This window comes from Eulemur rufifrons, chromosome 16, assembly GCF_041146395.1.
Source record: "Eulemur rufifrons isolate Redbay chromosome 16, OSU_ERuf_1, whole genome shotgun sequence".
Lineage (NCBI taxonomy): Eukaryota > Metazoa > Chordata > Mammalia > Primates > Lemuridae > Eulemur > Eulemur rufifrons.
In genome coordinates this window covers 54,339,874-54,461,769 of record NC_090998.1, presented here as the reverse complement: position 1 = coordinate 54,461,769, position 121,896 = coordinate 54,339,874, and the positions used below count along the sequence as shown (strand labels likewise).

The 121,896-nt window shown below is 33.8% G+C and overlaps 1 protein-coding gene across 10 annotated transcripts; it reads right to left on the bottom strand.

The window, feature by feature from the left end:
- Positions 1-290: 290 nt before the first annotated feature.
- On the bottom strand, positions 291-101,442 carry CNOT2 (CCR4-NOT transcription complex subunit 2). Of its 10 annotated transcripts, none has more exons than XM_069491581.1 (17): positions 101,298-101,357; positions 69,477-69,619; positions 55,334-55,561; positions 45,303-45,425; positions 34,773-34,839; positions 23,842-23,989; positions 22,949-23,131; positions 20,530-20,609; positions 17,875-18,000; positions 15,927-16,051; positions 14,885-15,005; positions 14,636-14,792; positions 11,702-11,763; positions 11,563-11,612; positions 9,645-9,745; positions 7,824-7,968; positions 291-1,430 (listed from the first exon to the last, which is right to left on the bottom strand). In XM_069491581.1, the coding sequence occupies exons 3-17, from the start codon at positions 55,352-55,354 to the stop codon at positions 1,344-1,346; spliced, it is 1,596 nt and encodes a 531-aa protein (XP_069347682.1). In that variant the 5' UTR covers positions 55,355-55,561; positions 69,477-69,619; positions 101,298-101,357; the 3' UTR covers positions 291-1,343. The 10 variants fall into 10 exon arrangements, with proteins under 10 accessions (XP_069347682.1, XP_069347681.1, XP_069347678.1 ...); XM_069491580.1 differs by having other exon boundaries at positions 55,334-55,391; XM_069491577.1 differs by lacking the exon at positions 55,334-55,561 and having other exon boundaries at positions 101,298-101,442.
- Positions 101,443-121,896: the final 20,454 nt, after the last annotated feature.

Below are 121,896 nucleotides of genomic sequence, written 5' to 3'. Positions count from 1 at the left end.
CAGAAGAAAAGTACTTTGGGGCCCAGTAGTGTTCAGAATGTTTCATTTCTAATGCTGCCATAATCTATTTATTTAAAAATAGTTTTATCTGGTTAATACTGTCTACATATTTAACCTACAAGTGAAATGGTTCACTATTTTTCCATTGAATTGTTTGTCGGAAGCTGATAAAAGACATTTTAAATTTAGTCACACCATTCAGTTTGATATCTGTAAAACTTCAGTTTTTCCCTCTATTTTTCATGTTGAAGAAATAATTTCACAATTTCAAATCAAAGTCAACACTGCAGTGAGGAGAGCTTTTCTACTTTATTACAAAGAGAAGAAGCCTTTATGTGGTCAGAAAATACAAGATTGATCTTTTTTTCTCTTCCTATGAAACGCTGCTGTTCAAACAGCCAGAGTGAATTGTCTCAGTTCACTTCTTTAAGTCCCATCACATTCACTTGGGTATGGATGTCCTTGGCTGCTGAAAATCTGGCCCTTTAGTGCACAGGGCGACAAAGTCCCCTGACCAGCAGTTCCAGAATGTCCCATTTTCATATATTGCATCCATGCACACCTCCTAAAAATGAGGTACAGCAGGGCAAACATTTTCCAAAATAGATGTCATATATATAATATATACACATTCGTACATACATACCTTTATTCATGTGATGTCCAAAAATTTAAAAAAAATGTACACATTTATTACAAAATCGTAACAAAGACTGGACAGTGTTTTGCTCATTCTGGAAAGATGAAGCTCAGTAATAGCACAACCCTGGAAAACCATCCAGAGATTGTGGCAATATCTTTCATCTAAACAGTCAGATATTCTTGTGTTAAGCTTGGCGAAACTGCCTTTCAAAAACAGAAGGGGAAGTAAAATGAAGGAAGCAGACCTTGCTCATCTTTCCAAATGAAATACGAGAAGGATCTTCACATAAAAATGCACAAACATTTGTTATTTTATTACCAATAGTGCTACAATGAACAATGCAAATTTTGTGGTCTAATTTTGTTGAGTCTTGTGGGTTTTCTTTTTACATTTTAGAAACTAAATGGTAAACTTCTGTCAGTGTACTTGCTTGTCTTTACAGACCCAAGTCTGTCTGCTGGCAAAAAAGAAAATAAATGAAAAAATTCAGACCCTGCTCAAACTAGAGAAAAACAAATTACAAATTTAGTTGTTGGGCAGCACATAATTAGTAAGGCAGGACCTCAAATGGTGACCCTTTGCATAAGCCAATTGCCAGATCCTCAAGGAATTAAAACCAGGGTGCCTGAGCCACATCAGTTCTGCAGTTATGTTGAGTATTGTGCTGAGACAGCCATACCCCAAGAAAAGGGAAGTCTTTTTAGAAGGCTTGCTGAGCAGGGTTGTAGTTGAAGGTGGATGGCAGGTGAGGCCGTTCTTCTAATTTGTCATATTCCAGATGGAACTCCTACAAAAACAAATTCAAAAATTTAGATGGTTTCCTGCCCTTTTGATCTCAAAATTTTGTCAAAATATACTTTACAAACAAAATAGTTACATGTATAAAAATGAACATTAACTAACAGATATACCAACTCTTTCCTCTAAGTAAAATACAGCTTGAAGAAAAATAATGTGCTGTAGTTTCTAACCGTTAAGTACAAAAATAAGGACAGACTTTCTATATGTAAGTCAAGACACTACTCATTTACATCTGACACTGAAAGCCTGTGTCCCCCCCACACCTGGCCCTGGGCCTAAGGCTTCTTATTTCTGTGTATTTTACTAAAAACTAAGGGGGGGGGACAATTACTGTATCTCTAAATCACTGAGAATTACAGGATCTTTAAAATAAGCTACCCTTCAAAGAAATATATGAAATCTAAAAATTTACTTTTTGTCCATAAGAAAAGTTTAGAAAGAATTTTCCAATTTGTCTTTATCACACTTAGTTTTTAAAAAGCAAACATACAAAGTTATTCTAACCTCATTAAAACCTAAGGAAGACACTGAACTTTAAAACTCATACTGTCAGACTTCCCATTTCACAAACTCCAAACTCTGATTTAAACAGAAATCAACTGCTACCTAAAACTATATGGTGGTTTTGCTGTAGGCACATTTTAAGACTAACTAGATAGCTAATTTTAATCAAACTTTCAAAATTCTATATTAACTTCATGAGTTTTAAAATTTAAGAATGTTGAAGTAATTTCTTCATATTTCCTCCCAAGATCAAGTATAGATGCAGAATATAATTAAAAAAAAATCCAAACAAAAAAAAACGCCCTCTGCAACCCCATAAAGCAAGAGGCTCTAAAATTACCGATCCTACAATCTGAATTTAATTACCACAAACTATCACTGTACAATCCCATTTAAAGAATTATGAACCTTAATATGTATTATATATTCAAGATTAAGCTAACAAGTGACATTAGCAACCATGGTTAACATATTTTACCTTATCTGTCTGGTCTCAAACTGATTCCATAATGGATGATTCCATTATTAAATTAAATAAAAATTTCCATTATTAAAATGAAAAGCGAGGCCACACTGATCAAACTTTGAGATATAGAACCAAGTATTTAAAATTTAAAGATACTAAATAATTACACACCTAACAGGTATAATTTATTGAAAGCCTGATATATGTCAAAGCTGGAGACACAACTAATTTTATTCTAATCTTTATAATAACTGTGTGAAATGGGTATCATTATTTTCATTGTGCACCTGAAGAAAATCATACAGTAAGTGGCACACCTGGGATTAGGATCCAGCTCCATGTGACACCAAAGCCTGTGTCTTTTCTAGTATAACACATTGTTCTTAATATATTTAGCCCAAGACCCAAAACATTTAATTCCTTACACCCTAATCCAGAAATGTTGAAAAAATTCAGTTCCCTGACAAGTTTATAAAGGGGGTACACCATGGTGCCTTTAGCTTAAAAAGGTCCTCTTCATAAGACTGAGAGTAATTAAGGCACAGGTTATTTGCTTATCAGTAAAAACTAGCAAACACCAGAATCACCACTACAACCATGATATCCCCCCTAATGCACTGTGCAGCCACCACTCTCCCTTTCCCCCACCCTATATAAGAATTAAAAGAATTTTATTGTTTGGCTGAAGCTAAATATCTGAATTAGTGAAGAAAATATCTTCTTGCTATGTCATTGTTTTAAAATTAAAATTGGCATCTTTGTTTCCAAAATGTGTAATTATAGGGTCTATCTGTAACTTTGACAAACAATAAGCACCACTATCTAAGTTTAAACTAAAATTTTATTCACACTGGTGAACTATATTGTATTATTAGAATTTAAACTAGATTAACTTCCACCAATATACATTATTTTCCCCCTACATACTCAAATCTTGAACTATTATATATCAGAGAATCAGAAATTACATGGGTCAAATTTTGTCTTCCATTGTTTGTTCATCTTTTTTAGTCTTCCATTTATTTTTAGTCTTCTTAAAATACATAAAACTTACAACTTTCTTTGTCCCCTAACTTTGACTGTTGGTATCATCTTTAACATGTTCGTTATATGTATGCACATACCACATACATGTACACCCTTGTGTACAGGAGCGAGTGTGTCCACTTTGTATACCATTACCTACAGCTTGGAATAGTGCCATGCCTATGGCAAGTATGTAATTAACATCTGATGAACTAATAAACACTAGCTTTCTTCACTTGTTTTGGGAACAGAATACATAATTTTTCTAATATTTTCAAATTAGGTACTAGAAATTATGTATATATTTGCTTTTGATGGAAAAAAGGACTTTTAGGTTATAGTATAATGTTTTAAAAGAAAAAAGTACTAAATACTTTTAAAACAACTTTTTAATGCCTTAGTTTTTTTCTATTAATAAAATTAGGCTATGTATTCTCAAAAGGTTACTTTACAATTCAAGCAGAATTGAAATTATGCACTGGATTCAGATCATCAAAATTATTATTACAGAAACATTAATGTCATCACTAATCTAGTTACATAGAGAAACATACACTACAGGAATATTTTCTCAAATTCTCAAGAAATGTCGGCTTTCTCTTAACTACAGATTGAGTATCCCTTATCTGAAATGCTTGGGAGCAGAAGTGTTTCAGATTTTGGAATATTTGCATATAGATAATGAGATATTCTTGGCGACAGGACCCAAATCTAAACATGAAATTCATTTATGTTTCATATATACCTTATGTAATATTTTTAATAATTTTGTGCATAAAACATAGTTTATGTACCCTGAATCAGCAAAAAGTAAAGCTGTCAGGTGTGAAATTTTCTACTTATGGTGTCACGTTGTCACAAAGATTTTTCAGATTTTGGAACATTTTGGTTTAGGGATGCTCAATGTGTATAATAAATCCATATTAATTTAAATTTTAAGAAATGGCAAACTACCTTAAATACAGTTATTAGAAATAATTAAAGAAAAGCACACATTGCTAATTAAAGTATAAAGATGTGCTAATATGTACCAGTGAAGTTAATGAAAAAAAAATCACATTTATATCAGACTGTGATATAAAAAAATCCTAAGCATTAGAAATCCTGTTAGACCCGAAAGGTAAAGTTAGGCTAAAAGAATTCTTAAATTTTTAAGTTTTTATTTTGAAAAAGCTCCTGGTAATAAGGCAGCCTCTGTCACTTAAAAATTCACTGTGGAAGAAATTATTTTAAAAATTTTAGTCATTAAGATCTTAATTGCCACAGATTTTAAATTAATGGACGGGAATAATTCTAGCAAAATTACAAAGGACAACATAGCCTGCTAATAAGTTATCTAAAAGGGGAGGATAAGCAAAATACAATATCAGAATTTTTCGGTACTTAAATCACTGATTTATAGGAAATTCTGTAAATAAATGGATTAGATCCTAGAACTCAGGGTCACAAAAAAATTTTAGGGGATAAGAAATACTTCCAATTTAGATTATCTAATCTCTCACTTAATATTATAATTCTTTGAAAATATTCAGTAATTTGGGGGGGAAAGCAGCTCATATAAAATATTATGAATGGGGACCAGGACTATGGTCTAGATCAGCTTGAAACCTTTCAATGACACCGTAACATCAGCTATTACTTAAAATACTAATTCATACTGCAGACTTCTCACAATGATTTGAAGCTATTTAATATATGCTCTTTACCTGTGACTAGTAAACCACATCCACTTTACAGATGGGGACTCATAAGTTAACTTGGGACATTACATATTAATGAATTTTCTATAATTTGATGAAGTCTGTTAATAATACTTATGAATAGAACGAAAATTTAATTCCTAATGAAATTTCTGGGAAAGCACTAAACACATCCTTTAAAAAAAAAGCCATGTGAAAAATTTAATCTGTGAATATAATACAACTTAAAATTTTAAGTTCATGGATTTGTATTTTAATATAACCAAGAGTGAGCTGTTTACCTTAAGAGAAATTTCTTAGGGAATAACATAATATTTTTTTTCAAATTTCATTTTCAGTTCACAGCTAAAATTTTTAAATGTAAAGGTTAAGAAAGCTCAACTGTACAGGAGGTATCAGGTAAAACTGGGCAAAATTATTTTACATATACACTATATATATTTAATATAAATTTTAGGTAGATATAATTTTCTTTAAAAGGACATTTACCTGAGTGAGAAACTGCTTTTGTAGGAAAGTAAAAGAGTCCTATATTAATGTTTAAATTGTTTCTGAATATTTAACCTTATAGGGAGAACTTAATTCTGAAAAACTGTCTTTATCACATAAATTGATTTCCTCACACATATATACAACTAAAATTTAACTAAAATTATGTGACTATGTACTGGAAACATCTATCCCTTTCTGCATATATAATCTTGGAATACTTTACAATCTTATTGACCAAAAGCTTCAAACTGAATGGAGAAAACTTCAATAATTTACTAATAGAATTCCCCCCCACCCCCAAAGATATTTTTTCTCTCCTGTAGCATCACTCAATCCAGAGGTTCTTAAAATATGGCCCTGGACCAGGACCAGCATGATCATTGGCATCACTTGGAGCTGTTAAAAAAAATGCAAATTCCCAGGCCCCACCCACAGACTTATACTATGTCAGAAACAAGGGAGTATGTATAGCTCAGCAATTTGTATTTTAACAAGTTCTCTGGGTAATTCTGATGCAAGCTAAAGTTTGAAAACCAATGACATACATGACCTAACAACAATCAGTTACAGTTTTTCCATCTTTGGAACAATAGTAGTAAGTTATAGTAACAACGATGATAAAAACAACAGCAACAAACTACCACAACTACTGCCATATATCAAATACCCAATACGTGCCAAGCACTGTACTCAGATTGTGTGTGTGTGTATAATCTCAATCTTCATGATAAACTAGGGGAAAATATAATCTCAATTTTATAAAAAAGGAAACAGGCATAGAAAGAAAACTCATACAAGGTGAAAGCATAACAGAAACAGGAGCTAAATTCAAATCAATGATACAAAGGCCACGGCTTTCTACTATATTATACTTCTTAAACAGCAGTTAACATACACAAGTCTTACACAAGTCTCATGTAATGTTTTTAATTAAGGTAATTATTTCTGTTTAAAAGATTAAATCATGAATATTCTTTGTGAAAACAAGATGTTCATATAAATTAGAATTATTAAAATAACTCAAATACAGTATATAGTATATGGACTTAGTCTGAGAAGTAATGACATTTACCACTGAGAAAAACTGAAAAATAATAATGATAATAACAATAACCAAAAAGATTTAAGGCTGGGACCAGTGGCTCATGCCTATAATCCCAACACTTTGGGAGGCTGAGGCAGGAGGATAGCTTGAGGCCAGGAGTTTGAGAACAGCATGGGAAACAAAGCAAGAACCCATCTCTAAAAAAATAAAAACCAGAATTAGCCAGGCGTGGTGCCATACGCCTGTAGTCTCTACTCGGGAGACTGAGGCAGGAGGATCACTTGAGCCTAGGAGTCCAAGATTACAGTGAGCTGTACACCCAACCTGGGTGACAGAGCAAGACTTTTGTCTCTTAAAGAAAAAAAAAACCCACAAAACTAACTCTTTAGTTTAAAATCCTAAGAATCACTGATGGAAAATGCATTCAGAGAAATCTTGGAGTTGTGAAATCAGACAATATGGGTTATGCTCTCTACTAAGTAGACTAAGCACACGCAAAGTAGTAAACATAAATGTGAAATATGCGTTGACACTGATAGGAATTTTGCATATGGGATAGTTAGAAAGGCGTTTTTGTGAGAAAAAAATTGCAAAACTAAAATGAAACAAAACAATCAACTTTTTCCCACAGCCCATTTCTCCCCAATATTTAGCATAGTAGTCACAGAAATAGTCATGGTCAATGTTTGTGATTTTTTTTTTTTTCCTTAAAATTACTAGCAAATAAAAATTCAGCTATCTTTCCTGCAGTAAGTGCAAGTGTAAAAAGTTTGTTTATAAACTGCTATTAGGAAAATCTCATACCTCCATTTAAAGTAACAAAAATATAAAAATACATGACTGGGATTGCAAGAAGTTATCTTTATTTTACAATTCACCAGACACAAAAATATTTCAAATTTTACCAAGGCTTGTGCAAAATTACAAAATCTCTTACCAAGTTCAGTAATTTTTTTAACTATTAGCAAAATGAAGCATTTCTAGACACTCTCCTAAAAGTGTCAAGCCAAGGAGATGGGGACAAAAGACTTAGCAATTATCTGGCACACTACTGGAATGAATATATTGGCACATATAAACAGATAAAAGAGGACAATTCTTTTTTAAAGTCTAGATTTATACATTTGCACATGGAAAGAAATATACCTTAGCTACTTTCCTCCAGTTAAGACAGTCAAAGAAGTAATATGTTCCCCTCTCGTATGTATTGGTTTTCATTGTTGGTTCCATGCCTGGTGCCCTGGTAATCCATACTCGTTCTTCTTTGTGGTATCTCCAATCACGGTTAAAACTTCAATTTTTAAAAGAAAAAGATAATTAATTTTTCCTGTGGTTCATATCAAACATTTTCTATGTTTTGTAAAGCTTTTCTCAGAAAAAATTACACATAAAATACATAAATAAGGATGCTTCCTGACTCTTTTATTGTTATTAAATACAACCCTATTGCAATAAAAATAGTATCTTAATTTGTTCAGAAACACACTAATTAGTACACATTTTTATTTAATTGAAGAAACTTTTTATACAAACAAGATTAGATTTTAAAAGTTCTATAAGCAACGTGATAAAAACTTAGGCAGACCAAATAAAGATACAATATATTCCAGAAACTTCACTCCTTTCTTGCTGTTAACACTCAAAAGAAATTGAGATACTTAATAAACAAAACCCCCAACTACTTATATTATTTGTCAAGGAACTAAATACAATGTCTATTTGAATTAACTATTTAAATTTACATAATTTTATAATTATTTTGAAAATAGAATATTTGAAAATTATAATGAATTATTATTTTATTTATTTAAATCTCATTGATCCTAAATTCCCAAAAGCTAAGAGGAGGACATCCATTAGAATGCATGCAAGAATGAATGAATGAGGAGTTACACCACTTGTAAACTGGGCAAGTAACACAAAGGAGGTAAATGTCCCACAAAAATAAGCCTCCACGTAAATAAACACTTTCCTACCAACACAATGAGGTAGTTTTTAAGACATAAATAAGATATGAAACAGAACTGCCAGTGATAGATGGATGAATGACTGAATGAATTTATTTACTTACAAATAAATTAATAGGAACAGGTAATAATCTCTATCTTACAAAAATGAGGGGAAAACAACGAAGAAAACAAAAAAAAAAATCCTCTCAATTGAGAAATCAAAAACAAAACAATTCATTATCAACACAGTGAATTTTACATTTTAAAGCATCTGATCCAAGGCCATTTATAGAAATGTTATTAGGAATACTACAAAATATTTAAATCTGAGAAAAGGTCTCCAAATCATAAGGTTATAAATATTTACTAACAATTCACTCTACAGTAAATGAAATAGTCTATTGGCAACAAAACATGTTACCAATTGGACCTATGAGAAATGACAGAAAATTTTTATTTTTAAAACATCAGGTAAAAACAGAAATGTTCAGGAAAAAAGTCAATGAACCAACTTCTTTACACTAACTTCTATGTAAATTGGCCAAAAGCCTGCTGATAATGAACGTGGACTTTATCAGCACTTCAAAACACAACAAATACGCATGGTACATTGCCTATATAATACACAATAGATGCTTATGAAATGATGAAATTCAGTATCCGCTCATTAACATATACAGTTCCAATAAAGAAGAAGAACCACAGTCATGAATCTTATCTTATAATTCATATATTTACAAAAATTAGATTCACCAAATCCATGAGTCAAGTTAATTCTGTCTTCTTACAAATTCAGCAGTAAGTTTGAAATTCTTTTTATATATAACAATGATTATGAAGCCATGGTAACATATGGTTTTAATCTAAATTAAATTTATTTTACTAAATGTAAAAATAAACAAATTTCTGATGGAGAATATGTCGGCTTAAAAAAAACTACAGTCATTATTTAAAAGAAGTTTTCAGCATAGTCAAGATCCACTATAATACAAAAGTGATTAAAATACTTTGAACATACAGCTCTACTGCAGCTAAAAGTTGTAATACGTCTCCTCCATTCATGTAATAGAGATAGAAGAGAAGATCTTCTCCATATCGACCAAGTTTTATTGCAGCCAGCTGAAAAAGAAAAATAAATTATTCTAAAATATAAAACAAATGTGAAAATGCTAATATATAATTGCTACCACTAAAGTAAAAATGGAGAGATAAACAGAAACTTCACTTTGTAGCAGATAAATGTTATTGTATGATTACACAGATAGGTAGTTACAATTTTCTAAAAGGGAATTCTCTCATTTCTGGTACATCTATTTGATATAGTAACTGGGAAAAAAAGCTAAATAAAAACTTCCAAGCAAGACCAAATTGTCAACTACCTCACTCCAACGATTTATTAACACCCAATGTGGCAACAATACTAGAACATTGTGCTCAGAGATCTAGGACTTGTATTCAAGTCCTAGTTCTATTATTTATTAATATGACCATGTCCAAATGATTTAACGTGTATGAACTTTAATTGTAAAATATGGACAATGACACCTACAAGGGTTTACTAAGCAAGTAAATGAAATTAAATGAGTGAAAGTATATGAAAGCACCTTGTAGAATACCAAATATATATAAATCTTATGTTACCTAAATCTACAGCTGACAGTGATTCACAAATCAGCTGGTTGTATGTTTTCAGCAAATCACACAGTGAATACAAAAATCATGAAGAGACGGCTCTGTTTAAATGGATGGCTGAAAGATGACTGCCTTACATTTCCCTCCACAAGGTAGAAACCTGACTGCCTACCAAACTATAACATATAGGTGAGTTCAACAGTCTCAAATCTCACATTAAAATAAAACTTAAAAGCTTCCCAGAACAAACACATTTTTATCTCTTTACCTATATCTAAATGTTTATTTGGCTATTGCACATTCTCTGAACGTAATTTTTCTCTCCATTCATGTAATTCCAATTCAGGCAGCAGTCCTCAATGCAACACATTCTCCTAAATTAGTATTTCTCAAATTGGCCTAAGAAAAGGTTCTGGAACACTGAAGTAATTGGAGCAAAAGAGCTCTACAGTGGAGGTGGCAGCAAATCACACAATCCAAAATAGAAGATGCAAGCCCCATCTCATACGTCTTTTCTTGCCTTCCATCTACTCAAGTACGAAAAGACATACTGAGAAAGATATCCTTTACTTGCCTGCCGACAACATCAACATCCGTTTGACCACACAACTGAATGGCACAGACTTAGAACACTGTTTTATATATATATATATATATATATATATATATTTATTTATAAACATAACAAATATATTTTTTCACTAAATTATATCCTTCTGCATGGCTGAAATTTAGATACCATTCTGCATTTTTTCCCTACAAGAAATGAACTTAGTTCTTCCTCCTAAAGCAAAAAGTGTTTACCATTTTCTTTCTAAGACTAAAAAGAGAGAGAGATTAAAGGTGTAATCTGTTGTTAATAATTACTTAAAACTAGAATTTTAGCTAGTTAAATAAATGGAAAAAATACAGAAAAATCACCAAAGGTCATAAATCGTTTAAAAAATATATATATTTCCATTACAAATACTGTATCTGTAATATCTGTAAAGGAAAATCTTTCTCACTGGTAAGGTCATAAAATGAGAATATGAGAAGAAAATTTATCAAATTTTCCAAGTTAGTTTATTCCCATCAACTGTGATTACAGTTATAGCCTGTTATTAACTATAAGAAATATTTTACCAGTCCTAACACTGTTTAACAATGTTATCTAACATTTAACAGTTTACCATGGACATACAAAAGCATACCCCTGAGACCACTGTTAATTACTTCAAAAATATTATGCTGTCTGAACTGAAAAACGGCACCTGAAAAAGATAAATTCATGCTGACTAAGTAAAATAATAAACTACACTCACCTTATCCCTAATGTGAATGTTCGTTAAGTACTCAGATGGAACATGGAAGTCTGGATAATAAAATGAAAAAAGCCTTATTAACTGATTCTCAGTTATAAATATCTTTTTAAAAGGTTTAAACACAAATAGATTCTCCTACCTATATCTTGAGGTCGACATGGTGAAGATGCCCAGGGTGATGCAAATTTGGGGTAGAGATTTCTAAATAAAGGGGGGAAAAAAAACCACTTTGAAGTCCAAAGCAGAAAAAGAATATTTCTAATTTTATTTCAGGAAAATCAGGAAAAACAAAGACTTCAAATGTAAAATGAGCATCTTTACCCCTAATTCCCTTACTTGGGTCTAATGACTTATACAGGAGGAAACTGAAATAGGGTGGGTGTGTGTGGGGGGGGGGCATGTGTGTGTGTGTGTGTGTGTGTGTGTGTGAAAAATACAACAGGACTGCTTCCCTATTTTTATAATACAGTATAAATAACACAGTATATCATAATATATAAAATATATGATCTAAAATTTTATACTGCTAATTGACTTCAACTCAGGATGTTTTAAATCCATCAATACCATGTCCCCCAAATTAAATTACTTTCCCATTTATGTGGCCAAAAAAATATTAGTAATTATTAAAAGCAAAAGTTCAAATTCACCAAATATTTACTGAGTGCCTATTATATGCCTGGCACTATTCTAGGTGCTTGGGATACTACATCAGTGAACACCACAAAGATCGCTGACAACATGAAACTTTATGATTGAGGTTGGTGGATTGGAGGGAGACAGACAAAACTAACCAAATAAATAAGTACATAAACAGTCCCTGTTAGGGAAGGGACTGAGAGGGGAGACAGGCCGCATAATTAAATAGTGTGGTCAGGGCAGGTCTCATTAAGAAGGTAAGATTTGAAGGATATGAGGCAGATAATCATATTATCTGGTAGGCGACTTCTAGTCAGAGGGAACTGCTAGAGCAACTAAGGCAGGGAAATGACTGACCTGTCTGAGGTACAGCAAGAAGGCTAGTGTAGCTCGAACACAATGAACAAAGGGAAAAGCTGTCGAGGTGGGGTTGAGGGAGAGACAATGATCATGTAAGACCATGTAGGCCTGTAAAGACATGTGTTTTTAAATCATAATGAAACCACAAACCCTTACTGGGTATTTGAGCAGAGGAGTAATTTATTCAAAAGGATTACCCTGGCTGCTACATGAAGAGACTGTATGGGTGGGGCCAAAGGGAGAATCAGGGACACCTGGTTACTGGCTAAGAGTATTCAGGCAAGAGAGGACAATGACTCAAATCAGGTTGAGATGTGGTCAGATTCTGTATATATTTTGGAAGAAGACTGATTATGGAGTATAAGAGAAGGAGAGGAGTTAAGGATTATGTCAAGCTTCTAGGATTGGGAGGGCTGTAGATAGAGCAGGTTTGGGCAAGATCATTCAAGAGATGTTTAAAAGGAAATTGAAAGTAGAAATCTCAAGCTGAGGAGAAGCCTGAATGGAAATGTAAGTCTGAGATACATGATATTTAAAATCATGAGACTGGAAAAGCTCATCAAGAAAGTAAATGTAGAGAAGAGGACTAATATAAAGAAGTCAAGAAGAAGAGGAGGTGTTACCAGCAAAGGAAACTGAGATGGACTAACCAGTGAGATCGGGTAAGAATGGCGTTCTCAAATTCAAGTGAAGAATATATATCAAGAAGCAAGAGTTCCTTGAAGTGACCACTGAATTTAATAACACAGAGGTCATTTGGTGACCTTGATGATAGCAGTTTTATTGAAGTGATGGGAGCAAAATCCTGACTGAAATGGGTTTAAGAGAATGAGAGAAGACAAACTGGAGAAATGGAGATGACTCTTTTGAGGAGTTTTGCTTCAAAGGGGAAATAAAGAAATGGGAAAGTAACCCACATAGGAGGTTAGATCAAGACAAGATTTTCTTTAAGATGGGAAAAATAACAGTGTATTTGTATGCTGATGAAAATAATCCAATGAAGTGTGAAAACTGTTAAAGTCATGCCCTTGAGTTTTCAAGAGAGGTTTTAAATAGAAAGCATGGATCAATTACGGTAATAGGGTGGAAAACAAGAATAAGGTGGATGCAGAAGGTAGTAGGTAGTTAGATTTGGTGGCAGGACTGTGCTAATGTTTTGATTGCTTTCACCTTTTTCAGTTAAGTAGCAGTAAAAAGCAAGGTCATCATCTAAGAATAAGGATTGGTGAGAAGGCATTAAGGGGTTTGCAGAAGTGTAAAACAGTTGCATAAGAGAGCAAGAGAGTGAATGGACTAAAAATGCCAGGTATGATTATCCCTGGCAGAATTAAAGGCCCACTTTTGAGGTTCCCAGTCATGAATTTCAAAGAAAGACCAGACAGTAAAGTTGTGTTTTTCTCTAGCTGGGCTCAGTAGCACAGATCAGGAATGGAATAGGCAGAGATATAACCAGTACTGTAGTTTTTGTCATGAAAGTATAACAACTGAGAGAAGGGCAAAGTAGTCAAGGGTATATGTAAACCAGTAATTATGATTGACTATAGAATTTAATGAGTAAGAAGGAAATCAGTTCATCACAGGAGAAAAGAGACATATTGAGGAACAATGAAAAGGTAGAAGAATCAACGGACTGAAGGTAAATGATTATAGGAGTCACAGTACTAGAGGGAGAGAGATGGAAAATAGGAAGTGGCAGTCAGAGAGCGGGGGAGCACAGACTTAAAATTATAGAGAGACTGCAGTTACTAGTAATGACAAGGTCAAAGGATGACTAAAGAAATGGATGAGGTATGGTGCAAGACAAGATTTTTGGAGGAAAGAAATTCAAGGAACCAAGATTTCAGGATTTTATAAGATCATGTATGTGTATATTGAAACCGCCAAATTATAAGAGGAAAAATATTGCACAACGACAATGATCCATGAGCTAATAAAAGAGGGAATGGCCCAAAGAGTCAGCAGATAACAGCAACAATGAATGGCAGCAGGTGATATGATTTGATGACATGAGATTAAAAACTGGTAGTTTGTAGGGGGCATTATATACAAATGTGAAAAAAAGACAAAAACTTACTCAGGAGAGTTTAGATTGAGGCCTAATGTTGTTAAGTCACTTCCTAATGCAAGATGTACCATTCCTGGGTCTGTCTCTGCTGCCCTGATAAATGTTAACAGGCCAATCATTCCAAATTGGTCCGTCACCATCCCTTGAGGAATGTTAGTAACCCGACCTGGGTAAGAAAAACATAATCATTTTTATTTTTGAGGAAAAGTAAAAAAGAATGCATTCTATAATATCTGCAACGTATTTATAAAGTCCCACCATCAGGTAACACCTGGATCCCTTTTTTCTGCTGGTTATTATTTTGTGTTGTTGAACTTTTATCTCCAGGGAATTTGGGTCCATCTGTACTTGAAGTTGTCTTGCCAGATGTATTCAAATTCTAGCATAAAAAAATGAAGTGTGGACATTAAAATTTTTTAAGTATACAAATTCAAGTTCACATATTAATACCTTGCTATTCATTCTTTACTATATTTAAATTGGTAGTAAATTATTACCTGTTTTTCAAGTTCTACATGAAAATTTTATTTCCATAATTGTCCCATGGTATATAAATAAATCCTATATTATCTACATTTGAGTATTTAAAAAACAAAAAATCTAGGAAAAATATTATCAGATCTTCAGTCACAGAAAAAAATCCCCCTCTCTCTCAGAGCTTTATGTTTTGGGATACACTTGAAGTTACACTCCTCAGTGCTTTCATTAAAAGAGAAACTAAATATAGTACATTACCTAAAATATTACCAAAGCAACCTCCAAGATAAGTTAGAATATACGAACTTTAAAAATTTGTACTTATTTTAATTCTTACCCAACAATTTTATCAATTTTTTAAAATAATATACAAACTCCCACCACACACACAGAAAAGCTATTTTCAGTGAAATGTGGAAGAAATAAACACATTTGTTAAGTCAGAAAGAAGCTGAGTTGGCTGAATCAACACGGTATAAAAATGTGTATAAAGATTCTTCAAGGAGAAAACTTACTCAAGAAAAACACAGCTCCTTAGAAGGCTATATTATCAAACTTCATGGGATCCAGCTGACAGGGACTACAATAAAAGTCTAAATTAACTCTGAGAAGTTGAACAGAAATTTGCAAACCTATATGAAATAGGAAAAAAATAGGCTATCTTCTAAGTTATAAAGCTTTTCCACATTCTTCAGAAGTTAGATTATTACAGATATTCAAGATAAACAGTTTTGTAACAGTATTTGGTAAGTAACTGTTAATATAAAAGAAATCCGAAGGGGAAAAACTACATCACTCACATACACAATTCTTAGTTACTTACAGATTTACTGTCATCATTACTTGACGTTGGATCTTTATAGCTGGAACCAGGTAATGCTGGAAAATCTTCATTGTGTATTGAGAAGTCCTGGGATTGCTCATTTGCTGGTTTTGTTACCATTCCAACTATGTAATGAAAATAATCCGGAGAATTGCAATTGATATTTATGATATTTTGCTACAGTTTATAAAACGTTAACTTTACGCATCATAATATACCAGAAGTTTTCCTTTTAATGCTATGTAAGTGCACTTCAAAAAAATAGTATTCAAGATAACAATGAAGAATTAAATTTTGACTTACTGATTAATAACTTAACACACAAAATAATACAAGGGAATTAAGTGGTAATCCTATAACTCTAATATCATACTTAGGTGCTTAAAACATGATTTGATATTGGCAATAATTATTAAAATTTTGGTTTAAAAGCCTGTTTTATTCAAATATTTGACTAGATATTATAAACACCAGTTAATTGTCAAATACAAATGAACACAATAAATTTTAAAAGAACATGTCAGTATTCTACTTGAAAGTAACTTACAGAGTGATCAAATTGCAATCAATTACAAAACAACTCCATATTATTTCAGATTTTCTTGGACTCCATGTTATAGATGTAAAACATGCAAGAACTGGGAAATAATCCTCCCACTATACTTGGCATTAGTCGGGCCCTTATTGGAGAACAATATCCAGTTTGGGGCTCCACAATTCAAGAACGATATGGAGAAACTAGAGATGGTCCAAGGAGAGCAACGGGAATGATTTAAAGGGATGAAAAAATGGACCTATGAGGAAAGGTTAAAAACATTAGAGTCTGAACTGAGAATCAAGTAGCTAGGTACTCAACTTCCAGGGCAGATCATTTTTTGTTATTTTTGGAAGACTAATTTAGAAACTTTAGAATATGAACAATATATTTTCCCTTCTTTACATATTGTTATTTGTATTCATATTCTAAACGGCATAGAAATTCTTCTTGGTTGAAAATGTAAAAAAATGTTAATTTTATTTTAGAATAACTAACTGATGATCCCTCTAAGTTCCCTGTTTTATTATTGGTCTCTATCATATTCCCCCCCCTCAAAAAAAAACAACTGTGATAAAAAGAGTATGGCTACACTGCCGTCACAGAATTTTCATGTCTAAATTGTTATAGTGTTATTGCCTGTTTATCCCCTTTTATTTTCATTTATCCTCTATTAGCTGAATCTCTTATCTATTAGAGACAGTGAAAAAGAGTAATGAAGGATACTAATGGAAACCAGGAGTCTACATAAACTATACATGACCCATGAGCAGTGGTTCTCAATAGGGGGCAACTTCTTCTCCAGGGGACATTTGCCAATGTCTGGACACATCTGTGTTTGTCACAGTGGGGGGGTCTGGGGGATGGTAATAGAGGGTGCTGCTGGCATCTAGTAAGCTGAGGCCAGGAATGTTGTTTAACATTCTATATAAACAGGATAGCCCACCACCACCCCCCTCCACAAAGACTTATCCAGCCCAAATGTCAGCAGTGTGGTAGTTGAGAAACCTTGGCTCAGAGAAGTATCTCTGATACATACAACAGTCAGTCACTATTAATCACCAGGACTATATTCTTTTCAAAAATGCATGATCAACTAAGGAGAGAAAAGGAAGACCACAAAATAAATCACTTATGGTGAACTAAGGCAGAGATGCCAGAAGAAAATAACTTCTGAATACTAAAGAGGACACTTCCTTTTGAGTTTCTGTACAAACTTTTCCCATTTAACTCTGCTACTAAGGTTATTCTGGGAAGAAAAATCACTTTTCATATATCATTTCTGACAAAATTACACTAACCAATTAGAAAACACAAATATATGTGTGCACACACACACATGCATATGTATGTGTACATGCACCTGCACACAATAGAAACTTTCCATTGGCCATCATTAAAAAGCTTAATTACCATAAGGAGCTCTTCCAGCCAACGGGTTTATTAATGGAGTTGGGTTGCCACTTCCTTCCCTTCTGTTTCGGTCTGCTAATGCTGGAAAATCTGAAAGGTCCAATCCTGTCACATTTTCACTTCCATCTAGATAATAAGAAAGAATACTAGTTATTTATTCTACAAACATTTTTAAAGAGATTATAAAAACCAACCACAATATAATTTGAGATGACAGTGCCTTCTTCCTAAATAATGCACAGCACTGTACTAGGCGGATGTAGGTGTTCAAAAGATACTTATGGACTGATTTTATGTCAAATAATTTCATGAACAATTAAGCAAAGCATTATGCAACCAGCATATTAAAAACTTCAAATCCTAAAGACTCAAGATAAAAGAGTAAGATGGTAACCTAAAATTATAGCTTGTTAGTTAATGAGAGAGAAACTGCTGTGGTATAACTGGTTTTTTTCATTATATCCAGATGGAGATTATATCTGGAATGCTCGAAGCTTCAGTTATACACAAATATGACAATGACAATACCTCCTGCAAATGGCTAGAAAGATTTCTGAGGCACAGGCAGTGGAAAACCTATTGGTTTAATATACAAATGTGTATGTGTGTGTTTGTGTGTCCGTGTGTGTGTTGGGGGTGGGGGTATAAAAAGGGGTGGGAGTAGTGTTCCCATATTTGGTGAGTGGGTGAGAAATATGGGAACATGATACAAAGTCGAGAAGTTCATATTACCTATTACACAGTAGGCGCTCAATAAATATATACTTAATAAATTTACTTTTGTTCATTTTAAATTAAATCAGTCTGCTTCCTTTCAAAGTTAAAATTTAACCCAACCTCTCTACTTTGTCTATTTTAATCATCTTGATTTCTTCTCAACTTTTTAGTATTTTTATAACCTTGTATTCTTAATTTTCAAAGAACTTAAATTTCTACCTTCATTTTAGCTTTTCTTTAATCTTTGTTTCATCTAATGTTTTATAATCACTTTCAATTTATTTGGCCCCGTTTCCCAATTGTTATTTTTCTCCAAATTTCATAATTAAAAGAAATCTCAAAGAACAATTATTCTCTCAAGATTACTTTGTTGATAGAAAAACAACAGACCATTAGTATTCCAGGACAGGTAACAATTTAAAATTACAAGGGTAAAAGATAAAGCATTTATTTCCATTGTTTAAATATGAATTTTTAATTAAAAAACTACCATATGAACAAGACAATAGAAATTAAATATTTATATACTGTTTCAATTTATAAAATAATCTCTCTAGAATTACTTGATTACAAATTAATTACAAACTTTGGATATATATTAACTTTTTCTTTTTTTCCTTTTTATTTTACAGACAAACCATGGAATATTACATATTAATTACATATTAACTTTTAATACACATCTTTTAAGTTCCTTGATATGGAATTTTAAATTGCCATATATTAAGAACATATTTTAACTTAAAAAATAGTTAATAACCCCCCAAATCTATATTTGTAGGGAAAGACTTGAAAAAAATTTTCCCTAATATAAAATATACTTAGTTAAAATAGAATTTAAAAATAATGTCCCAGTTAGGGAAAAAACTCTAATTAAACTATGATATGCAGCCTGATTTCAGAGATATTGAAGTATTAAAAAAGTGCATTTCAGAAACAATGGAATATAGTACTTTATATTATTTTATGACTCAAAGACAAACTTACTATATATTATACAAATGCTAAAATTTGGAATTTTTTTCCAAACTTTTTAATCTTGCTTATGTTGAGCGTACATTAACATTTGAAAATTAAAAGCCCATAGCCATAAATAACATCTTCTTATTAAATCCTCTCTTGTGTGTCTACGTATGCTCCATTTTACTGACCATTCTTTCACCTTCTGCTTCTTTTATATATATTTCTCTCCCAATAATCCTGTTCATTTTTGCTCCTATGATAATAACGTCCTTTATTTTCTTTCTTAGGAAAGGTCTGGAGGCAAGGATGAAGAGGGTAAAACCTAAAGCAAAGTAGCAACAAAGCTTCCTGTTCTCTTCTGTCTGAAGTGGTTAATAAAGGAAATAAATCAAAGACTACAAGAATTTTTTTACTGTCAAAATCAGAATTGGTTTTCCATGTAACTAAATTTTGAATTTTATACATAAAACTGGATCAAAAACACATTAAGGTTAAATGCCAAAATCAGGATTATTAAAACTATTAAGAAAAAATGGTAAACACTCCATATAATTTTAAAGGTTCTCTTCAATCTTGGTCCCTATAGCCAGAATGTCATACCACCCAACCTAGTCTACACTATAGTTCTCACAGTGACAAGGCTGAGGATAGGAAAAGCTTTGAAGCAAAAAAGATGCCAAGGCATAAATACAGGATAAGTTAATGTTTATGCTCTCTCTACATGTTAAAGAAATAATCCTGATGTTATAACACAAATCAACTATGATGTTACCATGCCAAGTAAAAAAAAAAAAATTAAATATCTCAACTGTTCATGGAATTAAACTCTATTTCCTGTCGATTTCTCACTAAATTTAATTCTGCCATTTAACATAAAAAAATTATATAATAGTTAAAGACCAGTATGCTGAATTGCTTTTTATGTCAGAAATCTACCATATTTTTTATAGGGTACTATCTCCAGAATAAGCTTACCTGTTCCATTAAAAATGTTACTTGATAAGGAGTTATTCATTCCAAATGCCTGATTCCTGTTCATTCCAAATCCAGACATACTGGGTACATAGAAAATAATTTTAGATATACAGTAAGAACACTAACTTTCAGATGAAGAAAAACAAAAGAAGTGTATACTTTTGGTCTCCTCCATAAAACAACATGTTTCAAAACCAATACTAATATTATTTTTCTGAGTTTAATCTTTATTTTTACTTAAAAACTTCTCTAAAGTCCTTCCATGAATAAATGAGAACCAAAACACCTTAAACAGATTAGTTAAAAAACAAAAACCAAAGAATTTACATATGAACCTTGAGGAAAACAGATTAAAAGGGTACCATTTTGTGTAGTTGGAGAGCCAACTTACTGCATACCAGAAGTACCTAACCTCAAAAATATGCAGGTTGGTGTTAAGGGTATTCTTCCTAAATACTTGTTTTTCTCCCCTTATTAGTAAAGCTGGCTACTATTTTTCATAAAAGATCTTCTCTTATATACAGTGTCTGTTTTTCCCAACTAAAATATAAACTCCTTATAGTTAGTATCCATGTCAGCTTCCTCTTGAAATCTTCTGTCCTCTAGTGTTTAGGAAGACACAATAGGCAACTCAACAAATGTTTAGCTGACCTGGATTAAATGGTGTTATTCTGTAATTGAATTCAGTGTTCTAAAACACATCATTCTTATCTAAATATAGTTTACCTTTCATCTACTTAGAAGAAAAACAAAAACTTCTCTATAGTGCCCCCAATTTTGAATTAATACACATTTGTTATTCTGTAAGTAGATAAAAATGCCTCCCTTTTTTGCACAAGCCTAAGCACGGGAAGAAAAAACAGAACGTAAGACTGAACATAGATAGAGCAAGGCCAAATAATTAAGCATGTCAAAAGGAATTCAGATTCTACAACAATACTATGTATCTTTAACATCAAATAATCTTCTGTTAAAGACATTTTAGTGTATTAGTGTTATGGGTGGGGTATGAAGATGACAGGGTTTTGTGGATTTTACCTGTATCTGTAAAACTAACTATGGCAAAACAATTTTTTGATAAAATATGCAGCTGATGAAACAACACTCTAAGGAAGAGTAGGAAAGTCAATGGAAATTTTTAATAGCATGTTAGAATTGCTGAAGCTACAGGTAACAGCAAACATGGAGTAAGTGCTCAGAGATGAAAACATTTTATAATAAATACAACTTATCAATAGTAGAAATAAGCAGGGTTTTAGAGATCCATATTACATTGACAATTTATAAGCAAAATATACCTTAAAAACAATGAAAATATGGAAAAATGTGGAAAGGCAAAAATGTAAACATACATTCAATGAACAAAACTACAAGAATGTGAAAAATGTGATAAAGTCCAAAAAGTAGTATACAGTTAAGAAGCAATCAAAGAGGTGGAGGATTTTGATAATCTTTCACAAATAACTTTTTTTAAAAATTAAAAGAGCAGTAAAATTATAGATGAAATATCATAAATTGAAATAAAAGCAAGAATTGGAGCCATGGGATAAAGATTAAAAAGGAAATGTGCTAATAACCTATTTTAATTCAGATTTTATAAGTACGAGATAGAAGATAGTGAATTACATGAGTATGACGATAACTAGATCAAGATCCTTTCTCCTTTATACTTCCTCATTTATATATATATATATATATATATATATATAAATATAAATACATACATCAAGCTTAAATGCTATTTTTGCAAGGAAGCCTTATATTTTAGAAATAACTCTCATATAAATTACCCAAACACCTTGGAAATCCTAACAAAATGAATAACTCTTATTTGCACAGTATATGCAATGGACAGTGCAAAATGAAGTGAAAAAGCACAAAGCTCATCTTTGTGTTTTAAATCCCTAGACGTGATACTGTTTTCAAATACTCTAGATGAAGTTTTAAAAAGTCTTTGGTTAGTAAGTCTCCAAAGCACAACACTGAATCTTAGTTGAGAAGTAGAACTTCTCAACCAAAGTATAACTAAAGCAAGGTGGTAATAATCAAACATGTCTCCAGTCCTATTCATAAGCCTGGAACTCTTACTACACAGGTAACCTACCTCATTGAATAAAGGAAGGACATGAGATACCAACCAAAATTTGTCTGGTGGCAACCCAAGAACAATCCTTTTCTAACACTACCACTATCACAACAAAAAGTTTTAATGTGCTTTCTAAAATCAAACTAAAAGAGCATAACTTTAGTTTTGGAAGGTTAAAGTTATGATGTGTAACAGAATCTTTGGTCACAAATACATGATGAAACACACTTATGAGAGAGAAGCCACATCTCAAGAACAAAGCATTGAATATGAAAAGGCAAATATGGAGACACCCAGAAAGACAATTATACACAGTATCAATAAACATCTTACCTGTTCACAGTAAAAGGCTGTCGAGAAGGCTGCTGCTTTGGCATACATATTATGCTTGGCGAGCTTCTGTTGGGGCTACCTAACCCTGAACTGCTCATGCTATTTGTCCTGCTAGGAATTCCAATGCCCTGACCAACCTGGGAGTGGTTCATCATATTCCTAGGATTCATAGGCAAAATACCCCTGAAAAAGAAGTCCATTATACTAAATAAGCTGTCTACAATCACTCATTAAAATTCTCTATAAATAATCCAATGGTCTAACCCTACAATCTCAAATGTACTTTCAAATTGCATTCCTAATTTTTATTCATCATTATTTTGTCTAGTCATTCTATATCTTTGAAAAGAAAAACCAAAGTAAACAAACAAAGGGCAAATTATAGTGGAACTAACATATAAGGTGACATCTAAGATGAGAGAACTATTGGTGTGACTGTGACAAAATCCAAATGTATTTCACACATATATTTAAAATAATTGCATTCCAAATGGATGTCATTCTATACTCTTCACACTAATATGCATAATCTATGTCATCTGTTTTATTTTATGCTCACTAGAGCAAGGGATGTGTGGTGAGGGAACAATGAGCACAATTATCTCGGGAAGAATTTTAAACTGCACATCTTCCTTTGAGGAAGAGGTGATTTTTGAAAAAGCTCCCCAGGAGATACCCACCCACTGACAACAAGTATGCTAGCTGCAGGATAAAAACATCTTGCACTATACTTATCAATTTGCACTGACATAAAATGAGCATAGGTATTTTTTTCCTCAATGAAAGGCACTGAACCAGAAAATCAAATAATTAATTACCTTATTAAAAAATTAAAAGCTTGTTTACTCTACAAAGATACACTTTGAAAAATATTCTGGTCCATCAATAAATACCTGCTTGGAGATGGAGGCGTGTGAAGTGACATTGTTGGTACCCCTGTTGTTGGCGTGACGTGGCTCGGTAACTGAGTGCCTTGTGATAAGCTGCGATTTAACTGAGGGGTATTGTTGCTCATCCCCCTCATTGGAAGGCCTAGTGCACCTAATAAAAAAATTCAGAAGAAGGAAATTCATTGCCATCAGGAATGAAATTGTTATCCATCTTCTGGAGTTGGCAATTTAAAACATTTTTAAATGACCTAACGTAAGATGCAAATTTTAAATGGATATATTCAATTCACTCCAAATGGATTCTGATTTTAACAAAAATGTTCTATTCCGAAATTTAAAATTATAAATGGATATTGCTTTCATATTTGTTTCTTCATATTTCTATTTTACAATAAACTGTCAATGATTGTTACAATATTATGAATAGATATTGCTTTAAAATTTCTTAAAGGCATATTTGTATATGCATATTTGGATGTAAAATATGCCTTTAAGAAATTTTGCAATCTTGTGTCTTTATGTTTTAATTTACAACTGAGGTACACAGAAAGACATTTAACCCCACTTTGCTGAAGTAGCTTTAATTTTTATATTGTCCTTTTAAAATGCATTTTAGAAAAAGTCTCTGTTCTATTTATATATATTTCTCAACATTACAATTTTTACAAACCCAACATAAAATGCCAGCATCTATTAAAAAACTCATCTGATATAGCTATAACAGACAAAATTTTCAAACATTAAAAATATTTCAAAATATAGTAACCTTGTATTTAGATAGTGCTCCTGGAGCCTGATATGGGGATGGACATGTTCTAGTAGGTGTATTTTTTTAAGACTACTGAGGGTTTACCATTCAGATACAAAACATTAAAAAATTAACCAATTTGGATAAACTTATTTCAAAAATGTATGACATACTTCCTTTTTATTCAGATAATACGAAATGTAAATTATTTTCTTAATGATCCAGAATAATTATTATGGATAGATAGCTAGTGATCTATTTTTTCACCTTTTATCCTTCAAAGTGAAGATGTACAGCAGTCATTTATGTTGTCATTATATCTGTCTATGAATGCCTCCTTTCCTCCCTCTTCCTGACACACATTTTTTAGCACTTTTTTTCCTACTCTGGTAAGCAATGGCACATAGGTCAACCAAGCTTATTCTAAACCAGAGGCTAAATAAAAGCAATAAAATACAGGGAGAGCTAATCAGTAAGTAGATGACTTTAGGGCTAGGAATTTTTCGCTTATGGTATAACTTTCTAACCGAGGGATAGCAGTGGATCACAAATATTTCACTGATACGTATCTGGAATCTAGCAACCTCAGAACTCAACTGGTAGCCTAACTTTGCCTCTCAACTGAATAAAGCCAATGAATCCAATTCAATATAGCTAATATATTCTAGGTGTACTTGTTTCACTCATGTTCCATGAAGACCCAAGCTTGGTTCTGCATTTCCTTAAGAAACCTGAAGGGAACTACCCTAAATTATATGTTGGTTTAATCATTATATGCACGTCTAGTTATTATGTAAGTTTTGAGACCATGAGAATGCCACTAGCTGCAGCAACTTTCTTTGAATCTGAGACAAAATAAGGAAGAAGAGACTAAAAATCAGCCTATTTTAGACTTTTTCAGAAGAAATCAGTCTTTTTCCTCAAACACACCAGTTTTCCTCTAGGCCCTCTAGGTGCTTCCATAATGAGCCATCAAAATAATACTTTTCATGTCACTCATTCAACAAATATTTATTTAGTACCTACTATGTGACAAGCACTGTGCTAGCTGCTGGGGATACAGGAGTGAACAAGATAAAAAAGGGCTCTACCCTCAGGGAGCTTACATTCTACTCCCCAAATAAGCTATAAAGTTAGCTATAACTGTAAATTTCCCACGGGAATGTATTTCCCACAGTTACTGACCACCAAGAAATATTATACAATTTTAGAGCCAGAAGGGATCTTAAAGATCACCTAATCCAATGCTCTAATTTTACAGATAAGGAATCTGAGCCTCAGATAAACTAACTGACTTCGCCAAGGTGACACAAAGAACCAAGACTAGAATTTAGATCTCTGAACTCCTAGTGTTCGTTAACGGCAGCACTACAGAAGCCCAATGCAACTCTTGATTAGCACCCTTGTGAGTGCTTTACTGCATTGCAACACCTCTCATCTATTCTTTCTCCTCCTCTCTCTTTTAAATGTTTCCTTCTCTTCAAACTTTTTTCTAAATCTCCATTTCTTGCTCTCTTCCCTCCATTTTCTCTCTCTCATCTTTATACCTGTCCATTTTCTTTCCTCTAATTTTCCTTTTCCCTTCCTTTTCACTCTCTCTACACATTCAGCACTATAAACAAACATACACTTTGTAAAAATCTAGTACTGTTTTTAGCCCCTTTGTAATAATCAGTAAGCCCTACCAAAAAAACTCAGTAAGATTTGACCATTTCGTTGGAATAATACACATATTATTCTATGCTGTGTTTTAAAAATACATAATTTCAGAAATATTTGAGTTTGGAGACTATCTGAACATTAACAAAAATAATTTTGGAGAAGGAATGGGTAAGTCTATTTAGTCAATTAGGGATTGGCATACTTGAATTAATTTATAACGTTAAAAGTGGAGGAAAACAGTATAGAATAAATATTTGTTTAACTTTTGCCTTCAAAATTATCTTCTTCATAAAAACAGCTGATACATTCAAAAAGCTAAGTTTCATTTTGTTGAACTAGCTATGAAAAGATCAAAAACAAGAGAAGTGCATCATTTCAAATTGGATCATTAATTCTTGAATACTTAAAAATCAACTTATTAATATTTAAAAACTGAATTTTTTTAAAACATAAGGAATTAACACCACTGAATAGGAACACACAAATGTTAATTTTTAGGGAACAAAATATACTAAGTCCTTAAATTTGAGTTGCTTTAGTCAAACTATTACAACTAAATAGGGTTAAGAGAAGAAAATATTTAATCTTTTAACTAATATAATTAGAAACAACCATAGAAAATCATTTCTAAAATATGATGCCAAGAATAAGACATATAAACTAAAAAGAAAAAAAAAGAAGAAGAAAAGAAAAAAAACGGAAAGAATTCAGAGAATTTTTTTGGCATTAAATAACTAAAACAGGTGAAAATACATATACGTATAAATGAGCTTGTGTATGAGCAGGTTACTAAAAGGACAGAATTAAAATTTATTGAATACCTATCAGACAAGCACCATGCTACTTCATCTTATTTCCTTCTTACAACAATCCTATAGAGAAAGTATTTATCATTCCCCTTTTTACAGACAAGGAATAAAAGAACAAACAAAAAACATTTGAAAAAGCTATAATTCTGAATCAAAATTTTCTTTTAATTTAACAATTAATAATAAAGAATAGTATGATAGTAGAAAGATTATATGGACATATTCTGAACAGATTTCTACCTCTTATTTGGCAGGGCACTAAACAGTCAAATAAAACAAAATCTTTATTGATCATTTTTCAGAATCCCCAAAGAATATGATCTAAGAAATTATTCCACGAATTATTTCCACTGCACAAAATGATTAAAAGTACATTCCTTAAATACTTATGGCAAGATGTGCCATCCTTTCTTTAATCTTTTGCTAGAGATACACAATACATGTTATATGAAATAAATAAAATCATAGCAACCAAATCTCTGAATACTCATACTTAAGTCCCCTAAAAATCTTTATTGAAGGCAGGGGAGTTTCTAATTAATGCAAGAATGCTTAAAGTGTCCCCTTTTCCATTCCCAAAGCAACCAACTTCCACTAGGAACTCATCATAATGCCCACACTAAAAAAAGACAATCATGCTAAATGTCTCAATGTCTTTTTATCTACAACCTGTTTTGCACTTAGCTGGTTAATCTTCCCTGTAATTTATTTCCTTACACAATTTCCTTCATTAAATTCAAACGATTTTAGGAATAGAAAAGACTCCAGAGTTCATCCAACTAGGTTACATATGAACGCACAACCAAACATTAAGTGACTTGCCCAAGATCACAAGTAATGAAGCAAAAAGATAATAATCTAATTTCTTGACTCCTATTTAAATGTCCTTTTGCTACCAGTATCACTTTCTACATTTTATGGTAGTTGCTAACTTTTACATCATCCAGGAAACTTTAATGTCTGGGTCTCATCTCCAGAAATTGTGATTTAGGGCAATTTAAGGGAAGTGAGATTTTAAAAATTCCCCAGGTGTTTTCAGAGGTGCAGCCAAGGTTGAGAACCACTGTTCTATATAGTATTAAATGCAATCACAGCGTAGTCTTTAAAATTCTCTGTCAGGACCCAAATGGTATTTTCTAACCTTAATTGACATTTTACTTTGTTTATATACTATATATTTGATTTATAATCTGTTTCCTTCTTTCCCTATTCCCCTCCCCAAATCTGCCCCTGTACCTTTACTACTAATATAATTCCCACCAAGAATACACTCCCTTCTCTTGTTCTACAGAGATACAAAAGACTATTTAAAAATAAACAAATTAGTGTTATGCTCAAGATGTTTGTAAGCAGTATATACCATGTGTCTGAGTGCATGGAGAAGAAACCACTCATTCAGCCTTAGGAATAGAAAAGGTCTGGGACCACAAAAGGTTTCCTGGAGGAGACAGGAGGTAATACATGAATTAAATAATATATGAAATTTAGCCAGGTATTTGGTGATGGTAGTGGTGGGGAGTCAGGTGAGTTTAAATGTTACACAGTTCAATCTCAGAGAATGACAAGATATATGAAAATGAGGACAAGTTATACACCTGGAGGAGGAGTGGGTCTGCCTTCTTAGGTGCAAAGGATGTATGAGACAAGAAACATGGATGCAGCCAAGTGGCTTCAACATCTGCCAACTATGAGAAGTTGCTACTAAGTTAGAACCAGTTGAGAATCCCAGATAGCATCTGACTGGATCTTTACAGGAGCCACACAGAATCTGTACCTGTGGAACAGCTGTGCAGCCCTCCCAAGTATCCTCTATACTCTTCCTCAACCAAAATTTCTGTTATAGATTAGTAGCACTCATTCACAAAATAATGCAGGTCTCAAACCTTAGAAGTCATCCGTGATCCCTCTCTTTCACATCCCACATCATCAAGTCATATTAACTTATCTCCAAAATATCCCAAATCTGACCATTTCTCAAAACCTCTACCACTAGTCCAAATCACTCTATTTTCTTGCCTGGACTACTACAGTAGTAAGGGTGTGTGTGTGTCTCCGTGTGTGTGTGTGTGTGTGTGTGTGTCTATCTGTCTGTCTCTCTCTCTCTCACCACTCATTCCTACTTCATCCAGTCCATTTTCTGTACAGCAAAGTCATCTTCTAAAAATGAAACTATATCTTAAAATCTTTCCCATTAAACTTAGAATAAATCCAAATACTTTACTGAATCTTTACAAGTAGATTTTCCATGATCTGATACCTGCTACTTCATTAATCTTAAACTCTTTTTTATTCATTACACTGGGCTTCTCACTCGTCCTTTAGCACACTGACTTCATTCTAACATTCTCGTGACTTAGAATTTCTGTGCTTACTCTTGCCTGTACTTGAAAAGCTCTCCCCTAGATCTTTCCAAGGACTTCCCCTCAATATCCAGGTTTCCACTGAAATATTACCTCCTCAGAGATAGCCTCTTTGCCTGCTCCATGTAAAATACTAATCCCATCCATTCACCTTATTAACCTGACTTAATTTTTATAATACTTACTACCAGAATTATATGATTTATTTATTGCTTGTATGTTTATTCTGTCTTCCTCCATTAAAAAGTAAGCTCTATAAAAGCAGGAACCTTGCTATTTGCCATATTCTTACTTATATATTAGAATAATACCTCACTTGTGTTAGGCACTCAATAAATACATGGTGAATGAATAAATCCTATCACAATGTCTTAGTTCAAAAGACTCTTGGTGCCTGTGGATTTAACTCTTGATAGTTTCTAATATGTGCAAATGGCCCTTTAGAGTCATAGCATCCAGGTTTCAAAGACACTGATGTTTTCAACTCACCTTCACATGGTAATGTAATCCTGGCTCTACTTACTATCTGTATAACCTTGGGCAAGCTCCTTAATCTCTCATGGAATTCTTGTGAAGATTAAATGAGTTAATTCATATAAAGTACCATCTGACACAATAAATACTCAATATTCAATATTAGTTTTTTTTTCTGGTGAAACATGTCTATGGTAAGAAAGTCAACAGGTGGTACTAAAGGTGAAGATAAAATGATATACTCTAATAAAGTCATGGCTTTCACCAGAAAATAGATGTTTTATGGGGAAAACTATGCTATAGCTTTGTTTCTGAACTTGGGAAGTAGCAAAGATCTTGAGATATAGGCCACAGAAACATGAAGATTGTCTTCTTGGCTGAAATCAATGAAATAGCTTAACAGGCTCCCCTCTTGCTTTGATAAAGTAGGTCACTCCCACATCTACCCCATGCTGTGGATGTTGTTCCCACTGCTAAGGCAAATGTTACTCGCAGTCTCTTCAATGCCAATCTCAAATGAGACTTATCTGTGAATCTTTTTCTGATCATTCTCCAAGGTAGATGATAAATTCCTACTTTTGACATACCCAGAAAACTCTGAATTTCTTACTCTACTTTGTAGTAAAATCATTTGTGTACTTATCCTACTAGATTATATGTAAGGATCATATCTTACTCAATATGCATTTGATCAACATTTATTGAATGTTTGTCAGGTGCAGAGTACTGAGGATACAAAGGCAATGAAGACATGCAGTAAATAAATGCAACACCACCATAGCAGTAGGTACACTGTAGAGAGATGGCTTAAAAGAAAATGATCTCTTCTACCACAACACTGCAGTATCTAGCATGGCATAATACATATGGTAGGCACATAATAAATATCTGTCAACCTCAATTACTACCTCCTTTTTGAAGTTTTCCTGTACCACTGTAGTTTACTGCGTTTTTCATTCAAAGCATGATACCTTTTAATCTATGTATTAACATCATCAGCTGTTACTTAGTATTTTGTATATAAATGTCTCTTACCTACCCCACCTATAGCAGGTGGTTCTTCAGAGCAAGAAATCCCAAGCACTCAGTACTAAGTATTTAGTATCTGTTAAATGGCCCTATAATTTCCTAAAGCAATTAAAACATCATTTGCCTATTTACATAGTCAACAGCATCACTATGAACCACCCCATCCATGCTCTGGTTCTCCATGAAACAAGTAGCTTTCACATAGGTGTTTATAAAACAGGAGGCCAAAGAACTGTCTGTTGGAAGCATGAGACTGTGCCCCTGTTCCCAAGTCAGGAGTCCAGATCCCAGAAAGATTTATTTCCTCTTCCAACTAGAGCCTAAGTCCTTTGAGTATTCAGATACAAAACTATATAATGGATTCATCCAGACAGCTAGTTAACCCATGTGCCTGTAAGATAACAAGAACATAGGAAGCACTCAGTAAATGGTAATTTCCTTTTTCTCCAATACTACAAGGCTCTAACTCCTATTGGTAATTATGAAAAGGTTACTCCAATTATACTACCACTTAATTTCAATGCATTGACTAGTCAGGAGAACTTAATTCCTGGCTCCCTGTTCATTCCAATCCCATAAACCACTTCAGGGAACCCATGAGTTCTTTAACCCTATAAGGTGTCCTCACTTAAAGTTGTCGATAGGTTTTTGGAAACTGTGATTTTAAACAAAATGATGTACAGAAGCTCCTCAAACAACTTTGCTCAACATCATTTCGTTACAATGTTGATGAGAACAAAAAAATTGGTTTTGTTATACATAGTTTTGCTTAAAGTTGCAGTTTACAAAAACCTGATGACGTTAAGTGAGGACTTAATGTATCTAAAATCTTAGGCATACACTCAAAGACGACAAGTAGAGATCATGCAACTTGAACACAAAGAGTACATTCACTGGTTTCTATAGTTATCATTTTGTGTACAGTATCCACATGAACACTTAGATAAAAAGTTATTTAGATATTTGGATATAATCATACTATACTAGAACCTGAGATCATACAAGCACCCTAGTCCAGCATTTACCGGGTACCTCACATGCTACACAATCACTTCTATATAAATCTAGCAAACTGTAGGTTTATGCAGTTCAATATCCATTCCAAGAGGAATTTCCTTCCTTGTTAAACCTCAGTGAGACTTAGTTCTTGAGAGGGTACTCTTCCTTCACCAACTCCTCTCTCTAACCTTTCTAACCATCAAGAACACAAAACAGATAGACCTCACCTTTTTTTTTTTCTTTTTAAAATAAGAGACAGGGTCTCACTCTGTTGCCCAGGCTGGAGTGGCATGGCACAATCATACCTCACTGTAACCTCAAACTCCTGGGCTCAAGGGATACTCCCACTTCAGCCTCCCAAGTAGCTGAGACTACAGGTGCGCACCACCACACCTGGCTAATTTTTAAAAAAATTTTTTTGAAGAGACAGGATCTTGCTATGTTTCCCAGGCTGGTCTCAAGTTCCTGGCCTCAAGTGATCCTCCTGTCTCAGCCTCTTCAGCCTCAGCTAGGATTACAGGTGTGAACCACTGTGCCCAGCCAGACCTCACTTTTTAATGGCCCAAATGCCTACTGAACTTTGCCAATCCGAATACAGAGTTAATAGTGGTTCTCAATGCACTTGGGAGGAAAAAGAACTTTTAACTGTATCAATCCCAATGTGCAAATTACAATCAGTTGCCATCAGAATAATATTTCTAATCTACTCTCACCTATTAATTCCTTTTCTCTCTATCTTTAATTTAAGTCAGTCCCTCAAATTTTACCATTCTGACTTAGTTAAACTATTAAAATTTTAACCCTCAAGCCCCACATGATAGCTTGAGTTCTCCTGTCTGACAAGGTATTCATTAAGACTACCTACTAGCTAAATGACCTATTTGGCTCCCTTGGATCTGTCCTAGCAGAGACTGGCAACCCAGGCCCTGTCTTTTTTCACTAGTTGCAGCTTCTAGATTTATACTCTGGAAAAGAATAATTACACCCTGACCTAAAACATTTCAGTTCCAGTTTATCTAAGGTTCAATTTCTCTGTAAGCTAATACTTAAAATGTAAGTTTAAAAGAGTTTATGTTGCTTCACCAAAGTTATAGGAATATAGCCATTTAATATACTGAACACCAACAGGAAATGTTTGTCATACATGGCTTCTTTTAAAACTAATAAGTACCATAAAATACTTTTGCTTGTATTAATCTTTGTATAACCTTAACAATAAACACAATGATTTATACAAATTGAGAAGTCAATAAATGTCTATCCTACCAAACATGTAACTGTATTTCAAACCTAACCCATTCCATATCTTAGCCCAGTTACAATTTCACATTTCCAGGTTAAAAAAATTAGATCAGATTTTTAAATGTCCAGATAGCTGATTATAATCAGTGCCATTCTCCTTTATAAAATAACCTTAAGTGTCTCAAATATTTTTCTCCATTTCATATCTACTTTCTGCTTTGATAAACTGTGGGCTTTAAAAAGATAAAATAAGTTATTTGCAGTTGTTCTATAAAAATATGAGGTAGCTTTAAAGTAGCTAGATATTTCCATGATAAGGATTATCAGACGGAAAAAAGCCATGCTAAAACACAGGCTTATCAGAATAAATTACTAGCTGATAATATTCCCTCAACAACTAGGATAAACATAGGTGGACAAATATTTTGTATGTAATAAGCTTTCAAAATATGTCTTTCTGTTTAGAGGAAAACTGCTGATATATAAAAGAAATTGATAAATTTTACTAATTCTATATTAAGAAAATTGTGTTCCATATCAAAAGAGGAAAGCCACAAAAGATAGACAGAAAATAGTAGATAGAAACTATGCTTACATACAAAATAAATTTCATCCTCCCACTAAATTTCAGAATCAATTTGAAGGGTGAAGTGGTATGACAAACTATCCTAATCAAAACTTTGCTTTTCATTATGCTGGGAAAGAGTTTCAAATCAAATGACTGATTTTTCTTTGAAGCTGATTAAGGTAGTCATCAGATGTCTCCTCCAGTTACTCAATTATCCTATAATCTTTGATGGGACTTTATAAAACTTTTAACTCCCTCCTTCCATTAATAGAAATGAGAGATCAACAGATCTCTGACATTAAAGAGCTGATAAAATATAATTAAAATGTAACAGTTTGGAAAATTAATTTTAAAAATATGAATATATTTTAGAACTTAGAGTTTTATACAAATTTTATGTGATAATAATAGCTAACATTTATTGAGCACTTACTATGCGCTAGGCACTGTGCTAAGCGCTTTAAAAGTATTACAATACTTTAAAAAAAGAATCTTTTATAATGGAAAAAGCATTGAACTATGAGTCAAAAATCTACATTCCGTACCCAGACTGAGCCAAAGCAAAAGAAGAAATATTTGCTAAACAAAGAACATTTCACAAACTGCTACTAAGTAATGGGCTTACATTAATAAACACGTCAAAACACATACACATACATATACACACGCACACACAAAATCTACCCAACCAACCAAACAAAAATAATCTTTTAACTTCCTTTAATTGAAAACACAGAGAATGTCTGCTTTTAGTTTGTTTAGCAAATTCTTCTCCAAAAATATTGCAAAAGAACACAGAGATACAAAAGATGCTGAAATAAATTTCAATCTATGCTATATCCAAGTAATAACAAATTTAGAATTAGTAAGGCCTGAAATAATATGGTTTTGCTATGTAAGTAAAATAAAGAAAATTCTGAAAATTAAGTATCTTTCCTTTTAAATCTCATAATAAACCCACAAGGGCAGCATTAGTTGTTCTTTATTTGGTACTTATTTTTCTCTTTAAACAAAGTATCCCAAAATGAATACAAAATTCTTACTTTGTTGCCCGTATAAACTTGCCCCAAACTGAGACAGCTGACCTGATGTAGATGGTGATGCCAGCATCTAAAAACAAATTAATTATATTAGAGCATAAAGAAAGAACACAGAACATTATATTTACACTTTACATATCTGCACAACATACCATAAATGTAAAAATCTAAGCCATATTTTTCATTCTCCAGAAAAACATAAACACTACCTCATAAATTCCATGTTTTTTAAGAGATTATCACAATTGGATAAAACCAAACTACAAATGGAATTAATTTTTAATACTAGTAAAAGTTTTTTTAAAGTTAAACTATAGCAGCATTATTACTGCACTTAAAAAAGTAGGCTAACTAGAAACAAAGACGATATCTCAAAAAGTTAGCACTATAAATTTATAAGTGAAATTACTCTTAGAAGATATATTAAGCTAAATTCTAAATTCAGTTTATTGCCTAAATACAAAAATATTATAGCTGATAAGGATATTTCCTGATTTTTATATACAAATAACTGATGTGTATCAAATGGGTAGAAAAACTTAACAAATATACACATATCCATATGATAAATGGAGAGATGATATAATAGCAATGAACAAGTAAACAAAAATACAAAAATATATACACATGGTATATAATTTATATAGTTTGTTAGTGAGTGGTATGAATTTCATGGCACTTGTACAATGACTCTGAATTTACTGCATCAGTCTTTTTTCCAAGTAAAATATAAATTGTCTGAAGATATGTTATATTCATGGAACACAATATATTTTTATATTTCCTCATAGAAATGAGTATGGCATTGCTATACACAAAATAGTTAAGCTGAGTAAATGAAAATGTGTGTGGGGGGGCATTTCTTGTCGTAGACAATCATCAAAACACCTTAATTAAATAAGACATGGCCATATCATCGTGGAGCTTACAATCTAGTGAAGAAAGAATAAATTAGACAACTCATTATATTCTAAAGCACAGTGTGGTAAATGCTCTAAAAAAAGTATAAAGCATCAATGGAGGAAGACAATTCTACACAAGGTTGAGGTATCAAGAATACTTTGTAAAGTGGTAACATTTGATGTGGGTTCAGAGGAGATGTCTTCCAGGTCAAGAATATGCAGTGAATATAAATGTAATAAAAGTTAGTGACATGATTAGAAAACATAAGAAACAGCAGAGATTCATTAATAGGGCAATAGGAAAGGAGATAAAGCTCACTCCTACTGGGGCACAGAAGAATAGGAAATAAAAAGAGTATGGTGGGGTCAGATTGTAAAGGGCCTTCTTAATGTCATACACAGATGGCTACCAACTATAGCAAAAAGGAGGAAAAACAGGCCGGGCAGAGTGACTAATGCCTGTAATCCCAGCACTTTGGGAGGCCAGGGCAGGAGGATTGCTTGAAGCCAGAAGTTCAAGACCAGCCTGGGCAACATAGCGAGACCCTGTCTCAACAAAAACAAAATATTAAAAAAAAAGAAAGAAAGAAAGAGAGAGAGAGGAAAAAAAATAAAAAAATAATATTAAGCAAGGAAATGACATGATAAAAATGTGCTTTGGGAAGACAATGCTAATAGCAGAAATGGGTAGAAATAGGAAATGATGAAATACTAAACTATGACAAAAAGGAGACCAACTGAGAGGCATTCTGGTGGTAGAAGTGACAGTAATTTATGTCCTGTTGAACTAGCTGGGATAAAGGGGAAAAGAGAGGAGTAGAAATCACAAAAGAGAGAACTATCAGAGGATGCTCTGTGGTTTTCAGGGAAGGAAAATCATGCTGACATTGACCATGGTTAGAAAAACCAAGAAGAAAAACTTTAAACAATGTAGGTTTTACAATATACATTTCATGTAATTTTCATGTCAATATTCAAAGTTGATTTAATTAATCTAAAGTTCACATTTTTTTAATACAACAGCCTGTTTTTTAAACCAATGATACACATTCGGCTCTCCTAAGGTAACAACTGAGTTACACACCACTCCAAAAACAGCAGTATTTATAATATAGCAATGAATTTTCTAAAAAGCATCAAATCTTATATTACTTCTCTAACCCAGGTGTACAATCTAAAAAATTAACATTCAAACTATATATTCTTTACCAAGTACAACCCAATAGATCAAAAAATACCTGATCAAATTATTTTCATAGGTACTATAGTCATTACTGCATTAACTGGAAATATTTTATAAGCATATTAAAGGTTCACTTCCAAATTGCAAGAACAAGATCAAAGGATATATACAATATGTAATAAAGCTTTAGTTGGTGACAGAAGGTAAAAAGTTTATATGAAATACTTTGAATCATGATTTTCAGTCATTATAAACTATAAATGAAAGAGTACAGTTGTTTCTAAAGGCTCCAAATATACAATGTTGGTCAGTATGAGCGCACAACTTAGAATGATCCATAATGCGAACATTTTAGAAAGGACCACTTAAAACCTTACTCATCTCAGAAATTTGTTTATTGAATACTCAACTCCAAACAACAGACATTTTATTCTATGTCAAAGATTATACATCTAGAAATGAGCTACATATGCCAAGACATCAGCTCTCTCAAAATGGGGGGAGGATGGAAGTAGGGAGGGGAGGTAGTGGCTCCCTAAGCCAATTATTTGAGATCAAAAGCATTAGATTGATTTACTTACCATACTGTGTAACATTTAATATCATTTTCTCTATGTGCCACTACATGAAGGTTAGTAAACACTGCTCTACAGAAATGCGAAAGTAGTTTAAAGTTAAATTTAAGAGTTTATAACTTTCAACATATTCATGTAAAATAAGCATTGATCAGCTATACAGATGTTAAAATTATTGCCTCAGAATGTGTCAAAATGCAAATATCTAATTTATTTAAAAAAAAAAACTATCCTTAAGGATGTGTATTTTTAAAGTCTGAAAGTCTATTTCATGAAATAAATCAGTGCTAAAAGTGGATTTATCACAATGAAGGAATGTTAATCGGACAGATAAGCTATTTATAAGTGCACAGAAAGTACACAAGAAATATACTCTGGAATAACAGTAACTACTGTTAACAGAAAACAATTTACATATTTTTAAATGCTGAAAGTTAGTAACATAAAAGTGAATTTCTTAGATAATTTAAAACTTCACATCAAGAGGTACATTACAGTAGGGAATACAGCATAAAACAGAGCAAGCTCAGAGCTTTGGAGTCAGAAAATAATCTGAGCTTGAATCTTGGTTTCACTCACTACTTACCTATGAAATAGCTGAGCCTCAGTTTCCTTCTTGTAAAATAGAAATACTACTACCTACCTCACAGAGTTGAAGTGAAGGTTAATGAGATAAGATATGGCACATAGTAAGTGCTCAACAAATGGTAGCAGCAGCTAAAAATCTAATGTTCCTCTTAGTGCAGAACTCTCATTTAACAGCTGAAAGAAGGGCATTCAGACTTTGGGAAATTTACTAAACAATATCCTAAATTTATGTAATGTTTTGCCCAAGAAACTAAAGAAAAAAATTTATCTTCAAAAATTCCAAGTAAAATAAGGTATAGAATTTATGTTCTTAAGAAAAGCAAAAGGTAGAAAAAAGATTAAATGTCACCTAATCTCCCAGTCTAAAATTATCATAATAATTACATGTCTCCCACATCTCCTACAAATCTACAATATACATTGCAGTCAAACATCAACAACAATAAAAACCAAGAAGGAACCAGAATAAATACTAATGCAATTCTAGTTATTTCCCTTAGCCACCAAACAGCCCCTTTATCCTTTAATATACAGAATGTCAAGAAAATCAACAAACTGTTGCAAGGGAATGTAACAAAATTTTGTTAAATAAAAATTCCTTGATGACAATAGCAATTTAAAAATGAAAAACATATTTAAGTTTTAAAATGTCATTGTACAATATACTTAAAGGTATGGTGATAACATGATTCCTAGTGTCCTGTTATTATTTCAGGACAAAAACAAAAAAATGAATTATAATTTTTGGCTATATCATATCTACAAAAAGAAAAAGACAAAGGGAAATGAAGAAAGCATGTTCATGCACACCGAGTTCTAGATCTAGATAGAATGTGAAGAGCATTTTAAAACTAAAAACAGGGTGATTAAAAAATGGAATTATTGAAATCAGAATGAAATCCAGCAAACAGGCACAAAAAAGAAAGACAATGAGAAGATAATAAATTAAAAAGAACGAAAGAGGAAAGCGGCAAGGGAAGGGGGCAGGTAGAAAAATAAAATAGTAAGTCATAGGACCCAGCAGCTGATGAATCAGGTAACAATAAAATGTAAGTTTATTAGGTATTTCAAGTAATTTTCATTCGAATATTCTTATGTTTACATAAAGAACATTTTAAAAAATAGTATACTAGTCAATGAATTTAATTCCTTAGCATTAAACATTTAAGAGTCAAATTTTTATTTTAAAAAGTCCAATAATAAATATCTTCATATTGTCTGAATTTCTGTTTAGCTTCAAAGTACAAATTTATAGAATGACATATGATTGATTTGAGAAATGTTTACATTTTAAAGGCTTTTAATGTGTATTGCTAACCTGTTTTCTACTGACTGTATTAATTACATTTCTACCGCAATCACCTCAATTGCTGCCTCACAAACACTGGCTATTCTCTCACCTTTTTAAAAAAAAATCCTTGCTAGCATGGTAGGAATAAAATAATATTTTCTTACTGTTTGGATTATTATTATTACAATTTCTGAGACTAAACATTTTGTAATTTTTCTAGCTACATTAATATTTAATATATATTATGTAGACACATCATTTTACCATCCTTTTATAACTAGGCTTTATCTTTCAAATACTGAGGTTGAAGATCATGTGAATGTCAATGAGTTTAAGAGGTTTTAGAAAGTTCTTTTCAAATGATTTAACATTTATTTCCAATTTCTTTAGAGTATACTCTGATTTACTTACATTTAACTTTGTCAGGTTATTGTTGCTATATAAAAACTTGATACATTTATATACATTTGCTTTTTCTTATAGACGTATTTAAAATGATTTTTGAGTTTTCAGGTAATCGTATCATCTGCAGATAATTTTGTTATTTTTCAATATCAACTCCATTCCTTCCCTCTCTTCAGCAAACACTCATTGAGAGCCTACTAATTCCTAAGCATTATTACAGGTTCTAAGAACATGGCTGTAAACTAGATAGTCACTGCCTTTGTTAAAGCTTAAATTCTAGTGATGTGGACAGGATAATAAACAATTAATGAACATGTGTTTTCAGGTAGTGATTCATGCTATGATTTTCAAAAAGTAGAGAAACAATTTAGAGGATAGTGGTAATAGTGCTGATACATATACAAGGCCATTTAGGAAAAGAGTGGTCAGAGAAAAGGCTTCTCAGATGAGATATTTTAGCAGAGACATGAATGTAACTAAGGGGAAAAATACTATGTGAAAAAACAAAGTGCCAAGGTCCTTAGAGAGGAATGAGTTCAAGGAGCTGGGAATGAGCCAGGCTGACTCCAGTATGTAGTTAAATACTAAGTAGGAGGATGACGATACTAGAGATAGAAGTTATTCTTATTTTATACTAGATTTTAACAAAATATTAATTATCATTGGCCCAAGAGAAATCTTAGTTGTCATAATTGCTGTAGGCTAACACAAGTATGAAAGCTAGGCATGAGTTCAAAATGGTTCATGGTTTGGTCACAATAAGAAAGTAGCCTGCTATTATCAGTTTTAAGAGTTTTTTTTAAAAAGGAAAAGGTGTTACATCTCATGTTTTTTCAGCAATACATTATAACAAAAGCAAAGAGGTTCCTACAAGTTAGTGCTTCTCAAATGAATGTGCTGAAGAATCATCAAATGAGTGCATATTCAAAGATTCACAAGATTAGAAAATATATTAGCAATTAAAATACATTTTTTTAAAAAAATTCTCATTGGTTAGATTATATCACTCCCAAAGAGTTGTCTATTACGTCTTATGTAAATGCTTTTCATTTACTATAAGGTCTCCAATAAGAAAATAATTATAATAAAAAGAAAACAAGCCCATACTGCCTATGATTTATTTAATCTGGTGAAAACACTCAAGTAACATATCTGCAATACTTATAACACCACTTGTCTATTTCAAACTAGTAAATATTCTGTAGAAAGTCACATACATGTACTGGTACCTCTTAAAATACAAGGCCTTTGATAATAAGGAGGAGCTCCAAAGAACTAGCTAGCAATGTAACTAGCACAGTCTCATAGAGAACAGTCCCCCAAATACTTCTTCAACCATGCATGTGATAAAAAAATGCTTACATTTTAGGCTATTATGAATAGGGCAAATCAGAATTTTTTTTTTACCATTTTAATCATCTTGAATTCAGTGATGTTAGGATATTAATTTTAAAGAAACTTTAGACACCGTAAAAAGCTATTAAAGGAATTCTATATAAAGACATCCATTTGAAACTATCGCTTTCTCTCAAAAAAAGTTAAGACATAACAGCTATTATTAAGATCTCATTGATATCTGCCTACAAGATTCACTCAATCACTGGCTAGTTTTCCTTTATCATATATTATGATGGAAAATTATTTTCTCACTCTTCCCAGAGACAAAAAAAAATTACAAAATCATCTCAGTCATTTATTATGTTTAAAATTTTCCCTTTAAAAGTTTTTATAGGCCGGGCGCGGTGGCTCACGCCTGTAATCCTAGCACTTTGGGAGGCCGAGGTGGGCGGATCGTTTGAGCTCAGGAGTTCGAGACCAGCCTGAGCAAGAGCGAGACCCCATCTCTACTAAAAATAGAAAGAAATTATACAGACAGCTAAATATATATATAGAAAAAATTAGCCGGGCATGGTGGCACATGCCTGTAGTCCCAGCTACTCGGGAGGCTGAGACAGGAGGATCCCTTGAGCTCAGGAGTTTGAGGTTGCTGTGAGCTAGGCTGATGCCACGGCACTCACTCTAGCCTGGGCAAAAGAGTGAGACTCTGTCTCAAAAAAAAAAAAAGTTTTTATAAAGGGCAAAAATAATCATTATTTGCAGATGATAAACACAGCTACCTGAAAAACCCAAAAGAATCAAATGGAATGTTATTACTATTCACATTAACAGCAACATTTGTTGAATATTTATTATCTGTTAACTCAAAGTTTTACAGTTACTCATTCCATCCTTATAACCACCCATGAGCCATGTACTGTTGCTCCTATTTTACAAACGAGAAAACTGACACACAGAGACTACTTGCCGTACGACATATAGCTAACAAATAATGTAGCTGAGATATAAACTCACATGGTAGGATTTCCAGAGCCCACTTTCCCAATCACAAAAACTAATAAAAGTTTTGTTACGGTAGTTGGTTATAAATTAAAATACAAAAAGTATTCTATAGATCATAAAAATCAATCTGAAAAATGCAATGAAAATGGCAACTATAAAATCCTATTTACTAAAAGGCATAAATAACAGGATTAAGGACAGACACATCCTTCTGAAAGGCAGGAGTATAGGTATTAATATGCAACAGTCAAAACACTGTTATAAAAAAGGATGTAGAAGACCTTAACTAAGATGTTAGAACGGTCTACAAATCTATGGCAATTCAACTATGTTGTAGTTCTGACATAGAATCAGCATGGTAAACAGAACAAGAGTTTAGAAACAGGCCCAAGAAGGTATCAGACAAGTCTACATTAAAGGCAGTATTTTTCAATTAGCCGTAAGTAAATGGTCTAACCCACATGTGGGCCAATTACTTCTACGGGCCAAATCCAGCACCCTGTTTTTATAGGGTATGTGAACTAAAAATGGTTTTTACATTACCGATGGTTATATAAAAACCTATTATACATTATAGGTATTGATTTTACATAACAGCCTTGATTTTGTCTCTTGTCCACAAAACCTAAAATAATTACTAGCATAAATGGTACCGGGACAACTGGATTACCTCATAAGGGGAAAAAAAATATCTGGAACCTTACAATTCACACATGAAACCAAAATACATTTCTAATGGACATAAGTTATATGTGAAGAATAAAACATAAAAGTACTATAAGAAAGTAACTGGAAAAGGTCTTTCGCAGTATGATCTCAAAACCAGAAATCATTAAAAAAAAATTGATGGGTCACATTTAATAAACACGATAAATATGTATGCACTATAAACTAAACTGAAGATGAAATACTAGGAAATATTTTTAACAAATGATAAGAGATTATCTTTATGGAGAATAAGACTTATCTCAATAGGAATAAGAAATGGCACAAAAATAGGTAATCCACAAAGGAAGAAATACAATAACCAATAACTATATGGAAAAGGCAAATCACTGTGTGTTTGTGCTTGTGTATGTAGAATTAGCAATGTTTTAATACATGTACATTAAAACAATAAGCTTCTTTTGTCTATTAGCAGAGACTTCAAGGTGATGGCTGGTATTCTCATGGACATAGAATGTGGTGATTAGAGTAAAAACTGGTACAAACTTCCTGGTGGAAAATATGTCAATCTGTTCCAGAAAATTTAAATAGTCATGCACTTTTTAATAAAAATATTTAAAGTAAAAAATCAAATTTTGAGCAGTAAACTGTTCCCAACTGATAAAATCATAGATAATTCTTCTCATCTATATTTTCTAACATCTGTGTAATTTCCCTGTGCTATTTTGTAACACAAAAAAAGTAACAGCAACAGCAGCAATTTACGAGGTAGCTACTATTTTATTACCCTTATAAATTTTATTTCAAAATATTCAGGGGGTACAAATGTTTTTGGTTACATGGATCGCTTTTGTAATGCTTGAGTCATGGCTTTAAGTGTGCCCATCACCCAAATAGTGTTCACTGTACCCATTAGGTAGGTTATTGCCCTCCCCTCCTCCCCTCCTTCCCCTATTATCCTTATTTTACAGATAAGGAAACTGAGGCTTAGAGAAGTTCTTGCTAAGAGGCAAAGTCAGGATCCAAGCACACACCTGTATTGCTTTAGAGTACAAGTTTTTAATTCCTATGGTATATTACATTCTTAATGTTTTTTTAAAAAAGTTTTGTGGAACAAACCATTCTGTATTACTTCTTTAACAACCAACTAAACTGGAATGGTAACCAATATATGTAAGTATGTGTGTGAATATATATACTAATTCTAATTTTAAAACCTCAGACATACAGTATTTCTGCTTTTTAGAAGAAACATGTCTTTGCCATTCATTCTCATTTCACTAACATTTTTCTGTCAAACTTAACTTTCACCATACAATCACAGTAACACATACAAGTTGTAGTTTTATAGTTTCTGCAGCAATATTAGCAAAATACATCCCCATTTCTTTATCTACAAGGTCTAAAATTAAACACAGAAAACTTCATAAATAATAATTAAATTATAATTTATATCAAATAGCAAATAGTTAGAAGGGAAGACAACAGAAAATCAGATATTATTATTCCACAAGCTATTAAACTGCACGCTAATTATAAACAAAGCCACGACCCACATAATTTGAAAAAAGCCCTAATAATACCACTGATAGCTTGTTTCTAAAAAAAACACAAACATTTTCAAATCAAGGGGGCAAAATACTAAAACACAAAAACAAAACTAAAGTCCTAACTTAAATATAAATTAAGGCAAATTGTGAAATTCTAAAAATTACATAGAAGTGATTTACTAATGATCAACTTTAAAGAAAAATGAGAGTATTTGTTACATATCTTAGAACTTTATAAATGCTTTAAGCATCAGTAAGAATCTTATTAGGTTAACAATTAGAGTAGACTGTTACACAGATAAGGAAATCAGATAGCAAAAGTTATAAAAGTTTGAAAGGGGAAAAAAGTTGGGCAGGTACAAAGTACAAAAATACAATCTGGTTTGACCACAATGTACAATATATAACTTAAAAGTAGCTTAATGGAATTCTAACAATTAATTTTATTTAAAAATATTTTATAAATTTGATAATTATGACTTGGTTGTATTATAAATCCTTTTATCCCAAATGAAATTATTGAACTACTAGCTTTCTAAAGCACTAAAGTCACACCTCTTTATCACACCTCTACCACATTTTCAATACAGTTCTTCAAAAATTTTTCATCCCTATAGCTGAACAGGAGAGATACTCTATACCTGGGATCTAGTATTATACCCAGAAGAGAACACCGTAAGGATAGAGTTCTATCGAAGCTCAACATTATATCTTTAAATCTGTGTAAATCTGCTTTCAATTCTGTTTCTGTATTTCATATAAAAATAATTTACTTACCATATTAAACAAACAAAAAACATGTGACATGGAGTCATGTCTTTGAGTACTTCTACTGCTGTATTACCACACCCAAACCTGAGAATCACAAGACATTTATGTTTCCCATTAGAATGTAAGTTCATTGTCTTTGAATCCCCAGGGCCTAGCACTGTGCCTAAAACATAGTCACTCAACCACAGACATATGCTGCTTTGCAGGAACACAGAAACAGATGCACACCACTGAGTAAACACAATGTAACTGATTAACTTACATCTTTTTCTGACCGATGTGGAAACATAGAAGACTGGCTGTAGTACATGTTTTCATCATGGTAGTCACTGTCGACCCCCTCTACAAACTTCTTTCTTGAAGCACCAAACATGCTGTTTGTCACCTAAACAAAAATATTACTTTTATCAAGAGTAATATTTTGGAAAGTGTTCAGCTTTACCTTAATCCTATGTGGAAAACAGAAAATGAAGGAAACATTGCCAAGATATAGAATAGATCAACTAAGGGCTAATGGGACACATGATACAGTCATAAATCTGACTACATCAATACAATGTTATGTGTTTTTTCCTCCAGGCCCTAAAAAAGCCTGTAAAGCCTGTCTTACCCAAGAGTTCAACTTCCTTTTAAGAAATTAAATATCACTTACTGTTGAAAAATGGCAACCCCCAAAATAATTTCGCCCTACCTGATAGATTTTTTAAAAAATTAATTTTAGTTTTAATTATTCAAAATCTTCACAGGTATCTTGAAAATTAGTGGCTCTGTTGTCACTACATCTACTTTTTCAATTATCTGTTTTCCCAAGCATATCATTTTTACTTACAATCTAAGTTTATTGAGATATACCATTTTTTGAATCAGTGTATAGTGGCATACCAGGAATTTTATCTCATCCAACAGGTATCCACTCATTTAACAGTAGGACAATTTTTTATTCATCATGATATAAATTTATGATCTCAATTATATAACCTGCCTACTCTTTTCCTTTTTAAGCCTTTACAACATGCAATACTAGCACTTTTGAGGTCACACCAAAACAAATACATTATCTGTGGGGGATTTGTTCCAGGAACCCCCACTGTAGATACAAAAATCCATGGATGCTCAAATCCCTTATATAAAATGGTGTAATATTTGCATATAATCTATGCACATCCTTTCTTATTATTTAAATCATCTCTAGATTATAATACCTAATATAAATGCTATGCAAATGGTTGTGATACTGTGTTGTTTAGGGAATTATGACAAGAAAAAATAATCTGTACATGCTCGGCACAGACAAAACCTTACATTTTTCCCCCTAAATATTTTCAATCCATAGCTGGTGAAATCCACAGATGGAGAATCCACAGATGAAGGGCTAACTATAATCACTAAAATCTGTGCTAATTTTTGTCAGTATTTTTTTAACGTGACAAAATTTCCAAAACCATAAACTGAGGTTATTTAAGGTCAATGTGTCTTTCCCCTAACAGTACCGTGAGCTTCCAAGTAAATCAAATGCCAATGATAGGAGAGATTTGTAAAGGCCTGAATACAAGGCAACTAAATCTTTTCACAAGTACAATTTTAGGAGAAAATACATCAAATTTGACATGTCTTGTATACTCACTATAACTAAGGATATTTTCTTCAATTGTAAATAAAAAGTAAATAATCTCATTTATGTCTCATTTCAAAAAATATTATAATCCTCATTATAAGTAGATGTGGTGAACTGATATAATATAGCCTTTAAAGGCCAAATTTTAGGTGTTAACTTTGTTGAAAGCATCTATACTATTTAATAGTTGCTTTATATGTTAAGTTCCGTGTAAAATTTGAAGGAAATTCAATTATTTGACTATCCTTCCTAAATGAGGTCTGAGAAAAAGCTAGTTCTGTCAGACTGGAACAAAGGACAGCTTACCCATTACTTTGCTATATGTTTTTGGGCTACTAACCTCTTTAGGTGTGAAATATAGAATGGTATTTTTAAAGAGTCTATTAATGTATTAGGACATAAGAACTGTGGGCAACGGACTCCAAGTGAATCTCACAAAAGCTATTCTATAACTCGGAATGTTATTTCAGACTAGGATCCCACATGTTTATCCACCAACCCCTTCAGTAGGCCCTAATAAGAAAAAAAGTGTTTTTTAGTGAGTTTAATTTCAAAAAAGAAACAGTGGCAAAAAAAATTACTTTATAGTTTGCAAATTAAGATTTAATACATATGAGATTTTAAAACTTTGTAGAAGTTAAAAACACATTTAATTTTCTTTATAGAACGTTTACTACTGACCTCTAATTCTAAGAAAGAATAAACATGGAAACTGGCATGAAATGTACACAATTCAGTAACATACCAGGTAAATCTGAAATGGACTCAGGACATCTCTCATCAAATTTTACAAACATAAATTAACTCAAATGGATACAAAGTAAATTCTTCCTCTGATACTGTTTGTATAACATTTATCATCAAAACCAATTACAGACTACTAGAATTCTAACACTGAAATTGTACAGAATAAAAACTTTTATGCTTAATATCATACCAAGAGGTTTGTTTTGAAAGCAAAATTAAACATGAAATGCCTCAAAGACAAACATAGAAATGTTCCTCTTCCATCAATACCAAATTTTCTCAAGATTCAATGTATGTGTGTGGGCGTAAGAGAGTGAGAAAAAGTGAGAGAGACAGAGAGAGAGAGAGAACATAAATATGCCAAACTTAATTTCTGCTTTGTGTGCTTCAACACAAATTGCACATCATTGGGAATACTGACTATTCTTACATGACTTCAGCAAAAAAGAGAAGCAGGAGTATACCACTCTCTTCTCCAAATGTAAGCCCTAGTCCAGGGATGCTGGGATGAGATAAAGAATTCTATCTATGGCAAAATCAGAAGGAAAAATCACAAAGTTTTTCATAAAGCTAGATTTATTTAATTTTAAAGGGGCCATCCTTTATTCCACATAGACTGAGAGAATGGGATAGGAAGGTATTTTAGAATAACCAGGGAGAATGAAAATGAGAAGAAAACAAGCAGAGAAGTAAAGGAACAAACAAGCAAATACCTGTAGGAAGAGCATTCAGTTCAGAAGGTCAGCAAGACCCTCAGTAGCGTGTCTCAAGCAACATGAACTCAGTGATGAATGGAACGAATTGAAGTCAACGAGAGACTTGTAGTACCTTGTAGGCCTGAGGGACTTTGGGTTTTATTGTGCAAAATAGAAAATCAAGAGAGGGTTTAGGGCAAGTTTAAAAGTGACATAATTTGGTATACGTTTAAAAAGATAATAATTCTAGCTACTCTGTGAGGAATGGACTAAAGAAGGGATAAAAATGGAAGCAGAAAAATGCGTTAGGGGGCTGGTGATAGATGGTGGCCTGGACTACAGTGTTAGTAGTAGAGGTGATGAGAAGTGGTAGGATAAAGGACATACCTTGAGAAAGAGCTGATATGAATGGATGGATGAATGTGGGATGTGAAAGGGTAAGGTATTAACATTTTCCTCCTGGAAGAGAAGTCAGGGTACCTAAAAATCAATCTCCATCAATTTCAAAGATATGTCAACACTATAGTGAAATATATTGAATTACTAGTTATATCATGTATACTGAAGTCAATTTGGTAAATGGAAATTTAAAAACAGTCATGTGGCACATAATGATGTTTCAGTCAATGATAGACTATATATACAATGGTGGTCCCATAAGATTATAATTGAGCTGAAAAACTCCTATTGTCTAGTGATGTTCACGCAACAATAAGATCTAATGACACACATTTCTCAGAATGTATCCCCATTGTTAAGTGACACATGACTGTAGTTTAAAAATTAAATCATACTTCATCTTACATTAGATATAAAATTTTTTAGAATCTTTGGTGTATACAATTTGTTGGCTTTTTTTCAAGCAATTGTTATCTACTTTACATCTACTTTGTTAACTGACCATCTTTTCTCTCTACTCTCCCACCAGATTATAAGGACAAGAAGCAGCACAAATGGAAATTTTATGAAGAAAAAATATGATATATACACGCAGCAAAAGCAATGTTTCTTAAGGCTTTTTTGAACACAGATCTAAAACATTTAATCAAGGCATTTTATCTTTCCTATGATTCCACAAGAACTAAGCAGAATATTCTAAAAAGTACACAGACAACTTTGCTAATCCTCTCTACCAGCATGACTCCCCAAAAAGAGCTGGCCTCAGAAAGTTACAGGGAGAAAAGAATTAAATTGGGAGACAGAATGGAAACACTAAGTTGGCTGGATTTTCCTAGTATATTCCTCCTTCATTACTTAGTTTGGACTAGCTATGAATTCGTAAGGTATGACATTCTCAACATTTAAATACAGTATTTCAAAGCCAAATGCAATAAATCAGAATAAATACAGAAACAGAATTTGCAAAAAACTCAAGGTTCAGATAACCTAATCAATTTCAGAGAAGACTAGGTAAGGTGGTGCCTGATGCAGGTGGGATAAATGGCACAAGGAACAGAAGAAATAAGCAGCAAGGCCTGGAACTTTTTAAATGGTCAGAGAAACAAAACTAAGACGACACTTAATAAATGTAACTTGAAAGTGCACGTGCACACACACACACACACACACGCAAAGATAAAAGGAAAGAGTGGAAAACAGACAAACCAAGGAAGGATGGTATTTAATTTTACACAAATATCCTTCAGTAAGGCCTCTGGAGAGGAACTTACTCTGATACCTTTTATTGTCTATGATGTCAGCAAATGGTGGGCCAGACGTGAAATCCTATTTCTAGGGAACAGGAATACAACCAATGGCAGAGTGGTCAACAAATACAAGTTGATTTTAAAATCTATCTCCAGTCTTAACTCAAGGTTCTAGTAGCATATTCTTAAGTGCTGCTAGACATTTCTATCTGTGAAATACAATTTAATAAACTAAGTCAGTAATATTTAAAATTGATTTGCCAAGTTACTTTCTCCAACTTGGTTCTGCACATTCAAGTCTTATCCTTTTTTCACAGTGGTTTTCATGTCTGTCTGTTTTCACCATTCTTCCTGTCCTCATCTCAGTTTAAACTCTGGACTAGTTTTTGTGGCCTCCTAACTGGTCTCCCTTCACATTTCAACAAACATGCTGAGAGTATGCTACATGAATTATGCCAAAAACTGTGTTAATAAAGACAAAAGCCAAATAAGCAACAGCTCGAGTCTTGAATGGGCTTATAATCTAGCTAGGAGACAAACCTATAAACAATTATAATACGAAAATTTGTATAGATGCTTTCGGAACACAAATAAGAAAACATTTAACTTTGTGTGAGGGAAACAAACTGAAAGGTCATTATAAAAGAAATACTGTCTGGACAAAGCCTTGATTTTTAAAAAGTAGAAGTATGTAGTGTGAGAAGCAGCAGCAAACTCTGGCATAAGAGAAAGCACATGCAAGTGCTCAGAAGTGAGAGACAGCCCAGGACACGACAAAGCTTTCAATATGGCCAACATGGTAGGCGTCTAGATGAAAAGTGCTAGATGAAGAAAAGTGGGTGGGACCTTCAATGCCAGGTTAAGGTGGCAAGAGTATAGGCAGGGAAACCAGGCTCGAAAATATAGGTGATGAATTAAGTCAGACTTCCCTCTACTAACACTTTGTTACAGATCCATATTACACACTACACTGATTTTGCCACTTTCCTGTTCTTTTATCTCTTAACTTCACCAGCATACAGGATACAGCTCAAGATTCCCGAGATCCTGACGTCAACATAACTTTGCAGCAGTAATTATCTTAAAACCCAAAACAAACCTTATGCTTCAGAGTAATTTTGGTTATTCACAATTGTTCCTGTTCATGGTACTCTCTCAAAAAAGGCACCTACCTGTAACCCCCGTGATCTTCAACAATTAAAACCCAAGCTGCTCAAACCAACCCTAAATCAGGTCCTTATTAATCTATTCTTATTCCCCTAGATTCTACTCTCCCACATCAAAGTGACTTTTTAAAGTAAAAATTTCTTATCTTCATGGCCCTGCTGATCAAAATTCCTCAACAGCACTCCCAAATCAGTAGTAAGGCTTGCAAGGCCATGTGTAACCTTTCCTATATTCTCTCTCTCCACAGGTCTTCCTCCCTCTACCACTAAACACTTTGCCACACCTTCAGTAACTCAAACCCAAGTTATTTTCCACCTCAGGGCTTTATGCGGCTATCAATACTTAAAATGCCTTTTCTCCCATTCTTCTTTGAAACTTTCACACTAAATTAGGACTCCTGTTTTACATAATCATTGAAAACACTTTACTATAATTTCACAATAATAATAAATTACTTTTATTGACGACTTTCTACGTGCTAGGCAATACTTAAATACTTGAAAATTTATTTTTTATGTCATCATCATGATAGCACTATGAGGTAAAAACAATTACTATCCCATTATGTAGATGAGAAAACTAAGGACCCTAGATGTTAGATACCTTGCCCAAGGTTATGTGTTTGATAAATGAAGAGATGGGTTTTGAACCCAGACAATCTGCTAGAGTCTCCCATTTTAACATGATAGTATACTGACTCTTACATATACAACTAATAGTCTACTGTGTGTTTTCTTCCTGAACTGTAAAAGGAAAAGCAAGGAAGATTTCAAAAAAGGGAGAAGAAAGAAAAAAATCCTTGTTTTGTGGTGAAAATGGTGGTAAGTAGGGTATGCCACCACAATCAAATATTTGTTGTGTCAAAAAGATCACCTTAGCAGAACAAGGATGGACTTACTAAGGGTATGTAAGACAAAAGCCAATCTCTGAAAGACTGATCATACCTATTTTAGAGCAAGTTAAATTAATTTTATAATAAAATTATGCTTAAAAGAATACTATTACACCAATTAAAAAGTAACTATTATCTAAGGACTTCAGATAAGTAGAAATAGATATTAAAAATTATATACACTGTTTTCATAGTCCAAAAAACCTAATATTTTAAGTACTTTCTAAATATAGTGAACATAATTTAACCCTTCAAGGAATTAGGATGATTATAACCAAATTCTAAATTTCATTATAAAGCTCTAATGTAGACACTGTAGTATTAAATATATAAGATACATCCAACAATTAAAATCAATTATTTCATGACATTAAAAACATCTGTATTAAGACGTTTCCCTGCTTCATAGGCACTAAATTGTCACTCCTGGCCATAGAGTTTGCATTCACCTTGCATTATCAAGAATAAAGAGTGCTAAATGCAGGTCATACAGTGCCTGAGAAAGCGAAAAACTGATCCTTTCTTACTCTGTTTTCCTAATGGAGATTTCAATAATATATTCTGATTGCTGAATACAGAATTTGACGTTTTACTTTCCTTCCCAATTCCATATATAGTACAAGCAAACACTTCATATACATATATGCACCAGTTCTTTCTTGTCTATAAAGTAGGCAGAAACTAATAAAAATCACAGCAAATTGCCATTAACACTTATATGTCTTGGCCAATAGACATTGGAAACCAATCACAAGGACCCAGAATATCTGAAGATGTGCCCAAATTCTATGGAAAGTAGAATACTTCCATATTAAATATTATATTGTTACAAACTGGAATTATTTGTAACCTGAGATATTTTTGTTTTACTAGTATTTTTTGTGATAGGATTTTGAACTGCCTATCCTGCTTCACACTATCATGAATAATTCTAAGTTTATTTAATCCCTGAAAAACACTAAAAGAAATGGGATTAAATGAAGGAGGAAAAGGCACATATATTGAACAAAAAAATTCCAGCTTCTCAAAGACCTTAATACCTGGAAATCTTTACAAAAAGAACACATTATCTCTCTTCATATAAGAAAAATAATACTTAAAATCCTCCTAGTTCTAGAATACTGTGGCTTGATATTTCTAATACAATAAATGTATAATGAATAGCTCATGACTCTTCTTAGGATGGATTTAAGAAAAGTAAAGGTTTAGATAAATTTTAATGTCTAGAATTTCCAATTCATCAAATTAAATCGACAGCATGGAAATAAAGCAATTCATTTCACAGTTTTAGCAAATGCAGAATGCCTGATAAATAAGCAATAAAAGCCCTGATGAATAATGAAGACAGTTAAAATGTAGATGCACAGAAAAACCTATGACTGGTTGGAAATGTGCTTTAGCAGAAAACTAGGGACCTATATAAACATTTCAATTATTATTTTGGAGAGCAGTAAATATCCTGACACAGAGTCCTTTGCAAGGGTTACAGAAATATTGGGTATATTTCTATATATTTTTGAAGGGCTCATCCAAAAAACACAGTGGCCCACATGTGGCAGAAAAGTGGAGAGGCATGGGGATGGGAGTGGGAGGGGGACACACATCACTCTTCCCTAATCCAAAAATGGTTTACTGAAATCTGCTATCTGAAGCTGCTTTGCTCCGATGATATTTCAAAAAACCACATACCATTATCCTTTAACATATACACGCCAAATCTACAAATTCTCTAAAGGAGTGTTACCAAAATGTCTATAAATGCCTCTGAGTTTGACTTTGATCAGGGAGGGTATGAGATGCGTGCTTCAACTTGATTAAGAGATTTTGTGGTTTTCTAAAATCTTAAAATCTCCTATACTAATACGCCTTATACAGAGTCACATCAGAACCACCAATATATAAGTTTTAAAAGGTAAGTGCATCATCCTAAAACCAAAACTCTAATCATTCAAAAAAGTGCTAATTCACAGGAAAAAAGTACACAATCATATACCAACTGAAGAACCAACTATAATTAGTTCCTCTTAAGAGCAACAAGACATTAGAGTTGAGAACTCATACAATAGAGCCTAAAAATTAAAGTAGGTAGTATTTTATCCTTAAATATTAGGACATAAAATTCTAAAATACAAATAAAAGGATACAAAGAAGTAGAAAATCTCTAAATTTAGGATGCAAAACAAACCCTCCCAGCATAAAGAAAATATTCTCATGAGGATGAATATTTTAAACCAATCCTTAAAAGGGGGTGGGCAAGAATGCATTCAATAAAGCGCGAAGCAGGAAGGGAATAAGTTGAGAAAAAACTGGATCTATGGTCTATGTTGCTAGGGGATAGGTATTTCTACAGTGGCTCTCGGTAAATTAAAAAAAAAAAACCAGCTCTACAACTTGAGAGAGAAAACAGAGATATAATCTGCTGAGCAGTCTGTATTTTGAAGACCTGTTTTGAGACATAAAATGCCAAATGCTTAGTATCCCAATCTCTTCAAGGCTCACATGCTCTCTCTGAAGAAATGTTAGCAATCATAGGCCATATTAAAAGTCTACTTTTCTCAGGGTTAATTCTGAATGTCTTGTGTGCAAAACAATCTACAAATCACACGAATATGAAATACATGTACAGATCTCAGAGAACTAAAATAATTTTTGAAAAGAAGCAAGACAGTATTTAACAGTAATAAGGTAGTGAAGAACCAGGGCTACATCCCTACAGAATTATTTCTAAAAATCATTCCTTAAGAAAAACAAAAACCTATAATGTTTAGATCATGATTTTCAGTGCAAGGTAGACAAACAGAAAATGCCAGTGTGTTGGCATTTTTCTCTCTCTTTCTCTCTCTTTCACACACATAGAGGATTTGATGAATTTATTCATTCATTCAACAAAATATCTGCTGGAACCATATACTAGATACTGTGCCTTCACTGCTTGTATACTTATTTTTGTTAACCTCAAACCTACAGATTGGTAGAAATGTTCCAGTCCTCCTGTCAAGACTTAGAAAAAGATGTGTGAAGTTTCTATTCCTGTAGAGATTAAAAACACTGCTACCTGCCTAAAACCTAAGGAAAGAGAATAGAACGTCTAAAGCCATTGGAAAGAAACTAAAACTTGCCTCCTTCTGAGACCAACCTACATATAGCAAAATTATCATCTATGGATTTTTGCCTTCTCCAACTTTTTTCCTTAGTTTCTTTTCTAAACATGGGTTTTCCCTGCTATACACTGTGGAGAATATGAAGTTTTTTAAAAAACTAACAATCCTTCTTTGCATTATAATATTAATGGTTTAGTCAGTTTAAGGTTTTTCCTATTTCACATCTAACAAGAATTAAAAAGACTTCTTAGAACACTAGACTTTTTAATTTAATAATTTATTAGGTGGTTTTATGAGAAAAATAATTTATAAGAAACATTATATTTCTAACCTAACAAAATGACTCACCGATAAAATGGCCCCACATCCACCCTCAAAATACTGATGACAGTACCATTTCCCCCCCCAGCTTTTCCCACCACATACTTACCTGTGCAACTTCTTTCAACATTTGCTACTCTGGGGATTGGAAAGCTCAGAGCTGGAGGCTGAAGTGAAGAAGGAAAGGTTGGAGGGTGAGCCATGGCACCAGCCCCACACTAGGAGCTCCCCTGAGATATTACAGCAGGGTTGACACCATAGCTCTGAAGTTCAAACTCCAGCAAACGATAAGAAAGGAGTCCAACCAGAACATGATAAACGATGGGATTCTTCTGCTCTTTGAAAAATAAGGAAATTATGCTATAAAGATCTGAATGTCCAGTTTCAACATATGACTCCCTGTTCACCTTTTCATTATTCCCCAAACCCAGAATCATCTTTCAGACTGATTCAAAGTTCTAATGAAAAGAAAAAAAAAAAAAAAGCAGGGCTGTATGTGTAAACTTGCACACTTACTTTTTCAGAAAATGCAAAGATAGGGCTTACCTGGCCATCATGAAACTGTGTAAGACAATAGGTTCAAATTCTTTGCCTATCTGCCCCTTGTATACTCTCTTGCTCCCCTCAGTATTCAGTATTAAATCTAAAGTTCTCCTATATGTTAATACCATCAACCAGTACAATGAAAGATGTTCTATATGTATGTATTTAAATTCCTAAAAGTGGAACACCAACTGAACTTTTAAAAACTAGAGGTAATTTGGTACGAGTATATTCCCTGTGTGAAAATAAGGACCCCTCCATTGGAATAACCTGGCGCACTTCAATCAAACTAGTTGATAAAGAGAAAAATTTAAAGAAAGATTCTAAAACAAATCGATCTGAATATAGGACTTAAATGAAATATGTGATTTTTATTTGCTTTTATAAAAATGTGAATCTTTGGTAATATAAAAAGTGAATTATTGATTGATCCAAAGAAAAAGAGATTCTATTATAAATACTGAAAGTAATAAAAATAGATGCTTAATTATTTCAAGACAACATCTATTCCATAGCATAAATAGATATTATTGAAGGTAACAAATTATTTTTAAACCTTTATATTTAAAAAATAGACAGGGAGATCAGAATCCTGAATTATATTACAGAAAGCAATTAAAAAGGAAAGCATTCATCCAGCAAGGGAACACAGAAACTTTAAAATAGTTCTAAACATCTTGCCATATAAATTAATTCAATAAACACTGAATGAGCATCTACTATACAAAGTGCTAGATGTTAGATATTACACATTATATACTCTTATATACTTTACCTATTTGATGCTCAGAATAAAGGAACATCATAAATCAAAGGAAGTGGAGAGAAAACACATTTACAATGGATACCTGCACCATTATTAAGGCCTCCAAAATGACCTTACTCTTTGTTACCTCTAATCTCCTTTGTTACCATCTCTCCCTTCTCTTATTGTCTCCTGCCATATCGGTCTCCTTTGCTGTTCCTCAGATACATCAGGGCATACTCCTGTCTCCAGGCCTTTAAACTTGTGTTCTTCAGGAATATTCTTCTCCTTAGATCTCCACATGGCTTCCTATTTCACCTACTGCAAGTACCGAGTCATCTCAGTGAGGACTTCCCCTGTCTACTCTATTTAAAATTACAATACCCGTTTCCCCAACCCCTTACATTTAGGTTTATGTTTCCTTAGCCTTCTCCAATCTGAGATTTTACCACAGTCTTTCACAACATTGATGTCATGTCAAACATACTGCAGAATGTCCCACAATTTGGTTTGTCTGATATTTTCTCATAACTAGACTGAAGTTATGCATTTTTAAAGCCACATCACCACAGAGGTGATCTGCCCTTCTCAAGTGCATCATATATGATGCATATAGTCTAATATATGAGTGCCCATGATATTACTGTCTTATTACAGGTGACATAAACCTTGATCATGATTAAGATAGTGCATCTGCCAGTTTTCTCCACTGTAAATTACTGTTTTCCCTTTCTTAAATAATAAATGTTTTGGAGAAGAACTTTGAGAGCATGCAAAAACACATTTGTCCTCAAATTATATTTATTATAGCAGTCATCTACGAATACTGTCTGCAGCACCTATTACTGAGGCATTCTAATGATGATTTTCTATTTCTTCATTCCTTCAATATTTATTAACTGAAATGCTTTTTCAAAGTAAACTAATGATCTTTTAAAGATCTCATTCTTAAATATGAACAATGTCAAAGATTTTACATAGCCAGCCCAAAGTGATACAGGCAGAAGGTAAGGAATAACTGCTCAAACTCAGGGTTCTTCACTCTAAAAATCACATTCCTTCCCTTGTTGGTCATCTGAGGTTAAAAAATAAATAAATAATAATAAAAAAAATAAAAATCACATTCTTTTAATCTTATCACAGTACCTTTATCCTGGTAGAAAAAATTATGTTTAAAATTTCATATACCCTCGCCAGGTGCAGTGGCTCACACCTGTAATCCTAGCATTCTGGGAGGCCAAGGAAGGAGGATCACTTGAGCTCAGGAGTTCGAAACCAGCCTCACCAAGAGTGAGACCCCGTCTCTACTAAAAATAGAAAAATTAGCCAGGCACAGTGGCATATCCCTATAGTCCCAGCTCTCGGGAAGCTGAAGCAGGAGAATCACTTGAGCCCAGGAGTTTGAGGTTACAGTGAGCTGTGATGACGCCACTGCACTCTACCTAGGGCTACAGATCGGACTCTGTCTCAAATAAAAAAAAAAAAACTTTCATATACCCCAAGCAGTATCTCTTAGCACTTCTGGCCATAATAAGAAAGGTCTTTACTTTTCTTTTTCCTTGATAAAACGTCTTTCTAATTTCATTAGCACATTTACTGTAAGTCTTTAATTTACTGAGCCAGATTAAATAATAAAGAGATAACATACTACTCTATGCTGTATAACACAGATTTTTTGAGTAAGGAATACTAATTATTAAAATTCTTACCTCACAGCTGAGAAAATGTATGACCACTATATTTATGGGCCTATTATATTTTAGGGAATCTTGAGGATGGGAATTCTTATAAGAATCGGAATTTATTTTTCATAGTATTACACATTATACATTGTTTTATACAACAAAAAGCATCCAAGTCTTTTCTGAATATTGACACAAAATCTTATCCTCTTTATCAGGAATAGTTTGCATCCATTTTCTCAACCAAAATATAATTTCTAAAAATGCAATCTTAAGACCTCCATTTCCAACCAATATGGAATAGTAGGATTCCCACCCCACCCCCAAAAGAACCTTAAAAACAGGCAAAATGTATTAAACAACAGTTTTCAGGCAGTACAGCACAATCATCCCCGGGAGAAGAAAAAGAATCGAGGACAACCCAACTGCCCTTTCTTTTAAGACTGAAGGAGTTTTCAGGCTGCAATGGAGGAAGATGGAACCCAGGGAGGTGGAGCCCAGCAAACTCAGTAAAATGAAGAAGTGTCAAAGACAGTCTGAGTAATTCAAGGCAGATAGAGTGAGCAGGCTAGAGTACTAGACTGGAGACAGATGCACAGAGAAAGAGCTCTGGCAAAATTCCCTCCTGAGTCTTCAGCTCAGTACTGATCATCACATGCATGTGAGCAAACTACCAGAAGCTAGGAAAAGGGCCACCAACAAAGAACAGAGAAAACAATCCCCAGGGCTCACGCAGGGCTGGGAATCATTTATGTTCTCATGAGCCACAGCAGAAAAACATAATTCACAAGGTATTGAATAAAGTACTCAGAAAAGTACTGCCTCGGTAGTTGCGGAAAAATTAGCCCTAAACTACAGGCTACTCTGGTTTGGTTAACAAAACCTTTAAAAACCAAACAACAACAAAAACAAGGAAGTTTCAAAAGGATCAAATGGCTTCTAAGTAACTTAACTGCAACCCCAAGACATCTCAAGATTATTAACAGAAATACAAAACAATATGCAGCACCCAAGAAGATACAGTTTCCAAGGACTGGCATCCAAGCAAAAGTCACCAGCCATGCAAAGAAGCAGTAAAATATAATAAATAATGGAGAGGAAAAAACCTCAATAATCAATAGAAACTATGTTTCTATTAATAGAAATAACATGGATGACAGAATTAGTAGACAACGATATTAAAACAGTTACAATTACATTTTGTTTGTAAAAAGAAGGTAAAAAGAATGGCATGCTGAAGACTAGTAAACTTGAAAACATAATAAAAACCATCTTAACTAAAACATGGAGAGGAAAAAGCAAAGAAATGAAAGCATCAGTAAGCCATGGGACAACTACAGGAGACCTAATATATGTATAATTAGAGTCTCCAAAGGACAGCAAAGAGAGAAAAAATATTTAAACAAATAATAGACAAAAAATTCCCAAATTGGTTAAAAAAAAAAAAAAAAACTATAGACACAAATTCAAGAAACTCAACAAATCCTAAGCATGAGAGTCACGAAGAAAATTATACCAAGATACACTATAATCAAAATGCACAAAACAAGTGACAAATTAACAAAATTTAATATCAGCCAAAGAGAAAAAGGTACATTATACACAGACGACTAAAGATAAGAATGACAGCAGACTTTTCATTAGAAATAAGTCAGAAGAGAGTGAAGCACCATCTTTAAAGTTCTAAAGAAAAAAAAACTATCAACTTTTAATGTCACACCCAGCAAAAATATTTTTTAAAATGAAGGTGATGTAGCCTTTTTTAGACATACAAAACCTAAAAGAACTCATCACCATCAGAAATGCATTAGAAATCTTTTTTAAAAAACCTTTATGTAGAAGGAAAATGATACTATAAAGAAAAAAGGAAGGAGAGAAAAAGAAAGAGAAGTGAAGGAAGAAAGAAATAAGGTAGGGCAGGGTGGGAAAGGAAAAGAGAGAAGGGAGGAAAGGGAAAGAGAAAGGAAAGAATGGGAAAAAAAAAAAAAAAGAAGCATCAAACCTATTCAATTATGAATGATAGTAAGAAGCACAGAAATACCACCACCCTCCCAACCCAAAGTACAATGAACAATGAGAGTATGTAACAGAAGTCTAAGCAGGAAATTTTACCCTAGGAAGTAAAATTTCAGCTGAGAGCTACAGAATGACTAAGATACATGTTTTTGGTAGTGCAACACACTATTAAAAAGCCAAAATGCTCTACTCAAAAAAAAAAAAATTGGTCCACAAAATATTGATTCATCCAATCAAATATTTACTGAGTATCAACTATATAACTGACATTATTTAAGGGAGGATACAGCAGAGAACAAAACAATGAAAACTAACAGAGATTACATTTTTATTTTTAAATGTATTGCTGAGCCTGGAAAGGAGGGAGGGAAATTCAGCACCTCCTGAAACAAAGTAAAGGCTAGAATTCAAAGAATCCACAGCTTATATACCTGAAGGGGAAATTTGCACAAGATGGAAAAGCTGTTAAAAGATCTTTTCATAAGTCAGGTACCTTAAAAGGCTACACCATAATTGTGATAACCGCTTAGTGAACAGTGCAACAAAAGAAGGTGAAGGAATTCTCTGAGAATTTATAGCCATAAATCAGCATGAATTCACATTACCTATGTGGACTACAACTTCAAGCTAATATTTTTGCTTTTAATTGATAGCATCTTAGGCGCCCAGTAAAAGCAAATGGAAATTCCCTTAGGAGAAATATCCTTCCACCTAGTCCTCAAAGAATTCCCAGAGTTCTAAGAAACATAAAATGATAGCTTAACACACAAAGAAGGAAACAAGGTACCATACATAAGAACCAGCAGAAAATAAAAAACATTAGAATGATGTGTGTCAAATTCCAATTGTTGGATTCATCCCATACTGAATGCAAAAATGTATAAAATGATTAAAGAAATAAAAGAGGATATATTGGAATCCAGGTCTAAACAAACGAATGAATGATGCTAGATGTGTTCAATATGTGGGTACATAAGGTATAGACAAAAACATTAACAAACTTGACTAAATGAAGAGAAACAGAGCAGTACACCTGCCAATTGGTTAATATGCACTTTGTTTCAAACACATAAACAAATAACTGGTATCATACTGACCACATTCTCTAACCAAAATGGAATTACAGGAGAAATCAACAACAAAAAGATAACCAGACAAATCAGGTAGATTTGGAAAATTAAATTTAAAACACTTAAGATTAAAGAACAGTATAACAAAACCTAAGAAGTAAAAGAAAAGCATTAAAGAGTATATTGATGGATGTAAAACAAAAATAAATTTTCAGAGTAACTAAATGAAGCTAAAATTTGATTCCCAGTAAAACTGACAAATCTCTATCTAGCAAGACTGATCAAACAAAGGGAAAAGGCACATAGTAATCAACCTTAAGAATGAAAAAGGTGCTACAGAGAAAAAAACATATAAGGAGGTACCACTATGAATAATTTCTTTACTCTGATAAAGTGTATCTACAAAAAATTCTATATAAAACATTTGTTTAATGTTGACAACTTTAAAACTGTCATTTCCAGATGTTTATTTATATGAACCCTCCCAAAATCTACAGATAAACTATAAGAATAAAATTGCTTGGCAAGATTGATGGATACAAAAAAATCAATTTAAAAAATCAACTGTATTTATAACAGTAACACATATAAAATATAACCTTAAAAAAATTTATAACCAAAAAAGCAACAAAAAAGTACTTAGGCATAAATTAGACTGAAGATTTATAAGTCCATGATGAAAAAAATACATAAAACACAGAAGACCTCAATTTATGAATTCATGGACAGGAATATCATAAACTTATCAATTTTTCCCCAAATAAAAATGAAGGCATGAAGACTTAATACAAAGCCTTAGGAGTTAAGAAAACAAAATACGATATTAATACAGACATAGACAAACACATCATAGTAACAGATATAAGAAACAAACTCATGCACATAAACTTGATTTACAACAGAGCTAGTACTGCTGATTAGTTAAGGAAGGTAGGAAAAAAAAATCAATACATGATGCTATTGATTATCTAAATATAGAGGCAAAGAAACTGGACTCCTAACACCATACAAAACAAACAATTTCAGATAGATTAAATGTAAACATGAAAGATCTAACTAAAATTCTTTTAAAAGTCTATATAGGGAATATCTTTATTTGCTTAATTTCAATAGGAAAAGATGTTTCAAACGCAGCCTCAATAGATGGGAAAAAATTTAAATTTTGACATTATCAAATGTCAGATGAACATAAGCACTTCTGATGGGACTCAAAATTGGTACAAACACTCTCAAACATATTCCTACAAGACCTCTTGTGAATTTAATCTTCTTAAATTTTTAGAATATGGTTTGGTTCAGATAACCTCCACTTTCATAATGTTCCCTCTGCTGTTTTCATGTACTGCTTGAAAATATGATGGCTTGTTTTCTGAGATATCCTGCTCCGTTTCCCCTTCTATTTTTATCTGAACTTTCTCTTCACAGTGTCTCTATTCCATTCATGTTTATTTTGATTCCTCTCCTCAGTGGAGTCCTAGAAGGTTCACTGGAGGGTCACACTCAAGAATTCACAAAACTAGGCTGTTCCAATCACTTTAACCTTACACTCACCTAATGAAGTTGGCAAAATCCCTCCCAGTTTCAAACTGGCTAATTGTACTTACCAGTGGATACTTGTTGACTATTTTGAGTGCTTCTGTTCTCAGAGCCATCAGACATCCCAATGCTTCTCTTTACTTTTTAATGCACAAAAACTGACCAAATATAGGTCTTTTTTATTAGTTCTCACCTAGTTATATTTTGGGGTTCATGGGAATATTTTTTCACTGAATTTTGTTACAAATGTTTTCATGGGTTTTAGTTTTGTTATCTAGCTGTTCTATTTTTATGTGGGAATTCAGAAAGATAAAAAAAAACTAAGCTGCCACCACCAGTGCCATCAACCTAGAATCCAAGAAGGCCTAAGATTATATTTTAAAAAGAGAACTTTGCTTGCTTCTGTATCTTCTGATTCACAGAAATACCTGCACTCATGTTTTAACTTTTGATTTAATGATGAATACACTCCATATTTTGATTGAGGCAAATCACTTACATGTAAAGGATTTTTCTCAAAGAGAATACTTAATATTTCATGTATAAAGCCTACAGCCTAAGTTCCCAAAATCATCTTAGGAAACAGAGCAACATCTACCATATGGATATCACGTATACTACTACTATAAGTGATTTGGACCTAACTACTTATGTAGCAGAATTTCTTCTGTCCTAAGGGCACTGTGAAAAAAACTACCAAGATGCTAAGGGTGCCATAAACCAAGTGTCTTGGTGCAACTGCTTTTTGGAAACAAATGTCATCTCATTTGACAATTTCACAAGATAAGGAAAAAGTATGAGAACATATAATGCATTCAAAGAAAGGCTAACACTAAGCATTACCCAGCAATGACCCAAACAATGAGGAAGTTCGGAATTCATTTAATTTGATATTCTTGGTTGGCCAGAGAAAAAGGAAAAAAGAGAAGCCACAAATGCCAAATAAAATGTCAAGTTTTACTTTAAAAAAATTTAGATTAGAGTCAAAATGACTTCTGTTGTTGATAATGTGATCATGACATGACGAGAATCATCACATTCAAAAACGTAATAAGAGCAACCTCATTTCAGCAGTTGCACAAATTGCAAGTGAAGGAAAAATAAAAAGTCATCTATTTGAGGTTTTTCTACTCCCTTGCTTTATCTCTGGCTATTTGTTTAAAAGTTTCAAGAGTAAAGAAGAAAACACTCTGAATCAGTTCGCTGGTTTCAGGCATTTATTTTTTCAACTGACTCGTTCATATGCTCACTCCTGTTTATCTTCACCTACTGCCAAACAGCAACAATGACTAAAACCTCCATTTTTCTTCTCTGGGCACCAGATCTACTCTGACAAATCTTCAATTGTTATGTATTCATTTTAATAAAATTCCTATTGATTTTATTTTATTAAGTATTCTTTATATTCACTGTGTATCTTTAACATACTACATATAATAGATTGATTCTAAAATGCTTCCCTGCTGGTGCTGTTTTTAATCATATTAGAACATGCCGACAGAAAGTTACAAGCTAACTATATGATTCGAAATCACCATCAGTTGTAAAATGCATCCAGACTGGAGAGAGAGAAAAATCTGTAACTTACAATAAAAGAAAAGGGGTCTTTCTTAATTTATTTATATTAATATTTTATTGCAGTATAAAAGAAAAATGATTTGTATACACTACTACTGTATAAAACTCTTACATACTAAACGGAAACACACCTACAGACGCATTTGTTTCTGTTTAACTATTAGGTAACTTGTGTTTTAAATGCTTTGTATCGTGCAGAAATCCCTTGGTGAACTGTCAGATCAGTGTTGAGTGTTTAGGCTATATCCGGGAAATTGTTTAGGATCTTGAGTGGTCTGGAAATTCATTATTATTTTTCCTATTCAAAATAATGGAATATAGGACACCACCTTCCAAAATTCGCCACACAACACATGAAGAAGGATGCACTGTTATACACTAAAACACACATATGTAATAAAACTATAAAAATAAAAGGAATGAAATACGAAATTCAAACTAGAGATTATTTCTGGGGAAGAAGGCAGAGGAAAGGATGGAACATGAAAATATCTCCATTAAGGACAAGCAAGCTGCAGAAAAATACACATTTGTTAAAACGGAGACAACAAATCACATCTGCACTATATAGTCACTAGGAAAGATCTGAAAAGATACACATCAAACCGTTAAGTGTAAAGTTGTGAAAATGAACTTCCACGTTGTATTTTATATTTCCATTTTTTTCTTTAATGTTTTTGCACTAAACATCTACTACATCTGTGGTTTAAAAAGTTAATAAAAAGGAAATAAAATATTTAATGGTGAGGTGGGGGGAAGAAATAAAAATACAATTGCTGTATAGTTCTCCGACATACTATATACTATATTCTACAAGATACAACATTTTAGATTATGAGTCATTCTTTAGCAACATATGGACTGGGATGCAATAGATCCAGTTTATAGATAACATATTGAACTAGCCAGCATATGATGTGATCAACATCCTCATATTGAAAAGTTCCACTCAAAGTAACATTTAAAAATTTCGGAACTACCACTAGTATGTTACCTAGCACACTTCCCTATTTCTTCCTTTCCTTTCTCTCACTGTTTTATTTTATTTTACTGGAACAACATGCATTGAACACCTATCAATGTATCAAGCACCACGATAAATAGATATGGTTCCAGTTTCCAAGAAGCTCATTACATAGAGCAGTACTATCTAATACAATTTTCTGCAACGATGGAAATGTTTTGTATCTGCATTGTTCAATATGGCAATCATTAGCAACATGTAGCTATTGAGCAGTTGTGGTTAATGTGACCAACAAACTAAAATTTTAGTATTATTTAATTTAAATGACTTTAAATTTAGATAGCCACTTGTGGCTAGTTTCTACAGTATTGGACAGCACAGGTATACAGGAAGACAAGGACAAATAAACAGACAACTACAATGTATTATGGTAAACACTAAACTTCAAGTATGTAGAGAAGCTTATGAAAGGAAGGAAAATGAGCACTGAGCTCATTATAAAATGGCTTTTGGAAAAATTGATACCTAATTCTTGAATCATGTCAAGAAAGGTGGGGCATTACATGAAAAGAATTTATGTAAGTAAAGGCTTCAAGGTGTAAAAACGTATGCATGGCAGGGAGATTAAAAGCAGTTTTGAGGCCAGGTGCAGTGGCTCACGCCTGTAATCCTAGCACTCCGGGAGGCCGAGGCAGGAGGATGGCTCGAGGTCAGGAGTTCGAGACCAGCCTGAGCAAGAGCGAGACCCCATCTCTACTAAAAATAGAAAGAAATTATCTGGCCAACTAAAATTATATATAGAAAAAATTAGCCGGGCATGGTGGCGCATGCCTGTAGTCCCAGCTACTCGGGAGGCTGAGGCAGTAGGATCACCTAAGCCCAGGAGTTTGAGGTTGCTGTGAGCTAGGCTGACGCCACAGCACTCTAGCCCGGGCAACAGAGCAAGACTCTATCTAAAAAAAAAAAAAAAAAAAAAAGTAAAAGCAGTTTGTACTACTAACTGGAAAAAACCCACTTAGGGAATAATAGGAGAGACACTAAAAGGTAAAAGCATGTAAGGGAGCCAAAATGTGGAATGACTGTGTAAAAGTTTAGGAGCTTGAACATATTACATATGAAGAAGGAGGCCACTGATCAGTTAAATTGGTAATTAAGATGGTTTAGATTTGTGCATGCTCATAGCTAGGGTAAACTAGTATAAATTAGAGGAAGATAAAATGCTCACAAAAAACTGAAGTTACACTGCCTTAGAAAAAGCTTGACAATCTTTCCAAAAAGAATGAACTGTGAACCATTTAAACAAATTGTCTTACCTGAACTACTGTATTCAAATCCAAATACCTAACTAGGCTTAAATTTATAGCAAGAAACAAAACACAAAAAGGAGATACCACTATAAAAATCAATACTTCAAACCATGCCCATTTGAAAGTCACTATCTTTCAGCACACAGATGAGGGAATGCACCTTCCTAAACTAAATTCCTAAGGCTTTATTTAATCAGGTCTATAAGGAAATGAGACTTAGAGAAATATTACTTTTCATATTAAATTCTGGGATATTAGCCTATTATCAGGATGCCTAAATAAATGTAAAACATCAAATGCCCTCCACAAGCAAAAACCCTCAAGATAAACGAAAATGGTTACAAGCACGGATACAAAGAAATTCTACTTTGTCCATGAAAAATAACAAAATTCCTCCAAAACAGAATTTTTAAAAATTCAAATTATTTTCATCTCAGAATATACAAACTTTTTTGAGCTACCAATACAAAAAAATTTTTGGTAATTTAATATTCCTTGAATTTCCCATATATTCTTAGTATGTATGTTCATCATAACACCATAAAAGAAAATTCTACTTCTCTACATGTACTTTTCAGAGGAAGCTTCAAAAAATAAAATCATATTACAATCCAGACTTAACTGTTTCCAAGGATATTTCAATACACATTAAGAATCACTAAACAACAAAAGAGAAAAGGGAGACAAAAGGCATAAGTTCTAATGTTCCATAGCAGAGTAGGGTGACTATAGTTAACAAGTCACTGTATATTTCAAAACAGCTACAAGAGAGGACTTGAAATGCTCCCAACATATAGAAATGGTAAATACTTGAGGTGATGGATACCCTAAATATCCTGACTTGATCATTATAAATTCTATGCATATAACAAAATATCACATGCACCCCATAAATATGTACAAATATTATGCATCAATTAAAAAAAGAAAATATTTTCAGGCAGCAAAACCATAACCAAGAATATATTTTCCAGGTAAGCTCAAAATCCTGGATTATTTGTAAATAATGTAACTGGACAAATGGAGTATTTTTAGAGTATAATGTGCAAGAATAAGCAAATCTCTTCATGTATAAAACATAATTCTGGTTTATTCTTTTTAATGTAAATTTTGGCATTCTCTACTAATATATTCCATGAGACAAATCCAAGAAGTGTGACCAATTAAAATGTTACATAAATCAAGGTAGTTGAAAGTGATTGTCAGGTGGCAGGAGATATAGCCAAGTACAAATAATTAGCAAAGGCTATGTTGGTCAAGTCTATGAGGATAATTTAGAAAAAAGGTTACAATGAGAACTGATTCAGCAGAGCCTCAGCTTACTCTGGCTTATGAAAAGCATAAAGATCTAGCAAGAAAACCCAGACATCAAATTAGGTGAAACTCTAGAAAGGTTAAGTATGATATTCTTTTTTATCAGGGACAGTACCCAAACCAGAACTCAAACCTTATAATCAAAGGTTCTTTGCTACTATGCACCACAAAGACTAATTTACAATTTTCTCTGCTGTTCACTTCCCTCATTTGAGGAAAGAAAGAATTAACTAGACTAAAATAAATGATTAGCAGATAGATGGTTAGTTAACCAAAGCTGCTGTTATCACAGAAGTTGCCTTCATAATCTAGAGGGGAAATGAAATTGGCGAGTGAAAAAGAGATTGGGGCCGGGAGCGGTGGCTCACGCCTGTAATCCTAGCACTCTGGGAGGCCGAGGTGGGCGGATCGTTTGAGCTCAGGAGTTCGAGACTAGCCTGAGCAAGAGTGAGACCCCATCTCTACTAAAAATAGAAAGAAATTATATGCACAGCTAAAAATATATATAGAAAAAATTAGCCGGGCATGGTGGTGCATGCCTGTAGTCCCAGCTACTCGGGAGGCTGAGATAGGAGGATCCCTTGAGCTCAGGAGTTTGAGGTTGCTGTGAGCTAGGCTAACGCCACGGCACTCACTCTAGCCTGGGCAATAGAGTGAGACTCTGTCTCCAAAAAAAAAAAAAAGAGAGATTGGACATGTATCTGCAGGAAGCCTAAAAGTTTACTTCTACTTGAGCTTTAAACAATTCTGTATTCTGGATCATCATATAATGTGATGTGTTATTAGCAAATGAATAAAGCAGGTTTCCTTTAAAAAATTAAATTCAAGTGTTATATTTGTTTTTTAAAATCACTGCCTAACAGTGATTTAAAATTTGCCTTCTTTTTAAAGCTGAGAAAGAGGTAGGAATGTTAAATTTCAACCAACATTTCAGCATCCCTACACACAACATAAGGAATGGATATTATTAATCAATTCATTAAATGAGAAAACAAGAATCTAGCGTTTTAAGGACAGCAAACTAATGACAAATTCAATAGAATTTGGGTCTTTGAACACTCTTAGTTTCTCACTTCTATTTCTTCCATACTCTATCCACTCTTTTCTACATTTCTGTGACACATAGTCTATTACACAAAATATAGCCCCAGACTTCAGGTTTAGTCTTTCAGGAATAATATGTACAAAACAATCAACACTTTGTTTTATGAACTATTAGCTCTGAATTCAGCCATCAAGTCCTAAATTATGTATCAGATAATCTAAGTTTTAATAAATATATCAGAAAATTTGTTTCAACACTAAAAGAATTTACATTATGAATATGACTCATTTTGAAAAATGTTCCCAACTAGTTCAACTATCAAACTCAATACATTCATTTAAAATTATAACCCAAAATTCTCAAGTTGCTGGTTCCAATTAAATATAACACATTAAAACACTTCCATGTAGCTACATGACCAAGAGAAAAAGGAAAAAAAAAATTGGTCTTACCTGGTAGTTTCTTTTCTCAGATAATGTATGTCCATCAGTCCTCACCATAGAGTCGTGTCCTTTCCTCACAGTACTGGAGGCAATCAAATAGAACTGTCACTCAAGGGTCGTGTCACAGGAAGGACCGCCCACCAGTTCTCCCTCTAGAGTAGAATTATCCAAAAGCCGTCAAAATTACTAACATGTAAGTACATGAACAGTAGCAAAAATATCCGATACATAGAAAACAAGAAAATAAAAACAAAAATTAATTGTTTTATACTCTAACCAATCTTCTTCTTAACCATTTAGGGAGTGCTAGATTGGCAAACACCCTTTATTTGAAACATTATTAAATATGAAAAATTCTTCCCTCCCACTTCTACTTTCTCCAATTAAGACTGCCTGCAAGACATCACACACAGGGAAGAAACTTATGGTGAATAAAAATGAAGTGGACAAAAAAGCTCACTCCTCAACTGACACATTTTTTTCTTTTAAGTGAACTTTCTCTAGACTCAGAAATACCCAATTATAATTCAGATTCAGCCATTTAACTACAAATTCCTGCCCTCCAAATGCTTGCATATGGATAATAGGAATATAAATTGTTTACAGAGCTATTGACTCATTCTAGTTATGACGTTTATTCCCATGTCATAAAATGAGAACACATTATATATTTTTAACATGATTAATAGATGCAAACCTAACTCAATAGTCTACTAAACTTTACCCCAATAAAGAGCAACAAATGTCAACTTTCACTGATGGCTTTGTCCTTCAGTCTTCCAATTTCATATATATTCCAATAGAGAATTCATTTTTTTACATTGGACAAAAAAAACAATAGGGCTCATTTCTTAAACTAGACAGATAAGTAACAAATCTAGAGCAATTATTTAATATCATATGAAACATACTTTGTAAGGGGATAATAAAAACATTTAATTTATAATTCATAAGGAGAATCAGTATTATTAAAACCAACATACATACAGGCACACACACATATTGACTACCTCCAAAAAGCAATCTATTAGGGCAGAAAACGTTTTTAAAAAAAACAAGTCATTAAAAACTAATATTACTAGATTTAAGTTTTAAAAAGAATCCATATGATGAAAACATATACTCTGGTTCCTCTTTTATAGATTTGAACACAAAGGTAGTAAGAGCTATATTTTTACTGAATTCTGACGATCTTACATTGTACACATTTGGCTGCAATACCTCAAGATGCCTGGCTCTATGGCAAAACTGTAATTGCTCATTACCACACTTATATACACCTTTAGAATTAAGTACGTCTCTCTTAAAGGAGAAAGGTTTTTTAATCATAAGTATATGTACTACTATAAATGCAATCCTTATGATTTAGCAAAGAATTAGGTTATTCATAAGGAAAAAATTACCAACTGAATTGGATGTTCAAGAAGTTAAGTGACACACATTTGGCTTCAACTTAAATTTTCATGATTGTCACAAAAAGAGAACAGTTATTTTACTATGCATCCCCTAAACAATAACTGTTGTAATATTAATGTTTTATAATATTAAGTTTTAAAATAGTGCCTGCCTCATCATTTATGTATTCATGACTCTAAATTCAATGGACAAAATTTCAGTCATTACTTATAGAACAAAAATGTTTTCCTTCTTAAATAAATTATGTTTAAGGTAAAGTCCATGCATTACCTTCAAATTATACTTTTTATTTTATTTTATTTTTTATTTATTTATTTATTTTTTTTGAGACAGAGTCTCACTCTGTTGCCCGGGCTAGAGTGAGTGCCGTGGCGTCAGCCTAGCTCACAGCAACCTCAAACTCCTGGGCTTAAGCGATCCTACCGCCTCAGCCTCCCGAGTAGCTGGGACTACAGGCATGCGCCACCATGCCCGGCTAATTTTTTCTATATATATTTTAGTTGGCCAGATAATTTCTTTCTATTTTTAGTAGAGACGGGGTCTCACTCTTGCTCAGGCTGGTCTCGAACTCCTGATCTTGAGCGATCCACCCGCCTCGGCCTCCCAGAGTGCTAGGATTACAGGCGTGAGCCACCGCGCCCGGCCCAAATTATACTAGTTCCGTTAAAAGATATGTTAGAAATCTAAAATCAGGTAATTTTCAATACCTCAATGCTGTAAACATCTTTAACACAACCTAATTATACAACAAAAGATAATTAGAACTAAATTTTAAATGCTAAATAACAATAAAAATTAATATTTACTCTGTAAATTTACTAGACAAAAGAAAAATCTTCACTTTGGAGAACTATGGATTTTAGTACAAAAGGAAACTTGTTATTCATTTTGCTTCCCCCTCTTGGGATAACTGGAGATATTTCACAGACTAGGGTTTCAATTAAAAGCCACTACATATTCTAACCAACATGGGAGTCAAGATTCTATATTGAACTAAGGATCATTATCTCCTTTTAGTAAACAAAAGGGAAAAAGACTGAAGGCATTTTATTTTCTTCCAAGTAAACACGAAAAGTTAACATTTGTCACCACTATCTTCACCATATTATATTAAATAAAAATGCTCAGTGATAAATTGTGTTAATATTCTTCACATTAGGAATGAATGGATGCACAACAAATCAAATTTTCTTAAGAGACAGAGTCTTCTTACTCTGTCTCCCAGACAATGGTGCAATCATAGCAAACTGCAACCTTGAACTCTGGGGCTTGAGCCCCCTTTGGGCTTTCAAAGTGCTGGGATTACAGGCCAAATAATGTAAAATTAAATGTCTGGCATCCAATCAAAAATTGGCAGTCACACAAAGAAGCAGGAAATATAACCCATAACAAGGTGAAACATAATAAATGGAAATAGACCCAGCAATAATACAGATGATAGAATTATTAAGTAGACAAGGATGTTAAAATAGGTATTATAAATATATCACATACATTCAAGAAGATCAAGAATGAACATGATGATAATAATGTAAAGTATAAAAGAGACCCAAACTAGCTGCACAAAGGAGTTTCTTTATGGTGGCGGAAAAGTTCTGTACTTTGCTTTTGGCGGTAGTTACATTACATATGATAAAATACCATAAAATGGTAGAGAAAAACATAAAAAAGTGAATGTATGCAAAAACTGGTGAAATCTGAGTTAGATTTGTAGTCTAGTTAGTTATATTGTGCCAATCAACTTATGGTTTCAATAATGCACTGCAGTTACGTATGATAATACTGACAGGAAAAGCTACGTGATGAGCATATGGGACATTTCTGTAGTATTTTTGCAACTTCTTATGAGTTTATAATCACTTAAAAATTAAAAGAACTGATCTTTTAAAGAGAAACATTCAATATCTGTAAAGAAAGATATATTGGCTAGGACTGACAACAGCTTAGATGCTGCAAAAGAAAGTTTAATGAATTTGAAGACACAGCAGTAGGATAAAGATCCAAAACTAAATAGTGAGAAAAGGGATTAGAAAAATGAACTGTAGGACAGTGAACTGTGAATTGTGAGACAGTATCAAGCAAGACAGTGAATGGTGAGACCATATCGAGCAGACTAACATTAACCAACTAGTGTCCCAGGAAGAGTGGGAAGGATGAAAAAACAATGACCATCCAGGTGTGGTGACTCATGCCTGTAATCCCAGCACTTTGGTAGGCCAAGGTGGGAGTATTGCTTGAGTCCAGGAATTTGAGACCACCCTGGGCAACACACTGAGACCCTGTCTCCACAAAAAAAAAAAAAAAAAATCAGCCAGACATGGTATGGTGTACTTTTGCTACAAGAAAGAAACCAGACTCAAAAGGCTACATATGGAATGATTCCATTAAAGTAACATTCTGCAAAAGGAAAAACTACAAAGACAAAAAACAGATCAATTACTCCTTTGTGGCCTTAGCTTCCTAAGCTGTAAAATGACATGACTGATTCAGATGAATTTTTTAAATGCATGCAACTCTAAAATCTTGTATTTTAAATATTCTGCGTCAAGGTAATTGACTCAGGAAAGCAGACTATTACAGCTGACTTTTTCCACATTTTCTTTTTTTCTCTCACTTCCTTGCTCAATAGTGTTTATATTTTGGAGGTTGGAAATGGTATCTATCTAAAATAGCTGTAAATTGTAGTCATTACCACACTCAATTTTAAGTAAAAAACCATGAATTTGGACAGGTTAAGACAGCTGAACCAGTTGTACAGGCTTCTTTTTTTTTTTTAAACAGAGGACACTACATTTTAGGTTGGCTATTAATTACAACAAACTTTAAGATGTTACTGATTTCACTGGAGCACAGTAAAATCTGAAGTAAATGTACTTAGCCACTATCTTTAAAATTTTAGGGTTTCTCAAACTCTAGAACTATGTCAAGCAACCTTTTCTTGTTACTAGGTAGGCTGAAGTCACAAAAATGTTTTCTTGCCCTTATCAACTAATTTTTAGCTTGATCATATGGATAAATGTTTTCAAAACTGAGTTGACAACTCATGATATGTACAAGAAACACAGGCAGATGAAACAAAAATAAATAAAACTCAAGAATTTCAGTTTCATACCATATTTGGTCTGGGAAAACTGCCATCTTAACCAAAAATAGTTTTTCTGAGTATTGTAGTAATACAAGTTTCATAGATTTATAATTGACATGTAAAATGAAAAGTTGTCTCTATTTGCAAAGAAAAACAAAACTTAACAATATTCTCTTGAAATCAATTTACTGTCTGGTTGTCATAATTTTAATGTTTATAACTTAATGCTGTGTGTGTCTTCTACTTTCTGTAGGGGTAGCTTTCCTAATACACTACTTCTAACATGTCTGTGTAGCTCTTTCGCATATATTCCAAGAAGGATTCTAGGTATCTAATATATAAAATTTACTACAAGTAGAAAATCAGCAGATCTATCTGTATTAAAGGCTCGGCACCTCAAGACACAGAAATTTTCTTCTACCAAGGTTTGAAAGTCTCAAATAAAATGAAATACAATAAAGGGAGTCCTACTGAACTTAAATGACAAAAGTTCAAGAATTTCTGAACCACGGGCTTGAAAATTAAAAGCTCCTCATTTGATTTAGGCTTAAATAAAATTGGGATCTAAAATTAAGACAATAAGGGGATCTATCTAGACTTCCTGCTGCCTGAAACTTACATATACATATATTAAACAAGTTGCTTGACCTGCTGTGGGATTCAATTTCCTCACGTTATGTATGAAGATAATATCTGCATGGTCTAGGTCTAGTTCATAGTCAAGAGAAGCAGCAGCCAGTGAGGGAAATGAAAACTAAAGAGAGTATGGTAGATATCCCAAAAGCTTACTGGGATAGTGGTTCAAGGAAGAGTGTCATGAATTGTTTCAAAGGCTGTTAATTAAAAAAAAAAAAAGAAAAGAGAGAAGTAATCTTTGGATTTAGCAGCACGGAGATCATTTGGCAATCTTCACAAGAATAGGTTTGATGAAATGGTGGACATAAAAACACTAACTAAATCGAGTTCACAAGAACAGAAAGAGAGGAAGTGGAGACAAAATATAGGCATCTCTTTCAAGGAGTTTTGTCATTAAAGTGAGAAATGGTGAATAGCCAGAAAAAAAGGTAAGAGTCGAGAGAAGCCTTTTCTAAGACTGGAAAAATGATGGCATAGAGGAAAAAGCTGATGATACAAAATGGAGAGGGGAGAAATTACTGGGGTGATGACTTTAAGCAGATGTGGATAGAATCTCTACGAGACAATGGCAGCCTTAGACAGGCACAAGGATATATTATCAATAGAAACAGAAGAAATATAGTTAATGGGAAGTGACTCAGGTGGATAGATACAATATCAGAAACTTATGGAAGTTCACATCCAGTTGCTTTTGTTTTCTTAGTAAAATAAGAAATGAGGTCATCATCTGAGAGGTGAGGATACAGGAGGAGAAATTACAGGTTTGAGGAGGGAGGAAAAGGTATGAAATAGTCTTCTAAAAAAGCAGGAGAATGAGAGATTAGAAGACACAGTAAGTAGAACTGCCAAGTAGCACCATGAACCCTTGTGAGGTTGGTGTTCTCCAGCCATGTGCAACTGCAGGACAGTGAGATGGATTTAACCAAAGCCAGTGAGTATAAGGAAGCACGAGAGAGACAAAAGGACTAAGGGGATAGACAAAGTAGTGATGATTACAATCATGGGTAAGAAAAGAAGTGAGAGTATCTCTAACTATTTGCCTACTAAGAACTAACCATACTAGCTTTCTCTGTGTTTCTCAAACACATCAAGTCAGTTCTCAACTTAGGGCCTATATATTTGCAGCTCCTTTTCAATATTACCCCAAATCTTTAAATGCCAAGTTGCTTCTTGAAATCAACATTTCTGCCTATCTCTCTTCAGAGAGGCATTCACTGAACACCCAACTATCTGAATTTTGTTCTCATTTGCTTGTCGTCTTTACCTTTTATAATATAAACAGATGAATCTTTATTATGCTTACTACTGTTATCTCAAGTACTTAAAATAGTGACACATAACAGATAAACTTTATTGAATGAATCACAAAAATTATACTAAACCTTTTACTAACTTTAATTTTATGAAAACGTCATTTCCCTTAAAAGGACTGCAACAGAAGCAACCTGGCTAATAAAAACAAGACCAGCAACCAGAAAATTAATTTTAAAAGTTGTTACTGCAAATCATAAGAAATACACACCGTAAAAATATATACATTTATTCCCCTTGATATTCTGATGCAGAACCAGGCCTTTTCTTTGAGTTTAGGATTAATAACTGGATTTCCATGTAATCTTTATTTGCATAAACTGTATCTATAATATATATTTTTAAAATAGTTTTATTGACATATAATTCACATGCCATATAATTCATCCATTTCAAGTATTCAACAGTATTCCTATATTCAGAGTTGTACAACCCTCACCACAATGTTAGAATATTTTTATCACCTGAAAAAGAAACCTTGTACATGTTAGCTTTTGTCCTATCCTCCTGCTTCTCCCATCCCTAAGTAACCACTAATCTACTGACTGTCTACAGATTTGCCTCTTCTGGACATGTAATGCATCTTTTAAGATTTCCAGTTTCAATTTTGTTTAAAGTTAAGACTCTAAATGTGCTTAAATATCAAAATCTTTCTGAATTTTTACAAATGTTTTACAGTTTTTGAATAGTCTCACCACAGCAGACATTCCTGCTTAACTCCCTTAAAAGCCCTTTTACCTTGTGACCACCATAGTTGTTCAAATATTCAACCTTTCACATATGATTCAAAAGTAAATGCTGATCAGTCTAAGCTAATATGGTAATCCTACCCCACCCCCCTTGTCAGTAACTTATTTATGAAAGAGCATTTGAACCAATCCAGGTCAGTGAGATATGAGGGAAAATCTGATGGTAGGATTTTTAGGAAAGGGGCAAAAAACAGCCCTCTTTTCTCTTTAGGCTTTGTTGTATCAGAATACCACACCTAGAACTACTGTAGCCATCTCGTAACCATGAGGAGAGGTAGCCTGAGGACAAGCTGAGGACACTCTGATAAGGGCAGAACACAAAGATAAAAAAAATCTGACCATGATATCAATTACTTAACTATTGCATTAACCAGCAACACAAAACCTTCCTCCAGATATGTGAGAAAATAATTTTCCATAGTTTAGTCAGTTAAAGCAAAAGCTTCATAAATCTCAAGGCTTATCCACATCTAATCCTTTAGTAATTTGTAAATAACTTTATGTAAAAGTCCTTCCAAAGCATTTGCCTTGCTTTTCATTAAAACAATGGTTCTGTCTTTCTGCACTCAAATTTCATATTAGATCATACTTTAAGTAAAAATACATTAGCAGTGGCATTCTTGCTAGGCATATAACTAACTCTGTGGAGAGAAAAAGGTACAAAGTAAACTAGTTTACTAGCTGTAAGTGCTCAGAATACTCAGGACTACAAAAATTTAAAGCAATGGCAGGTCAGTTAAGTGGAAGTTTAAGGACATCTGTCACAAATACATGTCTGTATATAGTAGAGTTCATATATACAAATAGATATTCTCCTATGGGGAGGAGCAAGGCAGCTAAAAAGTCCTACAAAAACTTAGTACATATGTTTCCAAGAGAGAAATTAAAATCAGAGTACCCTTAGAATCAAAGAAGTAGTGGTATGAGTCTACTCAAACCAAGGAGCACAGTGGTAAGAAAGCACAGAAACCATAAAGAACCTTTACCTCAATATGTGTTGTTTCGTTGCTACTGAATTGAGAATATTTGTAAAATTCTACATTTCAAAATTTTCAGGCAACATAGACAACATGTAACATTTGTTTTATTTACCAAAGAACCAAATTCCATTTTATCATGTTATATATATTAAGGATAACTATAGGAGTTTGGCATTTATAAAGGATACCTGTATTCCCTGTTAAGAAATCTTCAGTAACAAATTATTTCAAATGGAAATTTACCAGAGATTTTCAAACAAGTGTTCAATATTAAAATAGTCAAACAGCCCTGATACTAATAACCAGAGACTCTTTTGTAACTTCTTTCCAAAAATACTTATTGAGCCCTACAACATACCAGGTAGTAAATAAAAAGGTTTCAACGAGACATGCACATAAGAAGTACAGAACTAGAGAACTTATTTCTGGAATAAAAACTCTATATTTGCAAATTGTTCTCCATAGATTTATAAACTTCTTAAAACTGACACAAGGTCACAAATGGCAATAATATTCAAACCTTTAGTAGTAATATTTATTCACTGAAGAATGTATTTCATATGCATTAAACACAATTTATATTTACCTAATACATAGCAGACACTAAGTTAAATGTCTGGTGGACTGATAAAGGCAGGAGCTCTTAATCTGGGTTCTATAAATCCTTAGTCTCTTGACTGAATGTGGAGAGTGCATGAACTTGGATAGGGGAAAAAGTTACATTTTTATTTTACTAACCTTTAATTAAAATTTAATATTTACTTATTAAAAATGTAGGCAACAAACCATACCAGTATTAGCTGCACCTGTAATTTTTATTGCCACTAGAAACCACTGATATTTTCAAATCATTTTAGTTGCTTCAAATTTTGAATTATCAATTACACTCATCACTAGTCTAAAAATTACTATATGCCACTAGACTTTGCACTGATATGCATGTTACTGAGTTTGTTTATTCAATATTTAAAAAACTGTACTCTAATACAATTGGTGCCCTCATAAACATGAGTATTTAATTTTGCACATAAAAAATATTATTCTGAGAAGGGGTCCACATGCTTTACTAGAAAGCCACAAAGTTTCATGAACAAAAAAGGCTAGCAACTTCTGGATTAGAATATCAGAGGAGCATGGACTAGGTTGTTGGCAGAGCATAATGTAAAAAGCACAGTACTTTAAGACCTGGAAAAAGCCTCAGAGCAAACTGAGTTGAAACATCACATTTTAGAGATAAAGAAATTGTGGTATGGTGGGAGTAAGAGCCTTCCTTATTCAAGGTCACACACACAGCAAATTAGTGACAGAGCCAGAGAAAACAGAATCCAAGATTTCTGGCTCACAATCCAGGGCTATGTCAACTTTGATGTGACTTGGCTACAAGAAAGCAAGACAGGGCAAAAACAACTCTAAAAATATATGCCAGAAAGTTACTACGAATTATATGGAAAAAAGAGGTGTTTTGAAAAAGAAAATGATGGGTGAGATGTTAAAGCATTTTGAAAATAAATGCCAGAGCATGAGATGCCGACTCAAATGTTCAAAAAAACTAGTCCAAAACCAAACAGGTAAGACCCTTTCTGCATACTGGACATACAGAAATATTCCAAAAGCCATTAATACACTCTCTCTTTCACTTTTCTTGAAACATGCACTGCTTAGTCTGTTTTCCCACTTTATATGAGACACAGGTACAGTAAAAATTTTATGTCCCTAATTATTCTACAACAAGAAAAACAATGGCACAGGCACAATGGTAAATATCAAATAGCACGTGGTATCAAATGTCAAGGAGACAACAGAAAGCATCAGGGACTATGGGTAACCAGAGTCCATGAACTACCAAGAACTACTCAACTCTAGTTATTGCTACCAAGAGAACTGTTCACCCAGAATTTCCATATGGACCTAAAGTATCCTTCAAAAATGAAGCTGAAATAAAGACATTTTCAGATGAAAGAATGCTACCATATTTCATCACAAGCTGATCTCAAAATATTTCTTTGGACAAAAGGAAAACAAGGCCAGTAGGAAACTTAGAATTTCATGAATGAAAGAAAAAAAATGGGAAAATATGTATGATAGACCAGGAGTTGACAAACTTTTTTGTTAGGGGTCTGCCCGATGGTAAATATTTTAGGCTTCGTGGGCCAGTCTTTGCTGTAACTAATCAATTCTGCACTGTAATATAAAAGCAACCACAGATAATACATAAACAGGTGTGGCTGTATTCCCATAAAGCTTTATTTACAAAAACAGGTGACAGGCTGGATTTGGCCTGCAACCATAGTTTGCAATCCCTGTGATAGATTATTTTTTTCCTCTTAAATTCTTTAAAATAAGCATGATAGTTTAAACCAAAAATTAGCTCACTGTGTTAAAATATGTGAAGTATATACCTGTAATACATACGACAACTACAACATAAAGGGGGCTGACAAAGTTTCCATATTCTACTTGAAAGGTTGTAAGTGCAGTGGATTGAGCTGGGTACTCAAAAAAGGTATGTTTAAGACTTAACCCCCAGGACCTCTGAATGTAACCTTATGTGGCAGCAGTGTCTTTGCAAATGTCATCAAATTAAGAGGTGGTCATACTGAATTTAGGAGTGCCCTAAATCCAATTACTGGTGTCTTCAGAAAAGAAAGGACAGAGAGATTTGAATACAGAAACATAGACACACAATGGAAAGAAAGAGAAGAAGGCTGTGAGAAGATGAACACAAACTGGAGTGATGCAGGTATAACACCAAAGATGGCTGGCAACCACCAAAAGCTGGAAGAGGCAAGGAAGGATTCTTCCCTACACAGTTCAAAGGGCTCATGGCCCTGCTGAAACCTTCAGTTAGGCCTCTATCCTCCAGAACCATGAGAGAATAAATTTCTGTTATTTTAGGCCAGGCAAGAAAGAAGAATCAGAAAAGTGAAAAACGGAACAAACAGAAAATTAAAAAATTAAATGGTTTACCTAAATTCAAACATATCAATAATTATATTAAATGTTAATGGTCCAAATGGGAGACTGTCAAACGGTTTTTTAAAAAAGATTATATGCTGTCTACATGAAACATACTTTAAATATAATAAGTAGGTAAATAAATGGAAAAAGATATACCACGTAAAAACTAAACAAAATTTGGAAAGGCTACAATAACATCAGAATAAGTACACTTCGGAGCAAGAAAAAAAAATTAACAGGGATAAAAAAATTAAATAAAAAGGCCAATTCATCAAGAAAACGTAACACTCCTAAATGTATATGCACCTACAACAGCGATTAAAACTAAAAACACCAAAAACTGGTAAACCTGAAAGAAGAAACTGACAATTCCAGCATTACATCTGGAAATTTCAATACTCTTCTCTTAGTAATAATAGAGCAAGTAAACAAAAGTCATCAAGAATACAAAAAAAACAGAACATCACCATCAACCAATAATATCTAATTGACATTTATAGATCACCATATCAAAACAGTAGATTACGGCCGGGCGCGGTGGCTCACGCCTGTAATCCTAGCACTCTGGGAGGCCGAGGTGGGCGGATCGTTTGAGCTCAGGAGTTCGAGACCAGCCTGAGCAAGAGCGAGACCCCATCTCTACTAAAAATAGAAAGAAATTATATGGACAGCTAAAAATATATATAGAAAAAATTAGCCGGGCATGGTGGCACATGCCTGTAGTCCCAGCTACTCGGGAGGCTGAGACAGGAGGATCCCTTGAGCTCAGGAGTTTGAGGTTGCTGTGAGCTAGGCTGACGCCACGGCACTCACTCTAGCCTGGGCAACAGAGTGAGACTCTGTCTCAAAAAAAAAAAAAAACAGTAGATTACCAATTCTTTAAATGGGCAAATGAAGCATTCATCAAATAAGCTACATCTTAGGTTATTTAAAAAAAAAAAAACAGTAAATTTAAAAGAACTGAATCCATACAAACGATGTTCTCTGACTACAATAGAATTACACTAGAAACTGACATGAGAAACTGGAAAATCTCCAAATACAAAAAAATTAAACCACACATATCTAAATAATCCACAGGTCACAGAGGCATTATAAAGGGAAATTAGAAAATATTTTGAACTTACTGAAAACATAGCATACAATTTATAAGATGCAGCTAAATCAGTGCTCAAGGGGAAATCTATAATTTTAAGTACTTATATTTGAAAAGATCTCAAATCAGTTATCTAAGCCTGGGGTCTCCAACCTATGGTGAGTTATATAAATATTTCATTATATATTACAATGTAATAATAGAAATAAAGTGCACAATAAATGTAATACACTTGAATCATCATCCCCACCCGCCTCGACCCTGGTCCATGGAAAAATTGTCTTTCATGAAAACAGTTCCCGGTACCAAAAAGGCTGGAGATCACTGATCTAAGCCCACACCCTAAAAACCTAAGAAAAAAGGGCAAAACAAACCAAAAGCAAATAATGAAGATAAGAGGAAAAAGCACTGAAACTAAAAAAAGAAACTAAAGAAAACAGAAAATCTAATTCTTTAAAAGAAAAATCATTAAACTTGATGCAACTCTAAGGCAGACTGAAAAAGAAAAGTCAGAAACTACAAATATCAGGAATATAAAGACAATATTTATCTAAAGCAACCACAGGCATTAAAAGGATTATAAAAGAATACTGGAACAACTTTATACAAATAAATTAGAAAATTTAGATGAAATGGACCTACTCCTCAAAAACTTCAGACTGCCCAAACTCACCTGATGGGGGGCGGGGGGGGGAAACACACAGAAAACCTAAATGATCCTGTAAGTACAAAAAAAACTGAACTCACATTAAAAAACCACCAGGCACAGGTAGTTTCACCAGTGAATTCTACCAAACATTTAAAGAAGAAATACATCAACTTGATACGATGTCTTTTCCACAAAACAACATGAGGAAATAAATACTTCTTGAGTCTTGCTCTGTTGCCCAGATTAGAGTGCAGTGACATCATCATAGCTCACTGCAATCTCAAACTCCTGGGCTCAAGTGATCTTCTCACTCAGCCTCCCAAGTAGCTGGGACTACAGGCCCATGCCACCATGCCTGGCTAAGTTTTTAAAATAATTTTTGTAGAGATGGGGTCTTGCTATGTTGCTCAGGCTGGTCTTTTGAACTCCTGGCCTCAAGCTATCCTCCAGCTTCAGACTCCAAAATGCTAGATTACAGGTAAGAGCCACCTTAAGTCATTTTTATGAGGCTAGCTAGCATTACCCTGACACCAAAACCAAAGACAATATAGTAACTAACAAACAAAACCAAAGACCAATATTCTTCATGAACATATGGGCAAAAAAGCTCAACAAAATATTAACAAATCAGTAAAATGCCCAAAGGTCAATGCTCTATTAACAAATAAGTTTTATCCAGAGAAAATAAGGCTGAATTGTCAAATTCAATCAATAAAAAACTACTTAAAAATCAATAAGAAATTTGATTCTCTGGAGATTGTTCTAAGGGAATACAGCCAATGAAAATCTATTTCAAATAATCTACGAATCTCAATAGGAACAGCAAGAATCTATGGCACCTGGGCCACACTGCCCCTTCCCACCTCCTGCCAGCTCAGCATAAGGAAAACTCTACTCTGGGCAGATGTGGTCAAGAAGACAGGGCTCTCTCCCCCACAAGCTCCCAGTCAAGGAGTAGAGTGCATCCCATGACAGGCAGGCTAACAGAATTTCTTATACCCAAACCCCATCCCAACCTTCCTCCACCAGCCGCAAAACATAGGCAGAAGCTCTATACTAAACACAACAGGCCTAGAATACTGAGGTCTCATTTGTCTTCAACCCATCTTACTACATAAGATGGAGGTTCCACACAGGAAGAGGCAAGCAAAAAAGACCAGAGGCTAGCACCCCGCCCACTGCAATGGCTCAGAGATTCTGCTGCATAGAAGCAGCAGTCCTAAGAGCAGAGAGCTCTGCAACTATCCCCAAAGGAACTGACTTTATTTGGAACAGAATGTAGAGAAGTTCAAGCCTAAGAGTACTCTCAAAAACATGGAAATTTTGGTGGTAAGCAACTGAAAGGAAGCTGCTAGCTCCAAGACAACAACAAGCTAACCTGCGGTTCCCAACCCCAGGGCCACAACCCATTACCAGTCCATGCCTGTTAGGAAACAGGCCCCGCATCACTGCCCGAGCTCTGCACTACCACCACTCCATCCCCTGTTCATGGAAAAGTTGTCTTCCGTGAAACCATTCTCTGGTGCCAAAAAGGCTGGGGACCACTGAGCTCAACCACAGGCCAGCTAGTCTAACCAAAGAGAAGCGAAGAAAGAGACAGCCAGGAAAAGCCCTCTTGGGTTCAGATCAAACGTTAAAGACTGGCCTCAAAAAATGCCCCTGCAAAGGGGCCAAAATCTAATTTGATCTGACTGTGGAGCAATTTATGCCCCAGAGAACTGTCAGAAACAACAGAACAATCAACAGCAGTTAGTGGAAACTAACATCTAGGTATGATACCAACAAAGGCAGAGAGCTCAACAGACATAAGTGAAAGAGACAATCACAGACAGCCCGCTAAAATCACTGTCATCCCAGGGCAACTATGCCCATGTTCAAGGCTGTATTCTCTCTGATGTAAGACATCAGGTACTTCACACTGTAAGGGATATAAAACTTCACTAAAATAGTTCAGCCAGGCCACTAAACTAGCAAACAACAAGCCCCAGAAGAGAAGGAATCAGTGTCCAGAGATGCTACATACAATGTATTACATAAAATGTCCAGCCCCTCTTTCCCAATTATGATATGCAAAGAAACAGAAGTAATCCATACACAGGAGAAGAAAGCAGGCAACAGAAATCCTATGCATTAGGGCCAAGATGTCAGACTTAACAAAAATTTCAAAGCAGTCATTAAAAATACGTCTAATAACTTAAGAAAGCCATGCTTAAAGGAAGGTATGATGACAATGTCTCACCAAATAAATAATCTTTAAGAAAGAGATGTTTTTAAAAAAACCAAATGGACATTATACAGCCGACAAATAAAATGACTTAACTAAAAAATTCACAAGAAGGGCTCAACAGTACATGTCAACTGGGAGAACAAAAACTAGGCAAATTTGAAGATAGACTGATAGGAATTATGCTATCCGGAGAAAAGAGAAAAATGAATGAAGAAACATGAGCAGAGTTTCAGAAAAATGTGGGACACTATTAAGTGAACCAACATGTGTAATGGGAGTATGAGGAAAGGAGAGAAAGGAACAGAAAAATATCTGAAGAAATAATGGCTAAAAACTCCCCAAATTTGATGAAAAACATTAATCTACACATCCAGGAAGCTCAATAAGCTCCAAGTAGGATAAATAAAGGGATTCATGCCTAGAAACATCATAGCAAAAAATGTTGAACGGCAATGACAAAGAGAAACTCTTGAAAGCAGCAAGAGAAAAGTGACTCCTCACAACTGATTTCTCATCAGAAACAATGGTGACCAGAAAGCTGTGGGATGACATTAAAAATGCTGAAAGAAAAAAACCATCAATGAAGAATTTTATAGCCAGCAAAACTATTTTTCAAAAAAGACAAAATAAACTTACAAATAAACACATACTGACAGAATTCATTGCTAGCAGACCTGATAAGGACATTGATAATTATGTAAAAATCAAAGATAGTAAAATACATACCTCTTTGCCTTTCTTCAACTGACATAAAAAAAGATACAAAACAATGTGTATGTAAGTCTGCTGTTGGATCTGTAATAAATAGAAATATAGCATATTTGACTATCTGGCATAAAGAAGGTGGGTGAAAGTTAAGCTATTCTGGAGTAAGAAACTGGAAAAAGATGATAATGTTAAATATAGTTAATGTAACAAATTCTATAAATATATGTATTTGGTCTTCTTTCTTCTTTGTAATAGCAAAAACAATATATTATTGGGTTTGTAAAATATTTAGCTGCAATATATATATATATATAACAATAATAGTACCAAAAAGGAGAAAAGGGAAAATATAAGAATAAGATTTCTATACCTCACTGGAAATAAGTACAAGCCTAAAGTAGATTTACATTAAGATAAGATGTATATGGTAAGCACTAGGACAAAAACTTAAAAAAAGAATATTGTGAAAATATCATTAAAGGAATTACACTACAAAAATGTCATTTGACACAAAATAAAGCAATGAAGGACTAGAAGAACAACAAGACATAGAAATGAAACAAAATAGAAGACATATAGTAAACTATATCCTTAACAATATTAAATGTAAATGATTAAATAATACAATCAAAAGACAGAGATTTTACATTTAAAAATGCAAATAGTTGAAAGTAAAAGGATAGAAAAAGATGTATCATGTAAATGGCAGCCAGAAAAAAGCTGGAGTGACTGACTATACCAACATCAGATAAAATAAACTTTTTAAAACATTATTGAAAAGAGAAAAAAATTATTACAATAAATAGATGAGTCATCAGTAAAAATATATTATAAATATATGAACCTAATGAGAGCCCCAAAATAAACGAAGCAAAAACTGACAGAATTGAAGAGAGAAATAGTCAATTCAACAACAGTAGATGGGAGACTTGAATGCCACATTTCAACAATGGATGCAACAACTAGACACAAGATCAAATCAACAGGAGACTTGAAAACATAAAACTAGATCTGACAGACATCTATAGAACACCCAATAGCAAAATACACATTCTTCTCAAGTGCTAATGGAACATTCTCTAGGGTAACCACATGCTAAGTCATAAATAAAACTTAGTAAGTTTAAAAGGCCTGAAATCATACAAAATATGTTCCTCAACCACAACAGAATGAAACTAAAACTAATGGCAAAACAAAATGTAGGAAATTCACAAGTATGTGGAAATTAAACAATATCCTTCTAAATAAACATTGGATTAAAAAATCACAAAGGAACTAAAAAATACTTTGGGAGGAATCAACTCAAAAATGCAAGATACAAAAACTCATGGTAACAGTGAAAGCAGTGCTTAGAGAGAAATGTATAGCTGTAAATGCTTACATTTTAGAAGATCTCAGATCAATAAACTAACCTTCCACCTTAAGAAACTACAAAAAGATAAGCAAACTAAACCCAGAGCAAACAGTGGAAATAATAAAGATGAGAGCAGAAATAAGTAAACTTGACACTAGAAATATAAAGAGAAAGTTTTTTTAAAAAAGCTTATTATCTAAAAAGATAAATCAACAAACTTTGAGCTAAACTGACCAAGAGAGGAAAAAAGAAAACTAAAAGTACTAAAATCAGGAAAGAAATATAGCACATGACTTACCAACCTCACAGACATAAAAAGGATTACAAAGGAATAAAATGCACAATTGAATGCTAAATAATTAAGAAACTAGAGGAAAATTGGACAAATTCCTAGAAAGTCACAGACTATCAAAATTGATTTAGGAAGAAACAGACAATCTGAATAGACTTACAACAAGAGATTGCGTTAGTAATTTTAAAGCTTCCCAAAGAGAAAATCCCAAGCCCAGATGGCTTCACTGGTAAATTGTACCAGTTAAAAGAAAAATTAATATCCATACTTCTTAAACTCTTCCAAAACACAGAAGCACCTGGAACACTTCCTAATTCATTCTATGAGGCCATTACCCAGGTACTAACACCAATGATATTACAAGAAAACTACAGATTGATATATCTTATGAAAACAGAAATAAAAAAATCCCCAAGAAAATACTAGGAAACCAAATAGAGCAAAATGTAATACAGATTATATACCATGACCATGTGGGATTTATCCCAGGAATGCAAGACTTGTTCAACATTCAAAAACCAAATAACGTAATACACCATATTAAGAGAAGACAAAAACCAAATGATGACCTCAAAAGATGCAGAAAAAGCATCTGAAAAAAATCCAACAGCCCCTTCATGATGAAAGCACTCAACAAACTAGAAATAGAAGAAAACTTCTTCAAACTGGCATCTATGAAAAAAACCAAAGGTAGTATCATATTTAATGGTGAAAACCTGAACACTTCCTTCTAACATCAGGAAGAAGACAAGGCTGTCCACTCTTGCCACTTCTATTCAGCAGTGTACTGAATATTCTTGCCAGAACAATTAGGCAAGAAGATGAAACAGAAAACATACAGAAAGGAAGAAGTGAAACTACCTCTAACTGCAGATAATATAATCTCACATAAGAAAATCCTAAGGAAGTCACTAAAAACTGTTGGATCTTATAACAGTTTAATAACAGATTAGATTTCAATAATGATAACATATTCTATAATTAAATAAACAATTTCAAGGTTGCAGAGTATAAAATCAATATGCAAAAACTGCATTTCTATACAGCAATGAAAAATCAAAAATGAAATTAAGAAAATTCCATTTCTGAAACATAAAGAGAATAAAGTACTCAGGAATAAGTTTAACAAAAGAAGTACAAAACTTGTACTCTTTAAAAACTACAAAACAAGGCTGGGCACACTGACTGACGCCTGTAATCCCAGCACCTTGGGAGGCTGAGGTGGGAGGATAACTTGAAGCCAGGAGTTCGAAACCAGCCTTAGCAACATAGTGAGACCCTGGTCTACAAAAAATACAAAACATAGTTGGGCATGGTGGTACACCTGTAATCCCAGCTACTTGGGAGGCTGAGGCAGGAGGATCCTTTGAGCCCAGGAGTTTGAGGTTGCAGTAAACTATGATGACACCACTACACTCCAGCCCAGACAATGGAGTAAGACCCTACAAAACATTGTTGAAAGAAATGCAAGAACTATCAACAAATACATCACATATTCATAGATAAGAAAACCTAAGATGACAATACTCCCCAAATTGATCTAGTTCAACACAATCCCTATCAAAGAGCCACTCTGGCTTCTTTATGGAAATTGACAAGGTAAACCTAAAATTCATATGGAAATTCAAGGGACACAGACTAATCAAAACAACCTTGAAAAAGAAGAACAGAGTTGGATTCTCATTTCCTGTTTTCAAAATTGCAGACTGCAACCAAGACATACTGGCACATAGATAGTCATACGGATCAACAAAATAGAAATGAAAGTCCAGAAATAAACCCTCACATTTACAGTAAATTCATTTTAGACAAGGGTGCCAAGATAATCCAATGGAGGAATTCTGCTTGTTAATAAATATCAAGCCCTAAACTATACATTTTTTACTAAAATCATCCCTTCACATAATCTACACACAAATTTAAGTCTAGCAACATATGAAATCTAGAAGAGGTTTTAGCATATTTATGATAAAGAAAAGTAGCAAAACTATGGGGAAGAGGATATGCAGTCATTCAACAAACATGTTTCAGGTACCAGTTAGAATGGCACTAGACAATGAAATACTATTCAACAGAAATAAATGATCAGTGCATGCAAAATAAATCAAAAAAATTATGTTGAACAAAAATCAGACACAAAAGAATGCATTCTCTACAATTCCATTTGTTCGAACCTCTAAAAAAGAAATCTAATCCACATTGAGAGAAAGCAGATCAGCGGTTGCCTGGGCCACAAAGGGGGAATGCCTGGAATCTGAACTTTAGACATGATGGGAATGTTCTGTATATGAATGATGGTGATGGTTATACAGGTGTACCAGTTCATCGAAACTCATTGAAAAGGATGCTTAAATGGGCTCCTTGTATTATATGTAAACTTCCTTAACAAAGTTAATTTAAAAATTAGAATGGTATTACTTCCTATGGCTATTAAAATGAAAAACAATGGGCCCTGCATGGACACTCACCCTGGATCCACACTAAAAAATAAGTCTACCCTTGATTTCATGGTAAAAATGAAGCTTCTAGAAGTTTGCTACAACAAGATTGATAATACAGTGAAAAACAACGGGGCTTTGAAGTCAAAGACCTAACTTCAGAACTTAATCACTAGCTTTTATATGACTTTAAAGAAGTTAATTATTGGTTATCTGGCAGAAACTTTATTTACTCAACAGTAAAATGGGAAGAATTCAACTAACTTTGTATAACAACTGTGAGGAGTATATACGAGATCATTTTACTCAAAGTAAAAGCCAAAGTCCTTATGGTGGTTTAACAAAGTCTTTCCTCATTTGCCTTTGACCCCATCTACCATTCTCCTCCTTTCCCACTACACTCTAGCCACACAGACTTTCTTGCAATTTTTAAATCTTAAGACATTAAGAACAGTCCTCTCCCAGAGCATTTGTTCTTTGTTATCCCTTCCTAGAACCCCTTTCTCCTGGATAAGCAAAGGCATGCTCCCTCACCACTCCATAAGAGGAAATCAGCTGGGTAGAAAAGGACTTCCCTGACCAGCCTATTTCAATCTGCACCCTGTACATACCCCATACTCCTTTCTTTCCTCCATATCCTTACCACTGCCTGCCATACCGTATGTTTTATATTTTAATTTTGTACAGTGCTATATTCTCTTAGAACAGTGCCTGGCACATAATGGAGTTAAATAAATGCCAAGTGAATAATAATACGCAAAGTATCTAATACAGTACCTAAATGTTATTTGTCTTTGCCTACTCCCCACAAGCAAACCACTCATTATTTTCAAATACATCCACAAATATCAAAGTGATTTTGAAGCCCTCCAAACAGCATAAACTTAAGAAAATAGTGAAAATATAATCTGATTTTAGCATTTAACATCTCAGTATCTCACCTGAAAGCAGCTTTTTATAACAGTACAAGATTAAATTATCAACAGACCTAATAAATACTTGATGTCAGTAACTGTATTTTACAAGAATGACAAACAGTAAAAGCAATATCTTTTCCTTCAATGCACAGTCACCATTTTCCAAATTCATTACTCTGTGATTCACTTTCTTTACTTTGCTATTGTAGCTACTTAGTACTATTCTGCTTTCCTTATATGGTATTTACTTTTAATGCTTCAAAAGGCTCAGTACCCAAAAGAGATCTAATATATTTAAGGGAGAAAAAACAATATATTCATATACATTACATACACAAGAATACACAATAGTTTCAAACTACTGCACTGACATTCTCAATGCTCTAATTATAAATTACATATGAATTTCAAAAAACAGATACGATGTTCACAAAAATATGCTTGTCTAACAACGATAAAGAGAAAACACACAAATACAGTTATAAAAAATAACCCAAAGAATATTCATGATCTTTTACCCTTAAAAGAAAAAGAATGAAGATGAAGTAAATTTCCCGCTATAAATACACACAGGAAGTATCAAGAAGTCAGCATACAAAAATATTCACATTATTAACTGGCCTGCTATAATGAACATAGCAGAATCATTTTTTCCCACTTCAACTGCTCCAAAGTCCCCTCTGTCAAAAGCCCAATATGCCAGCTATTTAATTAAATAAAAATGTATATAGGGCAAAGAACATGAATATAGCGGCATCACAACAAGGCAAAATGGATGAAGGAACCAATCTCATGATTTAAGAAACTACCATAGTCCACCCCCATCCAAGGTTTCACTTTCCATGGTAACCACTGTCAACCACAGTCCAAAATTATTAAATATAAAATTCCAAAAATAAATAATTCAAAGTTTTAAACTGAGCACCATTCTGAGTAGCATGATGAAATCTCTCCTCATCTCTCTCCATCCCACCTGGAACGTGATATCCATGCTTTATATGCTATCCACCCCTTAGTCACTTTAGTAACCATCTTGGTTATCACATCAAGAGATCACAAGAAAAAGAAGGATGAATACAGTACAAAAGGTATATAAGAGACATCACACTCACATAATTTTTATTGCAGTATATTTTTATAATTGTTCTATTTTATTATTGTTGTTATTATCTTACTATGCCTACTTTATAAATTAAACTTTGTCCTGAGTATGCATGTATAAGGAAAAACATAGTAGATATAGGATTCCATGCTATATGCAGTTTCAGACATCCACTGGGGGTCTTGGAAAATATCCCCCTTGGATAACGGGGGACTACTGTATTAATTTCATTACAACTAATATTCAAGGGTCATTATAATACTTTCACATGCTTTACAGTTAAACATATTTTGCTTTTGTTATCTCAATGTCATCAGCAACACTGGGAGATATAAATTACTAAAAAGCTGTGCTCTTCAATACTAACTGATTTGCCCAGGAACATAGCTAATAAGTTCGTGGAGCCCAGATTAGAAACCATCTTCTGATCAAAGTATAAAGTCTTTCCAAAATAACATCTCTCCATTAAAGAGGAGCATATACTCAAGGGTAAATAAATGGTCTGATTTTCTCAACTTTAAAAAAAAAAAAATGTAGATACTATGTTAACTATTTCCTCTGAACTTCCAGAATTTTGGAAATATTCACTTTGCATAAAGGAAAAGCAATGGGAACCAAATTGTTAACAATCTACTTCCAGGAATTTTACAGAATCATATTTAACCTACTAAGTACACCTAAGAGAAGATATTTTATTCATTTTAAGAAAAAAGAAACAAGTGTAGAGAAAAAAAATTGCTACAGGTAACTCCATAATACTCAGGCTGTACATGGTAGCCATAGGTCTGATTCCTATCCCATTTAACAAAGGAATTATTAAACACCTATTATGTACCCTGCGCTGTACCAAGCGCTGTAGATAGAGCAATGCTAAGATTTATGTTACTCAAAATACTGCATATCATACTTCACAGAACGTCATCTAAACAAAATTCCTGGTAGAAAAAACATGTCTAGACACTAAGAGCAAGTCTGCGTTCTTGTTGTTTACATTTGCAAATCTGATACAAAAAAGCACAGTACACTCCATGAAATAAATTGTGGCTAAATCTCCTATGCTGTCAGAAGCTCATCTTTAGCATAACAAGTTCCACTCCAAAAAACAAAAAACAAAACAAATAAAAAAATCCCACCAAAAAACAAAACAACAAACCCACAAGAACCTTTATTCCTTACATCAACCCTACTAGGTAAGTATTGTTGTTTATTCACATTTTTCAAATGAGAAAACTGAAGTTTAAGGAAGATAAGTCACATAGCTAATTAAAAGCAGTAGAATGGTAATTCCAATTCAGGTTGGCTAGCTCCAGAGACTTTAAGGACATCATGTAAAATTCCAGCACAATGTAACTCTCTTTAATAGGAGATAGTTTTAACGAGCTCCATTTTACTAAAAAATGAGCTAAATAGACAATCAGGCAACTTGGGCGGCTCTAAATGACCATGGTAGAAAAATTAACTTTTGCTGCTATAAAATAGTATACTATCAAAGTAATAATTTGCTGAAACTACATTCTTAGGGAATCAATTCTTTTTACTTAAAAACATTCATTTAGGATTTGTTTTTGAATGTCAGAATTAACAAATATTGCTAGCAACCTAAAATAAATGTGTATGTATAATATTTTGAGTAACACACATATCATAGCATTGTAAAATAAGCAATATAATAAGTAATATAATAATCAGTTCGTATGGAGTAATTTTATGACAAATTTAGATGTTCTTGGTATTACTTTAATTTATCCAAGTAATGTTAAATCTCATGCCTACAAATTATGTTAAATATTAATATTCAAACTTTGCCTGCCCTAAAACTTACATAACACATTCCATCCATTAATATAAAAACTTTGAACTATTGGCATTGGTTTATACGTATAACAAGTTCTCTAGAAGATACAAACTACCGAGTTTCAAAGTCATACTGTTCTTAACAAATAAACATCCTGCTAATACGAATATAAAATATTCAATTTGTCTAATGGAGAAAAAATAATCCTTCAAAAATTTCACAAATATACCATACTATTAAGCTTGTAACTTTAATTATACATCAACTCTGGAATCTAAAATCTCCTCTGAAGCAAAAATCTGCTTATCACTACCACTGCTTAAAAAACAAATTGGTTAATGGCTCCCTCATCATGTTAAAGATAAGACGTCTGCTCTCATACTGTGGCAACTTCATTCCTTCAGCTAACTTCTATGAGGTCCCAGAACTCCATCAAGAGCTATGGAGCAGTACTTCGCCATTCTCCACATCCAACATATACTCCCAGGCTTTATGAAGTTACAATGCTGATTCTCTTCCCTGTCCTACCTAGTGAATCCAAATCACCCTTCAGAATCCAGTTCAACTTTCACCTCCTTGAAACCAACTCATTAACTCCCCAGACAAGGTTGCTCCACTGGAGTACGTTTCTACAGCATCACAAAAACTCAACTTGAGCAATTATTCAGTGCAACTATAATAGGGCATGGTAACATTTATTGGACTGTACAAGGAAATCTAATTAAACATGAAAATCATTACTAATTAATTTCTAAGAAAAATCTATCTAAAACTTTGCAAAACTAAAAATTCTTAAAGGTTTTGATTATTCCAAGTAAACACACAAATTAAGGTAAGTTTTAAGTTTACGTTCCAAATAATGTTCCAATAATACAGACAGACCCCCCAAATTTTATCTATCTAGAAAATATTTTCAAGGCTCCTTAATGAAAAATCATCCCTCCTCCCTACTGCTCTTATAAAACTTATTACAGATTACTGGGTCTACCACAATATTTTCAGCAACTGAAAAACAAAGATTATGTTTTAATCATCTCTTCTGCCATTTATAGTTTACACCCATTTATGTAGAAAGCGCTAAGTAATTGTTTATGAAATTTCTTAATCTTCAAACACGCAAAACTTGACCTCATCACAGGGCCTTCTATTCCTTGTGCCTAGAAAACAATACCCCCGATTTTTGCATGGCTTTCTCCTTTTTCAGTTTCTGCTCAAATGACATTTCCCACAAAGAGGTCTTCTCTCAACCCTACTTAAAATAATTTATTTTCTTCCACCCCTAATCAACTGCCTGTACCCTTATCCTCTTTTATTTTCTTCATAGCAGTTACCAGTGTCTGAAATTGTGTTTACTTGTTTACTGTCTGTCTCTTCCTCCAGAATGTTAGTTTGATGATGGTGGAGACTTGTCTTTAAATTTAATTTAAATTATTTCTATCCAAATACTACTCAAAAACAAGTAAATTCTATGAATTTTGCATCTACAGAGAGAAGAAAGTCTTAACTTTTTAAATATAAAAAATTTTAGGTTGGAAGTGATCTTAGTAATCAAGTTTCCCCAAGTTTTCAAACTATGCTCTGCAATACCTTAGTGTTCACCAATTTGTGCTTTACAAATTCCCCAAAGCATTGCATCACAATGGTTTTACACATAAAAATCTATTTTAGGATACATGATAGATATACACACACACACACACACAAATGCATTATATATCAAACATAAACACTATGGAGACTAACTCAACTGCCAAGTTAACTAGTTTTGCTGCAGACCTCAAAGTTTGGCCTGACATATCTATGAAACTATGTATAATTTCTCATAAGTGTGCACAGATTAGAAAGGTTATAACTCTGATTTTTTTCTAATTTCAGGCTAAACATGTTCACTCACATAAAAATCACAAAAACTATACCCCTAAAGAAGTAGTGCTTTGTGCACTACTAAATCAAGCAAAGCAAAAGGCCTATGTGCCCAGCATATGATCTCCTCAGAATAACTGTGAAATAAGCAAGTAAAATGTAGCTGTGATATAGCATATTATTACTTATTCTCATTATATTATTTGTATAAGTTTTTAGTGTTTCTCAATGAATATTTGTTAACTTTAAAAAATATGAGCAGCTGCTGGATATTGCCAGAAAGTCAAGCTTGAAACAAAAATTTCCAACTACTACTCTCTTTCAAACTTCTCTATCAATTTAATTAAATATCCCGGATCCATAAGATGATCAAATGAAAACAAAAACAAATCTTCCATTTTACACCTACTTAATTTGATAAATCAGGATTTTCTCTATAGAGTAGCTCTAAAATAAATGAGAAATAAATTAGACTCTGAGTCCAGTCTAAGGATGAAATGGCCTTCGTATTTCCCAACTTCTAATTTTCAAACTGATTAGAACAGCTTGATTGTTCTGTTTATAAATGTAAATATTAAATTTATTTTAAAAGTAAACATCGAAATGACAACCATATAAAATTGAGATAATGTATATAAAAGTGCTCTTTGCAAACTGTAAAGTACTTAAAAGTATTTGGTAAAGCCAAAAAAAAACTAAGTCCTTTGAATGGCATGGTAAACTCAATGAATATTATATTTTACTAATCTATGAAAAACTCTTAAAAGCAGAAAACTAAATACAAAATTTGTTAAGTGGAATCAGCATTATCATTCACAATGTAAAAGGCAACACAAAAGTACCTTCCTGCCAGATATGACACAAAACCAAATGTTTCTCTCCCAAACATTGTGTTACATAATTAGTCATTACATTTTGTCCAGATGCTGATACAAAACGCAGCTATGCTTCAACATCTGAATACATAAATGGAAAACTGGTATGTCAATATGTTCAGAAAAAAGCATGTCTACTCATTGTTACCTAAATTGCCAGGACACATAATTTTCTCTAACTTATTTTATCATTCATTGGTATAGTAAAAATTTACTAAATGTGCATTTTTATCTACTTTCACATAAGAAGAGACATTTTCATTCAGTAAAAGCAGGGAAAGGATTGTTGTACTGAGTACTGGATCAAATTTCCTTTTTAAAATTATACAGTTTCTGTATCTCTAGTAGCTCTTAGTCATTAAAAGTCTCTGGAAAACATACAGGCAAGACATAAGATTCCTAAATTAGTAAGTTAAACATTAGCATGTCTACTAAATGCAATTCTGGGAGTCATTTACTCTGTTTTGATTTCTGTTGTCTCTAAAATGGGTATAAACTGGATCACAATCTCTCTGCCAAACCTTTAAAGACCAGATGTTTCCCAAAATTAGAATTTTTCAGATTTCAGAAAGTAAAATAGTACATATATCACATATGACATAATGCCCACCAGAGTGGTCTTGGCAGAACCTGTTATGAAACTCATTAACATTTGTGCATCAAAATGTTGGAAAATTAGGTTAGGAGGGAGAGTAACAGCAATGTTTAGGTTAAGTGGGATAATTTGAGCTGGCATTTCCCACCTCAATTGTTTAAAAATAATCAATTTTCAGAGTTTTTTGGATTTTGGACCTCCAATAAAGATAATATTAAATCATTCCTAATTTCCATAGCAACAATGGTATCCAAACTACAGAACTTCTACTTTATACTAACTTTTGGGCCACACACTAGGAGGAAAAGGGGGAAAAAACAACAACAACACAGAATTTAACTTCAAAAAGCACAAATCTAAAAGGAGCTCATGGTTAAGTAGTGGTAAACATACATTACCTTGTAAATACAAATACAAAATATCTCCTTCAACTAATGACCATAGCCATGCAAAATACAGGTCTGAATTTTCTGCCAGAAGCAAAACAGGGCTATTAATCACTCTGTTACTAACATTTTTACCCTAAATTCCATACCAAGGCTACACACAGTTCTCTAAGACGCTAGTTACCTGTTTTCCCATAGGCAATTAGGAAGCAAAACTGTAAGAAAGGATTAAGGGAAATGAAGAAATTAGAGGATGCCCTTCTCCCCATCTTTTCTAATTTGTTATTTCTCATCTGTGGATTGGGAAACAGAGCACTCTGACAGCATTAAGAGTCAAATGACAATCTGGCAACAGTTTGTCAGTTTACTTCAGTTTAATACATATTTATTGACAATCTACTAAGTATTATGTAGAAGGCACTAGAAATGTAAACATAAACAAGACAGAGCCAAACCTCTCAGGTACTCACAGTCTAGTGGACGTTATGGTGGAATGGAGAGATGGACAGTAAATTACAATACAGTGTGACATATTCAACAACACATGTTTGAAGAATAAAAACCAACAGAGTGGAAGGATTTGGGGAGTCAGGAAAAGTTTCATAAAGAAAGTAACACCAGAGAAGAGTTTTGAAGAATAAGTTGTTTATCAAGCAACAGAAAAGTGATAGTTAAAATACACTCTTCCATTCCCCTGCAACAAACACAACATACAAGAAAAGGTAAACTTTCAGGGTAAGTGGCAAACACGCACAAAATATCTAACTATATCTCAATGGACTTAGATCACGAGTCTAAGTATATACAATACTAAAGTGTCCAGAAAAGGAAAAATTTCCATTTTTTCTAGATACTTCACTTTGTTGCATTTCCATGTTATATAAGCCATGAGCTCTTGCCAAAAAATAAACATTGTAAATCATTTTATTACTTCATAAGCAGCACACTCCAACTGATATACCAAGACATTTAAGTCTGGTTTCAGAGAACAAGCTGTCAGAAAACACAGTAAGTATTCTATTTCCAGGTCATCCCTAATAGCATAAACAAGGTAAATAATTTGTCATGAGTTGTTAAAATAGAAATCAAAAGATGCCAAACAGAAAAACTAAAGAAATAAAAAATATATATATTAAACTGAAGAAGGGTTCAATAAACAGAACCAAGGTAAAAATTATAAAATAATTTTAAAAACTTAAAACCCTAATTTTCATTCTATTTCTTTTCAAAGGCAACCTTTCTGCAAGACATCAATTTCAGTACAGCTCTTTTCAAAATACCTAGTGTAAGTCACAATGAAATTCAATCCCTTAAGTATCACAGGTAGAAATCATCCTTAATAAGGAAGAATGGTCACCTGTATCATCAACCAGAATGGCTTCTATCATAGCACTAGATCCCTTGATCAATAATGCATGTAATTCCATTCAAACATTACAGTACAACTCAGATTAACTCTGTCTCTAAAATTGCCCTACCTGGTACCCCGGATCTTTTGCTTCTTTGTGTTACAAAATCCACTACAGATCCAGGTAACGAATAAAATCATAAATATTTAGTATCTTTTCCTAATACCGTATCAATATTTTCTTAAGTTGTCCTCAAATGCCTATTCAAGCAAGCACATGGGATCTTTAGAGTTTGTTTTTAAGTATGTGATCACAACAGAATGAACTTTCTACAGTTAAAAAAATTTTTAAGACGATCAAAAAATACTATCATCATTTTACATAGCTTTTATAGAGCAAAAAAATTATAAACTAAGTTCTTTTTACCAATCTATTAATGTCTACTCATTATTTCGTACATATGTGAAGCATAGATCTTCTTTATTTCTCTGTATTACCAGAAAATCTTATGAAGCAAATTTGATTTTACTAGAAAAGATAAAACTTTAGCTTCTTACAGGTTGTGAAAAATTCTGTAGTGGTCTTTCAAAATACAAGTACTTTTAATACCAATATCTACTAAAGAAATAAAAAACAGAACTGGGTCAGAAACTCACAAATCTCAAGTGTTTATTTACTTTTGAACAAAGAGAATTTTCAGGTTATAACTAATTGTAAAGCATTTTTGAAAAATCAGAAAGTAAATTAAACATCCAAAGCTATGCAGTAAAAACGAAGGTAATTAGCTCTTTAAGGAAGTATATCATTCTGAGTTTTATTTTATCTTCAAGATCAGGTACTTCTCAAACAAAAGTTTTATAAATCACTCACATACATGCATTTTGCCCTCATTCTTCCACCATACCAAATTTACATCAAACTAATGTATTATAGAAACCGAAAGTTTTTAAAGGCTGTATTTGTTGCTTGGTTAAACAGGCAATTCTCATCCCCCAAGATCAGATTATGTTACAGGTATCTCTATATTATATTCTTAGAACGAAAAGATTCTGCCAACAAATTATGTTTACATTATTTGTATTGATGAAGCCCTAATTAGAATGCAAAAAAAAGTAAAATATTATCTCACTTCCTGCATAAAATATAAAGTAGTCACAGAAATCACAATTCAAGCCCTCAGAAAAAATGGGGGAAAAGTGCCTGTTTAAAATTAAATGAAGATCTTACAAAATCAAGAAAGTGGATGGAGTAGGCGATGTTCTGTTTTTGTGTATTCTGTATTTCTTTTCCTTCATATTTAATAGTACAAAAAAAACTACAAACTAAACAGAAGTTCAACATACAGAGCTTACTAATTAATAATTTTGGTCTATTAAGAAACATTTCAATGAAAGGGTATAAACACTAACCATTTGAATGTAGACATTTTACCATTTCAGACCAAGGTAATTCTTAACCCTTTCAATCTGAGATAAAGTTACCTTCCAAAATTGGAAAAGAGATGCATTCATTGATGTTTGGGAAAGAACTGTTGTCAAATATACCAAATATTCCCAAACTCAACATAAACCTGGTAAGTAATAGATACTTTCAAATTTCTATCCCACTGCCCCACCCCATACTTTGTTATCTCCACTTAAGTTGCATGAAAAGGCATATCAAGAGTTACACTTATCATTCCCGAGCTCTAAAAATTCCTAATATCAAGCATGCCAGCAAATGTGTTCAACTTTGAGCATTAAATTCAAGTACGGCCTCTCTCGTGAACAGATTTTGTTAACTGAGTACTTTTCACCATCAGTGTGCTTAATTACTAGGAACTGTCCAGATGATTTAAAAAGGAGTAGGGTATTTTGACCAAGAGTTTTATAAATATGAAACAAAATATGTTAACACTTAGTCTCTGAATTATGAAAAGTGAAGATGTCTCCTAGGATTCGAAGGAAGTTGATGTCTAGGTTCCTTCCGAGAGGGTGGTACCCGTATATAAGACTTTGGTGGTAGTTAACAGGGCCTGGAATAAATGGTAATTCTAAAACCTTGGAAATACTTTTATAAAAGAAACTACAATCCGCTTTCGCTAAGGACCTAAACAGTTATCAAGAGTTAGAGGCTTTTTCCTGAACGGACAACAGTACCTCAATTTAAGAACTATGGGGGTCTTTTAACTCGACTCATTTCTTCTGGGAAACTTTTAAGTGAGACCTAAGATAGCAAAAGGTGGAGAGGCCCCAGCGGAAGTAGAAACCTAGGGCTTGCAACTTCACAGACAGAAGCGTCTCGGGTTCCTCCGCCGCCCCAGAACCATCCGGACTCAAGTCTACGACAATACGGAAGCTTCACCCTCCGGGTGCGGTGGCAGAGGCAACATCACAGTTGCACTCCTTCTCCCTCCACCATGCATAGCCTTCGGTATCCCAGGGCCTGGAGGCTCCTGAGGCCCGTTAGCCAGTCCAGTATCCCCCGTATTACACTTACACACACACAAACAGAAACACACAAGTGGCGGATGATGTGCGTGTACTAAGAATATGAAAAACCAGAGACCGCGGCAGCTACCAGGAAGGCGGCAGAGCCGTCTAAAGCGGGCCTGGGCTCCTCGGCCACCGCCACTGCCGCCTTCTCTTCTTCCCCAGGAAGCAGCGCGGCGGCAGCGGCTCCTCCGCGCTGGCGGGAGCCTGGGGAAGCAGAGTCTGGGGGAAACTCTGCCGCCCGCAGATGGGACCGGGCCTACGATCTAGAGCTGCCGCTGCAGCGGCCCGAGTACAGCGACGCTTTACGTCCCGTCCACCACCACCCCCATACACACCCCCTCCCTCCCTCCCTCCCTCCACCGCCGCCACCCCCCCTCCCCGCCCGCTCCGCTCTCCCTCTCTCGATTGGAGCCGAGACAAAAGCAACGGGAAGCGGCGGGCCGGGACGCTACCCGCGGACCCCGGGCGCCACCGGACCGGCCCCAGGGCATTCCCCCGCCTTGCGGGGACCCCAAATCCGCCGCCCCTGCCGCGCGCCCCGCTGCCAGACTTCCGAAAATTTGCCAAAAACTCACCGCATGAATTTTCTTGTCCCGCGGATCCAAGATGGCGACGTATCCACCGCGGAGGCTGCTGGGAGCAAGACCTTTACCCTCTGACCCCCGCCGTGACCCCCGTCGCTCCGGCTTCCCTCAAGGCGGCGGCAGGTGGGAGCGGCGATTGCCAAGCGGGCAGGGGTGGGGGTGGGTAGGCCGCTTCTGGCTTTCTTGCGAGAGGGTGGGGACAGGGACTTCACTCCCCCACCTCCGTCCCCGCGGTTTCACGTGTCTCTTACCGACTCACAAGGAAGCTCGGTGCTCCGCCGCCGTTACAGCGAACGGGGCCTCTGCAGCCGGTGCCATTTCACTGGGGCCAGGTTGCTTCGCACAAGACTCGGGCCCTGGGTCCGGGTTGGGGGTGGGGGCCCGTGGAGTCTAGGAGCGAGGATTGGTGAGGTGGCGTCAGTCTGCCCTCACCGGGACGCTGAGCGTGTGTGTGTTTGTGTTTGTGTTGGACACCGCGCCCCCGCACGTCCGTCTTCCCACTCCTCCCCTTCTCACTTCTACCACCTGGAGCAAATCTGACCACTCTCCTATTTCCTCCCTCAGCCCCTGCAAACTCCGGTGCTTTTGCGCGCACTTCCAGGGACCGGCGGCACGTCACCTTCACCTCCTGAGAAGTGAGTTCCCCTTTACTGAAACCATTGGTGTTTTCTACTAATCCCCCTTCTTCCTCTTTTTTTTTTTTTAACCTGATAGAAGTATATAATGGTTTTTAAAGTACTGTTGTTTGAACTTGCTCTAGCCAAATTAGGTTTATAGCACTTTCTCTAGCTTCCACTCCCCAGTCATTCACGTAAACTTGAGTGACCAACTTGGCCATCTGCAAGACCTTTTGAAATTATGGTGGCTTTGGTGGAAACCTAAAGGACTGAAGTCTCTGCTTTCTAGAAGAATAGTTGTCATTCAAAGTGAAATTAAACTTATTTCCTTTGCAGTAATTCCTCCTATTCGTTTGCATGTATGTTTTGGAATTGTGTCGTTTCATAATGTGAAAATTGTTATTCCCATTTGAGTGATAGCACGTATTAATGTAAAGTAAAATTTGAATTAAATAAAATTTCTACCCCCCTTGGTTGGTTGTTTCATAAAATCACCTTTTCCTTCCCAAAGAAATCACTATAGTCCAATTTAAATTTATCATTGAAAGCCAAAAGCAAGAAATAGCAAGAAAAATAGCATATTATAAAACAAAAGGTAACTCATGTTTTTTAATGTAAAGTATATTTTGATATATCAGCACATAGTGTGTGAATTTATTTAAACTCCGGATGGTGCTGGTGTAGCTAGTAGAAAATGTTCTGCCTGGTTATTCATTTCATCAAACATTCTTCTTCGCTGTGTTTTTTACTGAAGGAAAATTCAAGGAAGAACAACATATATCTTTATGTCCTCCTCTTCCTTTCTCCTCCCATTTCCTAAACAGTTCCTTCCTGCCTCTTCTGCTTTCTTATGTTAACATCTACAGCCATAAATTGGTGTTTTAAAAGACTGGATATGCCTCTGTGTATATGTAATACATATGCATTACTGAGCACCTAATCTAGCTGTTAATAATTTGAAAGTTTATTAATAGTTTGGGGCCACAAGATGGAGTGATAAAAATAGGATATACTTATATGTATATACTGATACCAAGTATTATTAAGACTTTACCATTCTAATCTAGTAGTTTATACATAAGACTTTGTTAAGGCCAAAAAATGGACCTCATTCTCACCATCCTTACATTTACTCAAAAAAGCACATTTTAAATAGAATAACACTGGTAAAGTTGGAGAAATCACTCCCAAAGAGAACAATCTGATTTGAGAGTTTTATTACCTTGGGTATTTTACTGAAAGAGATAAACATTTTCATAATGTGTAGAGTAGGTGTGTTAGGAAAAAATACACTGATACTATCTGATAATAGTATTTCACTATTTGATAATACTTTCATGATTGCTAAGCACTATTTAGGATGAATTCACTTTAAGCTTTGTTCAAGAACAAGTTAATTTCCTATTGTGCCAAATCTATTATAAATTTATAAAATTTAATACCTACCTTAGTGTTTTAGATATTAAATGAACTAACATTTGTTAAGGGCTTATATTTATGATTTTGTAGTGAGCAGTCAATAAATGGGACATTTTTAAAATTGTCCTGTTGCATCAAAAGGTTCATCTTTATTGCTCATGTTGATCAGATTTGCCCCTATGGTAGTTTGATTTTTGTTTTTTTAACTATCCACTTTGATAGATTTTCTTACTCTTACTTGGAAAAGCAGTCCATACTAATAGATAATGTGTTGTGTGTTTTCAAAATACGTATTAAGGTAGTAAGTTCTTATTACATCTTATAGAAAAATTACAGACTTGGATTGAGAAAAAAATACTTTATTAAGGGAAGAATGAGTTTGTATATAACTTACAGAAGAGGAAGGCCTTCCATTTTTAGAAAGGTATAGACTGCTGAAAATTTTGCGTGGCAAGGAATAAAACGGACAGGTATCTATAATTTAATATGTATGAAATAACATTTGAATCCCCCTTATTCATTCCCTAAGCCTGCTCCTCTTCTAGTCTTCCTGATTTCCATAAATAGTACTTTCATTCACTTGCTCAGGCGTAAAACTAGGAGTCTTCTATGATTCCTCACACTTTACATCCAACTAATCAGCCAGTACCATCAATTCTTCCTTACAAATATATTCTGAATTCAGCTATTTCTCATCACTTCTGATGCTACCACCCTGTGTGAGCCACTATCATCTCTTGCTGAACCACAGCAATATCCACACTATCTATTTTGACTTTTCCCTGCACACTCATGAAAATTTTCCCATTCAAACCATTCTCTATATACCAGCCAGAGCAATCATTTTAAATCATTCTAAAATCTTCATTAGGTGATGCCTCTTCCTTGTTTAAAACCCTCCAGTAGCTTCCCTATGCAGACACAATGAAATCCAAGTTCCTTACCATGGCCTTCAGGACTGGATAATCTGGCTCCTGGCTATCTCTCCAATTTCATCTTGTTCTTAGCCTTCTCGTTGCCTCCTTTCTGTTTTTGTCATATACCGAACTTTTTCCAGTCTGTAGCAGAGACTGTTAGTTGTTTCAAAAAATTCCTTCATTTTTTCATAGTAAATAAACATGGACACATGGCTACCCAGAATAAAGACTATATTTTCCAGCCTTGTAGCTGTGTAATAGTGCTGGTAGATACAGCATGTCACACCCTTCCAGCACTTTCCTTAAAAGAGTCAGTATACACCTTCGGTCCTTTGCTGCTTTTACTCTTCCTATATCCTATACCCTGGAATGCAGATGTGATGATTTGAAACTCTAGCTGCCAGTTTGGGCTATATGCAAGTTCTCTCATCCTAGAGATTGCAAAACTTAAGCTGGTAGAAACCAGGGTCCTTGAGGACTTTGTGAATCATAGCACCATGCCAGCCTTGCACTCTTTAGCTTCAGATTTTGATGTGAAAAAAAAAGTAACCATCTATAATATCTTATTAAAGCCACTATTCTGGGTCCCTTGTTATAATTGAACTTAATCTTAACTGATATTCTGTCTAAGGGCCTTCGCACTTGCTATTTTTTCCTGCCTAGACTGCGATTATTTATTGTATTTTACCTAGACAGTAAGTCAATTTAAAACTTACGTATAATGAGCTGATACATTTTTGCTGGCAATGAAAATTTAACTGAAATCTGTTAAAAAAAAAAAAAGACATTGATTAAATACTAAAATGATAGCAAGAATGAATTATGTATACCCAGCAGATCAATGAAAGAATTATTTGTGCCTCTTAAATAGTAATGGCCTTAGTGATAGTGATTCAAGTACTTTATATTAACCTGTTTTTTAAGTGAGGAACATATACTGAAAATACATTCAGTAGAAATGAAAGTGAAATAACAAGATGATGATTGTAAAGTATTATATATAGACCCCAAGAAAATCTTGGGCCTGGAAGAGACAATCTAAAAATGCTCTACTTCAGGCTGATTCCATTCTATAATTCTTGCTCTCAGAACTGTTTTTATGTTTAACCTAAAATTTTCCCATTGCTTTTTTTTCATTTCTTGAAACTTCATATTGCAGATTTTTCATGGATAAAGTACAGAGCTGAGCAATTTTTTTCTACAAAATTACAGTATGTGTTTACTCAATTTTTTTTGTTTTTTTTTTTTTAGCACTGCCCACTATGCACTCAAAGTTTACTCAATTTTGTATTGCTAATAGAACACAGTTTGTAAAAGAATCCCCTTAAGGACTGAAGGTGTAGAGTATGCTGCAATATTCAAGAAATACGCTAAAAATGAGCATATAAACCTATATCTGTACCAACAGTTCTGAATGCTTGCAAATATCTATCATGATACAGGGAAAAAAATGAATAAAAGGAAATACAGTTCATTCCTGAAAGGGTTAAACAGAAACCCTAATATATTGTTTCTAACCATCCATTGCACGTCACAGTGCTTGAAAACAAAAGTCAAAAGTCTGGCACGGAAAATTACACACATTTGTTCAGTACACATTAGAAACACAGCAGCTTTTGAAATCAAAAGTAAGTAACTTGGTTAATAATTGAAGAGCATTTTGTTTCAAAAAGGAACCCCCTGTGGATTATCTGGTTAAACGTGAATAGTTAGATTAGTTCTCTAAAACTTCATTAGAAATTTTCTGTGAGGATATAGATGATACCAGTTTCATTTAAACAAAATGGTTACAATCACAAGTCTGTGCAGTAAGAATGACAAATATTTCAGTAATTACCAGGATGCCTTAAGTTGCCAAAACTTAAGAAAAGTCAGCAACAAGTTAAATACGCTAGTGCTCAACTCTGAAATCCTTTAATATATAAAGGGCATAAAGCCTTTAGCTTGCCTTCCCAATCCATGTGACAAATTCCGTAGCACAAATAAAAAGGTTTGGTTTCTATGCATACTTTTAGAAATTGCATAGGCTCATGAAAGCATAAGATCTAAAACAAAAACAAAACCTGGGACATAGGTACTTTAACTGATGTATTGACCATTCTGATGCTAATGGTTGGTGCAAAAGTAATTACGGTTTTGGTCTTGTTGAAATTTGCTGTTTGATATTGGAATACATTCTTAGATGTGGCTATGTTATACATCATTTTAATGTGTATTTCTCACTTTATGTTTTTTTGCTAATGACTTATTACTTGCTGTTTATTTTATATTTATTTTAGACTATGGAAATGATGTTAGACAAAAAGCAAATTTGAGCGATTTTCTTTTTCGAGTTCAAAATGGGTTGTAAAGTAGCAGAAACAACTCACATCATCAACAACGCATTTGGTCCAGGAACTGCTAATGAACTTACAGTGCAGTGGTGGTTCAAGAAGTTTTGCAAAGGAGACAAGAGTCTTAAAGATGAGGAGTACTGTGTCCGCCCATTAGAAGTTGATAACGACCAATTGAAAGCAATCATTGAAGCTGATCCTCTTAAAACTACATGAAAAGTTGCCATAGAACTCAGCGTCAACCATTGTACAGTTGTTCAGCAGTTGAAGCAAAATGGAAAGGTGAAAAAGTTCAATAAGGGAGTGCTTCGTGAGCTGACTGAAAATAAAAAAAAAAATCATTGTTTTGAAGTGTCATCTTCTCGTCTTGTACGAAACAAAAATGAACCATTTGGATCTCATACAACAACCAGTGACAACCAGCTCAGTGGTTTAGATCTTATATGACAACCGGCGATGACCAGCTCAGTGGTTGGACTGAGTGTAAGTTCCAGAGCACTTCCCAAAGCCACACTTGCACCAAAAAAAGGTCATGGTCACTGTTTCGTGGTCTGCTGCTGGTCTGATCTACTACAGCTTTCTGAATCCTGGCAAAACCATTACATCTGAGAAGTATGCTCAGCAAATTGATGATACACACCAAAACCTGCAACACCAACAGCCAGCGTTAATCAACAGAAAGGGCCCAATTCTTCTCCACCCAACCGCAGGTTGCACAACCAAGGCTTCAAAAGTTGAACGAATTGAGCTATGAAGTTTTGCCTCATCCACCATATTCACCTGACCTCTCGCCAGCCAACTCCCACTTCAAGCATTTCAACAACTTTTTGCAGAGAGAACGCTTCCACAACCAGCAGAATGCAGAAAGTGCTTTCCAAGAGTTCGTGGAATCCTGCAGCACAGATTTTTATGCTACAGGAATAAACAAACTTATTTCTCGTTGGCAAAAATGTGTTGATTGCAATGGTTCCTATTTGGATTAATAAAAATATGTTTGAGCCTAAAAAAGTTACAGAGTCCTTAGGACAATAAATGGCCAACATCTCTAATATCAACTGTCATTTCAGGGAGGGGGACATGTTCCATTGTACACATTCCTTTGAGATCACTTTGTGGCTCTAAATCTCTTATACAGATTGAGGTCACTGTTTACTTATAAAAGCATTTTATATTGATTGAGGGTCTTTATTAAAACTTCAGTCTTTTGTGAAATCTCATGATGACTATAGTGACATTATATCAAACACATAACCGGAATATGTTTATGCTCAAATACTTCAAGCAACATTTGATGCTTAAAAAACCAAAGTGACAGTGAAAATAAAGTAAAATAAAAGTATCTGGACAGTTCCCTGGAGTTTATTGTATAAGGATCTCTCCTATAACTGGGAGTTTCCAAGCTTTGCATTATTTTCATGGCACTCTTCTGAACTCTGTAAATTTTCTATATCCCTAGTGAATTGTACTCCAGATATGAACATGAAAGTATGTTTTTAATGTAACCAGTTTTGAAAATAATAAATGCTTCATCACCTTAATACTATGTTCTGACTCAGTATTAGTCGTTCATAATAAAAATGTAATTGAATCTCAGTTATGTGCCAGGCATTGTGTTTTGTCTCTGAGAGAGAGGAAAAACCAAATGTTTTTTTCCTGTTCTCACATACCACTCAACACAACACTTCTAACACAAAATGCAGGGGCAGTGGGGTTCCCACACACACAATCAGTTCTCCAGTGGACGTCAGCTGGGTGTCTCTAACTCATTCTGACATAGTCTATCTGGAGATACCATCAAATTCCACAGGTTGAGGGCTCAGTTCCACAAGACTGCCCCCCACTTCTGAAGCGAGTAGTGGTAGGCTGTCATCTATATTTCTGACCAAGTGGCCATAAATCAGGATTCCCATGACCCTTCCTTGGGTTTGATTAATTCGCTAGAGTGGCTAACAACTCAGAGAAACACTTCACCCATATCTTATAAAGGATACAGGTGAACAGGTAAATGGAAGATCTGCATAGAGCGAGGTGTAGCAGAGAGACACGAAGGTTCCATGCCTTCTACAGGCAGGCCACCTTCCAGGAACCTCCAAGTGTTCAGCTATCTGGAAGCTCTTCAAACCCTGTTCTCTTGGATTTTTATGGAGACTTCATTAGGTAGGCATGATTGATTATATCATTGGCCATTGGTGATCACTAACCTTCAGCCCCTCTCCCTTCCCTGGAAGTATTGGGGCAGCTGAAAGTTCCAAACCTCTAATTATGTGGTTGGTTCCCCTAGCAGCCAGCCCCCATCCTGAGGCTATCCAGGAGTTCACCAGGAGTCATCTCAATGGAACAAAAGACTCCTATCATCCAGGAAATTTCAAGGAGTTTAGGAGATCTGTGTCAGGAACCAGGGGTCAAAGACCAAATAGAACAAAAGATTCTTCAGGTGCCCCAATGTAGAAGAATTTTAGGGAGCTCTGTGCCAGGAACCAGGGACAAAGGCTTTAAATTACATATATATACATATATATATATATAAAATAAATCACAACGTTGCATTGTTATTTAGTTCTCAAGAAAACTATGCGATGTAGGTATAATAATATAGTTTCCCCCATCTGCTTGTATGCTGCATGTGTGTAGCAGATGACACAGTTTAAACTTGTGGCCATATTTTCCGCTTTAAGTATCCTTGTCCATATATTGAATTTCTCTCCATTACTCATCACCTTCAGAATTGATGACAGCAATATTAAAGCCACTGAATATTCTGAACTGAACATTAAAGATATTACTCCAGTGTTTTCATGGATCACTATCATCTATAAAAATAGCCTAAAAGGAGAAGCAAAATAAATGAGGTAACCAGTGGGAAGAATACAAGATGCTTGGACTTCAGAAAGTGACAGTAACAAACCAGCACAAGAAAACCTCTAACAACAGCAATTAGAGATAAGAGGTCAATATTGGCCTGAAAATGATTATATTAATAGTTATCACTTAATTTGGCATATACTAAATTATAAGCACCATAATTACATGATTTCACTCAGAATTTATAACATTTCTGTGAGATAAGTAGTATTTGCATTTTACAAATGAAGAAATGGAGGCTTTGAGATTGCCTTAGATTACACATACAGAGATTGGAATGCAGGTCTTCTAACTCCAGAGCCCAGAACCTGTTCTCTTTTCTTTTCCTTCTTTTTTAAAAGTATTTTTAAAATATTGTATGTAATATTTTTGTATATCCATTTTTCTGGGGAGAGAGTCCATAAATTTCGTACAATTCTCAAAGAGGTTCCCAGTGAAAAAAGAAAAACGTCTAAAAACCACTTAAACTCCCTACTGTAAGTTTAGTACACTTATAATGGGGAGGAAAGTAACTCTGTTAACAGTTAATTGAATGTTGAGAATATGGAGAACTTAGGTATGTGATTAAAATTGATTGAACTATTGAGTTCCTATTACGTACCAGCCTTGCAGCTTATATTCTTTCTCAATCTTAAGTAATATAGGAACACCTTTTAAGAATTGTTATGAATACCCAGTGTGATTAGTTATTTTTATTATAAAGTTACCCTAATATGTGCAAATAGAAAACTAGTTGTAAACTTACACTTTTAGCTCTTTTTAAACTACTAAACTGGAAAAAATTAGGAATGAAAACTAAAATTTAATATTAATAACACAATTTTAATGTAACAATATTGTTTTGCTGAGCCTAAGTCACCATTAGAAGTTAATATAGCACATGTTTATTGGAATTTGAGATACCTATATTGCTACTGAATTTTTCCTCCAGTTTTTTGTATTATAATTTTTTTTAAACCTCTGTTCCAGAAGTAAGCAATCACAATATTTGGCCTTTACCCAGCATGAATGCATCATTCGTTTATTCTTTATTGTAACCCAAGGTAATTTACATTATATAGTTTGTTGGTGTTTTTAATATGTTAATATATGTGTCCCTAAGTACTTTAGTTCTTTTCTGTTGAAGATTTCAATCAATATCTCACAAAACCACAAGCTATCTAACTATACTTGATGAATTGGACTAAAAAGCCTGAATTTTGAGTTTCTGTACATAGAGGTTGAGCACTCTCTACCATCAACTTTGTTAAAGGAATTGACATGGGATGTAAATTGGATATCAGAAGATATTTCGAACAGGCCTGAATAACAGATATTTCTCTTATTCTCTTAGGACTAGGGTTTTACCAATACCTTAAGTAAGGACTGGCTAACACTGAATATCACACAAATACTATAGTTAAAGCTGAATCTTTTTATAGATACATTTATAATGTGATATGGAGAGAGAGTTTTCTCATTGCCCTATGATTGTGATTATGCTCCAAAGCTGAGAATAAAATACTTTAAATGCTTCATACTCTGAGTTAAAATAACTTTGAATAACTCCATAGTCTTAGCTGAGTAGTGTTACAACCAGCCCTATTAACCACCACCACTACCACTTCTACCCACCCTTAGGCAAAAAAAAAAAAAGGTAAGTTCGAAAGATAAGGAGGAGGCCTTTTGGAGAAGCAGTATTTGTAGACAAAGGCTCTTCCCAATATGTAGTTGGAGTGGGGGAGGGGCTTACCTGAAGAGAATCACTTCTAAAGATTGGGATTATTAAAAGAAGGGAAGACACATTTCTTTTCTCTGTTGGATGTTTGCTTGGCCAGGGGTGTGCTGAACTCCTAGAGCTATCTGGGTAAAAAGAATTTGAAAGTGATGATAGATTGAGAGAGGCCAGGACAGCAGGAAAGTGGCCTTCATGCCCACCATGTAGTGTGGCAAGAATAACGGAGATTCTCATGGGTGATATAAACACAAGGGAAAGTAGGTGAGCTTGAGCCATTTTATCAGTATGAAGACTGACCACAGCAATAGGAAACCCCTACAGCAAGAGGAATGAAAGGGGTTCAGTAAGCAGGTTCCAGATAACCACCATCAGGAAACTAAGTAATGGGAAGTCCGTGCCAGCTCCCTCAGAAAAGCTTCATCGGATATCTAGCGTTTGGACACTTACACAGAGGTTATCAATATCCAGTTAATGAAGATTACATCTTCACCCAATTAGGTAAGAAAACAATTGTCCTTTTCTTTCTCCCTTCCTTCTGCCACAAATCAAGAGCACTGAGCCTAGAAGAGGTAAGAGAAGCAGGTGTCTGGGAGCCAGGTTTCTTCTGGAGAGTTTCCAAGTCACTAGATCTCTCCCTTCCTGGGGGTGTGTGAGGTGGGAGAAAAAGGTGAGAAGAGCTTTGAACTGAGGTGGAGATTGAAGCTTTAAAGTTCCCAAGATGATTCTTTAATCTTAGATAGTGATTGTTCTAATAATGTGGCTGAAAATCATTGCATCTATGAAAGATATCACTAAAAGAGCCATCACTCCTTTTTCCTGTTTGATTTAAAAAATTAAGTAAGGTCAATGCTAAAAGTAAAGTGGTAGGTCAGACTCCTTTGCTCTTTAATCCTATAATACTTTTCTGTTTAAAATCTGGACTCAGTGACAATATCAACATTGAATGACATTCCTGCCTGTGCATAACAATATCAGGATTTAATGACATAGCTGTCTGTCTTTGTAATGAGTGGCAAATGTAAAAAGGAGCAGGATTTTTTAGTAAACTAGACAGAAATGCTTAAAAACATGTATGCTTAAGTTATATAGTTCATTTCAAAATACACTTCAATCATTTTTCATCAGTTTCTTTTGTGAACTTTATAAAGTTATGCAATCTAAATCATCCTTACAAGTATTTTAAAGGTGTATCTATAACTGACAATTTCGGTGAAGATTGTGGGGCCCAAACCAAACAAACCATATAAGCAACATCCTTTACAGAATGGTATTCTTAAAAATCTTAAAAGACAGGCAGCTGTGTCATTTAATGCTGATATTGTCACCCACAGGCAGCAATGTCATTCAATTCAGATATTGTCACCCAGTCCAGATTTTAAACGGAAAGTTGGATTAAAAAGCAAAGGAATCTGAACTACCACTTTACTTTTAGCGTTGGTCTTGCTTAAGTTTTTTAATCAAACAAAATTTTATAGAATTTTAGATCAGTGTCTTTACTTCAATAAAATTACTATATTAATATTAACTATATTCAATAAAATTACTGAAACCTTTTAACCATCTCATTCAATATGATATGAAGCATAAAGACGGTTTTTTGCTTTTTTGTTGCTGTTGTTGAAGAAATAATACAATACAAGTGATTGCTTTCCAACTTCATATCTGGAAACAAACAATTGAATCATTCTTTTATATAAAGAACAACATGAGTGTATGCAAATTCCCAATGTAATCATGCTGACTAATATTTACTATGTTTCAGGCAGTCGTCCAAATACAGGAAAGGAGAGCAGTAAAGAAGGCAGATAAGGTCCCTGTTTTTGTGGAGGAGATAGACAATAAGAAACAAATAAATATCCAACATAATATTAAGTGGTAATAAGAACTATGAAGGAAAATGAAGCAAGATAAGAGCTAGAGAATAACAAGGGGGTAGGGTGCTCTTTTAGATAAAATTGTCAGTGAAGACATCTCTGAGCAGGTAACACTTGAGCAAAAGAGCTGCAGGAAATTAGGTTGCATCAAGTGCATGTTGACGTATATGTAATTTTTGTATAGCCTCAACAACCCCATTCAAGAAACACAATTAACTTTTACAAAAAGCAGTACATTGTTATGTACAGTTATATCTTCATAGAATATTGTTACTTCTGGTCTCATTCATTTCATTTAAATTCAACAGATCTATATTGAGTGATTGCTATATTCCAAGCTTTACCCTAGGCTTTTGTTATATACCAATGAATAAAATAGATAATGATCCCTGACCACCTAGAAATTACATTCTAGCAGCAAAATACAGACAATAAATAATAAACAAATTATATACCATGTTAGAGGATAATTTGTGCTGTAGGGGGAAAAGTAGACTAGAGAAGGGGAGATTATAGTTACTAGGGGCAGGATAAGTTTCATTAGTGAGTAGGCTAGTAGAGTGGGCCTCAATGAAGTTAGACCTGAGCAAACACCGGAAGGGGTGAGAGAGTTAGTCAAGTGTCTATCTAAGGGGAACAGCTGTCACTGACACATACATGCATACATACATATATATGCTTCTGTATCCAAAGAAGTTACTATCTTTTTTTCAACTTTCATTATTTTTATAGCTTATAAAAAAACAGATGATACATGTCATCACTATATATAACTTATTTGAAGATATGAATCTGTTATCTTTTATTTAGTTAGAATATAGCCACTACTATATATATAAAAAACATTTTAAATTTTTATCATCTGAAATTGTAAAGAACTACCATTTTTAAAGGCACTGAAAAATCACTGCTATAACTAGAAACATACATTCTTATATAGTGGCACGTGTAGGTCACACAGCAAATATACTCTATCCTTTCTTTTTTGTTAAAAGGTAATAGTATTCTTGAAGCTATGTTAGAAATCCAAAATAATAATGTAAGACAAGTTGGAAGACATGGTACATTACTCACTTCATGCTATGAATTTAGTGTAGGTATAACAAGTATAATGATTTGTTGGTATGAGTAGTTAGAAAAACATATGTTTATGCATTTATTAAATTAAATCAGAATAATTTCAATTATTTTGCTTCATTCCATCTGTCTTTCAGATATTGCTAACTTTATTATAAATTTGTTTGACATTAACCCTTGTTAATCTACATACCATACTCTATAGAGTTAAGTGTTCTAATTTTTGCATTTCTAAGGCATGACTCTAAAAAAAAACTACATAATTACAGCTAGTCACTTAGATATAAAAACTATATTTCCTTTCCATTTTCAAATTGATTTCTGTTTTAACTTTTGAATCAGTGTTGAGTAACAAGTAATTTTTTGTAATTCTAGATTCAGTAACTTTTACTGAAAAAGGTCATAAATATTTCGTAAACTTAAATACTTTGTATATTTCATTTAGTAACCTGAAAGTAAAAGATTTGATTTGCTAAAGAACAAGTCTTACAAACTGTGTTTTTTCCCATAAATCCCTTTGTTTAAGTTACAATGTCTCTCTCCCTCTTCTGAATTTATTTTCTATACTACTTATTTGACATTTAGTATATGCTGTCTTGTGTCTGTTTTAGCTTCCAAAAATATACCATATAAAAAAAGACCATATATTTTCCAAGGACAAAGATCCAGCTCTTATCAGCATAATTATCTTTTCACAAAGTAATTGTTCCTCTATGCTTATATAACTCAAAGTTACACTATGTACAGATCTCTCTCTCTCTCCCTCTACATATACACACACACATCTCTCTCTATATATACATATAATCTATATGTATATGTATATACATCTATATACATATAGAGATCTCTCTCTATATAGAAAGATCTATACATAGTATAACTTTGAGTTATATATATGTATATATAGAGGTGTATATATATACACACACATATACATACATACATATATATAGAGAGAGAGAGAGAGAGAGATTTACAGTATACTATACAAAGTTGCACTATACTCAAATTGAAGTCTCTTTAAGATGGAAGGTGTTTATTTAGTCTGCCTCCCTCAGCTAGGGAAGAAGAGTTAGCCCTTCCACCATTCCTCCTTTGTGGTGCTTGGGGTTCTATCACCTGAAAAATTGTGTAGCCAAAATGGCAGTCACTAGTTTTTAGATATAAACAGTTGATCATGAGGAGTACTAGGGAGAAATAAAGTTTAAGCCTGAAATGTTTTTGTCTTATGTTTACACCAAAATATTTTGTTTTTATATCTACATAGTTTGAACATTCAAAAGAAAAGCAAATGAAAGGGCTTTCATTTATTTTTTTTCCCTCTAATCTTCACAAAATACTAAATATAGTAGTGGAAACATTCTGGTCATTAAAACATAACTATTGTACTTTAAAACCAGCCATGAGAACCCTTCTCTCTTATAGACTTCATCTTTGAATAACAAAGGTAATATTTTCTTTGACCCAACTACACACATGTCCTTGGCTACTTACCCTAAACTAGATCATATATGAGATTCAGTTATGTCTAAGATGTCCTTAGGAAAAACTCACAGGTTAATCTTTGACACCACCCCCTACTCACTTTAGGTCCTCATCCCTGATGAGTACTTTATTTCCTGCAGGAATAATCCAATTCCAGAGGAGATTGGGGGTGAGAATAGGGAGGACAGACTCTAATCCTAGAAAAATAAAGTACTGCACAAGTTATTAAAGCCTAGGAATCTAACTACTTTGACTAGAATTATTGTAGAAAGTTGGAGGAGGATTAATTTGATGCAGAATAACATGAGCTATGGACACTGTGCTTCTTCAATTTTTCCTGACATGGAACAATATTGACCCTTGAACTTTGGGCAGAGCTGAAGCTTCCTGTGAACTTTAAGTTCACACTGTAGGTAGCGGAGAAATTTAGCAGTCCATACTGATTTCCAGCTCCTCACTCTAACTTCCCTCTACCTATATACATTCTCCATGGAAATTTACTTGTTCTAAACATGATCTTCTCAAAGTCAAGTGATCCCTACTTTGAAAAAGGTACCAAGTAGTCTAATAATATTATACAACCAAGCATGAAGCCCTATGCTACTGAATAGGTTGCATGCCTAAGAAGCAGGCGGTCTAAATAAGAAGTGCAAGAAAATAATGAAAATCTTAGAAGTCTGTGACTTCAACCAACAGAACTCCTAGTTTTGTCTTCTATAAGAGTTCTTAAGGTATCTATGTTTAAGGTTTTATTTAGAAAATTATTTGATATTGTAATTATAGTTACTAGCTATTTTCTCATAATTCAAATTAAAATGTATACCTATGTTAGACATTCAGAGATCAGTATTAAATTATAATTTTTGTTATTTTTTTAAAATATCAAATAAAAACTTAGACTTCCTAAGAAGAAAAACATTATTTTCCAGTTCTGATAAAAGGACAAGATTTTAATAAGCAGTCTTAGGTCTTATTTTCTATAAGTGAATGCTATCAGCTTGAAATGATCACAATTTTAGTAGAACATTCTTTTGGCTTCATTAATATAAAATTATGCTTAGTGAAGGAACCCTAGTGTTATACCAAATAATTGCTTCATTGACCTAATCATTAATAATCATTAGACAAATAACTAGGGGAAAATCCACATTTTACATTTGTCAGACAAGCTTATGACTTCAAAACCTAAAAAATACAGCAGTTAAATTGCAATGTGCTTAATCAAGCTTGTTTAGTTTGCATATTCTTACACTATGGAAAATGGAATTTGATCAAGAACCTTTCAACCCAATCCATTATAACAAATTTAATGCTCTTTTCTCCCTAAAAACTTTACAACAGTTAAGGAAGCCAAACTAACTTAATTCTTCTAAACTTCTGGTTTGGATTTTTAGGTTGGCTACCTAATTAGTGGTTGAAATTGATAAATAGGCATTATGATTCTCACGGTGACAGTTCCTTGTAAAACAAATTATAAATACAGAACTTAAAGTTCAACCCTCCTAAATTGCTCTCTGGATCACTGAATGAAATCTCTTTTCACACTACCCTCTCTCTAGCAAACTACTATGTAACAGATGGATATACCTTGGTTAACAAAACAGACTCTGATCCCTTCCTCATGGAGCTTAAACTCTAGAGAGTCTAAAGCAGCCAATAGAAAAAAATTCATTAAGTAAAATTTTGGTATGTTATTAATAGGTATGTTAAGTACTAGGGAGAAAGATAAAGCAGAAAAGGAATATAGGCAGTCTGGGATGTGGAGGATTATAACACTAAATAGGATGAAAGGACAGTCCTTTCTGAAAAGATGATGTAATAGAAACCTGGAGAAAGAAAGAGTATAAGCCATTGAATATCTAGGGAAGAGCATTCCAGGGAAAGGGAATTGCAAATACAAAGCCCTGGTTCGTTTAGGTCCAGTATGAAGGCCAGTAAGGTCGGAAAGGCGTGAACAAGTGGGAGCTCACTAAGAGAGGTAATGAAGTGAAAGTGGAGGGAGTCCTGTGAAGAAGAGTACAGGGTCTCAATCATATAGGTCACTGTAAGCTGTTTTAGTAATTTTGATTTTTACTATGAGATAACAAGCCATTGGAGGATTTGGAGTAGAAGGGTGGCATGATCTGTTTTATTAAGAAGATCTGACTGAAGTGAGGCAAGAAGCAGAAGCGGAAAGACCAAGTAGGATGCTATAGCAATATTCCAGGTGAAAGGAGATAAGGACTTGGAACAGAGCTATAACAGAGGTGGTGGTGAGAAGCAGTCAGCTTCTGAAAATAGAATAAAGAGCATTGATTGAAATATTATTTTTATAATCATTTGTAACTTTTATGGTAAAATGTTTGAAAAATATAGGTAAGTGAAAAAATCAAAGTAAAAATCAGTCAAACCTCACTGTTAACATTTGAATCTTTCATGTCTTCTAAATATGTGTGTATATGTATATTACATATATATTCAAATGTGATCATACAAACATCATTTTGTTACTATCTTTAGTTATAAATTATGATCATTTTCCATTTCTTTAGTCTCCTACAACATAGTATTGAATAGCATACTTTGAATATAGCATAATTTAGCAATTACATATATAGAGCAATTTATTTAACCAGTCCTCTATTGTTTACCATCTATACATTTTCCACTTTTTATCTATTATAAATACCACTAAAATGGACATCCTCATTGCTATATCTTTGAAAATATAATTATTATATATTACTTAGGAATCTCTGCCTATCAATTTTAGGAATGATTGTGCTGAATTTAAATTAGAAAGGAGAAACCAGAAGGCAACTGTAAACTGACAACCTAGATTTTTTTTTGGCTATAACCATTGAAAGAATAGATTTTCTACATCAGATGCATATTGATAGATTTTAAAGGGTGCCAAAAATATTTAATATGGTATATTTATGAATTCCTGCTGAAGACTAAATAAACATTTTTTATATTTCAGAATTTGTTTTCTATTTCTGATAAACTTAGTTATTACTAGGAACAGATGACCAATTGCAAGAACTGTCACTATTTAACATTCTACATGAAGTGTGGCCATGTTGGATTTCTGGCACCTGAGTTTTCACATCCATCTGTTTATAGGGCATTATGCCCACCATGAGGTTTATGCCAGTTTCAAAAAGTCATGTGTAAATTAAGATGGGCAATATATATTCTTTGAGTATAAATCATCTATTATTTAATCTCTTTGAATTATGTTTTTAGAAAGACCTTTAGCCATTTACTGATTTGAAAGAAGTTATAATTATGCATATATAGAAAGCAAAATTATCATCAAAATTTAAACCTTACTAAGTAATAAATAGAATAATAGACTTCTTCAACATAAGAAAGTTGAAATTAGGAAAAGTGCTGTAACATATCCTTGAAAAAATTTTTGAAGCTAACATTTATTTGGTACCTGCTATGTTTGAGGTGCTTTTACATAATTTGTGCATATAAGTCTCACAATAATCCTATGAAATAGATGTTATTTACATACTTTGCAGATAAAGAAACTAAGAGAAATGATTTACCCAGTATCACACATAGGAAATGACCAAGATAATTTCAAGTCTATTTCTATCTGACTCCAAAGCCCATGATCTTTTCACTATGCTATTCTGTTTGAGTGGTTGGGATCCAAACATTAGGGCAAATTGACAAATCTGTAAGGTTGATTGAAAGTGGTTTATAGAAGTTAAAATTGAAAAAAACAATCAACCAATCAAATGATTGCTTTACTTTTAAAACTCAACTAAATGTTCCAAGGTAAGTGTGAGGATATAAATTAGCTCTCATTCCTGGGAGGACAATGCCAAGTCTTAACTGTAATACTTAGACAAAATATTTAAAAGAAAAAAATCTCGTGAGCTGTTTACTTTCATGTAGATTAGTGATTTTCAAACTTAAGAAAAGCTAATTTTTTCCCAAACAAAACTACATAAAACAAATGAGAATGGTTGAAGTGAGGGTGCAAGTGCAAGATAGGAGAGTATAGCTCTGTTAGCTCTCTACCCATTTCCCTCCCCTAATTGTCCATGTAACCTCAGAAGGAATGTTTATAAATCCCAGGACTCAGAATGTCCTTTAAAAGACTGTGTTGTGGCTGGAATGCTTGGTTGATTGGGTTAGTTTTTAAATATTCAACTATTTTGGTTATCTACTGAGCACGATAAAAATGTGATTTGAAAGTGGGGGGAAAGTTTCTGGGACAATGGCTCACTTTTTATTTTATACTGAATTATCTTTCCCTTATTTCTCCAAGTCAGAATCAATTAATTCATTCTATCAAATGTTTTTTGAATTTCAACTAAATACCAGGCACAATGCTGATTCTTACCTAGAAGCCTAGAATCTAGTTGGAAGAGACAGATAATAAGGAAGTTTTAAAAAATCAGTTTGTGATATAAAGAAAATGCATATTTTTAATAAAGAATGGTTATGGTGTATTAGAGGACTACTTTATTTTGGTTTTATTGGCAAAAGTTACTTGTTTTGGGTTGAATAATGTCCTCCCAAAATTCATGTCCACCCAGAACCTCTGAATATGACCATATTGGAAGCAGAGTATTTGCAGATGTCATTAGTTAAGATGAGGTCATATTGGAGAGGATGGGCCCTAATCCAACAACTCGTGTCCTTATGAAAAGAGAAATAGAGATACAAGCACACAAAGAAGAAAGCCATGTGAAAATGGAGGCAGATTGGAGTGATGCATCTAAAAGCCAAGGAATACCAAGAACTGCAAGCAACAACCAGAAGCTAGAAGAGGTAAGAAAGGATTATTCTTCTATAGAGCCTTAGGAGAGAGCATGACCCTGCCAACACCTTGATTTTGGACTTCTAGCCTCCAGAACTGTGATAAAGAGTTTCTATTGTGTTAAGTCACCTAGTTTGTGTTAATTTGTTACAGCAGCCTTGGAAACACATATATTACTTTTCATAGGTTAGGGAGGCTTCAATAAGTACATGACTTTTAAACAGAGACATAATCTGGGTGTGGTGGCACTCGCCTGTAGTCCCAGCTACTTGGGAGGCTGAGGCAGGATCACTTTAGCCTATGAGTTTGAGGCTGCAGTGAGCTATGATCATGCTACTGTCCTTCAGCCTAGGCAAAAGAGCGAGACTGTCTCTAAAAAATAAAAAAGAAAAAGAAAAGATAAATGACAAGGATATCCTAGCCAAGATGAAAATGTCACTGGAAGTCAAACTCACTGATATTATTTCATCTCAGTGGTAAATGTTCTACAGGTATTTTTTAAATATTCTACAGGTATTTTAGTCCTAAAACAAAGTCATTGTTTTTCTCCTCATTCCAAACTCCTCCTTGTTTGCAAAAACTATATGCAGTAGACATTAATATTCCCACTTGTTATATAGAGGCTAAGGAATTTGGGCAGGATCACAAAACTAATAAGTGGCAGAGCCTAGATTTATACTCAGGTAATCTAGCTTTAAAGAGCCCAGACTTTAAACTACCAGGTTATACTGACACTTTTCTTGAGCTTCAGGCATCATGCTTTCATTTTGCCCACAAGCTTTCAAAGTGCCCCTTTTGTGATATCCCACTTAATCCAGTCTTATATATGGAATCTAGCTTTTCTTTTGTGTCTCCTGCTTTTCATCCTCCCCTTTATAACAATAGTAGTAATAATGATAATAATCATGATTGACAAATTTATTGACCACTAAGTGTGCTAGCTCTCTCAATGCATGCAACAACCCTATGAGGTAGGTATTATTATTATCCCCATATTCCAGATGAGATTTCTATGGCTTTGAGAGATTAAGTAACACGGGTAGGATCATAATACTAGTAAGTGGCAGACCCTGGGTTGGTCAGATCTGTCTGACTTCAGAGCTTTCTCTTTAAAAGTTAACTTTTTTAAACCAAGGTATAACTTAGTAAAGTGCACAAATCTTAAATAAGTAGTTTGATTAATTCTGATATGTTACCTGTGTGATAATCATCACCCAGAATACTGCCAGCTGCAAAGTCTCCCTAATGATCCCTCCCAGCAGATAAAGGTAAACACTACTCTGATATCTCTCACTATGGATTAGCCGTGTTTATTTTTTAACTTCCTTAAAGTAGAATCATACAGTATGTTCTCTTTGGGGTCTTGTTTCTTTCTAGAGTCCCCATTGTCAATGACCATGTTATACTTTGTCCGACAAGACTGCTAGATCCTCTTTCCTATTTCCCTAGGCTCTTGCTAAGTAACTCATGTTGATGATGTAATAAGCTAATTTCTTGCTAAAGTATTAGTGGGTGAAAATG

Coding starts and splice junctions, on each gene's coding strand:
- CNOT2 (XM_069491576.1), bottom strand. Junction 18,001..20,529: donor TAACATTTTTAATGGAACAG/GTAAGCTTATTC, acceptor CTTATTATCTAG/ATGGAAGTGAAAATGTGACA. Junction 14,793..14,884: donor GATCCAGGTGTTACCTGATG/GTGGGACTTTAT, acceptor TTTCTTACCCAG/GTCGGGTTACTAACATTCCT.